The 144,179-nt window shown below is 39.7% G+C and overlaps 2 protein-coding genes across 3 annotated transcripts; one reads left to right on the top strand and one right to left on the bottom strand.

The window, feature by feature from the left end:
* Positions 1–13,065: 13,065 nt before the first annotated feature.
* Positions 13,066–67,193, top strand: LOC139480188 (synaptonemal complex protein 2-like). The gene is made up of 39 exons (XM_071263219.1): positions 13,066–13,103; positions 15,344–15,447; positions 16,546–16,686; positions 18,294–18,380; positions 19,417–19,441; positions 20,988–21,073; positions 21,758–21,846; positions 22,060–22,094; positions 22,529–22,668; positions 23,398–23,450; positions 24,751–24,796; positions 25,602–25,715; positions 26,104–26,176; positions 26,606–26,772; positions 28,533–28,595; positions 29,046–29,331; positions 30,086–30,241; positions 32,746–32,836; positions 33,500–33,593; positions 45,332–45,362; positions 45,578–47,478; positions 48,170–48,309; positions 49,196–49,262; positions 49,619–49,677; positions 50,363–50,396; positions 52,574–52,635; positions 52,957–53,185; positions 53,342–53,546; positions 54,671–54,729; positions 54,890–54,971; positions 58,190–58,242; positions 58,736–58,853; positions 59,171–59,442; positions 60,692–60,786; positions 61,255–61,354; positions 62,729–62,787; positions 63,329–63,407; positions 66,751–66,816; positions 67,119–67,193. Exons 2-39 carry the CDS (start codon positions 15,352–15,354, stop codon positions 67,170–67,172), a joined length of 5,607 nt encoding a protein of 1,868 aa, XP_071119320.1. The 5' UTR covers positions 13,066–13,103; positions 15,344–15,351; the 3' UTR covers positions 67,173–67,193.
* An 11,328-nt stretch (positions 67,194–78,521) lies between these two features.
* On the bottom strand, positions 78,522–141,760 carry LOC139480369 (RB1-inducible coiled-coil protein 1-like). Of its 2 annotated transcripts, XM_071263431.1 has the most exons (26): positions 141,626–141,760; positions 139,612–139,738; positions 137,827–137,908; positions 133,673–133,693; positions 127,635–127,720; positions 127,053–127,168; positions 125,836–125,922; positions 123,251–123,416; positions 121,196–121,252; positions 119,728–119,898; positions 118,918–119,102; positions 118,187–118,373; positions 117,237–117,318; positions 116,191–116,249; positions 115,166–115,266; positions 112,035–113,958; positions 111,131–111,247; positions 109,634–109,721; positions 108,033–108,126; positions 107,337–107,456; positions 106,642–106,687; positions 91,652–91,699; positions 90,766–90,827; positions 90,430–90,557; positions 89,093–89,163; positions 78,522–87,663 (listed from the first exon to the last, which is right to left on the bottom strand). In XM_071263431.1, exons 1-26 carry the CDS (start codon positions 141,691–141,693, stop codon positions 87,532–87,534), a joined length of 4,425 nt encoding a protein of 1,474 aa, XP_071119532.1. In that variant the 5' UTR covers positions 141,694–141,760; the 3' UTR covers positions 78,522–87,531. The 2 variants fall into 2 exon arrangements, with proteins under 2 accessions (XP_071119532.1, XP_071119533.1); XM_071263432.1 differs by lacking the exon at positions 133,673–133,693.
* Positions 141,761–144,179: the final 2,419 nt, after the last annotated feature.

Here is a 144,179-nt window from a genome sequence, read left to right as displayed (position 1 = left end):
GGAATTCGCCACTTTCCGCCAGGACACGCTCAAGTGGTCACGAACAGCTCCTTGTGATAGTGTCATGATACTCGCATTATTGTGGAAATGATGTAAATGTATACGGAAAACTGCATTTATATGCGAAGAGGATTAAAATCTTAAATCAGCCATTGCATTTGATGGACGGGCACTGTTGAACATAAGCACGATGACAGTGTTCACGCTATCTCAGCAGGGTGCAGCTGTTTAAAATAGGACAGTTCCCGCACCTTAATTGTGCGAGATCCTATTTCCAATTTGTTAGAGGTTTTTTTTCGAATGGGTGAAAAAATGAAAAATATCATTTTTATTACCCTAATCTAAGTTCGCTGGCGTTAAACTAAAGGACAAAGCAAAAGTGGGTTGTGGGTTCAAAATAGATTCGCCTAAGTGCATCGCAAAATGAACACGTTTTATAACATCATAGAGGTGAGGTAACGACAAAACTACCGCGCGCGAGAGAGAGAGAGAGAGAATGGTAAGTGTATGTCCAGTGGGGGGGGGGGGGGGGTCTACCTTCAGTATGTAGTTTAGAGGAGTGTACAAAACGATTTCTCATAATGTGTCCACTGCTCAGTATCTGCCCGTACTTAGAAAGCACATCAAATTAAAGGATCACCTCGACTCTGACAATGACAGGGCTGGCAGGTTTCACCAATTCGACGTGGTACATGTCAATACGATCTACATCAATGTGAGCTCGCCGCCAATATTAGGATGGCATAATGTACCTAGAGTAATAATCAAAGGGCCTTTGCCCCAAATCACTCTCTTACTCATGTATTTTCAATGAATTTCTATTGTTTTTACTGTTTCTATGAACGTCTTATGTCCTGGACCCGTGGGGATTCCGGGTTAGAATAGGTCCCCGGAAACCTATGCTGGTCATACCATGGGGATTCCGGGTTAGAATAGGTCCCCAGCAACCTTTGCTGGCCATACCATAGGGATTCCGTGTTAGATGGGGATTCCGGGTAAGAATAGGTTCCCGGCAACTTATGCTGGTCATACCATGGGGATTCCAGGTTAGAATAGGTCCCCAGCAACCTATGCTGGTCATACCATATGGATTCCGGGTTAGAATAGGTCCCCAGCAACCTATGCTGGCCATACAATAGGGATTCCGGGTTAGAATAGGTCCCCAGCAACCTATGCTGGCCATACCATGGGGATTCCGGGTTAGAATAGGTCCCCAGCAACCTATGCTGGCCATATAATGGAGATTCCGGGTTAGAATAGGTCCCCAGCAACCTATGCTGGCCATACAATGGGGATTCCGGGTACGAATAGGTCCCCAGCAACCTATGCTGGCCATACCATGGGGATTCCGGGTTAGAATAGGTCCCCAGCAACCTATGCTGGCCATACAATAGGGATTCCGGGTTAGAATAGGTCCCCAGCAACCTATGCTGGCCATACCATGGGGATTCCGGGTTAGAATAGGTCCCCAGCAACCTATGCTGGCCATATAATGGGGATTCCGGGTTAGAATAGGTCCCCAGCAACCTATGCTGGCCATACAATGGGGATTCCGGGTAAGAATAGGTCCCCAGCAACCTATGCTGGCCATACCATGGGGATTCCGGGTTAGAATAGGTCCCCAGCAACCTATGCTGGCCATACAATAGGGATTCCGGGTTAGAATAGGTCCCCAGCAACCTATGCTGGCCATACCATGGGGATTTCGGGTTAGAATAGGTCCCCAGCAACCTATGCTGGCCATACCATGGGGATTCCGGGTTAGAATAGGTCCCCAGCAGCCTATCCTGGCCATATCATGGGGATTCCGGGTTAGAATAGGTCCACAGCAACCTATGCTGGCCATACCATGGGGATTCCGGGTTAGAATAGGTTCACAGCAACCTATGCCGGCCATACAATGGGGATTCCGGGTAAGAATAGGTACTCAGCAACCTGTGCTGACCATACCTTGGGGATTCCGGGTTAGAATAGGTACCCAGCAACCTATGCTGGCCATACCATGGGGATTCCGGGTTAGAATAGGTCCCCAGCAGCCTATGCTGGCCATACCATTGGGATTCCGGGTTAGATGGGGAATCCGGGTAAGAATAGGTCCCCATCATCCTATGCTGGCCATACCATGGGGATTCCGGGTAAGAAAAGGTTCCCAGCAACCTATGCTGGTTGTAGCATGGTCCGCTTCAGTATCGCGGTAAATCGCAATGGCGCACGCTTTCTAACCTATTACATGTCATACGCAATATGTTTCTTGTTCTATGTTCAACTATTATGGCACATAAATTAGGATTGATCGATTCTGATTTTCCTTACCGAGTTACCTGTTATTACCGAGTTCGGTAAACAAAGTATCTGTCATTGGCGACTCAAGGGCGGGCAACTCTATATTATCGCGGTATGGCTATGATACGTGTGGAATATGTGATTTACGTCACTTCCTGTTTTGGATTATGCATAATCAGTAGGTATACTGCCTTGGTTGGGTCAAGGGACTTCGTCCAAACAAATGGATTATTTTCTAATCAATTTAATTAGTGGAGGTAGGGGATATTCCACTTCAAAAACATTCCAGAAACTATCCTAAAAAGTTAACGTGTATACTTACGAGTAGCCGTGACATACCGCAACGAGTCCTGCCATCAAACGATGACATATCGTGCTTAGATTTGCATAAGTAAACAGCCGACAGAGGGTGTGGATTACGACATTTACCGATACTGCGATCGTGTAAGAGTCATCCCTATGGCGACCAAATGGATCGGATGATCATGCTCGGCTTCTTGGTTGACTGAGGCGTCATCGTCGCCCGATGGAGTGGATAGTTGTTCATAATATCCATCATTGGATTGTCTGGTCCATACTCGACGACATACTCGTCATATAGCTTGAATATTGCTGAGTACGACAAATAAACAACGGGAAGTAATTAAAGTGATCCGCGGTGGTATAACTGAATTACTGTTATCACGGGGTTAAGCGCAGTTCACGGAGAAATAAAATCAACATAATACATGTTGGTCAATACATGAAGAATTACTAATATTCAAGAGATATTAGATTAGTTCGATACACAAACGAACATACTGTTATGTTGTGTGAACCGGAGCTCATGAAAGCATGAAATGTGACGTCAAAGATACATCACTCGAGATGTTTGTCTCGTGCAGGATTCATGTGTAAAGTTTGGAAATCACGTGCAGCATATCGTGGTAAGCATACAGTACACATTGGAAAGTTGTCTTCTTAACGTACATACTTGTCTATATATATATATAACCTTTGATAAACGCATCTGTGGTCTTGTGGATAGAGCGTCTGCAAGGAGAGCGGAACATCGGCAGTTCTATCCCCGGCCGCGTCATACCGAAAGACGTTAAAAGAAGGTGCTTGTTAAACAAGGTGTGGTGGTGAGTATGGTTTTACGCCGCTTTTAGCAATATTCCAGCAATATCACGGCGGGGGACACCACAAATGGGCTTCACACATTGTACCCATGTCGGGAATCGAACCCGGGTCTTTGGCGTGACGAGCGAACGCTTTAACCACTAGGCTACCCGACCGCCCCTGTTAAACAAGGACCCTTCCGAGTATACTGTTTCTGAGTGTGGTCTCTATGTTACACGTATCTCAGTTGGCTAACACTACAAAGTCGGCATTAGTCAAGACTAGTACAAGTACACACGCAACGCGCACGCACGCACACGCACATCTTGAACGCGTTGTTAAACCCCATGTCACATCACCACCTTTGATCACATATATTCCTCCATGTTTCTTGTGCTAGCTTGCCCCTACCTGCCTTTAGAGTCGAGATGGTGACGCTGTGGTCTGGGTGATTGTGAGTCATGACGGCGTGCATCAGTGCTCATGATATCAACCACTGGTCAAGAGTTAACATTATGACGTCGACTAGCGGGAATGGGGTTAACATGCACGTGTGCCAGTTTTCATGCACAGTGTCTAAATAAACGCATTTGTTGGTTGTGTCGCTAACGTCTTAATGTCGTCATGGACAGTGTCTGTATAAACGCATGTGCTAGTAGTGTTGCTAACGTCTTGATGTCGTCATGGACAGTGTCTGTATAAACGCCTGTGCTAGTAGTGTCGCTAACGTCTTAATGTCGTCATGGACAGTGTCAATATAAACGTCTGTGCTAGTAGTGTCGCTAACGTCTTAATGTCGTCTTGGACAGTGTCTATATAAACGCCTGTGCTAGTAGTGTCGCTAACGTCTTAATGTCGTCATGGACAGTGTCTGTATAAACGTATGTGCTAGTAGTGTCGCTAACGTCTTAATGTCGTCACGGACAGTGTCTATATAAACGCCTGTGCTAGTAATGTCGCTAACGTCTTAATGTCGTCATGGACAGTGTCTATATAAACGCCTGTGCTAGTAATGTCGCTAACGTCTTAATGTCGTCATGGACAGTGTCTGTATAAACGCCTGTGCTAGTAATGTCGCTAACGTCTTAATGTCGTCATGGACAGTGTCTGTATAAACGCATGTGCTAGTAGTGTCGCTACTTACGCTACGTTAAAAGATGGTACATGTTGTTACCCTGTCTGGCGCTCGGCATTAAGGGCTAAAACAAGGGCTGGTCGGCTCGGAGTAAGTATACTGTGTCTGAGTGGGGTATTCATGTTAAACTGCGGCATGGTATCTCAGGTAGCTAGCACTATAAATCGGCATCAGTCCGGACTAGTACATGCAGCCACACAAACACACACACGTAGATGCACGTCGCTATATAAGTGCAATAATCTTGGACGCGACGCGACGTTAAACCCCCATTTCATGTCGTCATGGACAGTGTCTATATAAACGCCTGTGCTAGTAGTGTCGCTAACGTCTTAATGTCGTCATGGACAGTGTCTATATAAACGCCTGTGCTAGTAATGTCGCTAACGTCTTAATGTCGTCTTGGACAATGTCTATATAAACGCCTGTGCTAGTAGTGTCGCTAACGTCTTAATGTCGTCATGGACAGTGTCTATATAAACGCCTATGCTAGTAGTGTCGCTAACGTCTTTATGTCGTCATGGACAGTGACTATATAAACGCCTGTGCTAGTAGTGTCGCTAACGTCTTAATGTCGTCATGGACAAAATCTATATAAACGTCTGTGCTAGTAGTGTCGCTAACGTCTTAATGTCGTCATGGACAGTGTCCATATAAACAAACATGTGTTGGTAGTGTCGCCAACGTCTGAATGTCGTGACCGACGTTGTCTATATAAACATGCATGTCCCAGTATTACTACACATATACTTACACGTTTATGTTAATAAACACCGTGTACTATCCACATCTACAGAGAAAAAAAACTTATATTAGATAAGCTGTATATGACACTCGTCGGTCAAGTATATATGACATCTTCCAGTCACAAAAATAGAGGCACTTTTGATTGAGTCGACTAAATAAGAATAAGGATAATGGTGTCCTCGCAAAACGCCTTCATGCCAAAACACCTACAGCTTATAACAACAAAGTTCACAGCTGAATGCACACCTAATCCCCTGCCTGTTACCTTTGTCATTTTAATGGAATAACCCCAAGAATATGTATATACATTTTGTTTTACTAATCAGTCAGATGATAATCACAATAAGTCACTAGCCAAGTTTCAAAAGATGACCAACAGCATACAAATATTGGATGGGTGTTTTTCTTCCCTGGGCCAAATGTTCTTTTAAACGGCACAAGCGATTCTCTACCTCTCGGTAGACTCGTTTTTTACTCCTGGGGGTAGCACCAAAGTAGATGTGCGAAATCCTGGCCCGATCAGCATGTTCTACCTTCTTGATGCCTTCAATGATGCAGTAGATTTTGGGGATGTCGATGGGGTAGTCAACGGTTCAGTCTGCTGTGGAATCCTTCCAGATTGTTGTTTGTTCTCGGACCTATCGTTGAGTGATGGTTCCACAATGGCAGCGGAAACTGTGCTCCGTCGTCAACCCAGTTGACAACTACATAGTTACTTGGTTCATCCTCTACTCTCATGGATTGGGACTGTTCCATTATAAGTAGGTGAAATCCCTTTGCTGTTTGAAACCAAGTGTTGGGGTACTGGGCTGTAGGTGTTTTGGGAGATAACCAGAATAATCATAATGCATTTGATTAAGAATTAGCTGGATTTTTTAACCAACCTTAGAGGTATTGTCCTCAGCACGAATTCAACCAGCACACTTGGCATGAGCATTCCGCCCTCTTCCTTTCTGCCTCGCGTTTTCTTCAGTTTCACGGTGCTATTCAAATGCTATTAAATCGGTAGCTAATCCATTTTGTTCATTAAATGGTTGTTTCTTTTAGGTGTTAAGTCCCACACCTGCGAATAATTCGATTATATTATTGTTAAGAATCGAATTAAAGTGGTGACAAGAGAAGTCTTCAAACCGTTTAACAAGAGGTCCAATTGGCATATTATGTTATCGTTGTTCGTCATAGTCATTGATTCTAACTTCAACGTGTTGATATTTCTGAAAAGCTATGAGCGCAACATGATTGTGTGCCACATTTCCTATCTATAGATACATCAGTGTTGGATGCAAATTAAATTAATCGGCGTTTAATAAAATGTTGAATCGTGGGCAAACTCAATAATAATTTAGAACATCATATGAAATGTATTGTGTTCCATAAAGTACTTTGTTGAGTGGATTTGGACCAGTTAGGCGAAACGTCATGAAGTCGATATCATTAACGCGATGCCATTCGCTCTAGCCTTTAGGTAGTAATTATTATAGCTGAAGTCCTTGTGGTCGAAGGGTAACAAAAAGAGGTCGGTTCAAATTTAAGAATTCTATTCAATTATGTTTTTATTTGATTCTTTGAAGTTTTAATAAGAATGAACTCAACTCTGCTTGTGGTATGTGAACCGTGACGTGGTATGGGCGGGTTGGTTCTTCAGATTCAAAGATTTTGATATGAAACAATACACACTCAGGACGACCCATGAAAGGTTGAAAGAAACAGCGTACTGTGTCATAAATGACTTGATATTACATAGCTAATTCCTTCGTTTAATAATAGTCCCCTGTGTCATAACGAGAAACACTTTCATTGGGGTAATAATTCAAAAATGATAACCCATAAAGTAACCCCTAAGGGGGTATTAATTTTAACAATGACCCCCTACGGAGGAGGGGGTCACAGACCGGTAGGATCGGGACATTTATCATGAGCACTGTAGGTGACGGGGTCGGGTCTGGGAAAAAATGTGTCACCTGAATCGGACCACTGGCAGGTCTCCCCAAGAACATAGGGGGACGGTCAGGGCCCCTCCCAGGCACAGGTGGTATCGAGGGGGTGCGGATGGGGTGACGGGCCGGCGACGGAGGACCTGTTAGTTCCCATTCTTGTTCCCGTCCACCCTTAAACCTCCTCGGGGATGGGAGTATACTGCAGGGTGACTATCGTCTGTTAAGTCTATGCTTATCTCTACTTGCGGCATAAGTGTGAGGGGACTTTGGGAATAGAAAGAGAAGTCAGTGTCACCGGAAAAGTGCGTGGAGACGTTGAAGGACAGACAGTGGGGTTGTTGACACTTTTTCTCCTGCTACCCCACCCCCATCCCTGGGTGGGTCAATGAGGGTACGGGTGTAGGGTGTCTATGATGGGAGGCTGTCGGCTTCCCTTTCTTCCCACGGCAACGATGGTCCCGCCTCAGTGGTGCTGGACTCGCGTAACGTGCACTGTGTCCTTTGCCACAATACTGGTTAACTAAAGGGTTTTGCTATGTTTTCGCAGTATGTGGCTCAACACAAAATTTCAAACATGATTACTTTGGAGAAATATCAAAGGTCCACAATACTAGCATATGTATGTTGATATAGACAACTTCGATCACAACACAAGACGTTAGCGAAAATACTGACACACATATGTTTATATAGACACTGTTCATCACAACATTCAGACGTCTGCGACAATACCAGCGCATGCGTGTTGATACAGCAACGTCGGTCACCTCCAGACGTCAGCGTCTGCCACAACATTCAGACGTCAGTGACATTACAGGAAAATGAATGTTCGTAAACAACGTTCGCCACTTGTGGTGCAATCATTGGAATGAACATACAGACCCTTAGTTTGAATACGGTGCAAGTTAATGGATCGAGTGATCATGCTTGGGGACAAGGCGTCATCGTTGATCGCTGCTCATAATATCGATCACTAGTTTGTCTGGTCCAGGCTCGATTATTTACAGGTCGGCGACTGAGCTGAAATACTTCTGTGGGTGGCGTTGAACAACAAGTAAAACTTGGCAGGTATATATATTTTACACAGGAAGGCGATATGCTGTACAAGCTGCATGTATACGTGTAGGTGGAGCAGAGTGAACTGTATACCGTCGTGTGTTAAACGCACTATGTGGACAATTAATCTCCCATGGGCGTTATCGGTAATGAATACCTACCATAAAGGTGACGAGACAATGCATGCAGTTTCGTGATACTTTTGAACTTGACGTCCCGTTTATGCATGGTTTCGAGGATATATGGTTGTTGGGAATCCCCTGCGCCTATATATGTGTTCAGGTGCCCTTGAGTAAAGTTTGGCACAATTCAGTCTCCAGACAACACTGGGAGATACGAACATCAACAAAATAATTACCTTTATGTACTGGAGCAATATTAACGACACTGTGGGCTTGGGCGTTGTTTGTTTGTTGTTTAACGACGCAATCGGCAATATTCCAGCTATATGACGGCGGCCTGTAACTAATCGAGCCTTCGCCAGACAATACAGGGATTGACATCATGAGCATCGATCTACGCAATATTGAGATACGATGACAAGCACCAACCAAGTTTTCACGGGTTTCAAGGGCTTGATACAATATTAACGACATAACTTTGAATGCATTTGACCTTTCTCCATGGTGACCACTCATCGAGAAGTGTCGTTCAGTTTGATGCAAATCGTTGAGTGAGTGAGTTGGTGCTTAACCCCGCTTTAAACAGTTTAACAGTCGTAAGTAATGCAAGTCACATATGTTTACCTCGTCACGGTATGGCTGAAGTTTTGCCGATGTGACGTTAAATCGTAACTCACTCACTCACTCACTCACAGATGTTTACAACGGTCATGAAACTCATCAGCACGGATATGCTGCTGACATGCCGAGGGTCAAAATCTTGGATTCGGCCTTACAAACAGCGGATCCTGCCAACTAAGGGGTGCAACTGTGAAACTTTTATTGCGACACTTAGACTAAACGGCAACGAAATCCAGTGCAAAAACTACACATAAAAACATTTACAAACCACTTCTATCTACACTGTAGTTATAGGCATTTTAATTATATGATAAGTTCGTGTCGTTCTGTCAGCATTTGCACAAAACAACATTGGTATATTGGACAATATCTGTGTATTTAAAATATTTTACCAATATATAACACATACAAACCTAGATTCTAAAAAGTAAAAGCCTTCACAAGTATGTAATTTCATAGACTGATGCTGCCACGTCAAACCTGCAATAACCTAACCATCCTAAGCTTCAGATTAACCAGATGTGCCACGGGCGTCTTTAATAAGACGAACAATAATTAATTACAATAATTTCTGACACTGAAATATTTCAACCTGATTCAACTGCAGCTTTATACTTGCCATTGTTACTTAACATTGCAAACAAATTATAAGATGTGCTTCCTTCCAGATACCCGAACCATTTTAATTAGCTACGACTGGGTACTGCTGGGGGAACCGGCGCAAAATACCACGTTTCCGTGCGACATCATTCTGGTACTAATTATACGTTTCTGCAAAAGTGGTGCTAAACGTCTTGACAGCAAGCCGAAATGTCAAACTCAGAATTTAATAACATAGAGGTACCAGTACTTTTTATGTCGGCAACATTTGACCATATTTAGCACCTGTGCATAAAAACACCAAGACGGATACGTCGAGTCGGGACGAGATGTGGCTTTGCAACCCCGATATGTCTCCCTGTTGGGGGCCTGGCATAATGGTCATCGACTTAATAAGATAATTATACACGAAAACAGACCTGGCACTGAGTCAAGAATAAAACGGTTTTGAAATAATTTACGTATGCTTTCAAGGAGTGCTAATCGTTCTCGTTGATAAAAGTCGTATTTCCTTTTAGCATTCTGTAACGCCCGTTTGTGGGCTTGGTTCGAGCGACCATTTAAACACGTCCCTTCGTTTCTCTTATGTTAACATTTGCACGAGTTAAAAAAAAGGACTGCTTCTTTTCATCTCGAGTTGAGGTGCCCCTTGATATGCATGAGTGCTTTATTTACAATGCAGAATCAATCGGTCTCTCCGAGTCGTAACCACGAGCTATAATTAACTGTTCTTGGTCTTTTCGAACTTTATATTTTGAAGTTCTAAAACTGGCCATTGCAGTCCATGTGGGATTTGATAGCTCGATTAATTCATATCCACAAACGAAGTACTTAATATCTGTCAGGAGAAAAGTGTTGACATAGGACTATTATTGAGAACATGCTTTAATTTAAGATATGAACATGCTTCAGTGCAAGGGGGTTTCAAAATTAAGTTCAGATTCTTAACTTCTCAAGAGGTGGAGAAGGGAGAGACAGAAGATGTCTTTGAATGTTCTTGAGAGTATACGGGCCTTGAACATAAAGCAAGGACGGAACCTGAGCATCTGCTAGTTGTGAGGACGGGCGCATGTAGTGCCTTTTCTCACATATTGTGATTCTGTAAGTTAGCAAAAAATTGCTCAAGGAAGAATTAAAAATGAAGAGCCGACATGTTGCAAAGCGTTTATTCAGGTGCCGAGCAAGATTGCACTTCATGGCGACAAAGGAGACTTTGGTAATTTTTATGACAGATCAGCAATCAGTTTTGTAGAAAATGTCTAATAGTGGTGCTGCACGTGTAGTGCCTGACGTTCGCGGCATAATTGCTCTATTTGCACGTGAAATTCTGCCCAAGAAACATCTATGAGCGTCGTCTGTGCGAAGCAGGTGTAATGACAAAGTACCTGGTCGATTACTCTGTCTGGATTAGCCATTTTAGGAGCGAAAAACAAAAACAGTTGGCTTGCATTGAGTTCATATTATGTCCATGAGCAATTACTCCAAGCACAATGAGGGACAAATTTCAATTTTGCCATAAAGTTGATCCCTGTAAAAATGGTCTTGAGCTCAGCGTCACGGGCAGGGCGGTGAAAAGCCTAATTTGCTTAACGCCATGAAGGAAACGTGACCGTGAATACAGAAGATCAGGATTCAAAGAACAAGGCTCTTGAACTCTTGAGTCAAAACCGTTACGTCGTCTGGATTACATACATGGTTGTATTAAGAGCTTAAGGTCGTGCACATGGTTTGCTTGGGTTTTTCAGCTGTATGTCGACCCCAAAGTGCATTTTGTTGGTTCTGTTTTTGGCATAAGGTATGGCATGGGTTGATGGCTGAAAAGTGGCCTGCTCTGCCCAGGAGCAAAAGGGTTATCCCTGTAAATTAGCCATGGAGATGCGGGCAGGCCTCACGCCGCAGGTATTTGAAGGGTCCAGGTGGCGGCAGCTGGATCGCCCGATACCATAGGCAGATGATGTCGTATCTTCGCACTTTGGGGCTGGTGCTATCACAGTGTGGAAAGCGATCTTAAGAGCTAGGCCGGTGGCAAGTTTTAGGCTGTGGCTGCGAGCGGAACACCCCTACCCTACCTAGTTTGCTGCATAGCCCGCTTCATCACCCGTCTAACGGTTTCACCTCTTTGTTTAGACAAGTTTTCATCTGCCTCTCAAGTAGCAATAAATCATCTGTTAGGACTGAATATTACATCTATTCTCTGTACCCGACTCCAAATCTCAACTTGTGGCTTTGTGTGTACCGTCACCTGCTTCTTTTTGCTCCCCACCGACGTCAGGCGCAGCGTGTACCTCAAACAATGCACCCGATACATGCTTCTTTTGCTTTGATTTTGCCTTTTATTCGGTAATAATTATCCAAGATAATCATGGGATTACACGCGATATTTTTCTCAATTTTTTAGGGCGTCAACAAAGCGGGTTTTCGAAGCCTATTTCACGCGCCTCTCTCCGTCCGCTTGGGGCTGTTGCACCACTGTCGTCCGGGCAGCTGCTTCTTCTAATGTCATAGGGGCAGTTCTCTAATTTCTAGCAGAAAAGAATATTCAAGAAAAAATATAAGACACATAAAACTATAAATATTAATCAAACAGTTCTCGTAAGGAATAATAGCACAAAATGCAGTTACCCAGGTGGAGGAACCCAAGATGTAAATTAGGAGCAACGGCTGACATACGCCTAGAAAGTAGCTAAGAAAGCTCCCCTATTCTTCCTCTTTGTTGTCTTTGACACGCTGTGTAATTACATTTAAAATTCATCCCTTTCTGGGACTTGGACATATGTGCGACGCTTTTACAAACTTTCTAACTTTCTGGACCCCTCCCCCAGTGAGGTGAAGGCATGAGAGTTACCCACCCATTCCCGGCATAGTTTGCCCATTGTTGTCGCTAGATGGCGCTGGAAAGCAGCCAACAATAGCGCAGCGCGTCCATTTTGAAACGGGTTTCGGCGCAAAACTTGCTCAATTTCGATATAAAATGGGAGTTTTTAAGTCGATTCTGACCTAAAAAGTACATTAATAGAATGTGTAAACTACCGAAATTTAAATGTAATGAGAAAAAAATTCGAAAAAATCTCTTATGCGAATATGAGCCAAATATCAGACCCCTACGATGCGCGAAAGCGAAGCTAACGGGATCGCGAGGCGGAGGGTGTGTCCTGATGTTATACGTCATAGAAGTAGTCAATTCATGGTTAAGAGCTTGGAAAAAAGTATTAATTTTAATATAAACAATGTGTATCTTTGACTTAAAATAAATTGTGAGTCCATTGTTGATAGAATGAACGGCAGAACACCTGCCTCTGAAAATTGCACAAGCGAGGCGGCAGTATATTTCCTAGCCCCACGCTTTCTCCAAGTACGTTTGTTGATTGTTGACAACGAGCACATGTTCCTTCGCGCCATATGACGTAGTTTCTCACGTGAGGTCAAAGGTGAGATGTTATCCTGTCGTCTGCTGGCGAATAGACAGATGTGTGTGGTCAAAATGGACCAAATTTAATTAAGGTAAATGAACTTTATGCTCAAAGTGTTCGCAGAATTGTAAAAAATGTGGTAAAAAATTACATCGATACCATGTAGTGCGACGTCATTGCTACATTTGGGTATTCACAGCCTTTCATTGGACCGTAATCAGCCGGATAATGCAGTCGGGACATGTGTCGGGGGTTGTTTTGTTTTGATTTCGCAAGGAACACGTGGTGTAAAGTGCCGGTGGCATGTCGATGTTTTGAGTCTTTGAAGTATATTGAATTTTTGTGGTTGCTTTTCGATTCTATTATCTTATAACGTAAGAACTATTTATGGTCAATTAAATTCATTTTAGTCTTATATTAGCTTAGTTTTCCGAGGGTTTTTTCAAACTAAGGACTCGAATTGATCAATGGGATATTTTAGTTTAGGCCTAGTCTAGAGCGAATGTGCAAACCATTTGTTAATCATGATAGGTTTTCACTGGTGCGTTTTTTTTCTTAACCAGATATGTTAGACATGAATTCAGTCATAATTAACACAAAGAAGTTGCTGGTGAATCGTAAACGTAATGATTTATTATTCAAAATGGTCTAATAGGTATTGCACGTAAAATAATGTGTCACAAACTTAGATCACAGCTAATGCGCCGACTAATGAGATGTATCAAAATTAACTGAGGTTAAAGGTTAAATATTTCTTAATATCATTTAAAAGAAAATATATTGGGTCACACTGAGGCAGTAATATTTCAGAGTAAGGCATAACATCCCTCATTCCGGTTATTCAACGTTGCTGCATTCAACTAACGCATACACTTAATTACAGCTACAGTAGTTTCCTTGATACGATTATTTATTCCTTCCAAAATCATAAACAAAAATCTCAAATAAATTCTGTTCCTAAAATATCAAAACTAAAACGGGGAAAGGTGAAACCTTTTGATGTTGTTACACTTCATGCAGTGTCACAGCAGCTATATAGGCCCCTTCCTCTTATCGGCATTACCATGTGGGCCCCTAACCATACCTGGCGCTTGTGTAACTTAAAGCTACGGTATATGTGTGAACTGATAAGAATTGGCAAAGGAAATACCGTTTCTGAAATGTATGAAATTATTTACAAAACCAACCAATATTTATTCTGCTTGAGGCATTGGTTTGCCTGATTCACATCCCTTCAAAAATGGGATAATTCATTTAAATTGTTTCTTTTTGTCTTTGTTGGCTGGTAACAAATCATGGTAAAGTCCATTTGCAACTGTTGTAAAAAGTAGGATCTTGGGAAAAGGAAATGAATAAGAATGAGTAGTACTGTACCATTTGTGTTAAGTTGCAATATTTCTTGCCCAGGTAAACATGCTGCTCAGGTGTACTTGAAATGCTTTTTGTCCACCAACTGCAGGATCTCATTTGACTAATTTTTTTATCCAAGTTTTTTTCAGTCTGACAGTGGTAACAAGGTTATGATTGTCATAAAGAAACATTAATTCTTACAAACTGAATTTTAAAATCTCCTCCAATTTGAAAGTAGTCTAAGTCCCTGATATTTCAAAGAAATATTTCATGCCAAAATAAAGTAAGTACAACCTGCCTACCGCCTATGCCTGCATTGTGACCACATACACAAAATGCATGATTCAGGGTAACCTTTCAGATTCAATGGGCTATAAGTTATCCAACCTTTATGGTAATATGTTTTCTGTAATGAGTTGAGAGTTTGAATGTATGAGCAATCACTTTTCTCTCTGAAACTAGTGAATGGTACAAAGTAGGTATTTTACAGATGCTTCAAACACTTCTGATTTTACTTCAAAACATTTGCAGCTTTTTCGCATCAAAGCCTATGTGAGATGAATCTTAATACCAAGCTTTAGCATGAATTACTTTTTATTTGATGAGAGAGAATTTCATACAAGATAATAAACCTGTAACTTAAGTGTACTCTGATACTGGTGCAGGTTAAAATGAGGTTAAATCACTAGATATATGTTATAAATCCTATGAGTTGTCATGTCTGAGATGTTTTTTCTAAACATTATGGATACTGTGCATTCATTGTTTCCTTAAAGGATAACTATGAGCTGTGTTAAAAACTTTCTTGATATTAGCAATCATGGTTATGACAAGGACCCCATGGTATTTATCCTTAATTTCAAACAATATCACTAGATGTAACCTTCTTTTGTTCAGCATTACTCACTAATGACTATTATTGTTCCACAGTACTATTAACTTACGAGTGACTTTATTCCTGACCTCATCTTCTACATGTAGGCCTTATCATGGATGAAGGAGCAAAGCTGTTTGCAGGGTTTGATGACATTATCCATGGACACAAAAAAAGTGAATCAGCCACCTTGGAAATCAATTTTGCAAAGGTAATTTACATATTTTTATTATTATTATCATTATCGAATTTTGAACTATACTATGAATATGCAACGACATACTGACATACTGTACATGCAAAGGCTAGATTGAAGCTCAAGACTGAAGCTCCAGGCAATTTACTGATGGCCTATTTCAAAATCAGATCAGGGGTCGATTTTACCACATGCCCATTGGCCCATGGCCAGTTATACTTACAAAGGGCCTGCTGATATGTAAAGTAGATGGCCCATCAAGCTAGTCTAAATTTCACCCCATCTACATATATATTTAAGTTTTTTAATTGGACACAACTCGCGAATTGTGTGAATTCAATGAGAAAATATTTAGATGGGGGAGGTCTTGTGAATGGCTAACTCAGTGAAAGATATATCTCGAAGGGCATGGCAGTTGCTACATGACCTCATGTTCAGTCGTTTTGCAGCCTCCCATCTTTTAGAAGTGGGCCAGTAGGTTTGGAGAAGGGCCAGTAACTTCTAAAAGGAGGAAGCCCTACTTGCTACATAAAATTTGTTGTTAAATCTACCTCTACCCCTGAAGATAGGGACCCGTGAAGATCCGGGGTAGAACAGGTCTTCAGCAACCCATGCTTGTCGTAATAGGCAACTAACGGGATCGGGTGGTCAGGCTCGCTGACTTGGTTGAAGCTTGTCATCGATCCCAATTGCGTGGATCAGTGCTCATGATATCAATCACTGGATTGTATGTTCCCGACTTGATTATTTGCAGACCGCCATCATATTGCTGAGTGCGGCGTAAAACAACAAATCCACCAAACCAACCTGAAGATAGGATAAAATTTATGCAAGAACTCAAAGTATAGTAATTTGACTGAAAGCTTTTGGTACATAATGACATTTTGGTGTTCTCCTCTAGAATTTTGTCATAATAACCATTTGTTAAATAAAAGTTCAGGATATCAAGTATTTGATAGCAAATGTATCTACATACCTTATCCATTTGCAAACAACATGCAATATAAAAGATATCCTCCTTGTTGCACAGGATCAGTTATACAGTCTACATAGATGCCGTGAAAGTAAGCTTTGTGTATTTTAGAGTTTTAAGATTTGTTCTTTTATTATCAGATATATCCCCAATCTGTGCCAGTTTGTAACCGAATCAACTGCCTGAAGAAGAACCTGGCAAAAGTTGATAAGCTGGTCAAAAGGTGCAGAGAGGATGAAGCTACATTCTGTTTGCTTTTGGAAGCAGGACTTCCCAATTTGGTAAATATAATGAATTCATACAAATACACTGAAAGGACAATGATGCAGTATTATATTCCTTGATTTTACTGATTCTGAATGGTGGTATTCATATATATACTCTGCAAATAAAGAAACGCAAAAGTTATTTTAGATGTATATTTTATATGTCATATAAATAATCAGTGGATGGTAATTGATTGTTCAAAATTGGCACACATCATTGTCATTGACCCTGGTTCCCGACCCCTATTCCATATAGAACACATGGAACTGTAGATTTTCAAGGTTAAGGTCATCTGTTCTCAATTTTTTGTATGGCCATCATTAGTCCAAAACTTACTGGCATCATCATCCCATGGAAGCAAGCAGATCCTGAATTGTGGCGTATTCAACCATTCTACCTGCAGTGCTTGTGTCAACTGTTTGAGGTTCTGTGGTTGTTGCTGACGTGCTTGCAGTCTTTGATCCAGTGCATTCCATAAATGGTTGATGGGGTTGAAATCTGGAGACCTGGAGGGCCTTAGTAGGACCAGGATGTTGTGATTCCTGGAAAGGGCTGTTGTCGGTCTTGCCGTGTGAGGTCAGGCGTTGTCTTTGTTGGAAAATGACGTTCACATGTTGCAGGACCTGTGGCCGAAGAATCTAATCCATGTAACATTGTGCTGTTACATTCCCCAGAACTTGCACAAGTGTAGGAGATGTCTTCCCACATCATCACACTATCACCAAATCTGTCCACTTCCTGTATGTAGTTTCATGCATAACATTCCCCGTGACACCTGTAAACACGACGTCTACCATCCGCATGGTGATGCACTAAACCAAACTTGTTGCCATCGCAGTTGTGGCCATACTCTATGACCTGGACACCATTGACATTGCAGCTGATGATGCAGGTCCATCAAAATGACACCTAGAACTGGTCATCTAGCATGAATACCTTAACAGTTCCCCACTATCTGGGCTGATATCCTATTCAAACCTGGTATTGACGTAGTTGTAGAGGTGGCCAGGGTTTCACGTAGCCGTATGAATCTGTCCTGTGCTCTAGTACTGATACGTTGTCCCATGTGTCTGATAATGGTTCCACAGTCTTGTAATGGTACATGGTACCACGTGGAAAAACCTGGCTACTGCTGAAGATTATTCTCCTTTTTGCAGGCGGCCGATGGTATTGTTGCATTGGGCTTCTGTCAGTCGTGGCATGTTTTTGCTGTTCACTTGCTGTAAGATTGTGATGGCATGCAAATGAAAAGCCTATGTTTTAATAGCCCAACCAGTGATGTTGCATGGGTATGTCATATTGGTGTGTTTTGGGTCAGACTCTCGCATGGTTGCGTTTTGGCAATTTTCCCATCTTTTCATCAAATTTCTGCAGTACCTCATTTTTCCACTCAAATCAATCCCAATCCATGTAGAAATGATCAATTTATTTGTGGTATTCAATTTTGTAAGGATGTTGGCAACAGTCTGTCAGATATTTACAATCTTATCACTTTTTCATTTCTTGTTTTGAAGAGTGTATTTGGTTACTTTGAACTACTGCTATGTACAATTGCTTCTAATGGCTAATTGATAAAAAGTTACTTCTTCTATGGTGACAATTTTTATTTTGTTCCCTGCAGATGGTGGAATCAATTGGTGTCTTCAGTGAAGTATCCAACCTAGAAGGTGTAGCGCCTTTGCTCGAGGAATTACTGGACACAGTAAATGTACGTAATGTATGTCTACATTTTAACTCACATTAACTTATAAAGAGTGAGATAAGCAAAATAATGAACTTATTCTGTGGATGTAATGGATGAAACTACTTTTCTTAATGCATGCTTACACTATAATTTTTTTTATGATATGATTTCTATGGATCTTCTTTAACAAAAGAGTACATAAACAGATTAATGAAAACAATTCAGTGACCTTGATTTCGGGGCTGTGTATTGGCATAAAACATTGTATTGTAATATCTTGTGAAACAGATGTCTGGATTGCAATATATTAGGAGCTAAAGTGTTTGATAGCGATTGACACTGATTGTAATGCAGATCATTTCTTGCCTACTAAAGAACATATTACGATGTTAAGTCAGCATGGTCAGTTGCCGCCTTTTTATAGTCATGATGGATACGGGGTAGATGACTACATGAGAGAAAAGTCGCTTTCGAGTTTCAGCAGTTCGCACAGACTACAAAATTATGATTATAACAGAGTCAGTCATATGCGCATATTTCTATAGTCCGTCTCAGACTTCCTTCATTGGACTCTAAACAAATCCTAGACTTGCAGTTTTCTTCGGAATTTTTCTTCTTGTGACAGAAATACTTCAAACAACAGGTAGGTAGATCAGTAGATACTAGATATTTTAAAAGTAACAATATTTGAGACTTTCTGTCTTGTTTTAAGGTGCAATAAGCATTTTTCTAGAATTTCTAACTACTTTAGTCGTGGAAATTAGTAGTGAAATCGTAAATATTTTCACCTATTGATCCACACTTGACACAACAAACTATAAATTGTCAGTGTGTCAGGTAGTTGACCATCGTGTCAAAGAGTAAGATAGCTTATGCACAAACAGATTAAGACCACATGCAAGTATTGTGGTACATATTGGATCATGAGCAAGGTATCATGAATTGATACATATTGGATCGCGCAGTTGGTGTATCGTCCCAGCCCTACAGTAAACCAGTATTACTGTGCAGTCATAATTGGTAATATGTTTACAGTAAATAAGCGCTTTCTGTGTTCCAGCTGATTTCTGAATCTGGAGCAAATGGTGAGTATACATGGAGGATGACGCTTGGATAAAAATGAATAAATGTTCAGGGGAGTGTACTAGTTTTGGGGAGAGACTGGCCAGGCTATATATGATAGGTAACTAAGAACGAAGTAAAGGTGTAGTAGAGTCAGTAGGTTTTTGACAAGATGTATAAGTGTAGAACTAATATAGTTTATAGGTTATTTCTCTTGCTGTGGTATCAGGTAGTGCTTTTAGGAATTGGTGAAGAATTGATGATTGTTTGCAGGTTTGAAGATATAGTACATAGTCTATTACTCTAAGAAAATAGCAAAGTCTTGCTTCAAAAAATTAAATTTTTATTGACAATGAATAAAGCAACAGTGTTAAAAAATAAGGCATTTAGTTGATGGGGTCTTTGTCATAACCCTGATGTGAAAAGTAACAGATTATGGGAGTCCAAAGATTATAGGATACTATAGCAGCAAACTTCAAGGACCCCAAGACCCTCCCTCCTTCAGTGCCAGCTGTATTTTGCGGGCAAAAAAAATCAAAAGTCTGTGGTCAACATTTATAAATTCTACAACCAAATCTTAATAATTCTGCACACAATTCTGCACACAATTCTGCAAACTTTTAACCTTATTTTTTCTCAAATTTCATAGTTCTGCACCTTGTGGTAGGCACTTTTATGATAAACTTATCAACGGCTAGAATATCTTATTTAAATGAGTCTGTAGATCACATACTTTCGGTAACAATAATACAAAGGTCAACTTCACTTCTAAAGGAAATATATATCCGTTTACACATTTGAAACCAGCTTTTGACCAACATGTTAAAATTCTGCAGTGTATATGATAATTCTGCAACAGATGAATGTGATTTTCTGGTTGATAGGTACATTTCTGCAACAAGTGGGCATTTCTGCAAAATATTCAACGACAGAGGAATTGCAGAATACAGCAGGGACTGCTCCTTAATTTCATACACTGAAGCAACAAACTAATTATACTACCCCACAAACTCATCTTCAGTAATCTATGTTTATAACAAACACGCTTAAAATGAACTGTCGGATATAACAAACCAAGCATGGATGTAGTACCGGTACTGATATAGGGCTACAAGGTTACTGGGAATCAATCAAAGGCATAAAAGTGTGAAGTACCCTGCAGTAGGCTGGAAACACCAGGCTTACTTGGAACAAATTTCAGTCTATACATAAGTGTACAGGGTTTGAAATTGAGGCACAAAGTCAAGACGTCCATGTCACAAACCTAATGTTATAAATGAAATATTTAGGGTATCCCTTGATAGAAATGTTATATCAGAGTTATGGTGCTTATCAACCAAAAATGACAATGATGGAGTATCTAAGAAGTAAACTCATGATCATGGGATTCTGGCCAATATTCTTTGCAATTTTGTCAAGGCTAGAGGTTATATCCTACCCTACACAGTACAGTCAGTTTGCCATCTATGGGTGTAGAAGAGTCAGCAGTATACTAGCTACCAACTGCCCTAAATTATGAATAAGCAGTAGAATGTACTATCTATTTCATTCATTTTTTAACATTTTCAGGGCAAGCCTATATGGTAAAATCTGTCTGTGGACCATATTTGGATCTTCTTTTAGGAGACTTCTGTTCCTTATCTCAGAAAACAGAGGTATGTTGAATTACCCACCCAAATGTAGTTCGCAAGGGATATTGAAACAGGCTACGCCTTGCCTCCAGAACTAACCATTCAATAACAGAAACTTTGTTTGCATATCAGACAAGTGCTTAACATGTGCCTTAAGCTTATGCTGCTATTCTGGAACCTATCTGGAGTTCCCAAACAGAACTATCAACCACTGCCGAAATATTATAACATTGCTATCAACCACTTTTAATTACAGAATCTGTTTATCAAAAAGTACCATTTTTAATTTATTTGATTGGTGGATTGGGGGATTGGAGTATATTTACCAGGACATTGACTGAATGTCATCCAAAATGCCCTAAACATTATTTTTTTCAAATTTGGTAATGGTATAGTGGAATGTCCTAATGCCATTTGTCTCTAGCAATATCTCTGGAATCTTTGAAGTAAGATGATTACTGTCATGGACAGTTGATTCTGCCAGGGTCTGCCACAAACTTGTACTCGAATGTTTTGCAACTAACATATGTTATTTCCTTATTACTGTGCTTAATTTTGTGTGTGAAAATGTGACATTGTAGAGTCATGATTTGTTATAGATTGATGTTTCACTGTCATACATATTCAAATTTCAATACATATATGTGAGAGCAGTCATTCTTTTACATTGTTCAAGACTTTATCTTAACACAGTTTATTTCCTTTCAGATCAGTAGATCACTGAACATCATTCTTGAGACCTGTCCTTTTGCAATAAAGGAAATTTTGTTGAAGAAGATGGAAATAATTGAGAAATTGTGAGTTACAGTGTGGTTACAAGACGATATTAGCTTCACAGTTTATTTCCCCTACTGTGATAATTTTGTATTACAAAGTGACAGTTTACTAGTTGCTGTCAGTACAGATATTGTTAAAATAAGCCTGTCCAATTTATGTATAAAGCTTACCTTTGTATGTCATCATTTGGGGATAAAATCAGACTAAACTAAAGTCTCTTGTTTGTTTTTCAGACAGCGTTTATTTCAGCTTATCGTCACAGTTGGAGGTATGGCTTACTTTTTATCTACTTTACATACAACATGTTTAACAGTGTTAGAAATTAAGAGGGGCCTTTCAGAAACAAACAGGGTATTTGGGGAATATATTATCTATTGATGACTCTTGTTTTAGTTACAAGATAATAAATAAAATTATTCGTTTATTGATAGCTCCCATTTAAGACAGACAGACCTTTTTCATCAATCAATACCAATAATTACATATTGTCTCTAAAAAGAAATAGGTCCATTTTTCCTTTTGCAGAGCGTTTTGGTATATTTTGCAAGGCTTTTTATATAGGTAGCTTGAAAGCTATATATTATTACCTGGGTAGGATCTTGAAGAAGAGTCCAACTGAAAAATGAATAATTTGTCACATTACGTAAAATTAACAAAAGAAATTCAGCTGTGTTGACATTCTTTTCTCTGCTTTCTTTGTAGACTATGAATTTCAAATTGGATTGTTAGAGTGCGTTTTTCGTCTCGTGCCCCGAAAAGTGAGAGCTCAGTATGCATTGAAGTTCATACAGAGGTGCTTTTTGGATAGTTTCTTGGATATTCGTGATGCCAATTTTGAAACAGTGAGTATTACATGCTAAATATATAAAATGACAAGGACATGATTACAATAAATAGTGACCATTTTATGAGGCTGGAACTTTAGCCACTAGTAGAAGGACAAGTCCAGTAAAATTCAGATAAGTTTTGTAAGCTTATAACACTAAAATGTATGAAACATGATGGCAAGAGCCAAGTTTGGGCTGGTGGACTGAACAGTTTTTTGCACTGACTGTTTTCATCAAAGTAGGATCCATAGAATTTTGTACAGACAGCAAGGAATGACTGGTCACAAGAAAAAGGACTTCTTTAATGCACAATTGGCACTGATTGTGTCATACGTAGTGGGCAACAAACCATATTGCTCTTTTGGTTATGAAATGAAATCTTGAAAATTGATTTTAGTATCATAAAAACTGTTCAGTGTTTTTTCCAAAAGTGGAACTTGTATAAATTTTGTCATAAGCAAAACTAGCCTTGAAATGATGACTATATTAAGAAATGATATCTACAGATTATGACTTTAACTGGCATCATTCTTTGTTAGTAGTACAGTATTACAGTATATTTGGTACAAACCAAGAAGCAAAGTCTACCTAGTATTAAAGGGAGTTATCGCTGGGACTAGTGGAAATGTTTTTATATGTTGTCTATGCTGAAACATTATTTGTGTAAGGACACAGAAAATTGTGTCATTTGGCTTGCAGTATGAAAACTATTTTAATTGTTTTAGTACATTTTGTGTTGCAAAGGATTGCAGAGTGTTTCTGAATGAAGTCAACAGAGCAGCAGGAAACAACAGCAGGTGGGATATGGATAATTAGTTCTGATGGTCTTGAACCAGTCAAACTGAACAATGGTCCTCCATTGGATGCTTTGAATATTTTTGGTTTGGGGATGGCAAATATTGATGGAGTTTGATCTGATTTGGTTAATGGATAGTTATCCTCCTAAAAGATATAAATAACTAACCTAATTGGTCAAAATCAAGAACAGTGTACAAAAAGCATGAACCATTAACTTTGCGATCTGCAATGACTTTTAATTTGTCACAATATGTCTCTTTCCTGTGGAGGCCCATGGATAGAATTGGTCCCCAGTAACCTATGGTTGTCCATCTGCCCGAGGCAAGGGAGTTAACTGACTATAAAAGTCCAGTTTCCACCCTTGCCGAACTAGTCTGGAATTATGGAGTTATAACCAGTCTATGCATAGTCCAATCAAAATCGTGTAACGAAATCAACATCAGGTTCATAAACTGCCGTTCAAATGTTGGTTGATTGCAGGATTTGCAAAGCATGTGTAACATCGACTTAGCATTAACAGATATTTTCAAAAATCTTTTCACATGCTCGCGTGATTTGATGCAGCAAAAACAAAAACAGGATCAGGTTGAAGTGATTAAAATTTGGCATGAAAGACAAGGGGTCTTTGCAATCCTCATGTTAAAAGCTAAAGATTTAGGAGGCCCCTAGATTAAAATACCATAGGACAAAACCTTAAGGACCCCTTGTTGATTGCCATCATCACAGACATGCAACTTAACACTAGCTCCCTGGCACATGCCAGTTTTATCTAATGTTCATGGTATCTTAGCACTAGTGGAATTTTAGGGGGTATCCTTAATATATTATCACTATTTGGGCTAAAAAGTATTTCAGGTCAATGTGCATCCTTGCTTCACTCGCAGTGAAGTGGATTGTTGACTTTGTTATTTACAGGTCTTGATGATTTGCAGGTTTCCTGTGTCAGGGCAAACTATGTCATTACCCTAATGTTAAAGATTTAGGGGTCCCTAGATTCAAATACTACAAAAACAAACCTCAAGGTCCCTAGGAGCCCCTTATATTTCAATGAATGAATGAGTAGTTACACTATTATTACATATGCACCAACAAAAGAAAGTCATTTGCAAGGTGATCTAGCTAGATGCAAATTTTACCAGCAACACACAGAGTTGACTCGAGAGTTGGGTCCCATTAAAACATATTTCCTCATGAAAAATTAAATGTATGTAGATCCACGTACTGATTTGAAATCAAGCCTGTTAGTAAGACATGTTGTCCACCTCTGCTAGCAACTATTTCATACAGTTGTCTTTTCAGAGTCTACTCAGTTCCATGTGAAAAGGCAATTTTTGGGATGAGAAAGGTAATATGATGGTATAAGGGAGGTAACTCTAAACCTGGAGGTATTTCTATAAATAGAACACAATGTAAATGTAGTTTGGAATGGTTGTGTGTTGTGATGATGTCATCATAGTAATACTGTTGTCTTAGTTATTGTTTTGATGTGAACAAGTAAACATCGTTTGAGATTACCAGCGACTTGAGTCTTCTTTCAATGAATTACTTTAGCCACATAACAGTAAATTTCATGCATTTTGCATGTGTCAAGTAGGAAAACAACACACATTATGATACATGATATTGTTGTTGATTGATAGAATCAAGAGTAAGCGGTCTGAATCACCAAAACATTGCTTGTATGAACAGTGATATTACTGGTTGAAGCTAAGGCTTTGGTTCTTTATGGACAATGGTTACATATTATGGGAAAATGTTTGAAGCATTTTGTATTGTATTCATTACCAACAAAGAAGCATCTATATCAAATTAATCATCTTACTACTCTCTGTCTAACATAGTTTTATGAGTAATTTAAACATATCTTATAGAAACAATATTGACATGCTCACTGCTCTTCAGTGCTCTCATGATAAAATATATACAAAAATATATGACTGTTACTAAGTGGACATTGTTACTGTATTGTGTTGTTGGGGTCAGGTGTTGTCCCCCCAAAAACAAACATTAACTTTCCTTAAATACAATTTTTTACCATGACAGAAATATGATATACAAATTGTGATGATGAGAAAAGTTCAATGAAAAATAAAGATAGACAACACAATAAAGGTGCTTTTATTACTTTAGACACATTGCTATACTTTCAGCTCAATAAACCTAATGATGATGATTATAATGAATTCTGGGTAGACTTCAACTATGGCACAAGGCGCATCACATTATTCTGTGAACAAGACATCATGGAGGTCAACAGTCAGAATGTAAGTTTTAAAAATATGAATACAAGCACAGTGGAAACACAATTGCTTCATTAATCTAACTTTTGCACAAGACGCCATCCAACTGCTTTCATTGTTGGAGATCTATCACTTTAACATAGCACCATTATCACCCCTCAATATGCAGCAGTAAAGATGCAAAATTGCCAAACGTTCCTGATTTAGTAACTACTAGTGCATAGGAAAATAACAGCAATTTTGACCATTTATAAAAGTCAATGGGGAGTCAAATGGGCTCAGTCACCACATGGAATTTATTATGTCAACATAAAGATAAGTGCATTTTGGAATCATTTGTGAACATACAAGTGCTAAATCATTGAAAATAATATGCATTTTGTAATCATGATTGTATTCATTATCATTTCAGAGTCAAGGGGAATTAGATTTGTGGGAGACAGTCAGTGTATCGTTGGGTGATGTGAAGTGTTACAGCTATACAGGTGCAGTTCCATATATGCTTCTCTCCTGGATACTTATAACAACAAACCTAGAGCTGTATTTACTGTGTCTAAACTTCAAATAATACACAGTTTGTTATTGATTTATGACAAGGTTTAATTTGAGAAGTTTTCATTGCATCCATTCCATAAGAAGGATGTAAACTGTGCCCTCTGATGTGATTTTGAACAGACCTTAATGAGTTAAACATATTGCCTAATGAATATGTACTTTTTATTCTAAAGCAGGCAGAAAGATATATTTGATTCACAAATTATTTGATGTTGATTCCATACTTTCGTTTATGATCAATGACAGATAAAGTAGTTTGGTACATGGTCAAATGTTTGATAACAAAGAATAGCTTCTTTTTGTTATGGTAAGCTGCCATAGATGCATCACATTGAACCAAAGCAGTTTCTCACTAACAGAACATGACAACGTTGGAATATCTACAATTGAACTGAAAAAGGACATCAACTCACTATATCCTAATATGATGCAGTGTAGCGGAAAGCACTTTGAGTTATTTGTGCAAACCAAATACAACCCAAGAAAAGCTCTGATGACTGTGTTTGGAAGTGAAAAGTGCACAAATGTAAGTGATTATTATGTTATTGATTGATGACTGATTGATACAAGGTAAATGTATTATATGTATGGACAAAATGCATTTCTGATACTTAACAGAAAAACAATTCTGGATCATACTAAACATGTTAAACATCATTCTACCATGACATTTTAAAATTTTGCATTCTGATTGGGACGCCATTAGTATGGTATCTTCATTTGGCCATGACCTTGCTCATGAGCACCTTACGGAGAAAAGAAATACTTCTTTAGATGTACTTCTTTCACAAAGACGATCTTACTTCTTAAATGCTGCTAAATAATTCCTACATTAGTTACAGAAAGTGTGGCAATATATTTCAGGCAGAAAACATGACGAACAAATATTTAAGGAGTGTATAATAAAATTCAGTAACATCAACATGGCTCAACCTTTGGGACTGCTCTATCATGTTCTGTGATGTCATATCTTCTGCATCACAATGATTAGACTTCACTTTTGTTTTGTCATTGTGTCATGGTAGAAGACCTCATGTGTTTTCAGTTGAGAGGGTTTGAACGTTTCAATGCTCATTAATTTTTCAAATTTGAAACTTCATGCTGTCTCTGTGGTTTTGAATAAACTAATACTTTACAGGTAATATAATCTTATGTTTGAAATTTCTTAATTGGAAACACTAGGTTAATCTCCTAAATGTCACTGATCTATTGGAGTCAAGATTGGTGGGATTTCTTATCAGAAACTTCCCATATTCAGGGGTGAGAATCTTCCTCGAATTTTAGTGACCACAAATTTGTTAAAATGTTATGGCTTCCCCCATAAACACCCCCAAATTATGGACCACGCTCCATTGCAAAGAAGTTTCAGCTGATCAGGAAAATATCCATTCTCATTTACTCCTGCATATAGATGAATAATACAATAGAAAATGACTGTGTAGGAGCAAAAATATGAACTTGTTTCATTGTTCATGCTCATTTCTTGTGTCATCTCACTATAACAAATAGCTGAGTTTATAATATATTCCATTTGTTTTTTATATCTGTGGAAACTTCTCATAGTCTACATAAGTCAGACTAATCCCTGATGTTTGTAAATAGTGAGTCAGTGTATTACGAAACTGTAAATGTAACTTATGCAGTCTGTGACTTTAGGCTTAAAAATGTAAAAGAATTGGTTCTCAGACAATGGCTTTTGAAAATATGGTGTGGGCGGTGTTGTTTTTTTTTGTCGTTGTTCAAACTAGTACGGTATGTAACCAAATGAACAGTTGTGTAATCTAAATAAACACTTGTGTACAATCAACCTGGGAAAGGTCCTCCCTACATAAATGTATTCCTTGATGAATAAATACTGGAATACAGTATTTGACTACAGTTGGACTTGGAATATTTAAGGATTTTCTTTTTTTAAATTAAAATCGAAATAAAAGGGAAACATGCTGCAGACTTTTTGATGATGTGGGTGGTGCCTGAGAACCAAGACTATTTTTTTTTAGCCTTAACCACTAGTCTGCAGCCTGAGTCTAGAAAAAATTTCTTTCAGTCTACTCTAGTAAACTATGCTAATAAAAGTCCATATATCAACACTAAAATCCAATGAAAATGATGTCAAGAAACAGGCTAGGTCTAGTAAACACAGACTTCTTGTGTAATAAAAATGTTTATGAAAATAAAACACAATCCTTTAACAATTTTCCTTCAGTATTTAGCAGTGGACATGAATCAGTGTTTGTTGGACATACTTTGCCATACCCAAAAGTATAACATTCTCTTAACTTTCAGAGGAAAGCTTCTGCCGTCATTTCACCTCTGCTATTGAATGTGCAGACAGATCACTATGAAGAGGTAGGAAGATATTAGTAATAGTTTACGCATCTATAATTACAATCTGTAAAGTGCAGGCCTTTTCAAAAGATTTAAATGCAAATTTTCAATACAGCCTGTCATATATGCAGGTATCCATTTTATAGCAAATTGGTATGAAGTTGTTATGTTGTTGTTCTGAACATGTACATGTATCTCACATACTTTCAGACATTTTTAACTATGAGTACTTACTTAGCATTAAGGATATGTGACTGATGATTAGTGACAGAAGCACATTTCTTTTTTCTTTGAGAAATGTATTAGTTTAGTACCACATTAGGTCCACTTCTTCAGACTCTAGATTTCTTGGGTGCCCATCAATGTGTGAATAGTTTATGATACAGTCCATATCTTTATGGAAAGTATGCTATGATGTAAAGCAACCCAGGCATTGTTACTGAAATCTTTTATGTTTCATGGAAATTTCAGAATGAATCTCCATTAGGCAGAAGGTTCGTACATGAAGGTCCTGTGACAACATTACAAGACAACTCACATGAAAGTCTTAAGAACCTCACTCCACTGCGCACGAAGATATCTGTGCCCTGTATACCCATGTCAACACCAGCCAGATCACTGTGCTCACAAGAACAAGAAGAGGAACATGTATCATCCGCACAAAACATACAGAAGAAACAGCATACAAGAACAGACAATAAAAGCAAAACATCCCAAACATGCCAACCATGCCAACCATCTAAGTCACAGTGCAAGGGTTTGTTTCCTTTGCATTTCAATGGTGTTGGTGGCTTGAAAGTCAGTGACATCTTGATGACTCATTTTCACACAGAAACATATAATCAATTATTTGGAAATAACTATATCATCTGATGTCATGAATTGTTTGTAACATCAACAAATTTTGGGATAAGTGAGTGAGCTTGGTTTAACACTGCTTTCAACACTGTATTTCAGTCATATCAAATTGTGTCAGCTTATTGTAGGAAGAAACCCAAGGAGATGCAGGTTTACCACTTTGGTGAAATCTATGATCATGGATGCCCTGTGGGGATTCTGAGATAGAAAGCCTCCTGTGACCTATGCTTGTTGTTAGAGGTGACTATATGGATCAAGCATCCAGTGGTCAGACTCTGCGACTTGGTTAAAGGTGCGGGATATTGCTTATTAAATCTATCACTAGTTTTCATGGCCCAGCTTCAATTATTTACTGGCTGTCGTCATTTAGCTGGTATATTGCAATTTATGGAATTAAGCTAAAAGAACAAACTAACTAGAACAGGTTTGAGTTTGTACCAAAGGATCTTGTCATAACTAAGGGAAGCAAGTCTGTAAAGTCAATTTCATCACCTCAGTCAACTAGGCCAGTTGTATCCCTAAAATTTGTCTTTCAAGTTATCAGACATTCTGTGGCTAGCATTTAGGAATTACTGTGTTTCGATAATAAGTTATTATGGTAATGCAGGAAAGCATTTGAGAATATTTTTTATCATTTCTTCATCTTTCTTCAGACAGTACTTTTGATGCACCAAAAACACCCAGTGACAAATATGTTAGGCCAAAGGTGAAGACACCAGTTGTGACAATTAGAGAAGGTTGCTCCAAGAAAATGAAGAAAAAGGGAAAACAAGATGAACAGAAAACAGATACACATGATATGCCATCAGGTGATTGCTGTTACTATTATTTCCTTATTTACTTTCAGTTTGGATTTAAAATACAAATATTATCAAAATGAATATAAGTGAACTTATTAACACACATTCTTTTAACAAAGTCTGCAAAAACGACTGTTCTCCAAGTTAGGTTGTATTCACATTCGTACAATTGATTGTAATATCTTTTTAACACTTGTCACTCACAATCATAAAACAAATAACAAATTACTAGCATTTTGCAATAAATACTAAATTTACATACACACTTTAAAAGCATTTGGTTCTGGCTCTATATGTACAGTTTCCTTAGTTGTATGTTCCTGTGAAGTTGTGACAAACTTTAAAGAAGGTGGTTGACTGGCCTATTGCAAAAACAACAAACATATGGGTAGGGTCGGCCATAAACAGATCAGTATTTATTCTGTCCCTACTTTCGAACTGATAAATTTATGTCAGTTATTACTATATGGAAACTATTTTCTTTTTATTCACAAAAGGTTTCATGCAGTGCTAAAATAATTCAACCAGGTATGGATACACATATGGAACATATAATGATGTTTCTGAGAGCTTCGCCACATTCACTATTATTAAATTATCTATTATCGATGAATTGCTAATGTCAGTAATCTCAGATATGGGGATCAATTCCCACACTTGTAGGTTAATTGGTACTAGAGTCACTGGCCCCTTTTGTGCTTATTTTACAAAGTGTTGTATTTAGTTAGATAAATCACTTTCCTTCAAGTAAGTGAGTATGGATTTACGCCAATTTTAGCACTGTTCCAGCAATATCACGGTGAGGATCACCAGAAATGGGCTTCACACATTGTACCCATGTGGAGAATCGAACCCAGCCGGGTCTTCATCATGACGAGAGATCGCTTTGACCACCAGTCTACCTGACCACCCTTCTCTCATTTAAGTCATGACTTAGCTTTAATAACAGCCTTCGCTATATGTAAAAGGTCATTGCCATCGGGATAACCTGCAGGCAGTAGGATTGCAGGCCTTTCCTATGTTAATGATAAAGTATATGTATTGGGGCCAAAATTATATATATTTGTACTGATCAAATGGTACTTCTTCATTCAAAAATCCAAACTTCAGATTGCGAGATGGGTAATGAACTACCTATTATGTCATCAATATGGAATGTTACTGTAAACAGCTTGAAGTGTGTGCTGTTTACATGGTTATGACAGGAACCCAGTCCATCCAAATATCTCAAGATAGTAGATATGATTTATATAATTATATATTAATTCATCTGTGAATGTTTAAGAAAATATCAATATGCAAGGGTTATACTGCGATACATGTATTGCTGACAGACATATTGCAATATACCAGTATACCAGCTATATTGCACACCCCTAGTAAAGAATAAAATAATATTAGGCTTATAGAAAAAACCCACTAATCTCGACTTAAAGTTTGGTCACAACGGCAAAATTTGACTCTTCTGATGTCCTTTTTGGGGTATCATTTATGTGTTTATAGGCTCTGATGCAAACCAATTTTTCCAAAATAATTTTAAAAAATAGATCTTTATATCACAAATCTTACATGACACACACTTTCTGCCTCCTTCATCTTACCGTCAGTTGCTTCAATAGGTCCAGACAATGTGTATTTTTTTGTCCCCCGCTGCGCGAAAGCGCGAAACGGGGGATATAGTATTCACGACCGTCCGTCCGTACGTCCGTCCGTACGTCCCAGCTGTTTGTTGCCGCGTTATCTCAAGAACTAAACACTGGATTGTCTTCATATTTGGAACTATGGTGGATATACAGACTCCGCAGACACCAGTCGGTTTTGGTGACCTTGACCTCATTTTCAAGGTCACAGCCGGCAAATCTGCTTTTGGAGTTGGAAAACGGTGTTGCCGCGATATCTCAAGAACTAATCACTGGATTGTCTTCATATTTGGAACTATGGTGTATATACAGACTCCGCAGACACCAATTTGGTTTTGGTGACCTTGACCTCATTTTCAAGGTCACAGCCGGCAAATCTGCTTTTGGAGTTGGAAAACAGTGTTGCCGCGATATCTCAAGAACTAATCACTGGATTGTCTTCATATTTTGAACTATGGTGTATATACAGACTCCGCAGACACCAGTCAGTTTTGGTGACCTTGACCCCATTTTCAAGGTCACAGCCGGCAAATCTGCGTTTGGAGTTGGAAAACGGTGTTGCCGCGATATCTCAAGAACTAATCACTGGATTGTCTTCATATTTGGTACTATGGTGTATATACAGGTTGGGGACATTTCGTCACTTTGTGACAAATACTTGTTTCTCTATTTTGTAATTGAACTGTATGGATATGATTACTTATTGTGAATTACCGGTATAAGACAAACTTCAATGACATATTGTCTTTTTCTACATGAAGTCTCTCTTTTTTTAAGGGTCAGGCCTCAAAACAGGTATGGGCCTAAATGTCCCAAATTGCTGCAAACATAATTTGTGAAGCAAGCCTACATGTTTATCCTTTTTTTGTCCAGATAAACGTGAAGATGATGATGTTATTCCAGATTCTTTGCCTACTTCAAATCACCAACACATAACAACTGCTGTCCATCAAAAGTCCCAGAGGTAAGATGAGTATGATATTCATTTATTATTGGTTCAACTAGTTGGTGTCTAATTGGTTTGATACAGTCTGGGCATACACTGTCATGTTGTCATACGTACCTCAACTGGCAGTTTCAAAAGTCAGCAGGAACACTGATAATGAAGCAAAAGTGGCAATATGTTTTCATTGAAACCATATAGTTTGGGCTATTTTAATTAACCTTTTCATTCACAAATTGCAATTAAAAATTATGCAGGGAGAGAAAAAAACATCAATTTTACTTAATTGCTATTTTTTAAAGGTGAAATTAGGAGGCCTGCTTCTGTTGTGTCTTACTAGAAATTATTATTAGAGTTAACAGGTAATGATCCTGATACATAATGTAGTGCAACACTTAGTTTATGAAACACTGTTCGAGGTAAAACTGCATAAATTTTATACAACAATGTTATTTTAAGACAAAACAAATACATTTACAGGTTGAATGATGGTATACATATCATAAAGCTTAAATGTTAGCAATTTGTAAACATTTGAATGTGCAGATATATTACAATTTGAAAAATGATGAGTATTGATTGAGTATAGTATATTATGTATTGTATCATTTATTTCAATATTGTGGTGTACTGATGATTCAATGAATTCTCTCTTTGAGTAATCAATATCGCTTTGTTTGAAAGGAATGCATGCTTAAGTGACAGCGGGATAGATTTGACTGAAGGTGATGCATTGCGACGTGAGAAGGGTGATGTGTTATCCAAGAGTCAAAGCAAGGTAGGATTTATATCTAATGTTTATTAGAGCTGCCATGGTCTTTTGAGACAAAATATTTCCATCTACTTTTTTGTTAATAGGGCGAAAACAATTACTGATATCACTCAAGAAATTTGAAGGTGACCTTTATAGAAGGCATAAACATCAGATATGAATGATACCTGAAACATTTATTTTTAACTGAAAGCTAAGTGAGCTTATGTCAGTCAATGCCTGTTTGTCCAAGTTGGGTTTGAACTTATCATGGAACTGTTCTGGGTGAACAATACCTTCCAAATGACGTGCTGGTTTACTTGGGGAATTAGTCAGCAAAGAGCCAGAGTCACAGGAGACTAATCACAATTTTATTTACAAGAACAATTAACAATTTACAATTTATGCTTAGATAATAACTGAGGGTGCCACAGAGAGTCGGTACACACTCTGGGCTGTGGGAGAGAGGTCGGCTTTGTAAGAGAGTCAAACCCCTTCTCTGCTAGAACTTGGCTACAGTATGTATTTAATGAAAGTTTGAACAATAGAAAGGAATGTGATTGGTTGATACACGATTGGTTGTGTCCTATGCTAAATGGATGGCTGGACAGAGGGGAATACTAAATCCTGTTAATCCTGTTGGACTGGCACTAATCTTGTTGACATATTTACTGGATGCTTGAAAGAGATTAGGGTGTCACTATAGATGAGCTTGTGTGGGGCTAATCCTTAATGCCCTATAGACGAGCTTGTATGGGGGCTAATCCTTAATGCACTATAGACGAGCTTGTACGGGGCTAATCCTTAATGAGTCTTAATTGAAGTAATGTTATTCTAATATACCCCGGTAGGTGATGACAGATATACTTAAATAAATATCCTTTGTCTGGGAGATGGGATCTTGATACCTTAGTCTAGCAACCATCTAAAAAGCTGTAACTGAAACTACTGATATTTTATATATGCATTTTACCTGATGATAATTATTACTTGCTAAACTATAATTATATGAAATGGTGTATAAATATTACACCATGATAACTCATAAAAGCACTTGATGTAGATCTAATTATTATAAGATAACTTAGTATAAATGTTAACCATGATAACTTCCCCTCCGTCTGAAAAAGTTTGGACCCCAAACGTGTAAAAATTAAAATAATTATGGCTTAGATGGACAATGTATTAAGTTAAACTGGTAGTATAGTAAATAACAATTATTATAGCGTCTCTTTGATATAAGGAAACATGATATAAAAATGCTGTCATCAGGGAATCTGGATGTGGAGCTGGCTTGTCTTGGCACTCTGTACTGGTGGTTTTATGGGTGATGTAGGAGGCCTTGAGTTCCACATCCTGGATTGGGGTTGCAAGATAGTAGGCTGTGTCCATGGAGGTTTTACATGGAAACAAAGAAAAGAGAGTTAGCATGTTCAAATAATATGTCATATATAAATACTTCCTCAGTTTGTCTGTATTAACTAGAAAATAAAACAAATATGATAATTATGATGTAAAAGATCAGTACATAATTATTACTAAACGGTGTCATGGCCAGGAAGAATGTATTGGCGGCAAATTACAAAAGTATATCATGAGAAAAATAGTAATATCCTTCTATTTTTGGATACAATCATTAGACGCATTATATATACATATATGTGCATGTGCATATAACAAGTGCATTGATTTGTTACATTAATACGGTATACAAAAGGTGTATATCATTGTTAGTTTTCATATCATTGTTAGTTTTCGTAACTATTTGGTTTGCCTTTTCTTTGTTTTGGTTCATTTCGGTTGTTAAGTTTTCTTTATTTGAGTTTGGTTTGTTTCGCTTTGATTTTCCTTCGGTTCAATGCGATATGGTTTGGTTTATTTTGCTTCGGTACGGTTTGGGTTCGCTTCGGTACGGTTTGGGTTCGATTCCCAGTATTGTTTGGTTTGTGCCATTTCACTTCGGTACGGTTTAGGTTCGCTTCGGTATGGTTTGGGTTCGATTCGTAGTATGGTTTGCTTCGCTTCGGTACGGTTTGGGTTTCGATTCGCAGTACGGTTTGCTTCGCTTCGGTGCGGTTTGGGTTTCAATTCGCAGTACGGTTTGCTTCGCTTCGGTGCGGTTTGGGTTCGATTCGCAGTATGGTTTGCTTCGCTTCGGTGCGGTTTGGGTTTCGGTTCGCAGTACGGTTTGCTTCGCTTCGGTGCGGTTTGGATTTCGATTCACAGTATGGTTTGCTTCGCTTCGGTGCGGTTTGGGTTTCGATTCGCAGTATGGTTTGCTTCGCTTCGGTGCGGTTTGGGTTTCAATTCGCAGTATGGTTTGCTTTGTGTCATTTCACTTCGCTTTTGAGATTGGTTGATCAGGTCAATGCTCAAAATTTGCTGTGATACAAATAACTCAGATGATCAGGCTGATGCCATTTGTTCTCAACTGGCGACCCATAGTGAAAGGACTGGACACAAGAAAACATAACAAGATACAGCTATAAGCTGTATCGTGATTTGCACCGTTTATTCAGGAGATTTTGTATTTTGATCAAGAATATGTTCAATTGGCAGCAATCGGTATATATGGGGAGTAGATCCTGGTATGGTCCATGGGGACTACTGTCTAAAATACGGTAGTTAAAGGTGTTGATGTTTCCAAAGTCTTTATGTGGAAAAATAACCCTTTTGGATTTATAAATTGGTGCTTCCTCTGGATCATATGGAGGATTATCTTCTAGACGGGACCAATTACGGAGATCGTTCCAGCTATCATCAAGGTAGCGCTGTATGAGGTGGGGAGGAACATTTTCAAAATGGCATGTGTGGACAGTATCAGGATGTTCTTTATATGAGACCTTGACATAGCAGTCTCCTTGAATAATTTCAATGCCCAGAACTCTTTCTATTATATGTTCTACTCTTCGTAGGTGTTTGGGAAAAAACGGATGTGGTTTGACATCTAATTCTATGCATGGTTTGGTGTTGTCTTGCTTGACATTTCCTGACATTGTATTCCCTGACAGAACATTGACTGATTTATTGTCTTGTGCTGATTCCTTTTGGTCGAAAAACTTATGATTCTTCAGTGGACGTTTTCGTCGTTTTCCTGACATACTTCTTTTGAGGTGAAATTCTCTCCGAATGGAGTCTGGAATGCTGCTGCCATACTCCCATGTGTTTCCTCTTTCTGGATCCTTCCATTTTACTCTGTAGTACATTTTGCCATTTGCTCTCTTGGAACTAACAATTGAGTGGATGTCCTCTGGATTGAAGACTTGAGGGATATCCTTGGTTTGATTACCTGATGTTGGACTTGGAGGTTGTACCTGGCTGTCGTCGGGTTGTTTTCTGGATTTGGGCTGGTGATGCTTACTATTCACTCCCCTTTTCCCTTTGTTTACCTTTTCATTTACCTTGGTTGGAGCACTAGGACCTGGTGTGGCATGATTTTTCTTCATTGTTGCCGTGGGACTGGTAGGTTTTTCTGTTGTACTTGAAGTTGAAGCAGGGTTTTTCTTCTTTGTTGGGGTCTTTTGCTTCGGACTCTTGTTGCTGGAAGTACCTGCCTTTGTTTTGGAATTGACCTTCTTACCTTTCTGTTGTGGAGGTGATTGATCAGTAGCCTGGTAAGTTGAACTTGTTGATGGGGAATTGTTGCTGTCAAACTGAGTATCATTGACTGGTTCCTCGTTGTCATCCATGACTCCTGAATCTATGTCACTGGGGTTATTGAGGTATGGTTCTGGAGGATACTGTGGACGATCAGCAGGATCAAAATATGGCTTCAGACGGTTGGCATGGACCAGTGGTTTGTGTATTTTGTCGTCAGAACTTCGGCGTAGTTTGTAGGTATAATTTGGACCTGTATGGACGATATAATAGCTACCATACCACTTTTTGGTTAATTTGTTGGAAAGGCCTTTTTCAACTTTTTGACAGTAAAGCCAAACTCTTTGACCTGGGGCGAATTCTGGTTCTTTAGCCTTTCTATTATATTGTTCTGAATACACCTCCTTAGCCCGAGCAGTGTTTTCAGCTGCGATTGTTCTAGTGATTTCAAGCTCCTCAAGCAAATTGGAAAGATAACTTTTGTTATTGTGGCCTAAATTTTCTTTTGGAATTAATGCTACATCTTGTGGAGCTCTCATTTCTCGGCCGAAAAGCATAACATATGGGGATTTTTGAGTTGATGAATTTGGAGCCATCCGATAGGCCATCATGATGCCAGGAATGAAACGGGGCCAATCATTTTGAGACTTGTTACAATAGGCTCTTAGTGACTGATTGATATAGGAATTGAGCCTTTCTACACAGCTGTTTGTTTGAGGATGGTATGGGCTGGTATGGGTAAATTTAATTGCCAAAAGTTCACAAATTGCTTTGATAAGTTTGGACATGAAGTTCTGACCTCTGTCTGAAATTAAGGTCCGTGGTGCGCCATACCGACAAAATATTTCTCTGACGAGAACATCTGCTACTTCTTTGGCTTCTTGGGTCCGAAGTGGAAAAGCTTCACACCATCTAGATGATGCATCTGTGATAACCAAAATGTACTTGTACTTATCTGGTGTTGTTGGCAGGGGACCGAGAATGTCAACGTGCCATCGGGTGAAGACCTCTTCTACAGGTAGTGGACGAAGTGGTGCCTTCTTGCCATGGTAGTGCCTCTTGGTCTGTTGACATACCTCACATGTCTGGACATAAGTGGCAATATCGCTGTACATTTTGGGCCAGTAGTACTTAGGTCTCATGGTGTTGTGCATCCTTTCTTTCCCATGGTGGCAACCGCCAAACTCTGAGTCATGATAGGATTGCAGGACTTGATTTCTGAGGGTTCTTGGGACTGCCAGCTGTTTAATGAACTTGTCTGCATGGCCTTTCTGTCTTTGTGGAACGAATCTGTATAGGATGCCTTCATCAATTTCAAAAGTATTGGCTTCGATAAGAATCTTTTGACGATCCTTTTCATTTTGTGGAAGGATATCATCCTCTTTGTAGTCAAAGATTTGGATGAAATCTGGACAAATCCTTTGTAGGTGATGTAAATTTGGATGTTCTTTTATACTTACTTCAACCAATGTGTCTTGGGTAACATCAGCATTTGTAGCATGTAATGCTGCAACAACATTAACTGGTACTGACTGATAATCCTCTTCATATTCAAAGGTGACTGACCAATGTGTTGTCTGTGTGTCTGATTCTAAGTGATTGACAATAGGTGTGCAAATATCCTCAGTCTGAGTTGTCTGTGTGACCCGTGTGGATGAATGGGTGTTTGGCAAGATTGTGGTATTGCTAGTTGATTTGCTTTGCTGAGTTGAAGTTACTGAGAAGACTGTTTTCTCAGCATCTTCTTCTGTCTGATCATTACAGTTAATATTTTCCTCATATTCCCTACGTGAGAGAGCATCGGCATTCCCATTGGCTTTGCCGCTGCGGTGAACAATGTCAAAAGTGTAGGTAGAAAGTTCCAAAGACCATCGCCCTAACCTACCTGTGGCATCCTTGATTGATTTCAGCCATTTCAATGCTATATGATCAGTGTAGACTGTGAATTTGGAATTTGCAAGGTATGGACGAAAGGATCTAATGGCTTCAACTAGAGCTAAGCCTTCCTTTTCTGTAATGCTCCAGTTCTTTTCGCTGCCATGTAGAGCTCTACCACCAAAAGCTATTGGATGTTCATTATTTTTCTCGTCTTTTTGACTCAAAACAAAACCTATGCTCATATCACTGGCATCAGTTGCAAGAAGAAATTCTTTGTCAAAATTTGGATACGCCAGAACAGGTGTATTACTCATAGCATGTTTTAGGGTGTTGAATGCCTGGTCACACTCAAGTGACCATTGGAACTTTGGTTTCTTTCCTACTTCTGCCTCTGAATGCTTCTTTAGCAAGGCATTCAGTGGAAGCGCTATGTGAGCGTAATTTTTCACATACTTCCTGTAGAAGTTTGTGAGACCTAAGAAGGAGCGGATCTGCTTTTGTGATTTGGGCACTGGAAAGGTTCTAATTGCTTCAATCTTTTTGTCATCAACTTGAACACCTCCACATGATAAAACATGACCCAGAAAAGAAACTTTGTCTGTTGCAAAATTGCATTTGGATGGCTTTAGTGTTAATTTTGCCTGTTTCAGATAGTAAAATACTTGCTCCAAATGTTGGAGATGCTCTTCAAAGTTTTTGCTGTAAATTATCAAATCATCAATGTAAATCAGCGCAACCTTAAAAAGCAATTTTCTTAGCACTTTGCTCATGAGCTGTTGAAAACAAAGTGGAGAATTTGTCAAACCTTGGGGCAAACGTTTGAACTGATAAAGGCCTTGATGGGTGACGAAAGCAGTTTTATGCTTTGAATCTTCATGTAATGGCACTTGGAAGAAGCCATTAGCAAGGTCTAAAGTTGAGAAGATCTTAGCTTGTGCATTGGCTATGTTATCAACAACATCATCAAAAACTGGAAGAGGCCATGACATTGGTAAAGTGACAGAATTCAACTTTCTGTAGTCACAAACAAATCTATATGAGCTATCACGTTTCTTGACTAGGATAATGGGAGCTGAATACATAGAAGTAGACTCCTCGATCAAATCATACTTCAGGAAATCATCTATAAGCTCTTCAGTGACTTTTTGGAGATGAGGGGATTGGCGATATGGTCTACACTTAACGGGTGGGTGGTCGCCAGAGTCAATGATATGCTGGTGCATGTCAGTCTTTCCTAAATCTGCAAGACTCGTTGAAAACATGTCTCTATTTTGTCCCAAGAATCTAAGTAGTCTGTGTCGTTGGTCTGGAGTCAGTTGTGTATTGGTCAAATCAAATCCTAATTCTTGTGCAATTTTAACATAATCCCTGGTGTCATTGTCTCTCTTCTCATTGTCGGTGTTAACGGTACTGATGAATGGTTGGTCAGAGCCGATTTCAAAAACAGAGTCTTTGTCAATGTAACTAAATTTGCCTACAACTGTACCCTTGTCAAGAACTTTTTCTTCTTGGGAGGGATTCATAAGCCTAAAGGTAGCAGTTTTGCTTTTCACTTTGGAAAGAGTTCTACCACCTGCTACTTCAGAATGAGCAGTGAGGGAAGCAATGGGTTCAATCAGGATGAGGGAATCCTCTTTGACCTCTGATAGTCTAACCTTGAAATGAATTTCACTCTGAGGGGGGATGTAAATCTGATCTATTGTTTTTGCTAATCCACTAATCTCTTGCACTGAATTGGCTATGAAATTGATATATTGCCTATCTGAGGTGCTGTTGTTAAGTATCAAGGAATGACAGCTATAATCTAAGACTGCATCATTGTCATCAAGGAAGTTCTCACCTAGTATCACTGCTTCTGGTAGTGTAGGCAGAACATAGAATCTTTGAGAAAATTCCTGATCCTCAATGACAAAATCTAACACAACTGAACCTAACACTTTATGCAATTCGCCGCCAACACCTTTAACCTGTGGAAAGGGTGAGTTTCCAAGAGTAAGGTTTTCAAAAGCTGTGCTCAGAAAAGCAGACGAAATACAAGAAATGGATGCCCCTGTATCTACTAAACAATTTGTTGTTTTTGTGCCAAATTTTGCCTGAATTACACTTTTGGCAAGGGGCGTAACTAAAGACACTGTTGGAATTTCACTTTCGAAGTTACTTTCCATACCAGACTCCATATTTGCCATGACACCTATTAGTATGTACCGTACTAAATTAAAGGAAGACAAGTAATCAACAATGTAGTACTTACAATATTTGAAGACTTTTTCTTCCTTTGTTGGTGTCTTTGGAGGAGTTGGTTGTCTTTAATCCAGTGTTGAGGTCAGAGGTAGATGCAGCTTGCTTGTTATTCCATCAGATGATCACGGTTGGACATGTCCTCCAATGGGTTCTTGTAGTTGGTTGTAGTTAGTTCCTGGACTCCGTGGTTCCGAAAACGATGATTCTCCGCCAAATTATCATGGAACTGTTCTGGGTGAACAATACCTTCCAAATGACGTGCTGGTTTACTTGGGGAATTAGTCAGCAAAGAGCCAGAGTCACAGGAGACTAATCACAATTTTATTTACAAGAACAATTAACAATTTACAATTTATGCTTAGATAATAACTGAGGGTGCCACAGAGAGTCGGTACACACTCTGGGCTGTGGGAGAGAGGTCGGCTTTGTAAGAGAGTCAAACCCCTTCTCTGCTAGAACTTGGCTACAGTATGTATTTAATGAAAGTTTGAACAATAGAAAGGAATGTGATTGGTTGATACACGATTGGTTGTGTCCTATGCTAAATGGATGGCTGGACAGAGGGGAATACTAAATCCTGTTAATCCTGTTGGACTGGCACTAATCTTGTTGACATATTTACTGGATGCTTGAAAGAGATTAGGGTGTCACTATAGATGAGCTTGTGTGGGGCTAATCCTTAATGCCCTATAGACGAGCTTGTATGGGGGCTAATCCTTAATGCACTATAGACGAGCTTGTACGGGGCTAATCCTTAATGAGTCTTAATTGAAGTAATGTTATTCTAATATACCCCGGTAGGTGATGACAGATATACTTAAATAAATATCCTTTGTCTGGGAGATGGGATCTTGATACCTTAGTCTAGCAACCATCTAAAAAGCTGTAACTGAAACTACTGATATTTTATATATGCATTTTACCTGATGATAATTATTACTTGCTAAACTATAATTATATGAAATGGTGTATAAATATTACACCATGATAACTCATAAAAGCACTTGATGTAGATCTAATTATTATAAGATAACTTAGTATAAATGTTAACCATGATAAACTTATCATTAGTCCGCTATAAAGCTATTGAGTTTAGTTCTAACACTGCCACGTGTTGTAGGCATCAGCATCTTTAAACACCTTCTTTTCAGAAATCATTGAACTAGTGAATCTGAAACATGCTTGTTCCCACCAATGATGACACCTGAACGTGTTTAAGAAGTTTGAATCCAATATTTGCTTCTTTCCTCTAGCCAGCTGATAGTGGTCCCCATGTCTCTGCACATCTACCGTTTATTCAAGCCAGGGGACAACAGTCCCCATGACTCGTAATATCAGTCTGCAACTTTAGCCACTACTCCAAAGCCTGAGTCTAGTTGTCCCCCGCTGCGCGAAAGCCCGAAGCGGGGGATATAGTATTCACGACCGTCTGTACGTCCCAGCTGTTTGTTGCCGCGATATCTCAAGAACTAAACACTGGATTGTCTTCATATTTGGAAATATGGTGTATATACAGACTCCGCAGACCCCAGTCGGTTTTGGTAACCTTGACCCCATTTTCAAGGTCACAGCCGGCAAATCTGCTTTTGGAGTTGGAAAACGGTGTTGCCGCGATATCTCAAGAACTAATCACTGGATTGTCTTCATATTTGGAACTATGGTGTATATACAGACACCGCAGACACCAGCCTGTTTTGGTGACCTTGACCCCATTTTTAAGGTCACAGCAAGCAAATCTGCTTTTGGAGTTGGAAAACGGTGTTGCCGCGATATCTCAAGAACTAATTGCTGGATTGTCTTCATATTTGGAACTATGGTGTATATACAGACACCGCAGACACCAGTCGGTTTTGGTGACCTTGACCCCATTTTCAAGGTCACAGCAGGCAAATCTGCTTTTGGAGTTGGAAAACGGTGTTGCCGCGATATCTCAAGAACTAATCACTGGATTGTCTTCATATTTGGAACTATGGTGTATATACAGACACCGCAGACACCAGTCGGTTTTGGTAACCTTGACCCCATTTTCAAGGTCACAGCCGGCAAATCTGCTTTTGGAGTTGGAAAACGGTGTTGCCGCGATATCTCAAGAACTAATCACTGGATTGTCTTCATATTTGGAACTATGGTGTATATACAGACACCGCAGACACCAGTCTGTTTTGGTGACCTTGACCCCATTTTCAAGGTCACAGCAAGCAAATCTGCTTTTGGAGTTGGAAAACGGTGTTGCCGCGATATCTCAAGAACTAATTGCTGGATTGTCTTCATATTTGGAACTATGGTGTATATACAGACACCGCAGACACCAGTCGGTTTTGGTGACCTTGACCCCATTTTCAAGGTCACAGCAGGCAAATCTGCTTTTGGAGTTGGAAAACGGTGTTGCCGCGATATCTCAAGAACTAATCGCAGGATTGTCTTCATATTTGGAACTATGGTGTATATACAGACACCGCAGACACCAGTCGGTTTTGGTGACCTTGACCCCATTTTCAAGGTCACAGCAAGCAAATCTGCTTTTGGAGTTGGGTAAACGGTGTTGCCGCGATATCTCAAGAACTAAACACTGGATTGTTTTCATATTTGAAACTATGGTGTATATACAGACTCCGCAGACACCAGTCGGTTTTGGTGGCCTTGACCCCATTTTCAAGGTCACAGCCGGCAAATCTGCTTTTGGAGTTGGAAAACGGTGTTGCCGCGATATCTCAAGAACTAATCGCATGATTGTCTTCATATTTGGAACTATGGTGTATATACAGACACCGCAGACACCAGTCAGTTTTGGTGACCTTGACCCCATTTTCAAGGTCACAGCCGGCAAATCTGCTTTTGGAGTTGGAAAACGGTGTTGCCGCGATATCTCAAGAACTAATCACTGGATTGTCTTCATATTTGGTACTATGGTGTATATACAGGCGGGGGACATTTCGTCACTTTGTGACAAATACTTGTAATGTACTACTGTTCAGTCTAAAAAGCTTAGGTAATAAAAAAACATATGATAATAAAATGTACAAAAAAAAATGTTGAGAGCCAAGTTTGGGCTAGTCGACCCAAAGGATTTTGGCACAGACTGCAGTATGGCAGCCACAGCAGCCAGTTTGGAAAACCTATGTATATCTATAACGCTGCCATTTTCACTCAAAATGTAAAACGAAGTTTGGTATTTGTGTAGCAGTGGGACCCAACACATATATTCTGTTTTTGCAATATTTTTAATTTTGACCCTGAATTGACCTTTGCACGTTGACCATGTTCTTAATTCTGTCAAAATACGCCTAAGCTCTGTGTACATCATCTTCTCAGAAACTTCTGGATGAGTGAAGCTGAAACTTCACATGCTTGTCCCACCAATGAAGACCCCTAAATTTGTCCAAGATGTCTTAATTTTGAGTTATGGCAGCCATGTTGTTTTAGAAATGTAAGGAATGTGGTACATGTTTAGTTACTAATGGAAGTTACCCTATCCACTTGCTCTCCACCATCTTCACTACAAATGCTTTCATTTATCTGTGTTGTAATCTCTGAGCTGCAGGTAACCTACAATACCTTGAATTATACCATCTATAACTGAAACTACACAGAATTTGTTAAGTAGCTGTTCATAGCTTGCATATAGCTCTTGTCACGAGTTGACAAACATATATTTATTTTTGGTATGATGCATTTTTCAAGGAATATATGCAATTACAATCTGTTGGTTGGTATTTTATTATTGATTTAAAGGTTCTGTTAAAACTAATCAAATTTAAGCATACATTCGATTGGAGCACAGATATGTGCTGACAACAACTTTTTTCAAGTGGATGTATTTGTTGTTAATTTTAGCTGTTGACCACATACTCAGGTGAGCTTTAGTGGCATAGCACTATTTTGTTCTTTTACTGAGTAACCTTCAACTAGATTGAAAGAATTCATGATGTCAATGACATGTCATACATCAACATACCAGTATGGTAGAGGTTGGGAGTATATTTTGATGTCTCATATTCATGCTCCCAACATGAATGCACTTGCTTTCATTTTGTGTATCTTCATTTCAGAAAGAGAAAAATTCCTGTTTTGGTTTTACGGGTAAGTTCATCAATTAATTCATGCCCCATACTTCATCCATTAGTGTAGATGACCAATACAAGGATTAGGTGAGTTGTATTCTAGTATACTAGCCCTACAGTTTGATTAATCAGTCAATATACAGAAACAGTAATTAGTAAAATAATGAAATTGTATTCAGTTTGAAATGTGATTATAAAATAAAATATTGTATAAAAACATTTACATGTTTTCAGGTGACATTGATGATGACTTCAAAGACAAACAAATCTCACAAGGAAAGAATAAGCTTTTGAAAAAGAAGAAACAAGGGAAAAACAAACCAACATCAGAAAAGGATGTTTCCCCAATATGTCAGGAAAAAGAGAACAATTCAGTGATTAAACTGAAAGAAGGGAATAAGATAGACAACAGTGTTCAACAAAATTACCATGAAATTAGTCGAGCTGCTGAAATCTCGACACCACAATCCTCAGATCTTCCATCATCATTTGAGGTAAATGTCATTCAGGAATCTCAATATGTGTCAACTGAGACAGGTATAGAAGGTTCAAGTGATGTTCAAGATACTGGTAAACACACAGACAGCTTATACAGCTCCAAAATTAATACCAAGTCAAGCATGGATGTGAACACACTGCAAACTACAAAGGAGATGTCCGGAAAACAGAAAATGAAACTCTCAAGAAAACAGAAAAAGAAACTGATCCATCCCAAAGATAGAGTTCAAAATCTAAACAGAAATGAAGAGTCTGTAACTGATGAATCATCAGTACAATCTGATGTGACAAAACAACTCACTGAGGCTCCCATGAAAGCTACAAGAAAAAAACCTTCACCTTCTGATATAGACATGAAAAACAAGCCTGCAATGAAGGAAAACACTACTAAAAAGGATTCTCACCATTCAATGTTGAAAAGAAGTCTATCAAGCCCATGTCTTATTTTGAAAGAGAATGCTGGCAAAATAAGAAGCATGAGCAAAGACAATCCAACAACAAAGAAGGAGAGCAAATGTAAAGAGAAAACTGGTTTGGCTAAAGGAGTAGTGCCTAAGGTATCTAGTTTATCTTCAGATACAGAAGTGGAAAAAGAAGCTGTGCACAAGAAGAAATCTCTTGGAAAAACCTCCACGTCAAAGCAGAATGCAGAGACTAGTGGGAGTCAAAAGGTAGAACAGGAAGAAGCTAAGGAGCCACAGCTAATGGAAACAAGAAGTCAACACTGTAAAAGAGTATTGCCAAGTCGAAAAGCTAAGGCTAAACAGATTGATGTTTATAAAGAAGAATTCAGTAGTTCTGAAAATGTTGGTAATCTATTTGAAAGCCCATTTAGCATGGCAGATGATGATGTTTACAAAGATTTGCCAACAGAATCTTCCCAAGCAACCAAGATGTCTTCATATGTTAAACCAAAGAACACGCACAGATTGCTGTCTCAGTCTGGTTTATACTTTCCAGAACTTTCAAGTAATGCCAGCCCTGCGAGTGATCCATATGATTTTGATATGGAATCTGAAGAGCAGCTTTACCCTCAGTTTCAGACTAACAGTAATCCAGCCAAAGCCACTGATACTAGTGATAGCAACCAGACTAATAAAGAAAATGGTATGAAGGAGACAAATATGAAAACTTCAAAGTTTTTTAAACACAGATTAGAAGTTGGGATTAATATAAGTTCAGAGACTATTGCAACCAATTACATGAAAACTTGGCATCAAAAGTTAAATAAGAAGGGTGGAAAATCTGGAGTTTTATCACAAAGTTATATGAGTTGGAAGAGTGTGGACAAAAATATTAAAAGCACCAAAAAGGAAGACATTAGCAGAGAAAAAAGTGGGCAAAAAAATAATTCCAAAACAAAGCAACAGAATTATGTTGAAGAAACATCTATCTGCTCAGAAAGAAGAGCCTCCAGAGTTAATGCTGATATTGTGAAAGACACTGAAACAATTCAGAATGAGTCAACAGTCTCCTCAAGAAAGAAAACCAAAACTCCCAAATTCAAATTGTTTAATCCTGAATTATCTGTGTTGTTACCAACAAAAGATGGAAATGCTGAATTGAAAAATATTTATGAGGAGAAAAATGAGAGTCTCTTCCAGAAAAAAGATCAACCTGAACACAGACCAAAGAAGGTGAGTTTGTCATAATTTGTTTGTTCACTTCTGTTCACAATGATAAACGTATATCATAAACATGATCATTTCTAGATTAAGAGATTAATTCGGATTTGCAGTTTGATACATGACAGTACAGTTTGATATTATTTTTAGTTTTGATAAACTCTGAAAGTCCTGTACTGTAACCCAAGTAAGTACAAGGAAACATACCTATCATCGTTGAATGTCTAATAGCCTGATTATACTCCTTACATTAGGCTACCATTGAAGATTATGTATCTAATTGTCTTTGGTTAATAGGGTAATGTTGTGTTTCCGAAATGAAGAATGCAGTGTGATGTATTTGGTAGATGACGAAATTATTGATATAATCTACTCAATAAAATAATACATGTCAAATGTATAGAAAACATACTTCATGATATACTGGAAAAAATATCTTAAGTTTGTTTGCTTAGCATTTGATAAATCTTCTCAGTTTTTAAGTTATGCACAGAAAAATATCCATAGTGTCAAAGATTTAAAAAATACTTTTAATTTTCACAAATTCACAAATATTTTCTGCTAAAGTGTTGTCATAGGAAGGGTAAAAGTGGTGATCCACAAGGAAATGTCTTGAGTCTTTTCTAAGTTTTACAAGTCTTTGACAGATGGACTTCAAACAGTGAGTCGGTGTTTGGCTGAACTGATTATGCTTTTGATTCAGGGAAAGGCAATGCCGAAAAACTGTGACAAGAAGTTAGAAGAGCAAAAGAGGACTTTTGCGGCAGATACACCTAAGAAGAAGATGCACGGTTCAAAATCTAGATGTAAAAACAATATTTCTGAGACACTGGAGAGTAAAAGGTATGACCCGTACATTGATTTATTAGAAATGCTTGAGTATGGTTGAACTTATCAGAATCGTTTGAACTAATAGATTAAGTTATAATTTGTCACAAGCAAATATGTTGTCATGGTGCTATAGATTTATCCAAGTTGGCTTGTATTATATACCATATTACCAGGATAGATCAATTTTAGAATTGTGAGACCAATATTAGCATTATAAATTAACACAATAGCTTCATAGGTCATGTAGGCTAGTAAGTCAGAAGAAAACATTCTAGTCCTGAGCACAAACTAGACATTACTATTTTTTCTTGTGAGTGCAAACTGATTCAGTGAGTTTTCTTATTTTCGTTGTGACAGTTAATGGATTACTCTCCAAATATAGTGTTTGGTTTATCACAAATATCTTAGATAGCTTGGAAGAAAATACATCCAGTGATTTTGATGGATCTGGCATGTGGCATTTGGGCATTTTGATGAATTTATCAACATTTACTGGAATTTATCTAGACCTACTCAGGCCCATATATGGCCCCAAGTCTGCAGCAAGTGTCTGTAAATAGTCCCAAGTTATACCGGTAATTAACCATTTCCCAGTTCGTGCTAATATGTTATGACTAACATTATGGCTTTGAAAGAGGTCTTTAGTACAGTTTAGATGACAATCTGTATGTTTGTATGTATTCTTTGAAAAATAAGGTGCAGTAGTTTTGCTGGAGACAAATAATATTTGGACATTTCTTTACTTTCTGCTGTATCATGACTAATTTTTTTTTAAAAGTCTATCAGACATTTTTTATGACAACCACTCAGTGTCAAATTAACCTGTTAGTATGTGTCATGTATATTTGGAGAAGATAAACTGATTTATCATAACTATGTACATTTTTTCCTGCAACAGTTCAGACAGATATGAAAATGGTACCTCTAATGCTGTTGTTGTTGAAAACTTCTCAGCAATTTGTGAGGTGAGTAAAATTTCTGATTCATCTCAATTAATAATAATAATGATAATAATATTATACATTTGTATAGTGCAGTATTCACTGTGCGTATGTGCATTTGTGTGGCTTACTGAAATATAAATGTGTTTAATTGACTCATTAACCTTCATATCACATAACAGTGATTATTTCTTTGACTGATAACAGTTTGTATCAAATAAGTCTATTCATTTGTAAAGAAAATTTTAAAGATTGGTTCTCGAAAGAAAACAGTGTAATTTTGCATATGAGCATCATTACTCAGAGTACATTAGTTATTCATCAGAAACTGTGGTATTCTGAAGAAATTGTTGACTGTTTCTCTTCTTTGCAATTTGTAGTCACTAGTTGAGCAGTCTTCCTTAGAAATAGAAGACTTGGACAAGAAGTTGAATCAGTGGCAAGTCTTCATACATATATTTACATTGTATTATGCTCCAATTGTGTAAAATATTTCTTTTAATCTAATAGGTGAGGTGAAATGGGGTTTAACGTCGCGTCCAAGATTATTGCACTTATATAGCGACGTGCATGTACGTGTATGTGTTTGTGTGGCTGCTTGTACTAGTCCGGACTGATGCCGATTTATAGTGCTAGCTCACTGAGATACCATGCCGCAGTTTGACATGAATATCCCACTCAGACACAGTATACTGACTCCGAGCTGACTTGTCCTTGTTTTATCCCCTTATTGCCGAGCGCCAGACAGGGTTACAACAAGTACCATCTTTTAACGTCTTTTGGTATGACGCGGCCGAGGATCGAACCCCGGACCTTCCACTCTCCGGGCGGACGCTCTACCACTAGACCACGGAGGCGGTTTTAATCTAATACGCTTACCTTATGATAGCCTATATGTTAAGAATAAAATCTACTTATTCTGTGGATTCTAGATTCAAAATGTCTTGACCAGACTGATGCACATATAGAATTCTGTCAATGTTTGTGGCTTTGTTTATTGGCCCAGTCTGACAAGCTATTGTGTTAACATCATAGTTGTGAGTTTGAAATTCTATTTAAGGGTTTTAATGTTTGCATGTCCCATTTGACATTGTAATATAGATTGACTAATTTCCTATTTACAGTGATGTGGAACCCAAGACAAGCTTACAACAAAAGGTAATGATTCATTATAAAAACCTGCACCAGGAACATAGGAAATTTACCCTAATTTGACACATACTTTGCGAAAAGAGAAACACAAAATTGATTTCAAAATTGGCACACATCATTGTCATTGACCCAGGTTCCATATGGCAAACATGGAACAGTAGATTGAAGTACATCCTTGTATGGCCACCATTAGAGACCAAAAGTGACTGTCATCATCATCCCATGGAAGCAGTCAGATCCCAAATTGTGGCATAGGGAATGTTCACCCACTCTGCCTGCAGTGCTTATGCCAACTGTCAGTGGTTCTGTGGTTGTTGCTGACATGCTCGCAGTCGTTGATTTAGTGCATCCCATAAATGTTTGACCTAAAGGGCCATGGCAGGACCTGGATGTTGTGATTCCTGAAAAAGGCTTTTGTCCTGTCTTGCCATGTGAGGTCGAGCATTGTCTTGTTGGAAAATGACGTTTGCTTGTTGCATAATGGGAAGGACGTGTTCAAGAACTTGCACCAAGACTGTTCTACCAGTGTAGGAGGGCTGCCCACATCATTACACTACCACCCCCAAATCAGTCTTCTTCCTGTATGCAATTTCGTGAATAACATTCCCCGCAACACCTGTAAACACGACGTCTACCATCTGCACAGCGAAGCATAAAATGTGACTCGTCACTAAATCAAACTAGTCTCCATCGCAGTTGTGGCCATTCACTGTGATCTTGACACCAATGATGGCACAACCAATGATGCAGGTCTGTCAAAATGACACCTCGAACTGGTCGTCTAGTACAAATACCTTCAGCGAGTTAAAGGTTCCTCACTGTCTGAGCTGATATCCTACACAATCTTGGTATTGCCGTAGTTGTAGGGGTGGCCATGGTTGTTCTTTCATGTAAGTGACGTAGCTGTTTGAATCTGTCCTGTGCTCTAGTAGTGATATGTGGGCGACCGGATCTGGGAAGGTCATGTGTTGTCCCGTGTATCTGATAATGGTTCCACAGTCTTGTAATTGTGCTTGGTGCTGTGTGGAAAATCCGTGCTACAGCGGAAGATGATTCTCTTGTTTGCAGTCGGCCAATGGCGTTGTTGCATTGGGCCACCCCGAGTCATGGTATGTTTTTGCCGTTCACTTGCTGAAAGATTGTGATGACATGTAAATGAAAACCCAACAAGTGATGTTGCACGTACATGTCATGTTGGTGTGTTTTGGTGCCAGGCTCTCACATGGTTGTGTTTTCGCGATGTTTCCATCTTTTCCCAATCAATGCAGAAATTACCAATCCCCATCACGAAGTGGGGCGATGGTATAGGAACAGAGTTTGTACTTCCTTCCGTCTTTATGTATGTCTGTCTGCTTCTGAAAGTGGACAAATGTTCTCAAAGACTATTTAAGTTAGAGAAATTAAATTCACACGCTGATATTACTGGTCATGAGTTCGAAAATTTGTGTCTTAAAGTCATTTTTCACAGAGTTATGGTCCTTGCTCTGTGCTTTTCAACTAAGTGCATAGAGTATGCAATGGGGACATGTTTTCTCAGAAAGTTGCATGAATGAAAGCATGCATTCTTGTCTTAGAGATACTTGTCAAAACGGAGTCCGAAAATTGGTGTCGTAAATTATGTTTTTCCAGAGTTACTTCCCTTGCTTCATGTTTTTAGATTTTGAGCATACACAGTTACTGCCCCTGGGTTACTGCCCATGTTATTTTGCAAAGTGCATAGTGTCTGACATGGGAACAAGTTTTCTCAGAAACTGCTAAGGTAACCTTATCCAAGAGACACTTATCAAGAGTTAGAGAGTTAGTGCAATAAATTATTTTTTCTGATGACATAAAGCGACCCTAGTGCCAATCTCTTATGGCTTTTAGGACTTTTTTTCATAATTTATATTCATAACTATATAAACAAACAAAGTTTTCATGAGCCCCATGCGTGATAACGCTGTTTTCTTGTTGGTCTGTCAGATATTTATGTTGTTGTTGTGTTTTGTTTGTTGCTGTTGTTTGTTGTTTTTGTTTTGTTTTGTTGTTGTTTCTTTCTTTGCAGAGTTTATATCCTGCAAACTTTAGTCTTGAGCGTGTGTATTTAAGTTTTGTTCATTAAAAGTAGGCAAGGGATCATTGAATACACAAGTGGGGAACATTCATGAATGTTTAAAAACATGTACATATGTATACATCCACAGGTGACTGAATGCTCAGATGAGGAATTTCGACAGCACAACTGTTCAATAGTAAACGATTTGAAGTGAGTTGTACAAAAAACAAATTTAGCTTCTTACTTTAATGCATTATATGAATGTTTTCAGTAAAAGTTAGTGGACAATGGTCATAAGACCTTTTTAGGAAAGGGTTTCTGCTTACAAACTATTGACCCTGCATTGTTCCATGGGGATTGGGATTGACATTTGTAGGAATTCAGTGATGGGATTATCTTAAAGTTAATGCATTGTATCATGGTTTGTATACGAACATATTTTCCTATGCTCTGACATTGTCCAGACAGTAGAAACTTCTAATGTGCCTCATGGCGGGGGATAGTCATAACGCTGTTTTCTTGTTTTTTTAGAAGTGAACTAAGTTGGATAGCTAAGCGATCAACTGCCAAGAGAAAGAAAAGTCAGAAAACGTACAAGAGAAAACCTATCATGAAAGAGAGAAAATGTAGGCTTGCTGACATGGATAGTGAGGATGAGGATAGAGATGAAGAAGATGGCAACGAAGATGATAATGGTGGTGACAGTGATGATGACATTGTCCTCATAAGGAGAGAGGAGGAGGATCTAATTTTGTCACAGGTTTGAAAATAAACTTTCAGACAATAGTGTGGATAAATAAGTCCTGACAATATTAATTACTTATTGCATCTACTATGTGAGTAACATTAATGCCAGTGTCTTCAATTGAACGTAACTATTTTGCTTCAGTATTGCTTGAATATTTCTTTTCAACAGGATTCTGAAGCTTCAGCAAGATCTGCAAAAGGTGAACTCACAAAAGTGTCCACTCTCCTTCATTCAGCAATAACTCCAAAACTTTTACAAAGAGGGACACCTAAGATACCTAGCTCAAAGAGACGGTACAGTCCACTTGATGTTAAGTTCCTTGCCACACCAAAGACCCCCAAAACACCTTCCAGTTTCCATTGGTCTGATGAAGGTTGGTTGTTTAAATAGATCATTAGATACCTGTATCATATGCAGTGGATTTTCATCCATTCCTATCTTGCTTTGAGTTTTGGTGAATGGACTGTAAGTTCCACCTGTCAGGTCAAGGATGTAACCAGTAGTTTAGGTCACATGACTAAGGATAAAGCTGTTGTGAGACCAGTTAGCTGATAGCTACAGTTGATACAACTATACTTACCTTTTATAGCATTCTGTTATCACAACTCGCTCATTTATATAGAAAGACCATCTAAACATTAACACAGGAAACACAACAATCTGAAAATCTAAACATTTACCATCAATGCTGGGCTAAGCTTTCTTCCTAGGGATGCTGCGTAGCCATGTTCATGCACTGAATAATACTTTCTACTTGATGTGCATAAGTGATTGCTCAGTGTTCACACAGGGCTTGAACAATCCTTGATTTCATTAGCTGTCTTGAAAAAAAACCTGAATTTGATTTTACTTTTCCAATAAATAAAACCTTTTAGCTTTTGGTTTTAAAATAAAAAAGAAGTCCTTGAATTTCACTAGTCTGGTTTTGCTGTGAAATATAAATTTGACATATCAACACTTTACTATGGGTGACTATTGGGGCTATTCTAACTATTGCAGTAGTTGTTGCAGTAGTTGTTTAAGACAACTATAAGACTTGATAATTATATTAATCAATGTAATAGAAATTAATGAAGTATTGGCGACACAAACCAAAGGGAAGTAACTCTAATCTGAAGTTGTCACCTTTCTTGCTGATCACACGGCAGGTTTGAAATTTGAGTTTTCTGACACGTTTTCTGGTCCATACGCATTTATTTTTCAGGCCGTCATATAGGAATATTGCTAAGTGTGGCATTAAACAACAAACAAACAAACAAACAAAACATAGCTCATGTCAATCTCAGGCTTGTCTGGTCCAGACTCAATTATTTCTAGGCCACCATCATTTGACATTCATGAAGGCTTTTTTAATCTTGTGATATCTTGATGAAGCTGACTTGCTGTAGGCCTAGCAGTGGTATCATTGACATTTGTCACAGAATTCGAGACCAGTTAAGGAATTACTTTATGTAATCATGTTTCTTAATCATCTAAACAAATGTGCTTATTTTACAGAGGATAGAACTGAATCGGATACAGCTGATGTTGCCATTACTCAACAGTTAGAGGTCTATGTAAGTTTCATGTAACTGGAAGATTGATAATGTCTTACTTCAAGAAACTCTGCATTTAATTATGAAGTCACAATCACATTTGTGAACCATGATTCTAATCAGATAGATAATTTTAAAATATCTGCTACAACATACTTCAGACCAATATTTGCTTTTGCAGAAAGAATATTCTCTTCCACTCAAAGACCATGAAAGCGTGCCTAAACTTCGTAGCCGGTGTGCAGACAAAATGATAACATCAGGTATTGTTTCCAAGAATCTATAACAGTAAGAAATATTTTGTAAAAGAGAGGTGATTAATCACCTTAATTCTGTATCATTATAACCAAGAAGATATGTTATTCACAGTGAAGTACTGATTGTCCTGAAAGGAATGTAAGAATTAGGTTACAATAATTTTGACAGAAGGTCCAAGTGATTTTTTAGTATAGCATGTTAGCCATCCATTATCTTTTGATTTCTTTCTCTGAACTTGTTGAAGGGATGAACTTAAAACCTTTGAAAGATGTCTAGCAGCATGCAGTGAAAGAGCACACATGTGTTCTTTGACATTCTTCTAACAAAACCATTTCAAATTCTGAAGAATCTGCATTGGGGTTAAGAGCATTGTAACTTTGGCATGATGACTTAGTGCAGTGGAACTTGGGGATTATTCATGCCAGTCAAGAGAAAAATTTACGCCTGTCTCTGTAAAAATGATAACAATAGAAACTAATCAGCAAATGATAAAACTAAGACTGTAGACTTAGAATTAGCACTCTGGTGCTTTGTGGCGGGGTCCTTGTGGGCTACACTGCTAGTATCAAATTAACTTCCAAATTAATACTCGTGCTTAAGGCTACCTGCTTTTCAGTGGGAACCTTTCCGGGGTTACCTACTTCTCAGTGGGAACCTTGTCTTTCCCGACTTTTCAGCCGGGGAATCGTAAAATAACATACGTTGGGGAGAACAATTGCCACGTATATGGGCCCGGTGGCGGAAGTCGTCTTGTCAAGCTGTAGCTGACAGTTTGGTCCGCGGCGGTAGTTACCAAGCAATGGTAGCGTTTAAATATGCTACCGTGGGGGCCGGACAGCGGTAGCAGTCTCAGGCCAGCAGAGCTAACTGCGAATCGCCGTTGGCCACGCTAGTGGCCATGGCAACGGTAGCATTTTGGTATACCCAACTAGCAGCTTAGTAGCCCACTAGTACCTGCACACCCTCGGCCATTTAATCCAATCTCATCTTGTGTTTTTATTATAGGCACGGGCATCCACGGCTCGGTGGCCCGTGCCTGTCCTTGGCATATCGCGGGATAATCAGCAAATGATAAAACTAAGACTGTAGACTTAGAATTCCATGATATAGTATGAGGCAATAACAGTTCGATTGAATATCATTTGCTGATTTCATAAACTTAACTTCAACTACTTTACATTTAATCTAACTATCATGAAATAAATAGCAGAACAATAAGGCATATTCAAATGAGATATGTTGGGTCAAGATTTCCAAGAACAAAGATGCTGTCATACACAGTTGGTGATTGTTACAAAAGCTTGATCAGCTTGTGTAAACACCTGCGGGGATATATTGTTATACCAAGGAATTCCATCCTTCCTTCTGAGGACATTTTTTGTATGACCTATAAATTAAAAACTACTAAATAGATTCTTCTCAAACATGGTGAACACATTTTATACCTATAGGAGAGGTGCAGTGCAAAGTTTGATTTCAATATTTGCATTTTCTGAAGAAAAAAACAGCTGGGTTTTTTTTTTCCTTTTTTTTAGTTGAATTTTTTAACTGTAACGTTTGTGCGACCTATAACTTGAAAACTACAGCATGGAATCTTTTCAAATTTAGGGAACACTGTCTTTACTACTAGAAGAGATGCAGTGCAAAGTTTCATTTTGACATGACTATTTCTGAAAAATATGACGTTTTTTCATGTTGTGAACTTGTGAAAAACGTTTACTTCAAAATTTGTGCGACCTATAACTTGAAAACTACTTCTTGGATCCTTTTCCAATTGGGAGTACAGTTTCTATCCCAATAGGAGAGGTGCAGTTTGTTTTCAATATTTGGATTTTCTGAAAAAATGTTTTTACTGTAACATTTTTGAAACCTATAACTAGAAAACTACTTCATGGATTCATTTCAAATTTAGGGAATAGTTTTCATGATAATAGAAGAGGTGAGTGCATAGTTTAATTTTGATATGTGTATTTTCTAAAAAATATGAATTTCTTCATGTTTTGAACTTAGAACATGTTTTTACTTCAACATTGGTGTGACCTATTACTTAAAAAATACTTCATGGATTCCTTTCCAATTAGGGATACAGTTTCTATACCAATAGGAGAGGTGCAGTGCAAAGTTTGATTTCGATAAGCAGATTTTCTGAGAAGTATTTCTTTTTTCACATGTTAGAGTCGAAGTCTCCACTTTTTGTCTTGTTTAAATTTCTTTTTTCACCTGTTTGTCCATCCATCTTCAAGGGGCACGTGTCTTTTCAGAAACTGCTAAGGATACAAGCATGTCCTTTTTCATACATCAATAAGAGATACATATGTTGACTGAGTTCAAAACCCAACATCTGGAATATATTATTTTACGGAGTAACGGCCTTTGTTTGGTCTTTTGATCATGGTACACAGTACTGTCATTTATTTTGAAACCACTGGAGCTGAATTTTGAATGTGCCATTAAGTGATGAATATGGTATCAAGTTTGAAAATTAGTATTGTACAAAGTAATGTTATGGTCTTTTGTTATACCCCTGGTATATAGTTATACCAAGGTTCCGTCCATCCGTCTGTCCAAAAACTTTGTCCGCGCGAGTTCTCTTAAACTATTCATCTCAAACTTAGTACATATAATCTGTGTCATATGGAGGGGTGCAGTCAAAAGAAAAAAATTGTTTTTATTTATTTTCCATTTTTTTATGAATTTTCAAACCCTAACGTCCGTCCGAAAACTTTGTCCGCGTGATTTCTCTTAAACTATTCAGTGGATTCTTCTCAAACTTAGTACATATCATCCTCGTCATATGGAGGGGTGCAGTCAAAAGAAAAAAAATGTTTTTATTAATTTTCCATTTTTTTTAGACTTTGTATAGACATCAGGCAAATGCTGAACTAGTGCCTTTGATGTTTGGAAATGTTTTTCATTTTTATCTTTTGCATTTCCATGGCAACATGTTCAAATTAGGTTAGGCTTTTCAGCTGGTGCCAATTCTTCCATGAAACTTGTGAATGTATCAAACTCATTAGGACTATTGATTTACAATTGTAGGCATGCAAGGATGGTGGAGGAAATAGATGACTCTTGCCTTCTTGTTTCAAATTTTAAAAGCACACCAAATATAACAAGGTTTCTGAACAAAGCTACACAATGCTTCCTCCCATGCTTTGTTCTGTTTGATTGTTCTGCGTGTAATTAATTGTATTAAGACTCTTAGTTTCTTTCATTCTTTGAGGTCCATCATCTACTGTGCGTCCACGTCGATCTGCTCTCAAACGGAAGTATGCAGTATCCTTTAAAAAATGGAATAAAATAAGTTAATGGCTCTGCAAGTTTTCCATCTAAAAATCACCTTACCTGATTTCTCAATATTTGATATGGTAACTATGACAAAAACTAATTCTATTTTATTCATATGCTGTTAGGAGTTGTCACTAAATACATCCAGTCTTTCCATAAGGTACATTTTTATTGTTGCTGGCAATAGTGGAAAATCTAGTGCAGTGCATACCAATATGAATGACAGATTTGATTTATAAAAGCCCTATAAATGATTTTCAACACCAAGTAAATATGCAACAGACAGTAAACGCTCTAAAAAGGCAGGGCAAAGCACGAGAATGCATGATAAAATGGGCCACCAATCTCGGGAATTCAACATTTTCAGAATAAAGTTTTTAGGGGTGTAGGGGATTAAGTATTTTATCCAACATCTAACTTTTGAACTGGTCCCAAATTCACTTCACTCTTTCTGTACTTTTGCCTTAACCATTATGTGAAGCATCTAGAGATACTGGATGAGAGCGAAAGTGATGGCATGTTGTCTTCTGAATCGGATCCCCACAGTGATGATGAGAGAAGTTTCTGCCCAAGGAAATTATTTAGGAAAGATTTACCAGGTACTTCGCATTTATCAGTGAAATGTATTGTAGAATTTGATATATACTCTTAAAAAATTATGCAATAACATTTGAATAACTTTTTTAATAATGCAAGTTGCGACACTTCAATGATGCAGTAATAAACTGAATTTTAAGCACCTAAACAACCAAAAGTGGCAGAAAACTTCTCTATAGAATAAAAGGATGAGGATCACCCCAAAACAGCATCATGCATGTGTTGTTTTCAATAACTGGAAATAATTTTCTTATTTATAGTAATTAATCATCTCAGTTTCATATTCATGTGTGAATCGTTTTGTTTTTTCTTTTTAAAGAACCTGCTTCTATAGACAATTCACCAATAGTACAAGATGAGGAAGAAAATATTCTAAAGAGACTACCTTCTAAGAAAGCAGAGACCCTTGTGAAGTCCCGTCTGACACCAGTTCCACCTAGATACCCTCCATACCAGCAAACTGAGGATGAGTCTTCTACACAATATGGTGAACTAGACTTGGTGATGGATCTTAACAGTGACAGAGGAATAAATACAGGCATTTCAACTTACATACAGTCATTTGGAATGGACATGCAGAAACAACTGAAGGTATGTTAGCTTATGGGTCTTGTTAGTATATAATTTATCATCAGTCATATGGTCAGTTTTATGTATCACTATGTAATTTTCATCCCCCCGACATATAATGATGGGGGGGTATAGCCATCAATATGTCTGTCCGGCCGGCCGGCGGTAATCATTGTTTGTTCGGAGCATATTTCCTAAACCGTACAACCTAGCTTCACAAAACTTGTCACACTTACCAATCAGGCTCAGTAGTAGTGCCTTTTGCTATTTAGAGATTTTTAGAATTTTAAATTTTTGTCGTTTCCATGGAAATATGATGAACTTAGGAAATTTGAGGGTACTGCTCTTGTCCGGAGCATATTTCCTAAACCGTACAACCTAGCTTCACAAAACTTGGTACACTTAACAATCAGGCTCAGTAGAAGTGCCTTTTGCTATTTAGAGATTTTTAGAATTTTATATTTTTGTTGTTTCCATGGAAATATGATGAACTTGGGAAATTTGAAGGTAGTGCTCTTGTCCGGACCATATCTCCTGAACCATACAACTTAGCTTCTCAAAAGTTTTTACACCTATCAAGCAGGTTATGTAGTGGTGCCTTTGCTATTAACAAATTTTTCTCTTTTTTTCTTTTTTCAATTTACATTGAAAATTGATGGAGCATATCTTCTAACTCATGCGACAGAGATTCACCAAACTTTATGCACATATCAATCATGTTCACTAGTAGTGCAGTTTGTTATTTATAGATTTTAATCTTTTTTAATTTGTAGCCCCTGACATATAATTCTAAGGTGTACTATTTACCGATATCATATACATGTACTATATATGATGTGAGCTACATAACCTAGTACATTCTCTTTATGCCTTTGTGTCATGAGGCTACTACAGAGCTATTCATATGCGAATCTGCGAAGTTATTGTTATTACAATTTCATGAGATCATCAGAAAGTGAGCTACTTGAACTAATATTTAATAACCTTCATTATATTTCTGGTTTTGGCATCAAGGAAAAAGATTTCCTTGCCAATCTAAATACATTTGAATGTACACACACGTCAGGGGGATATGTCATCTTCGGATGACTCTTGTTTAATTGTGATAAGTCACAATGTACCAAGCATATATTATTTAGCTGTTTATAATTGGAATAGAGTACAGGCTGACCTAGAATGGACAAATATCTCAGTGATTCAAGTTCTTGGTGTGTCATCTGGCCATTCATCCCAGTACACTAACATTAACGATGAATGTTTTTGAATACAGGTTAAACATCAGCAGCTAACTGAGCTCACCAGAGGGGCACTACGAAATACTCAGAAACTCATCTATAATATCTGGACATCTGAAAGCCAAGACAGGTGAGTAGGCCTGTAGGTCCAACAAGAAAACATTATTCTCTGTTATGTAGGCAATAAATAAGACTTCTGACCTCCAATTAGCATAATTTATCAAAACAAAATAATAGAACCCCAAGTATCTATTTTCTGCAAAACAGTTTGTGAGAACAGACTGGGTTTTTATTTTATTGTGTGCAGGATTTTGTTACTATGTTAGTATTATTTTATTGTTGCTTAAATCTTTTGGCCTTTTCATGATTGTTTTCCTTACGGCGACTTGATGTGTTATATTTTTTAAGTAATGAGGTTATTTTTAAGCTTGACCCTGGATTACTATTTTAGCATTTAATCAAGTACTAAGTTGAAATACGCCTAGCAAGCTACATTAACATATTGCAGTATTTACTGTTTTGGAAGGCAAGAGAAAGAAAATGATATGATGCATTTCATGACATTTGCTTTCATACTATTGTGTTTTGTTTTCTGTAGGGGTAGAGCACTTGAACACTTCAATGACAAGATGCTTGAAGAACTACTCTCCCTTGAAGCAGATGTAACTGCATTGAAGAATACAGAAGAAAAATCATTAGTAAGTTTTATTAAAATGGCCTCGCTGAAGGCAGCTGTATGTTTGCTGTCTGATACAGTTAGTTGGATTCCAGGTCACATCTTCAGTGTTTCCATCACCCATGAATTGTTAATGCTATGTTAATCTCATCTATTGTGCAAAATAGTTGCTTTCCCCAAACACAGTTTTTTTATTCTTTTTTAAATGCCAGAAAGCACTGTGTAAAGCACTTTGTTAATAAAAAATAGAAAGCAATCAGTGATGCTATGAAAAAGTACAAGGAGATTATGTGGTACACCAGACGTTTAAAGGAAAATCATTCTTGCCATCATGTTGTTATAGTTCTTTAATTGTAACAAATGACTAGTGTTGATATAAACATCTGTTTTCTTTGATAACTAAATAAACATTGCCTATTCTATTAATTATTTAATAGGTCTGTCCATATACATGAGTCTTTGTAGTGGCGGTTATTGTTCTGAATGCTCATATCAAGATCAAAGATATCACATCAATCATTATACAATTGAAATCATTTTAATTCTCATATTAAAATAATTATAATTGCTGAAGTAAGTGGGGTTTGACATCTGCACAAACCTTTGCAGCTTTAGACTGATACAAAGAGCCAAAGTCCAGTTAACTGAGATGATATCCTGGGGTCCTTGAGCTTCGCTCCTGTATATTTGAATCTAGGTTTTAAGATAAGGCTTATGACAGGACACTTTAATTTGACTCATGCTTAATTTCAGTCACTGTATCAAGTATTATCAATGTCAACTTTGTAATGAAAACAAGTGTATTAAAACTATTGCACTCATGTTAATCATCATATATCCTATGTTTTTAAATTCCTAGACATACTGTTCTCTATCAGATAAGTTTATAAATATCATAGTTTGATAGTTATTGACCAATTAATTAATCAATTGCTCCAGTACTAGTGATTTATGTCAGGGATTTACTCAGGTCTATCATTTTTTAAGTGCAAGTATCAAACTCAACGTATAAATATACTTGGAGGGTCCAAGGTAAGAACATGGGGGATCACAAGCTGGCAAGATGTGTCATGCTTCACTTGGTTTCCAGTAGTATTATTGCATATCCTCGTAATAGAGGATATTTGCATAATAGATGTGGATTCCAATGTTAGATATAAGAAAATCATCCACTGACGCCTAAACTTTTAGTCTATTTTTTTATTGCAATGGAAATGTCTGTTATATGTAAATGCAATCTACTATTTTAATCAATTAAATAATTCAAACACCATACACTTTTGGGTCCTGTGGAACTTGTAAATGTAAATTATTTGTGTCCATGCTCAATTGTAGGGATGCATGTAGGGATGCAATATTTTGCATCTGGTTAAACCCCATTTATTCGACATTTTAGATATTCTGTCAAGAACAGTTGCAGGCTATGGAGAAGCACAAAGTTTCACAGGAAATAAGGTACTAGAAGATCATTATTATTTTGACTATTGAGTAACATGTTTTGTAATCAGTCATGCTTAGTACTTTTGGGACTGAATGTATGAACCAAATATTTAAAGCCTGATTCTTATATATGCTAAGTGAGGTCACAATATCACAGCAGTACTTATTATGTCCTGTATTTTCTATAAGAAAAAATAGGTCTCATGGTTTTGTGATTCCTCGGTTTATTGGCATTTGAAGGCTATACTATGACCCTATCTTGTAGTTGAACTATCACTTATCCATTCAGAATATAAATAAGTGTCAGGTAATGTTAGTGTGTGGGATGCAAAAAGGAAATTGTCAGTTCCTTTGAATATGGCAAAATAAATTAAATTGTTACCCTGCCCATGTAAACATATTGGGTGCTGAACTCACAACAAAATGGCCATCACTTTTTACAAACAAATTGATCTATAAATGCCTTAGGTCACTATGATGAATCAATATCAGCTTCAGTTATGAAAGCTGTAATGTAAACAGATACATCTTATCTTTATGCTGTTGTAATTTGCAGATTAAGAAACCTGAAGCTGCTGCACTCAACACTTGATGACAACCTCAAAGAATCGGAGGTTAAAGCTCAGAGCCAACAGGTATAGTGTTTCATTAGATTTGCTGAATCTTTGTATTCTTCGATTTTTATGTCACCTTGACAAAAGTCTCATGTTAGCATACAGAAAAGTGTGTTGTCTCTATCCTTTGTAAGATTTACTAAACCTTGATATTTTCCACATCTACTCTAATCTAACTTATGTGTAGTTGATTCAAATATCAGTGTTGTTCCTCTATCAGAAATGTTCAAACACCCACACACTATGCATTTCTTCCTTCTTTTGATCCTATGTGGAAACATGCTTGAACAAGGTTTCCAGCTTCAAAAAACAAATCACTCTAACACATTCCAGCATCACCGTCGTCACCACCCAAGCAAATGGTTCACAAACTGTAATCCTGTGCATAGCGCCCTACATGATATGATCGCATGACTATCCCTGCCACATCATTCTCTTTCTTATTGCGACACATTGTGGAGACGTGTTTTATAATAAATATTAAATAGAGGATACGTATGTTTTACCTCCTCCTTGGTAATAACACCTTTGTTACATATTGCAGTGTTTGAAATTGGCACTAGTCCTATAGTCCTTGCCAAACTGCCCAATGGTAAAGGTATCATAAGGACTAGTAGAAATGTGCCCTTTTAAAGGGTTTTGCTGTATGTTATCATTATGAGGACTAGTGGACGAAAACTGTTAGTTTCTAACCCTGTATTGAAGAAAATGGGAACAGCCAAGATGAACACCCGGCCTGTGTAACTTGCAGATGTACTTTTCCTTGGCGGACCCTCACAACCTTTGGTGTGACTGTCGTGGTCATCTTTGTAAGGACCGTAGATGTTCCCAGTCTTCTCACCCCTCTGAGTGAGCCTTCCATATTACCTACACAAATGCCGTAGCATAAGGTTTATTGACAGTCTAAATCTCAGGATGTTGGACACGTGCCTTCCTCTACTAGGAAGCCCAACGTTTTACCGAGTTGACTATGTCCTCCACCGTAACAGCCATTAAAACGCATTTGTCTACCATACCACCCTTGTATTTTATTTCTTTGTTGTTTATCTGTAGTAGATGATAGTGTATCGGATAGTTTCCATACTGATGAAGTTCCCGCCATAACAAACCAGCTATCTGATACTGGTGCGCTCATTACCACGCTGACGTTAGAGCAACCTGCTCCTACGGAGTTAGGTCAATGAGAGTTCGTCTACTCCAGCCTCGACGGTATCAACCTTTGACCCTCCAAGGATTCCCCGGCCGTCAGTTGTAGGTCATTTATTCTCCCCTTCTGCGTTACAATGAAACCACCATTCTGAATCCACATGCTGTGTCGGCTCAACAGTCTATTTCAATAACACCAGCTACATCAACTGTTTGCAAGGTTCTTCCTTCTGTCGATTTGTCCAAGGCTGCCTCAGCTCCTAGATTCTCCGCTACTGGTGGTCTTTAGTCTCTTGATGGTGATCACTCCTCTGACACTGGTTGAATGGTTTCACCCTCTACAAATGATTGATGGAGCACAGATCAATCTTGTGCTTCTACCTCAGATCGCCGTTCCAAGAATAGGATCGTTCACCTTGGGATTGACAGTCTGAGGATTGTCATTCCTGTTCACTATATCGCTCTCGGGATCGATGGTTGGGGATCAAACTTCTCGCTACAGATTCATCACGTAACACAGGAAGACTATTGTACAGACTCGGCTGAGCGTTCGTCAACTTTGTGTCACTTCCCGTCCTGTTACGCAGATCAATGTCGTCAATGGGATCGTTCCCGCTATTACACTTATCATCATCTTCAACAGACTTTCACGCTTGGGATCACTCTCGGTACAGCGATTATGGAGATCGCCCTCGTGGCACGGAGAGCTACCCCTGAACCTGGATCCGTACCTTATGCTTTGTCTTATCCTGACTACCTCTCCCATGCTGATTACTACCGCTCTCCTCATCCGTAGCAGCCCTCTGATCACCATCACCGTGATGGGCTTCGACTCTCCTCTCCTCTTTGTAGATGTTCATCTCTGATGGACACTCATGTGGGTCGCCTTTCTCCTTGTCATTTTCTTGGACTCCTGCGCAGGTCGCACCTCCCAGATCTGTAAGTCCTGTTAAACCTTGGGTTTCTACTGTGTCGCCAGACATTGTCTTGGATCATCACGATACCCCCTGCTTCTTCTGCTGGGAGCTTCGTCTACGTTGATGCACCCTGGCCAATCTAAATCTTCCAAATCAGACCCACAATGCCACGCCACCTTGGAGCAACACCAGAATTGACTTCAATACACAAATCAATGTCGACTTCTGTCCAAGCCTTGGTGGTTGACATCAACATAACCATGGTCGCTCACTTACTAACTCTTTCATCTCCACATGACCTGGATTGGATTAACGATGTCGGTTTGGAGACATTAAGTCATTGGCATCGCCCTCCCTTACCAACTTTATGGAATCAACGGTCTCTCTCCTCGACGTTTGTTTAATCTGTTGCTCTAGGACATTGCCAACTTATTAACGATCCAGATCCAGGAAATTTTACTCCTCAAGAAAGACACTATCAAGGGAATGAAAATTGTCTGTATCTTGAGCCACATATTTACTCGTGCGATCGACAGAGATTTGACATTTCTGACTTATTTACATGCATCGGATATCATGGAGATCAACTTGATAATGCTTCGGTCATGTCACGCTTTCTACAGGGAACTGGCTGCACTGACACCGTTATCTCTTCGGAAATCAGGATGCTGTTTTTGTGTGTGTGCTATGCAGTTCTATCTGTTTTGTCACATGATGGAAATGTGTGGAGTTTTTCCCTGAGTGTGAGACAAGAACATATACCTTATTACCTGCTCTTGAGCACTTGTGATCATCACTGCACTACAAGCCTTGTGCTGCCGTGTTGGAGAGGATACCAGTCCAGGCAAAGATACAATATTCAACTGGCAGGAATGTTTTGCATAGTCAGGACTTTCTCTGGGTTGTAACAAACACGTTCATGTTGGAATTGGTTCAGATAAACCTATGACGAGCCGTTCTGCTCACTTTACATACTGTCTTTGATGTGACAGTGAGTAGATGTATATTGATTTTTGCATCGAAGTAACTAGAGAGCAACTTTTAGTTCAACCTCATTTTCGTGATGGCACTCATCTCCCAAGACTGCGTATCCGACAGCTTCCAGCCACTACAGTAGCATCATGAAAATGGCTGTTGTCATTCTGATCCAATATTCTGTTTATGCATGTAATGTCATGTTCAGTGACTTGTGTAATGTGTCATTTGTATTATTGGTGACATTGATTGTGTTTTGTCATTTTATTTTCTCATGAACCCACAACCACATAACAATTCTCAATTAAGAAAATATATTTTTCCAGCATAACCTGAAGCAGATTATGAAGAAAGAAATGGCAGCCCTCCAGAAGAAACTCTTGTTGGAGTCTGTGAGTATAGGCCGCCTTCTAAAGCACATATGCTGTAAGGTCTCTTTTCTCTCTTCAAATACTTCAATTTGTGGTTGTACACAGACAATAATTTTGTGTGTAACTGGTAACAATAGACAATCAAAAAGCTATGTAAAACCGGCGTTTCATTAGATAGAGGTAGATCAAGTATAGACTGGTTACTTTTTTTCCTGATTTTGGAATAGCTAGGGACTGTTTTGGTTGGTTGCGACATGTTAAAAACTAAGTTGTGAAAGTTAATATTGGTGATCCAAGTGATAAAATTGTGTTTTTTGTTGCAGAATCAACACCAAATATCAAATGTCAAGAGATGCCTCAAAAGTATGCTGTTTTAGAAGAATCTGCAAATGTGGAGAGAATTATCAGAATAAAAGCTCAGATTGTTCAGTAGAATAAACTGCTTTAATTGAAATGTAATAGAAATGGCTATGACACTGATTCATAAAGCCTAGTTTCAATTCTGTTATGCTACATACATGTACACTCATATTACACTCTCTGATATTTTCCAGGGTTAGAACTTACCACTATACCTCCAGCCCGTGGTTAGTACAAGCCTCCAATTTGCCCAATTGTTTTAACGTTACAAGGGTATTGTATCTTTACCTGGGCTAGTAAAACATTTGAGTTTTATTCTAACCATGGCTTATCAAAGATACATATCATTTTAGATAGCATGGTTAGGGGTTCAAAATAAGGAAACGTAGGTATGTTCAGGCTGAAAGAAACTCAATTTATTTGCTATTACATGTATATATATGTCATAGGAACCAGTGTGATAAAAAAAATGTAAACTTACTGACTGTCAGTTACATTTTCAGACAATTTCATTGTTATTAATAATATTATGTGATCAGTTTGAGAATACCACTGAACTATAGTATGGTAATTTGTCAAAAGTGAAACTCGTGAAAAGTCTTCATTATGTATGAATAAATAGCCACCTACCTAACATGAAAAAAGTGCCCGCAACATATATTGATTCATTTCTAATCATATTATCATGCTATTATTTGAACTGCGTTATGTATTATTACAAAGGGTAACATGGAAACATACCAAAACAAAATCTTCAATTGCCGTTAATTAACACATTTGTATTTACATTTACTGTATTGAGGGGATTAATAACATGACTGAATGTGTATTTATTAGTGGTCACCTTAATATACATGGGCAAAATGTACCTGAATAATACTCTTGCTTGAAAAAGTGGGTTGACATCATTTTCAACACACTTCCTATATGTGTAAAGTTTCTGATCTAGAATATGGTTAGAAACGTTAACATCAGTTGTTTTGCAGGCAATGAGGTTTAGAGCTGGCAAGCTATTGTTTTAGTTGGAGGGAAAAAAATGTCACTAAGCAGGAAGAATTTTGAAGCTCTATTCAAAATGCTTTCATGCCATGCAATATTCTCTTTGCCTAAGAACTAATAATATATTGCAGTTTTATTATGTACACCCTTGTTTGCTAGACCATGAACTGCTGAGCAGGATTCCTACACATATTTCTGTCTCTTTATAGGAACAAATTTCTAAGATCTGTTATCTATACATATGCATTATTGTATTCATTTGAATATAAGGGTACATGTTTCTTAGTGTTAGTCTCCCTTTCTCAGATTTTGAATTACATATACCCTGTGGTTCAGTTTAATGTTTGTTTCAGTGTTCTACATTGTTTTACCTCAAAGGTCACGAAATGAAACAGGTTAAACAAATTGAATTAGGCCTTTCAAGTTTTTTCAAGCAGAAATTCACATATGCAAATTCAAGTTCATAATATTACATTTCATGGAGATAGTGATGCATGTTCATACTGGTCACATATAAATCTCTTTAGCCAATTGGGGAAATAAGCACAAGAGGCAAGGACATTAAAATACCCTAGATCTCATGTTCAACTGATAATGTAAGATAAATGTCTGTGAAAAAAGTGATTCATTTAAATTACATGTTTTTTAATATGTTGTTGTTTTGTCATTTTGTTTTGATTATTAATTTGCGTTTTCACATGACTCATGATATTTATTCATAAATCCAAATAAATTATGTTGTTGCCAATAAACAGATATATTTACTCATTCAGTGGTCTGATTCATTACTCTCATTATCGTATAATTAGTTAATATAGTGTTGCGTTAACTCAAAAGAAAATACAATTAGATCAACAGTATTTATTTTATTATTTATCATCCCTAGGAAGTGAGGTGGATGATACAGGAAAGGAGTTCATCCATCCATCATCCGCTTTTCAGCATGTTCAATGGGGACAAATTTTCTCAATTTTACCCACTGATTTTACTGGTTACGATCTTAATGAAAAAATCATTTAAAAAATTTGTGTCTTAAATTATTTTTTTACAGAGTTATGGCCGTTGCTCACTGCTTTTCAACTTAGTGCATACTGCATGAAATGGGGACAAGTTTTCTCTAACTGCTAAAGTGAATAAAAGTTTGAAGTTTGAGTTTGAAAATTGGTCCGGTAAAATGTAGGGCTGCAACAAATACACTATGAGGTGAATACGATTCGTATCACAAATATAGGGTAATGAATACAAATATTAATTCACTAATACAATAATAAGACAGCAGTTGATGTATTATTTGTTATATTCAGTGAAACATTAACAACATAAATTATTTTACCTGGTTTGTTAATTTTCTATATTATACAATTATATACTACACTTGTCCAAGTACTTAGTCTTAGAATCTGCTCAAATGCTACAATGACCAGTGACCAAATTCCTGTCAAATATAATATTATAAGAGTGTTGTCTTTAAAGAAATCTATGCGTATCATATGTTCTTATGGATGTTTTAGGTACAGGGAACGTAAATGCACATGATTGCATATTCATAGATATTCGATTCTAGTGTCCACGAATAACAAATTCAATTCATGAATAGATATGGTTCGATTCACCGAATACGCGAGTGAATTGTAACGGCCCTAGTAAAATGGACATATTACATTATATTGTATATCTATAATACTTATCATATCTCACACTATGCGATTCTAGTGTGGAAATATGTTTGAATAAGTACCCAGCTTCTTAAAACATTACTCCCAAACAGATACCAGCATCAACATGGTCACCACCCAAACAAATGAGTCATGCACTGTAATCCCGTATTTTGTGACCTAGCAAGAACTAATCACCTGACTACATCTGCCACACAGATACCCAAGCCTGTATAGACTGCAACCGTGAGATGTACATGAGGAAGCTGGTTCTAAACAATGATACAAACAATAAGCTACAACACTGTCAAGTGTAGTAAAGACAAGAACTTTCAATGGGTAAAAACACCATAATAGGTGATGTTACCCCTTTACACTAGTTGGATGTAACAACATCAGATCGGGTATAACATGAGTTACATGGTCTCACGTATGATTTGATTAGAGATCTATTCAGCGTACGACTGATAACCAATCCAGAAAGGGGTCTGCAGCCAATCAGTTCTACAAGACAGACCACACCAATAACTCCGACGGACAATTAGGTGAGCCAGTTTGGCATCTCTTTGACGCTTCGTCAAAGCTATCATTCATACCCACGGGATTGAAGCATGCTAGAGGATAGATTGAAAACATTCATAAGAGATTCTTCAAACCAACACTGAGACATCACGTACACAAGGCAGAGGTGAGCAGGTTAGGGCTTAGGACACCCCCGAAACAGTGGCAACTTCGATGTTGAAGACCGGTTACTTCACCCTCCACTGGGTATTCAGTCTGGGAACCTAAATAATAATGACAATAAATACAGGAGTGACAATTCCAATATTTATTCTGTATATACAGGATATGGTGTACTGACTACAGGAGCGGGTACAAGTATTATCTACCTGGTGTGTAGCTGTCAACTGTTGCGCCAGGACTCAAGGGACCAAACTGGTGTAGACCCTGAACATCGGTGACTGAGACGTCACATAGAAAGTGGGAAGAGAAGACAGTATAGGACTTCCAAAAACAACACTTCATACTGGCGGACAGAGTACAATCGCTGTGCAGGGCCATGGAAGAAGTTATGGCTCTCATGTCCTGAGATAATCCAACAAAGGCGTAGGCCCAAAGAATAGTTGAGCGGAGCCAAAAAGAGACTGGTACAGTAGACTTCCGTAGTGACCACCTTGGAAAGTGGGATGAAGTGTCTCTTGCGTGCACGTAAAAGTGGCCATGCAGCCTCAATGTTGATGCGGAGTGCTCTGACCGGGCACAGGGAGATTTCTTCACAGTCTTCTAGGTTGAGGATGGATGCCAACGACCTGTCCTGGAAGCGATGAAGTCTTCAAGATGAAGTCCCAGCGAAGCCCCAGACAGACCTTCGCGTTCTCTTAAACTGAACCCGGTTAACATTCAGAGCATGGATTTCATATACGCTAGCAGCTGTCGCATGCGCCAGGAGAAAAATACCATCTTATTGTGGATTGGTGGAGCCTATCTTGTTGCTATACCAGATGACCGGGATGTTGTCTGATGCGATGCAAAAAGGAGCTCTGCGAACAGGAATGACCACATTGAACTCAAAGTTGTTGATATGGAGTCAATTGTCTTTGACGGACTAATGCCCTGCCACCTGTAGATCATTTAATTGCACATCCCAACCCATGGTCAATGTGTCAAAGAGATGTTGATCAACTGGAAGAAGTCGAAACATCAGGAACAAGATGGACGTCCACTTGGAGTAGCCAAGACCATCACTGAGGCCCAGGATACCTGGGTCTGGACCTAGACAATCTAGAGCTTGTTTGGCAATGAACATACCTATTGTTTCTTGCAGAGCTGAAAGCTGGCTGGCCGGATACTGTAGCTGTTGGGGTTTGTTGGAGGAGCCAGCACCCGTTCAGTAGGAGGAGCATGACAAAGTTAGTGGCCAGGATGGACCAGTTCTCGTGTAAAAAAAGAAGAGTTTTGCCAGGGACGTTCCCAGTCGTCCCGTAGCTGAGGCAAGTCACCTAGAGGCATGTCACTGGATTGACTGACTCTCTGATGTCCAAGGCAGTAAAGGAGACGGAACGCATGTGGGAGGACTTGTAACCTTGACGACCATGGCCTTTGCCACAAAATGAACTGGGGCTAGATCCAATAACCTCAAGGAGATGATGCTGAGAAGGGTTGAATTGCTGTTGATGGCTGTGTTGTTTCTGAAGTTACAGCAGGTACACGGACACCTGGAGATAAGTATCTAGAGTAACATCCTGGGTGACATCCTAGATACCATTGGCAAACAGTTATCAAGTAGACCAGAGTAGTTGATATAACCCTGCCTTGAAGTAGTCATCCCACTGACAGGCCGGGAGGACTACCCGGCAGCATAGAGCTGTGATGGAACCAGCATGGTGCTTGACGAAAACACCCAAAAACTTCTCATGAATCAGCGCAATGGCGTCTTCTGACGCAGCGATGGCTTCCGTTGCTGACGGGATGGTTTAATGAATGGTAGCATCCGTCAGATGGTAGTATCCAAGTGGGCAAGATCTCTGTTATCAACAATAGAGGGGCGCTGGGGTAGCCGAGTGGTTAAAGCGCTCGTTCATCAAGCCGAAGGCCCGGGTTCGATTACCCACATAGGTAAATTGTGTGAAGGCCATTTCATGTGTCCCCCACCTTGATATTGCTAGAACATTGCTAAAAGCGGCATAAACCTATACTCACTCCACAATAGAAGTAGCAGGGGAGCGCTTGGTGCAGAGCGTAGAGACATCCCCATCCAACTCCGGAGAGGGAGAAACAGCTGTTGAAGACAGACCATGAGTGCCAGTATTAACAGGGTTAAATTGAGTTTGCAGTCGATCTCGTAAATGTTAAAAAGAAGCAAAGGTCTTATTCAAATGACAGGAGACAGGATGGGCCTGAGAGGCAGCGTGATGGCTTTATGAACCAGCGCTCGGTTTGACAAAACACGGTAGCTGGTCATCCATGGATCCACTACGCTTTAACTCAAGTCTATCCACAATAGAGGGAAGGATAAGGGCCTGATCGACAGTGTTGAAGCTCCCGGTAGATGAAGTGGGGAATTCTGATGGTCAAAGCTGACATCTGGCGATGCAGTAGAAACATCAGGTCAAAGAGGAGACACCATTTGACAAGTATGATAATGTAGAGCAGAGGTCACAGCTGGCAGGAGTAACTCTTAAGTCAGGCGGACGAAACACTAGTCTGGTCACGATGGTCCCAGGAGGTAGGTGGAGCGAGAGTAGTTGAAGAGTACATATCGTCATGTCAATAACGATCCCTGGGAGCTGTATATTGATAGTAGTCGGCACAAGTTGGATAAGGCGGGTAAAGGCCAGGCGATGCATAAGGGTAGCCGTGTATATAGGATGATAACGATAGGATGAAACTGTCCCAACAGTGGTGACCATCTCCTAGGATCAGCCGAGGAAAAAGTATGCATGCAATTCTGCATTTAAGACAGGCCAGCGTTTATCCAGGTCTGTTTCCATCATCTTCTTGACATAAATTCATAGATGTTAATACGAAATAGGATGCAGCTCACACAAAACAAAAACAAAAATGTATTCTGTAGTACTCAGTACATCTCCACAGGGTGGCAATAAGAAAGAGAATGATGTGGGAGGGGTAGTCAGGTGATTAGTTCATGATTACAGTGCTTGACCCATTTGTTTGGGTTGGTGACCATGATACTGGGATGTGTTCAGGCAAAATGTTTTTAGAAGCTCGAAACTTTATTCAAGCACATTTCCACATAAAGATTGAAAGAAGAAGGAAGAAATGCATAGTGTGAGATAGGATAAGTGTTTTCCGAGTTAATCCCTTGCAACATATTTATATATTTTGTGCATACACAGTTACTGGCCTTGATCCATGTTATGTTTTTTTTATTTAGTGCCTAGTGTCTGCATTTGGGAAAGTGAATCAGATGTTCTCTTGACATAAAGACACCCCAGTGCCTATATCTTCTTAAGGATATATGTAGGACTCTTTTTTATAACCTTCACTTCCATGTTATTCTCTACTGGCAGGGGAGAGTGATAACACTGTTTTCTTTTTTGACAATGTTTTTTGTTGTTTCTTTTTGTCATGGGTGAGAATTTTGATGTCATCATGTTAATCTCCCCATGACCAATAAATATTAGTGTTTAAACATCACATAACAATTAACATGTAGTAAAGGATAAATCCACTGCAGAAGTTTGGAGAATCTTTTCACACATTGTGCTTGTTCTATGAACAATATGTTCACCAGCATCCCTTGCTTGGAAGCACAAATAAGCACAGATGGTCGTAATGAGCTGAACACTGAACTGTGACCTGGCTAATCACAAGTTCTCTGATGGTCCATTCTTTTGCTCAAACTATCAAGCTCTGGTTTGTCAGTCTATAATTTAAGACAAACTTAACCCAATACATCTTGGTTGAATTTAGTCTCTTCAAGTTGCAAAAACTTTATTATTTTATCATTTCCCTATTAGACTGTATTAAACCTTAACATGGACAATAAAAGGGAAAACCTTAATCATCTGTGAATATTTCACATGGATATTGTTCATAACCATACAGTTGAAAGTCAAGAGAATAATGTTCCGCTAGCCTTTTGAGGTTTGTCTTTGATAGACTTCTGTAAGCCTGTAACATCATTCTGTGTTTTCTGGGTGCTATTTCAGTTTTCATCATCTTTTGCCTGCTAATCACTTCAGAAACCAAATACTCCTTCGCCTGCTCCAGTGACTGGTAAAGAATACGAAGCATGTCTTCTCTGGGGAAAGGTTCTTCTGATGGGATATATCCATTCCATTGGAAAGATGTCCATATTCTGTCAGACAGATCTATGTAGCTTATGCATTTCTGAAGAAAGGGTGTCTTTTTGTGAAAATCAAAGTGATAACCCACAAGGATTGCAACCTCGTCTTTGAAGTGGTCATAATCGTTTAGCATATGTTGTGCTTTAAACAATGCCAGGACATGAGTGATGTCCTCTGTGAAAGTCTCCATTTTACCGATGACATCAGGAAGAAACTTACAAGGGTTACATTTCTGATGTACTGGATTCCAGTGAGAGTCATCAACACCAGATAATATCATCTCCACAAACTCAGGGAAAGTTAAGCCCATTACTTTTTCACAGTCATTCTTTGCTTGGGAACTTTTCAGTTCCAAAATATCTTCCTTAAAACGGTCAGTGAATTCTGGAATAAGGAATTTGTCAACATAGGTTGCATATAATCTTGTGTAAGGGTCTCTGGTAAACGTAATCCTAGTCGAATTCGCCATGATGCTCCAGTAGTCCTTGCCAGGATCTAAAATACATGATCGAGGCATGTGCATATAATGTGCATCAGTACGGGTTAATTCAAATGGGCTTTTCATGTTATTTATATACATATTTTGTTGGTCTGTAAAGAAACGAAAAAATCTCAAAATGAAAGTGCTGCCAGCTTTGTGTGTAAGACAAAATGTAAGCTTATGTTCCTTGTCATTGATCAACCGGGTTTTAAAGTCCACATTGTGCTGCGTTCTCATACAGACATCATGGTACCGCTTCAAACGCACTTCTTGCTCAGCTTTGAAATCAAGTCTTGTTGTATGACTTCGACCCTTACATGCATCAGTCTGTAATGAAATAAAACTATGTAAATGAGAAATGCACGCTAAAATTATCGCTAAATGTCTCTTTGGTTCAATCACAAAGAGCTGCATGTGCAGCAAATATTTAAAGCATAAATATGGTTGCAGTGGAAAGTACAGAATCTGCAAAACCTTGATACAAGTGTAAGTGGAACATATTAAACACTTTCAGTATGATATGCTTCTACACACCATAGGATTTTTTTTGATTGAATACTCACAGAATCAATGGCCAAAATTGGGTCAATAGAGTTTGCTGGAAAAGAGAATGGGTGAGTAAGTATTGTTCTCCTGACTTGGCAATGTTAAAGGATATCATGTTGGTATGATAAGCGGCCGATGGCATGGACCATCATCAACTTTTGGGATACAAGATCCTTTAGTCAGGGGACTGCCTCATCTGATCAGTTAAGTCACTGAACCTGACCACCTGATCAATTTGGTCACCAGTATGACCAGCATTAATGTTGGGGACAAACTCTAACCACAGACTCCGCTATCTGAGTATGATTTTAAACCAGTGCAGACTGACAAAAGTACCTCATTTACATATAATTTATAATAACAGATGTAGGATATACATACCGTAATATGACATGAAATTTATCATTTATCATCTTGTTCGAGTGAGTTGGGTTTAACACTGTTTTTGAATGCATTTCAATTTAAGCACGGGGTGACCAATGGTCAAGTCTACATAAATAAAATAGAGAGCAAAATGCCATCAAACATTGAGTTTTGTTTCTTAATTTATAAGAAGGTGAGATGAAATGGGGTTTGACGTCGTGTTCAAGATTATTGTACTTATATAGTGATGTGCATGCACGTATATATGTGTGTGGCTGCTTAACTAGACCGGACTAATGCCACTGACATACCATGAATACTCCACTCAGACACTGTTTGACTCGAGCCGACCAGTCCTTTTTTTAGCCCCTTAATACCGAACACCAGACAGGGTAGTAACAAGTACCGTCTTTTATTGTCTTTTGGCATGATGCGGGATCAAACCCTGACTTTCCGCTCTCTGGGCGGACGCTCTACCACTAGACCACAGAGGTGGTCTTAGAAGGAGAAAGTTTATATGACATATTTGACTTGTGCAGTTAATTTTGTGGAGTCTTATGTATTTGTATTAAATGAAAGGCTCTATTCAATTTGTATATCGCTATTTTCATCCACGGACATAGCCAAGATTTCAATACTATTTGCACTATGTATCTTGTGAACAAATTTCAATTATTGCTTGAACACAGTGTTAGAAAATAAACAGAAACATTGCTCTGTGAATAAGTAAGTTGTAAACAATAAAATTGTAACTTACCATCCAACAACTTGCTTGCTAAAAAAAATAATTAATTAATCCTCTAAAATATGTACATATGTTACTTACATTTCCTATCCGATGTGAGATACAGCTTGACCGTGAAGAGCACCAATGTAACTATAACCAGGAGCATGTAGCGTCTGGAGCTGATGGCGAACATCCTCTTGCAGTCACCCCTCATCTTACCAAATGTACTGTTAGAATGTACAGCCACCTGGTCATCCGGGTCGATGGTTTACTTTGTTGGTGTGAACATCACAATAAAGATTGCACTCCATCTCATTAATTAATGAAGGACAGCCTGCTTCCTATTGGCGGGTTACTTTGATTCTGATTCTGATCTACTCGCCCCTGAAACTGTAACACACTGTCCTCAACACTGTTGGAATTCTTGATCTTTTTTAGGTCATTTTTAGCAATATTCCAGCAATATCACCGGAACCGCCAAAATAGTGAGTGAGTGAGTATGGTTTTACGCCGCTTTTAGCACTATTCCAGCAATATCACGGTGGGGGACACCAGAAATGGGCTTCACACATTGTACCCATGTTGGGAATCGAACCCGGGTCTTCGGCGTGACGAGTGAACGCTTTAACCACTAGGCTACCCGACCGCCCCCCGCCAAAATAGTTTCACCGACTGTATCCGTCAGAATACTGGAACATCAGGGAAGACACTGGTCATGTGAGTGTATGCTTGCAACGTCAAGGATGGACAGCAAACTATGAAGACAGATATTAATTGTCCCTGCAATGCCCAACTTGAATGCAGAGACTACTGAACTATGTGTATTGTCAGATAGAGTTGTGGTTAGTTGCATGTAAATGTATTTAATATGATCAGATTCCAGTAATGTGGTGATTGACATCAGAGGACAAACCCAATTAATGGTAACAGGTGTTGTGTCACTGAACTTCTTGACAATGTAGCGAAATTAATTAAGTCAGGTCTTTGATAACATCTCCCGTAAGGAGCAAAACTTGTCACATTTCTTAGGGTAATTGAGTTACATGACCCTACCACCTGGGATTTCCAATGTGATTAAGCTGATATGTCATGATAAACTGATTTATGGTGAGTAAGTGAGTATGGTTTTATGCCGCTTTTAGCAATATTCCAGCAATATCACGGCGGGGGATAGGCCGACCAGAAATAGGCTTCACACACTGTACCCATGTTGGGAATTGAACCTGGGTCTTCGGCGTGACGGGCAAACGCTTTATCCACTAGGCTACCTGACCGCCCCATCACCATCATCATCATCATCATCATCATCATCATCACACTCTGTCTTGAGACCCGTGAAGATTCCGGGGTCGAATAGGTGTTCAGCAACCAATGCTTGCCATAATTGGTGACTATGCTTGTCGTAAAAGGCAACTAACAGGATCGGGTGGTCAGGCTTGCTGACTTGGTTGATACATGCCATCGATCCCAATTGCCTGGATCGATGCTCATGATATCAATCACTGGATTGTCTGGTCCAGACTCGATTATTTTACAGACCGCCGTCATATAGCTTGAATATTGCTGGGTGTGGCGTTAAACAACAAACCAACCAACCAACCTCTGTCTTGCAATCTTAAGGTGATGCAATTTGCTTTGCCCAGTTGCATTCCTTAGCTTGACTGTTCTACAGGTCATGTTTTGTATCTTGCATCATCGTTGTCTTGTGTCATCTGAATTCTTTGCAACATCTCACTAATGTAAAGCATTGTTGTATATTTCAATTTACAAAACACAAAAGCAGATAAATTAATAAATTTATTCTGAACTTGGATCTTAGAAGTTTATATACACTGAAAAGAATCTTCATTTCTTTCATCCAAAACCATGCAGACAGCTATCACTCAATATAAGACAAATTATCACAACACTGCTACCTGACTGGCGTTCACAAGGTACTAACAATAAGCTTTAGATATCACCATGGCAACAGGCACACTCACAGACATACAGTGGTGTGTTCCTGGAGAAAATAATATCCACATTTTACAATTCAAAGATTGACCTTTTTAAACAAAATCAGAAGTAATAGATTTGATGTTAATGAAAGGATTTGACACATTTACATTACCCAGATGTGACTTAAAAAATATTTCTTTAACAAGCAGTAAGACATGTTTTGCATATGAACAGATCTCGAAAATACCTTATACAGAGAAAAATGACAAACCTGATACCACTTGGGATCACAGCAGTTGTGATACTTATAATAACTTACTGTTTTAAGGAACACTTCCAAGAAATATGAAACTTGACATAAAAGTATATTTATCAATAAGGTTCATAAATATATTTTGTTTATTTTGGTAAATAACAAAGCCTATATTCCACATGTACAATATTACCAATGTCATATATTTATGGTGGAAAGAAACATTTGAAAATAACTGTTTTCATTGTAGAAGTGAAAATTTCATAGAATTATGATCCTCTTGTGTCTGAAAATTTCAAAGATTCCTTCATAAACCCATTGTCAATACTTCACAGGTTAGTAAACACCACGTTCCCCTGATCACCCGAGAATACACAGGGTGCTTTGCAGTGCAGTCTTGTAAAGAAGCAAGTGACAGCCGGCAAGAGGGAAACCAGCAAGTACCAATGATAGGTTTCACATAAAAACATGCATAGAGTAAGGCTCTTTTGATTTCTGTGAACTACACACAGCCTCATTTCATTAGGGTACTAAAATTTGACACGTCACCACTACATCACATAGCCCAATGTATTCACTAGTGATCGAGGAAAGGAGTGTGTACATACACATGAAGAATTGCCGATGTCACAGACCGTCCTGAATCTCTTTCCTACTGGATAAGATAACAGGGACATGTCGGATCCACAGGAAGTCCCGACCAACATTTTGATAACCAAACGTAGAAGCCCCCCACTGAGAGAAGATTTTGATATTTTAGACCCCCCTCTTTTAAGAATGACATATCTGCCCCTGTCGTTTGTCCAAGTGTATACCACTTGTAACTTACAAGCTGTACATTACAGATGATACACTACTTACAGGCAAAGCTGGAGCTCTGTGCCACTTGTAACTTACAAGCTGTACATTACAGATGATACACTACTTACAGACAAAGCTGGAGCTCTGTGCCACTTGTAACTTACAAGCTGTACATTACAGATGATACACTACTTACAGACAAAGCTGGAGCTCTGTGCCACTTGTAACTTACAAGCTGTACATTACAGATGATACACTACTTACAGACAAAGCTGGAGCTCTGTGCCACTTGTAACTTACAAGCTGTACATTACAGATGATACACTACTTACAGACAAAGCTGGAACTCTGTGCCACTTGTTCTACACTCTCTTTGTCCTTCAACCTTAACGTGTTGTGGCTTTGATAATGACTGAAGTTGGTTGTAGACAAAACATCTTTTAACAGTGTGATTTGTTTTCACATATTTTATGTCCAACAAATCCCAATGTTTTTCTTGTAAGCAAATAAATTGTTAGGGTGGTAAATATAGATTACTATGGTCATTCAATCAGAAACACAAGGTGTTTTCCTTTACCCATTGGGGCTAATCATTTCAGCCAATTATTACCATTAGAATATACACACAACTGCAATAGCAACATCAGGCTTTACACTACAGGTGGTGAGACATATAGATATAAGTCAGTGAGAGAGAGGTTTAATGCTGCTTTTAAGAGTATTCAAGTTATATCACGGCGTGTCAGTTTAATGTGGGAGGAAAGTCAGAAGTGATGCAGGTCTCAGACGTTTACGAGCATGGGTATGGTGCTGACAAACCTAGAAACATAATCGGAGGGAACCAGGATTCGAACCCACAATCATAGGTTTCAGGCGTGCCCAAGGGACGCAAATCTGCACAGGGAATCACGGCGCCTTAGACCCATATAGGTATAAGCTTTGTGATACTAGTTAGGCGCTGATTTGGCTTTTTACTTTACACTTTTCAGACAATATACTTACCATAATAAATATGGAATCAAACTTAATATCATTCTTGCGGAGGCCTGATAAATTTCAGGGGAAAAAAATCCATCACATTTCAATTAATATGGAAAGATAAATAACTCTATTGTTTGTCAAACAGAAATATAATTTTCTTGCTAGAATCATGCTTTCTTTTCAACTGCTGACTGATTTTCTAAAAGAAATATCATTGAACTAGGTCATAAAAGAAGCCACGCAAACATTGTTTATTAATGTACCATAGATAATCTCTTGCATCTAGAAGCTAAGTAAACTTTGTCCACATTTATGCTTGACAGGTATTGGCTGTGTTGAAGTTCACACATCAGGGCCAAACAAAATCTTTTGACTTCAAGCTCATCACAGACAGATCTACTGCACATCCATAACCACCCCACTGTCAACAGCATTAAACCTTTCCACCAATGACAGACCTGTCAACTTCAACACAGCCATGTACAAGAATAACAATATAGAATCTGGAATTGTATTTGGCAATAAGTATCTACAGCATAAAATAGTGGTCTGTCATAGTGAAGATGTCAGAAAACGAACATTTTGCAAAGATTCTAAATCAAACCATGCCCACTGGATGGAAGGACACACCAAGTCAAATTTCGTAACTTATAAATAAAGATTTGTCAACGATCTCTCCAGAGCCCATGGGCAATTGATAATAGAGGTACACAGGCACTTCAACACAACTGTCTGTGGGCAATGGTACACAACAGTCCATGGACTCTGAGGACAGAGGTGCATCATTACTTGTTCAAGGAACTAGCTGTCTGACTGGCCAACAGTCAGCTGACCAGTCTGTATGGATATCATGATGTTATGATGTTTGAAGTGACGTCACTTGCTTGTCATGTCTCCACTAACCAGTTTCACACTTCAAGCTACCACACGGAGAGTCCAATGGTGGTAACAAGACCAATCCTTTTGTCACACAGATATCAAAATAACTTTGACCTGGTAGTGATAAATTTGTAACATGTGTCACTAGCTGGTTGTATGAGGCATTATGAACAGACTGTTCATGTACACCGCTCAATCTTCAGTCTTATAGTGTCCAAGACAATCAGCTTGTAAAATGACATACAACTTGCTAGTGACACATGTAAGTCACATCTGAACACAGAAGTGCACAGGTAATTTTATACAACAGCCTTCAGCAGTGATAGAAACTAACTGTTTTAGTCTACTAGTCCTTATAATGATAACATAATAGCAAATTTCTACTAAGGAAGAGAATATGTGGATGTCATCTTCTGATGAAGGAGTAAGCATATACTCTGAAACATTGTGTTCCTCATAATATAGAAGTTGACATCCATATATTCTCTTCCTTATGTGTATCACTTCTAAATGCCTTTCAAAGACCAAATTTTTACTACCCGGTAGTCATTATGATACCTTAACTATTGGGCAGTTTGGCATGAACAATAGGACTAGTGCCAATTTCTACGCTGCCTTCAGGCTAATTGAACACAGCAGCCTGCTGCACACGTCCACAACAGCCCATGGGCACAACAAAGGTACAAATCGTTTCACTAAGACATTATTTGATGGTGACAGAATTTGACAAAAGAACAGAGTTACTAACATTAAACGAAAAAGCAGAGGTCTTGGCTAACTCATTCATAGCAAAAACAGTCGCAATTTGGTCAGTTGACACAGCAAGATCATTATGTGAACCAGTATGTTAAACAGTATCTCCATATATACAACACAGTCTTGGATTAATGGATGGTTATATCAAAATGAAAAGATTACATACTGTGTGGGTACTACAGACAAAGACGAGAGATCCATCTTGAGTGAGTATGGTTTTACGCCGCTTTAAGCAATATTCCAGCAATACCACAGCGGGGGACACCAGAATCGAACCAGGGTCTTCAGAGTGACGAGTGAACGCATTAACCACTAGGCTACCCGACTGCCCCAGATCCATCTTGAAATATCATACAAGCATGGTGCTTACCATGCTTACAGAAGGCAGATCAGCCAGATGTTACAATATTCAGATATTTATTCCCTGCAATAAGCATGTATATTCAGAGTACTAATGTCAAAGTGATCAATAAAAATATAAATATCACTGTAATATGGCTAGTCTGACCTCAATGTGAGACACAAATTGCTGACGTGACAGTACATGTAGTTTGTAATATTGAAACACCAGTAGATTACCAGTAGATTACAGTTCCTTACCACACAATCTGAGTACCACATATCACTGATAAGTCAGTGACCATAACCCAAGTATGAAAAAAGGTTTATCTGTATGCAAATTTTCAGCAATAAATGGTTGGTGATAAAATATAGCAGGCATTTGGAGTTTTAACAGTATTTCAGCAACATCATGACTACCAGTGTTGGTCTTTGGCATGACAAGCAAACACCTTAACACCTTGGCTACTCCACTGCAGCTTTGAGGATACAAAATACAAACTTTATTGGGCATCTTAGTGAAATAGAAGAATCTCCATCTATTTGAAAACTTCCCTCTTGTGATATACAGATAAATAGTTGAAAGGCATACCAGTATGATATCTGCACTGCTTCACTAAGGAACACATATAGAGCTTATTGAATATGATATGAGATATTAATAGATTTATTAGTTTTTCTCTTAGTTTTCACCTATCCAAAAACCTTTGATCAAATTGGTAATCACCATCTTACTTTCAAAACAATCTCAATGCAAAGCACACTAAATATGGTACAAACGGTATTTACATACTGACAACTTTGCCATTCATGATCACATGTGTCCTTACGTTCCCAGTATCTTCATATACTTTAAATTCACACTGCACGACAAGAACAAGCTTTATCACTGTTTATATTGCCATTGTCTTCAACAAACTAACATACATGGGAACACAACTGCATACTGTAAATCTGGAGTGTCAGGCATCAGCAAATATGGTTGGTTGGTTGGTTTGTTGTATAACGCCGCACTCAGCAATATTCCAGCTATATGACAGCGGTCTGTAAATAATCAAGTCTGGACCAGACAAACCAGTGATTAATATCATGAGCATCGATCCACGCTATTGGGATCGATGACATGTATCAACCAAGTCAGCGAGCCTGACCACCCGATCCCGTTAGTCGCCTTTTACGACAAGCATAATCACCTTTTACGGCAAGTATGGGTTGCTGAAGACCTATTCTACCCCGGCATCAGCAAATATGGTGAATGGAGAACAAGAAACATAACTGAATTAGAAAGTATTGCGACACACTGTTGATGAGATGATTGAGATCAAATGAAACACAACTGGATTTGCCAATTAGTGTCTAGAAGCTCTTGTGACCTCTTTGTCCAGTGGCAGAGCACAAACAAATCTCTCCAGTTGGCTGCCGTTCTGGATTTCTCATCATCTCGGTCGCAAGCAGGCGATTATTAACTGGCTGTGGCCCTCTCCGGTTGTCTTTAGTTAAAACTTACTCGGCTACAACCAGTCGTGATGGGATAGTTGTAATTCTGATCCATTGTTTGATATTAAAATAAAGGAAATATTTGTTGTAATTATTATCATTTGTAGTGTTTCCTTTCCAATGTCAGAAGTGATGATGAGTGTATGGCACAGTTATTGAGCTATTTCTTGCTTTTCGCGATACTTACCAGATTTACAGTAAGGATATTGAATATTGAGGAATATATACAAAAAAAAGATAACATCTGCCCTCAGAATACTTACACTATAAATAATGTAACACTATACCATTGCCATGCTAACCCAAGAACCCTATAAACATATGGAAGCCAAAGCAAACAAACCAAGTTATTTGACAAGTGTTATGACAGTGTCACTAAATCTCTCTTGAGAAATCAAATAAATGGAATATATTTAAAATTCTTAGTCTGTAAATTGAAAGCACTTAACTTCTCGAAATATATCCGAGGATATTTACCGCACCTCAATAGTTATATGTGACAGTACCGGAACCGCCAAGAGAACAATTGTTGAGGAACTGGAGAATATGCATGCTGTAGGTTTGTTTCATCAAATTATCTTATCTCCTCAACAGGTATAACTCCCATCCCTTCCGTATCTGTACAGTGGTCATGTTTGGCACTATATTTTATTCACAGTAACATAGAAAGGTCTTTTATAATTAGTGCAAATATTGTGGTGCTGTAACATAGCAGGAACAGTTATGGTCGAATGGATTGTGATGTCTCAATCCGAGGCTAGAGTATATCCAAGCAAACTTTATGTGAGTAACCTTACATTAACATCTAGGAGATCACAGAGTCAATAGGTTCAGTATTCCACAGCATTATTTGACATTTTACATTGACAACAGAAAAAATAACCCAGTACATAACTCAATTTTCATCTTATTTTCATATTAACTATAACAGTTTATGAATGTTATCTCTCAACTACAATAATAAAAAGACAAAAATGAAAAAGAACTGAAACACAAACTTTGAGTAATAAATAGGCATTCATGTCATTTTTCGCAATTGACCGCCATATTACATCAATAATGACCTCGACATATCGTACCCAACTGGGTATCACGCATGGGCCTTAAATGTGACCATCTCATCGTGACCTCTGAAAATAGTCAATAAAAGGTGTAACAAGAGGAAATATAACACAACAAATAGATCAAAATATTAACTGAAGTTCAACTAAAACCAAAATTCTTCCCTAAACACATTACCAGAAACAGTTGGAGCATTACTCTCTCATGCTTGCTGCATATAAAATATTACACATTAAACCACATTACCGGTACCAATAAATACATAAAAGAAAAACATTTGATATTTTCCAGATAAAATAAAAGTTGTCTAGCTAAAATCACAGTATGGTAAGCATACATTCTAGAGCATATGATCAATGTGCAGGCAATGGTCGAGGAAATATATTATGGCTAAGTAAGTTAGTCATCCTAACCACACAATTCCATGACTAACTAATCTGGAGTGATCTCAGCCAGTGAGTGGTACCTCTTATCAACACTGACCTGAACCAGATACACTGGGCTACCATCATCAGCCTCCTCTGGATCAGAAAACACAATGTACTACTTACACATATGAAAAGTGGACCTTCCACACTTTTCACCAGATACATGGCTCAGGTCTAAAAAGCAATTACTCTGACCTGTTTAGCATGAATGTGTGTTAGTAAAGTTCAACAAGACCCTTATTAAAAGGAAAGACTGAAAAAAAATGTATTTCCAATTATATATCACAAACCCCCTCCCTTTCAAATTATGTAATTATTTGATAGCTCTGCTACATATTCCTCTCTTACCACAGCATGGATTTAATCTTACAGGGTGTCTAAATAGGAATTGCCCTGATCACGCATAATTCAGCTACTCTGAGGGAATCAGAAAACCGCAAGTATCTTTATCATGGGCATGTCTCAATATTTTACAGAAATGTCGAACTCTCCCGGAGTGAGTGCGTTTCTCTACCAGCAATATTCCGCCTCCATGAGGGAAGCCTGTATATAACAAAGTCTTGGCCAGGTGACTTCATTTGTCACACATTGTTCCTTATTTCAGTCGGCTGTTACAGCAGACATGGGAGACTGATGACAATTTCCACTCTGGGATCATTGTGAGACAATATTCTTGGATGCACAATCATTCTGAGAGACAGGATATGATGACATTAAGTGTGAGTGAGTGAGTTCAGTTTTATGCCACTTTTAGCAATATTCCAGCAGGCACCATAAACTGGCTTAACACATTGTATTTAGCCTTCAAATTCATGTTAGTCCGCAACCCCGAGACAACTAAATTGTGCTGAGGACAAGTAAAAATCCACTGATGGTCGTCCTCATGACTAGTTGCACTTGAGGACAAAGATTCTGAAACAGTTCTCAAAGCTTCAAGTTTGCTACAAACTGGCACTGAATAAAGCTGACAGAAAATGTAGACATAGTAAACAATTTTGTCTTGTTCAAGCAGGACTAGCTACAAACTCTGAGGACTAGGGAAATAAGGTTTATACTTGTCCTCTGGACTAGTCTTATAAAAGTAGAATTTCTAAGGCTGTGTACCCATGTGTGGAATTGAACCAAGGCCTTTGGAGTGACAATGGAACACCTCAACCACTGCCCCGATATAGAGAGCATTATGAGTCAGACAAATACTAACATCCTCTGGTCTCTCATTTCACTGGAGACTTCTCAAAAGACAGGTGAGGGTGTTTCTAGGTACGACATTGCTGATAGAGCGACTTACACCTATATGTACAAGAACTTCCCACCCTCATTTGACATAAACCATACTTATATACAATGTACAATTATGACACACGTTGTTGCATTGCTGAAGCATGCATTTCAAGAATCAAATTCACGCTGCAGTAATAAGTATATTATGAACACATTGTGACTAATTTTCATACAACTCTACCAAAGGTAAACAATGTTGGACATATCAGACCTCTCACATTAAGACATATCTTATTGCAACATTAAGTCTTGCTTGATATGTGCATTTTGCAACAGAGATATTCCATGAAAATGAGCATAAAGAAAACCATTACAATCCCCCACAGCTTCACAAACACACTACGACACCTCAAGTGATAAGAAACGACTGCAGTAGTTCATTATTAACATGAAAGTTCATTTCTCATGAACACACAGTTCCCGTATTAATCACGTTATGATTATATTACATCTGTTTTATTAATAATTTATCACTGAAATCACAAGCAGAAAATACATAAATATCCTATGTACATGTTGTTGACTGAAGGTGAGGTGTACCACATCGTCCAGATTGCACAAGAGATTGAAGAGGCCTGGCTATACAGCTGCACCACCTTGGGAGGTCTTGCTGGAAGAGGCAGAGTCTTTCCGAGTTGTCTCCCTTGCCCATGGTTTGGCTTTGACACGATAGAACTTTGTTCCCACTGGGACTTTGAATCTGTTCTGGGGCTGTGGAACATGAAATGATTATGCAGTTTACAAACTTTATTAAGTGTTGACGAATTGCATCATCTTCATCAAATCAAAGAAACTGTTGAGTTTGCTAAACACCAATTTGCACACACATTTACCACTGTGGTGAAACACACAGACATGGTCGAATGTAGTCGAAAGTGGGATTAGAACAGAGAGTTAGTGAATAGATGGTGCTTATAGATCGCAGTCAGCAATATTACCACACCGAACTTTAGACCAAACAGATATGTGTGTGTGTACCGGTATGTTGTTCCCAATATGCTGGCTACAAAACGGCAGTCTGGAAATAATCGAATCTGGACCAGAGAACCTAGTGATTGATATTGTGAGCAACGATCCACATCATTGGGATACGAAGACATGCAATCACACAAGTCGTCGAGCCTGACCTCATTCATTTGGCTGCTTCTGATGACCAGCAAAGGTAGCTGGGACCTATTCTAGCCCAAAACCCATACGGTGGCCAGATCGATGTGAAATGATCCACGCCATCAGGGCTGCTAACACAATCAAGCCTCGAGTATGACCAGGGCTGCTGGCACCTACTCCTCCACAGAATCTCAGCGGGACTCTGGGATTTGGACCAGTGAAAATCACATTCTGATGGCTAAGGACACAACTCTACAGATTAAGTTGAGGCACAATACAGCACTGGTGCCTCTAATACACACTGGTCTTCGATCGTGTGACTTAACATGCTATTGTTACATCACTAAAGTGTGAATAAGGTAATGATCACTGTCAGGTCCCTTCTACAATAATCAAAACAATAGTTATCATCATTAATAATTCTAAGAATACAACCTCTATAACATCATTGCCATAAATCCTGTATTTTGACTGCAATCACACAACTAAATCTTCAGATTTTCAACAGAAGTCCTCTTCACTGTCAACTACACATGATACGTTGTTCCCCTAATAGCACATACAGCTCCCCTGTGTGCACTTCTTTCCAAACATCAAACTACTAGAGACAGATGACTGGGGAGATGGTCCATGAGGCCGGGATACAAGGGCAGGATGAATTTGAAAGAGCAGTTTGTATCCTTGAGTCATGACGTCTAGAATCCAGTGATCAGATGTGATCGATTTCCTTTGACTTTTCTGTAGGAAATGGTACAGGCGCCTGCCGATTTTGGGTACCGAGCAGTGAGCAGGGCTTCCTGGCGGGGAAAAGCTCTAGAGCTACTACCCAGGCTGACTGGACGATTTCTCATGCATGCAGTCTTGGAGCCGTACGGCCGTAGAACTGGCTGCAGTAGAAGGGCACAGTTCAACAGGAGGCAATCCCTCAGTTAGTTATAGTGTGACTGCAGCCATATGCTAGAATTAAGGCAATGATGTAAATGAGGTAGAGGAATCGTAAGGATTATGTGTTATAGTCTACTGCTGGACTAACCTTCTTTGCCTGACAGTATTCTTTATCAACTATCTCAGCAAGTACCCAGGATTTCCTTGTTTCACTCGGACCTGAAAACATAGAAACTCTCAGTAATCTCTCAGTATCAAAGGCAAATGTGTATACAAGATAACTTGTAAACTGAACTAAATACGTGTCTTGAGTCACACAGTCCATCAGTACAACAAAGGCTTGAATCTATCATGTTTACTTGTCTCACAGTCCAACAATACAAGAAAGGCTTGAATCTAGCATGTTTACTTGTCTCACAGTCCAACAGTACAACAAAGGCTTCAATCTAGCATGTTTACTTGTCTCAGTACAACACAGGCAGGAGTCTAGCTTGTTTTCTTGTCTCACAGTCCAACAGTACAACACAGGCAGGAGTCTAGCTTGTTTACTTGTCTCAGTACAACACAGGCAGGAGTCTAGCTTGTTTACTTGTCTCAGTACAACACAGGCAGGAGTCTAGCTTGTTTTCTTGTCTCACAGTCCAACACAGGCAGGAGTCTAGCTTGTTTTCTTGTCTCACAGTCCAACAGTACAACACAGGCAGGAGTCTAGCTTGTTTTCTTGTCTCACAGTCCAACAGTACAACACAGGCAGGAGTCTAGCATGTTTTCTTGTCTCACAGTCCAACAGTACAACACAGGCAGGAGTCTAGCATGTTTACTTGTCTCAGTACAACACAGGCAGGAGTCTAGCTTGTTTACTTGTCTCAGTACAACACAGGCAGGAGTCTAGCATGTTTACTTGTCTAAGTCACATGGTCCACCAGTACAACCAGCATTAGAAACTGGCTTCCTCCCATCACAGAGGATGACATTAAGATGCTGAGAGACTCAGTTCCTGAACTAGCAGACAGACTTAGGTAAGCAATATACAGTAGTAGAAAATGGCACTAGTCATGTGGTCCTTGCCACACTGCCCAATAGTTAAGGTATCATAAGGACAAGTAGAAATGTGCCATTATTAAAGATTTTGCTTTATGTTCTCATTATAAGGACTAGTGGACTAGTTAGTTTCTACAGCTGACAACAAGGTTGGTTGGTTGGTTGGTTGGTTGGTTTGTTGTTTTACGCCGCAATATTCCAGCTATATGTAAATAATCGAGTCTGGACAAGACAATCCAGTGATTGACATCATGAGCATCAATCCACGCAATTGGGATAGATGACATGCATCAACCAAGTCAGCGAGCCTGACCACCCGATCCCGTTAGTCGCCTTTTACGACAAGCATAGTCGCCTTTTACGGCAAGCATGGGTTGCTGAAGACATATTCTACCCCGGATCTTCACGGGTCCTGACAACAAGGCAGGAGCCCAGCATGTGTACCTGTCTTGAGTCCCAGACTGTCCAGGCACTCGGTGTGGAGGAAGTGCAGCGTGGTGGTGATGGTGAACACAACATACTGGTCATGTCGCTCATCAAGGCAGAGCAGCACCAGGTCCCCCACCATACAGCTGAAGCAAAGGGGGACAACTATGTGAACCATGGAATCAAAGAGAATGTGTGTGTAAATCAGATATCTTTTTATGTTCATCAGAAAATGTAGAGATTTTAAATCCATTGACAAAAAAGTTACCGTAGTGAGCAAAATTTATGTTTACAACGGAAAAAATGTAACTCTATACAATATTATTCCATGTCTGAAGATGAAGATGTTGCTACCTGGTGATGGAGACCTTGTCCTGTGCCAGCGTCCTGGTGCTGGCTGTCATGGAGAGCTCCATCTGGAAAACAAGCACTCCATCAGAACCAATGACTGACTGTAGTGTAGACTGACTTTAATGTAGGGACCTTTAGTAATGCGGGGACTGACTTTAATGTAGAGACCTTTAGTAATGGGGGGACTGACTGTAACCCCTTACATTTGTGTGTATTCTTGTTGTTTAACTCAGCAATCTTCCAGCCCCATGACAGTGATCAGTAAATAATCAAATCTGGACCAGACAATCCAGTGATTTGACCTCATGCACATCAATCTGCACAATTAGAGAACAAAGACGTGCATCAGTAAAATGGGCCGTCCGATCCTGTTATTGCCTCTTACTACAATCATGGGTTGCTGAAGACCAATTCTAACCCGGACCTTCATGAGGTCATATCCTTTATGTGCCATTATCTTTCATACTTGCATATAGAGAATCTCAGCAGAGTGTCTTTTGATATCAAATATATCAACAAGTGTTGATATATTTGATATAAAAAGATACGAGGGTGAAATTTTGTTTATCATCCAACGTCATTCTTAAAGCTTTTTCCGTTTGTTGACAAAAATAAGCAGTGCCTTAAGTGTAAAAAGTACTGCTAACAGCTTCAGTAGCAGAGCCATTAGTGATGTCATTTGATTGTGAAGTCATGGTAACCAATGACGTCACAATAGGAAGCAAGGCATTGTAATGCAGTTTCATTGCAGCGATATCTACAGTGTAGATAATATTGCTTGATCTCACCCAAGCGTAATCTCCTGTGGGAGCTAGTTTTGGATGATAAATCAATATCACCTATGTATTTTTCGTATTGTCTAAGGAGTACAAGAGTACGACTAGCTCACCACTCTCTCCTGAAGCTTGCTAATCTCCTCCTCCTTGTTCTTCAGAGCCTGGAACGTATCAGAGTGAAGCGTTCAGACATCACAGTATTACAGCAGAGATTATTTAATCAGTATCAATATGACAAGCAGACATCAACCTTCTGATTCAACTGGTAACAAGTATAGATGATGGCATACCTGTAGTTGGCATAAACACCAGTAGTATAGGTAATAGGGGTTCTGGACCACTTCCACTGGAGCTGGATTCATATACCTATACTGCTACTACAGGGGGAATTTTTTATGCCAAAATGATTATGCGATTCAACGATAGTCATGAGTTGTATTAAAGGAAACATCAATATTAATTAATAATGAATAAAATTTACTATAGCCCACGAGGATATTGAAAAGGTGTAGGAGCAATAAAAAAATTAGCCACCGCGGCTAAGGTATCTAAAGATGTGGCCAAGGATTGGTTAAAGAAACAAGCGTTGTGGCAAATATATTTACCGGCACCGCGTTATATACCGAGGAAGAAGTTTGATATTTTTACAACGAATGAAGTTCATCAGGCTGACCTCTTGTTTCTTCCTCACGATAAGGTAAAACGCAAAACGTATAAATACGCTTTAACAGTAGTGGATGTGGCTAGTCGATACAAAGAGGCTGAGCCATTAACCTCGAAAGATTCAACAGAAGTAGCTAATGCACTGAGTCGCATATATAAACGCGGACCACTAAAATGGCCTAAGCTATTTCAAGTAGATCCTGGTCGAGAGTTTATGGGATCGGTAACTAAACTGTTAACAAAGCACGATGTCAAAATCGTCCGTGGTGAAAGAGAGGCCCACCGTAGTCAAGCCATTGTTGAAAGATTTAACAGGACTCTAGCGGAACGTTTGTTTGGCTATCAGTATGGGATCGAAATGAAATCCGAGCGATTGAGATCAACCGAATGGGTGACACGATTATCAGCCGTTGTATCAGCGCTGAACAATGAATTGACGAGATTAATAGGGAAGAAACCATCCGATGCGATTAAAATGAAATCCGTGACTTCCGAATCTTCAGCACCGAGGAGAGGCAAAGAACAAAAACTTCCGGATAGAGTAAGGGTAAGATATTTATACCAGCCCGGTGAACTCGAAGGAGGCCTACGTCGCGCAACCGATCCCATATGGTCCCTTAACACGTATAACATTAGTAGATTGGTTACGAAAGAAGGAGAGCCTATTCTTTATTATCTTCAAGATGGAACGGGTAGGGCATTTGTACGAGAAGAGTTGTTCATAGTTCCCGACGGTACGGTATTACCACCATAACCATAAGCATAGGTAGTTACACCATCATTATCAATCCATCTCTTTGTATCTAAGGGGGATAATGATGTCTTGTTCATTCTTAATCCATATATCCTATGATCGTAACTTCTTAAAGAGTTCATCTCGTGTTTGAACGTTCTACCATTGAATAATGATTCTTTATACTGTTCGTGTTTGATATGCTTTTTTACCACATACTTCTTAACACCCTTGGCTTTTCTTATCTCTCCATTATCGGACTTTTTTATAGAATACATCTTAGGTCTTAATCCCACATACTCCGCTATAGGAGTCCCAGCACATTCATCCTTCATCTTACCTAACACCTTTTTATTTACTACGCTGTGCAGTGGATTATCTTTAGGGTAATCGCTCGTGTCATACATGTCTATTTTTTCTGCCATATCTTTATACACATCCTCGGTTTGTATTTCCATCAACAAAGAATCTGTGTCGGTATATAACACCTCGCATCTATCGCCGTATTGCTTCTTAAGTTCGTTGTAATAAAAGTCATACATTAAGTGTTTTGACAAGTCGAGAATACTCATACCGACGTACACCGGTCTGTTGAATTTTATATTACTTTTCTGCATATGCAACGCGGCTAAGTCGTTATCGAATATCTTGCTTCTGTTAAAAGCCGGACTGGCTATAAGTTTCCTGAGTCTTTCTTCCTCATTAGATCTGACTAATTTAACATCAACACGCTTCCTTAGATTCTCCATAGTTTTACCGAATACCGAGTTATTCATGAGCTTATACAGATTCTTTTCAAAATCGCTGGTGGCTATCTTTCTTAAATCTGTGTTCAGCCTTATATAGGGTTCCATCCAAGGGCTTTGATCAAACTTTAGAACTCTGTGTATTTTCTTAAGTTTCATACCTAACGATAGATATAACTGGAGATTTCTGTAGTGAACTATATATTTTGTCTTATCCATCAAATTTGGTACGAGTTTTTCTACGTTAGCTAACCTACTATTACCCATCAAGGAGCGTTGATATTCCGACATCCAGTCTTTATTAACCATTAATCTTTCGGGAGCTAGCGGATAACTGTTATGGTCTTTATGTAAGGAACTCGGATATTCTAGGTCAACTTCTAGTATGTACCCTTTATTCTCATCATTCACATTGATATTATGGATATCATTCACTTCGATATCATTCACACTGACCCACTCAAAACCACCCGTGGGTAAAGGTTGACTCATAGCCCATCCATACAAATTGTTAGCGTCGAGATATAATATATGCGTGTTGGGTTTACTCGGATCGTATCCTTCCACTAATTTATTATTAGCCTTAGAATACCTTTTCGCTGCCATCGATATACCCCCTCTTAATCCTTTCTCAATAAACAAGTGCATATCGTAATCTGTGAGTAGTTTTAGTTCTACTCCGGTCTTCTTCAACAATGCATCCCACGATAGTCCGGGACTGGAATAGTACCATGCCGGGTCCAAGCCGTATTGTTTCAAACACGTCTTTCTAAATATCTCGAATATATCGGTGAGTAACAGTACATCGTTTTTTAAGTACAGATCGTGATAATCGCCTAAATTCTTACAACCTAATTTATCCCAGACCGTCAGAGCGTGTTCATAATCGGCATCTGTTATTCTAGATTCCGTTAAGTTACTATAGAATGATTCGAGGGGTGGTAATTCAGTTTCTTCGAATCTAGACCAATCATCCATATATTCGTAAGGATATACACCTTTTCTCAGCAGCAAATGACGAGTTATCTTATCGGTATATTGATTTGTTATAGCGAAGTCATCGGGATTGTTCGCTTTAGCTAAATTGTCCAGGGAAGATAACAGAAACTGTACGGAGTCTATGAATCTAAGCCCATTACTTTGCTTTATTCTAGATTTCCCATCCTTGTCCCTATAATGTATAGGTTTAGTCAACGAGAACGATATGTATTTTTCCATGTTGTTAGGAATGCACGTTAAACCGCCGTCGGTCTTTGAGATAGCTTGCATAATGAGATGTGAATCGTATCCTCTAAGGTTATGAAACACAACGGGGATGGGTATTGTTTGAGCATTCATTTTTAGTTTCAAGTTACACTCGTTATGAGCGGCTCCGCGATAATTACCCATGACGTGACAATGATCTCTTACGGAATCCCCATCCAGAGGTTTATTACAAACGTGACAACTCGTTGACTTCTTGTGGGCCCTCCAATCATCTATCGTCAAACGCATGGGTTTCTTACACGATAATTCTTCCCTGATTATTCTCTCTTCATTTTGTAAATATTCTAGGAACTTTCCCGCTGCATCGGGACCTCTGTAAATCACGGGAGTGTTTGTTTTCCCATCATACCTTACAACTATATATCCAAACCCACAAGGAATATGTTCTTGAGTTTTGTAGGTAAAACTACTCTCTTGATTATTATGGTTGGTATTTTCTATGGGTTTGATAAGCGCTTCGAAGTCGGCATAAATTACGTACGGTACTGGCATTTGATTACAATAATGTTCAAATTTTAATATATTTTTTCCCTCTTTAGGCATATCGATCCTGATAGCGGTCTGTCCAACACCCTTACAGTCTTCTTTATGCGCTTCTAATAGATCTTGTCTGCTGTACCCATGCAGGCATCTTTCGCAGAAATATTTCTTTCCCTTATATTTAGTTTGATCGTATAGCACCCTGTTTAAACTCTTTATCCATGTATAATGATATTTACCATCTTTTTCGATCAGAAATGAATTGATTCTGGGAATATGTTCCGGAGCGGAGCTTATCCTGTGTACAACAATTCCTTTAGAATGTCCGAAAACATTTATAGCTAAATTATTTTGCTTTTCCACCTTATCAATTTGTGATATTGGTGTAGGTTCGTCTATACCATCGAAGTTGAGTCCATCGTTTTGGGGATAGCTAGAAGGTCTATCCGGATGCTTGTCTACGGGGAACAATGCAGATCTTATCATCATTCTTAAACAGTCATCGGATTTATTTTTTACGTTAATTATGGCTTTTTTCTTCTTATAATACGGGGGTAAATCTATATAAGATCCACCTTTGAAGGGCATATAATTCGCTATATCTAAATATAAACTATCGATTCTATCCACACCCCAACCCGAACCTCTATTAGTCCAGCGTTCTAAAGTTTCCTGTATCCTCTGAATTGATGTATCTAATGATGCGTTTATAGTATCGGATTCGGTTATAACTTCTTGATTGCTACGGAAATATGGTTCGGTATATTCGACGCTATCGTCTGCGTTACTTTTACTCAATGTCATTTTAATCGTCAGCTGGTATTTTATACTTTGTAAATCATCTAATTCCTCGTTAATTTTACTCGATATGATGGGCTTAATGTCGTTAACATCCATGTTGGAATTAATATCCATCTTCCAACCTCTTAGATATTTACCAACGCCGGCGGATGTGGGTACAAATATTAATTCTTGCTGTTGATTATCATCATCCTCGTCTTGTTGATTATTATCTAGTAAAGCAATCAATTCAGCTCTTCTCATTCGAGAATAACCTCTCAGCCCACTGTTTCTCGCTCGAACTCTGAGTTCTCTAACAGTCTGTGGTGGTTCCAAACCGAGTAAGGTAATCAATTCAGCTTTTCTCATACGAGAATATCCACGTAGACCACATTGCTTTGCCATAGCTTTTAACTCTCTGACAAAAACCATTGTGGTTGAATGGTATATGCAAAATGATTCATTTGTCTAATTGGTTGTTTTCATATATCTAAATACGTATCCTCCCCAACCTATTCCTCTCATTGATGTAATCTCTCTTCCTAGCATAAATAATCTGGTTCCTGACCCTATCAGCACCGTGTTTCTTACATAAACAATAATGACCTTTGACCCCTATCCCGCATTCAGAACACTTATAGTTTATGTGTCCACGCTTGATGTAATAATTGTGTATACCGCAGTAAACATCAACACAGCGGCGGTTACATAGAGTCGTCTTCCCCATGAGTGTAAACTTGCAGTTATTCATGGTATATACATCTATCATATCATTTGTCTAAATGCAAATCACATCTAAACTATTGTATAGCTGAAAATCAATACAGCGGATAACCCCATAATAACAAATGCGACCTCTCGGTCTTTCTGAGCCTCTGACGGTGTATAAAACTGACTCATTGTTGGTCTAGGTATTGGGTCGAGTTTTTTCCCATAAACGAGGTAGTATTCGTGCATGGCGGATTCGACATCCTTAAACGTTTGAATTGAATGTCCTTCCTTAATCAGTTTTTCATGAATAAAGTCTAATCTCTTCATTCTCTGCTGCGTATATTGTAACTGAGCTGCTTGGTATTGTTCTAATGCTTTATTATGTCGTTTACGCTCCTCTTCAACTTCTTTAGCGTTTGATTCCCTCATACTGGAAAATAAATAATTACTCCCCGAAAAAGCTAGAGCATTAACAACAGCTCCACCAACCATCATCGCAATTGATGCCATATAAAATATTCAAATGTTCAATAATATAAAATATTCAAATGTTTAATTACTTCATTATGTCTTCCGGGATAAGTCCTTGTTTGATGAGCATATCCTTCGTTGCCATTGCTAATCCAATATCCAGAATCATCATACCTATATCAAATCCATTAAAATCTAGCTTGGGAGGTGTGGCTTTAGCAAGCATTTTAGCCATACGGGCATAGCCAATGGCCAAGCCGGTGACCACCGCTGAATGATACGTCGCGTTTACCAACATTTTACCGTCTGTAACTGGAGTAGTCATGCTTCTTATAGCATTATATGAGGACTAACCTCTAATTGAACTTGTTGTTGCGGCGGGGGTGACGTTTTCTCTTCTTCGGTCTTATAAAAGAACCATACAGCCGCTATACCAGCAACTCCTACTAGTGCCCATGTTTTAATTGGATTTGAATTATTTATTAATTTTGCTTTGCGCGCCAGCCCTCCCTTCCTTCCTGCGGCTATTTTTTTGGGGTTCTTAGTAACTCTAGCTTGTTTTTGTGTTTGTGGTGCATTCACTTGTGGTTCATCCTCATTCACTTGTGGTTTTGTTTCCGCAATCTGTTGTTCCGCAATCTGTTGTGGTTGCGCAATCTGTTGTGGTGTCACCTGTTGTGTCTCCATTTATATTATTAAGTGGGCACGTATGTTTAAATTGACAATACCTAGCCGTTATTAAAGCTGTGGTGAGCGGAGCTAAGAACATTCCGAATCTATGATAAAACTCACAGCTCACTGAGCTTATAGCGTGTTCGATGAATGGGTCTTTCTCTAGAGATTCGCATAAATACATGCGATGTTCTGCCGGGATGGGGAGAAACGTACTAGCTACGACTGTGTATAGTTGTAATATAGACGACCCTATAGTTTTAGTCATGGTAGCTCCCAGTCTAGACTCGTAACGCGCGTACAGTTTTTTAATCTCTTCGTCGGTCATGTTATCAATTTTTTCGATGGTATAATTTTCTCCCAAATATTGGGAACATTTTCCACCGGCTACCAAAGCCGCGAGTCTTTCTCTATGTTTATCTGCATGTTCTTCTGTATGTTGATCAGATTCTTTGAGCATTTGTTCGATGAGTTCGTCACATTCCATAATGTAATACCTAAGGAGATATTTAAGTCTAACATAATATAATATGACGTATCCAATACATCCCGTAATAATGAACTGTTGCGAAAGAATGATGATTTCGAACCACATTTTATGTAATATTAACCGCTAATGTTCAATTTGCTACATTTTGCTACATTTTGCTACAATTTTGCTACAATTTTGCTATAATTTTGCTACATTTTGCTAAGCAATTGCGTAAGCAGCTGGTTGATCGGTTTTTAATACGAGTTTACAGTGCTTCGTTGCTGCTAACACTTTTCTGACTTTGTCACGTTCATTCTTGGTATAAATGACGTCATTTTCGCGTAAACATTCCTCGAATGAATCTCGATCTTTGCAATGAAACAGCGCTACCCATTTGGTCTGCTCTCTGAGATCTTTCAGGACAGAGTTGTATTTTTGAGTAAGTACCCAAACGCTATGTTGAGTATGCCGACCGGAGAATGCTAAATACGAAAGCATATCTTTCTTTTTTGTTAATTCTTTACTCGCGCTGCAGTCGTCTATTACGAAAAGGGTTGATTCTCCTTTGTATTTTTCATGACATACTCGGAGACAGTCTTGTAAACGATCGCCTGGATCGACTCTGTGTATTCCGTCGTCATTCATTACCCAATCTCTGGATAAGTATGTTTTATTAACGCTTATAGTCGGGCACAGAATAATAATATGATCGAAAACGTCCCGATAATGACTTTCTAAAATATCTAGAATAAAGGCTGTTTTTCCGCAGCCCGTTTGCCCGCATATGATAGCGCAGTGCGGATCTTTAGGTAAAAGATTATCAATAGATCGCTTGCACGAATCTCCCATTTTGTATATTAAGTTGCGCATCCATAATCACGTACAAATATATGTTTAATTTACCAGCCGCTTCGAGGAGCTTCGATATCTGTATGGTGACACCCTCGCTAGCATTTTCTATTCTCCTCCCACTGCCGTGTAATTGGTCATCGTCCGTTGTTCGCATGTCGAGCCATAGCGCGTACTTCGAGGTGAGGTATTCACCCATCGATACACTCCCGAGAGACAGATCTTTCACGACCGCGTTAACTTCCGGAGAGCGTTTTATAGAAGGAAGTTTTTTAATCTCATCCCACTGGTGATGCGATAGCATTCCTTGGCTATATAGTTGATTAGGCACGCCCTCGATAGTCAATTCTACTTTCGTAATCTTGGGATTGTAGAACTTCTCGGTATTTCTTTTAAACGCATCGGAGGGGTCCTCGAACAACATTAAAATACCCTTCAACGACCTCGTGGGGACGTTTAGATTGATATTCCACAACGTATCTTTTTTGTCCCTCGTGATCTTTCGATGTCGCAGTACGCGATCGTACAAAATGGCTAAACTTCCCGAATACTGGTTACGAATTTGTCTGGCTAATTCGGGATCCGTTATCATATCGTACTCGAGCGAGATATTGTCAATGGAATAGCTAGCATCTACATTAGCGGATCTGATTACTCTACCGTAGTCGTTAAAAGTGAGTTCATATTCTAACCTATCGCCTAGGGATGCTTGATAAAATGGCATGTGGGAATCTAGTAATTCAAAGTCTAGGGGAATATAGAATCGGTTACCTAATGCGTCGGCAACGGCCTGATCTTTTACGATGGTACCATCACCACTAGAAGCATCTACGCGCAGTCTCAATGTGTTCTTATTACAAATACCTTGGTACTGTAAGTTTTCCCGCTCTTTATCCGTTCTCCAGAGATCTATGTAACAATAGTATACATCGCTATCGTCGATACTCAAAACCTCATTACCACTAATTTTAATAGCGATTTTCTTAACGATAGCACGACCTAAGTTCTGAACCGGCTCCCTGTTAACGTCGGTAGAATTCAAAACAATCGTAAATGATAGTCGGACAGTTCCCGGAACTAACACATCGTGTGCGCCGAGATTAGGAAAGCGAACCAGAAGCGTCTGATTCTGATCGATGGTACTAGGATTATTAGTTATAGTTACAGACTGACGAATTGCTTTGACCCCTAATGGATCTCGAAGTCTGCGTTGTGGGTTTAACTTGCGTCCGTATTGCGAAGACATTGTTATATTGAAAACATGTACCCTATGTTTAATATAAAAATGACTGATTTTGAACATAATGACTTTGATCTAGATAACATAACTGATACTAGTACAATCGAAGAGGGTACTGATGAAACCAGCTTTATGATCCCAACCGTAAATGATGAACTTTTAAAACCAGCCGTTGATGATTATTACGATGCATTAAAAGACGATAAAAATTATGTTACTCCAATAGGTCGTGAATATTCAAAGTTTGAGATAGATAGTAAAGGAATATTGCGACTGCGTGGCGCTCCGGATATTGATCTTATGCATTCTCGTACTCGTAAGCCCCTAGCCTTGTCTACGATAGCCGCTAAAAAAGGCATCGGCTTTGTTCGTGATGAATTAGGTTTTGTAGACTACCGAAGACTTCCCGCAAAGACTACTAAGGCTCTTCAGACTATGAGGAAAGAACTCGTTAATACAGATGATTTGGAAGCAGCCTCGATGGTGGCCTCGGACGGACTCGGAGAAATCTTAGATACCTACTACGATAATTCCACGCATTCAGAGTTCAGTATTAGGGAATTACGAGGTCTTGACAAGGCAATGCAAACTATGCGGGGAGAACTCATCAATAATATAGCCAAGCTATCCGAAATCGACAAACACATAGCTCAAGAGAAAACAAAACTCGAACAGGCGGGCGATGAATTCAGTAGACGCCGCGTTGCTGAAAGATTGCGTAACCTAGAAGAGGAAAGATTGGCCCGCCTCGAAGCAGCTTCCAGTAATAGAAAGGCACTTCGTTCGCAAATCAGTCGTATTCGAGAAACTATCGATCAAGTCCTAAACGATGATACTACACTGGCCGATAAAATTAAAACATTGTTCAGAGAACAGGGAATAACAATTGCTAGTATTTTAACCGCGTTGGGATTTATTATATCGACTTTGACTCTCTCATTAACAGGTGGTAGTACAGGTGGTAGTACACCGCCTAACGATAAAAACGGTATAAGAGAGTGGATAAAAAAGCATTTAAAAGCATTAGGTTCAGCACTGGGAAAGCTAGCTGAGAAAGCCGCGGCTGCACTTCCCGGTATAATTGGGAGTGTTGTTTCCTGGCTATTGAATTTATTAGCTAAGACCACCACTTGGCTTAGTCAAAACTTGTGGGGGTTGATCGTAGCAATTGCAGGGCTGTTGTACGTATTCGCTAAGAACTATTTAACCACCAAATCAGTTCGCTAACCAAATCATGAGTAAGCCAACCGAGACTCCACCCACTACAAGCGCTGTTTTTTCATCGATATGTTGTTGATTTTTAGCCGCAATATGCGGTGACACTTGTGCATCAGTAGATGTTTGAGAAACATGTGGTGTTTGCGGCTTGACTATTCCCTTTTCGCCCGTGATCGTTTGCGTTAATAATTCGACGTTCATATCTGAATTTATACCTGGTTTTTGTTGATCGGTAGCGATAACAATTTTATTATTATAGCCTATCACTTGACCGATCTTAAGTTCCATATTACTCGGAGACATGTATAGTCCCGGTGCATAAACGAAGTCCACTTTAGATCGAGCGTACTGTAATGCATCTTGAAAACGCTTTATAGACGATGGTATGTCAACTGGTGAATTAATGGCGTCCTCCACGTTTGAGACAAACTGTTTTTGCGCATCGAGCGCCGTCCCAGAACCGATAATGGACGTTCGTGTTTGCGATTGCGCTCCGAGAATTGCCCATACATAAGTTCTTATCGATTCATTAACTCTTACAAATCCTGGATTAGTAAAATTATTTTCTGTTTTATCATTAAGGAATTCATTCCAAGCGTTTGCGGTATCGTTCATTTGTATAAATTTTGTAACAATATAAATTAAACCACTCTTAAAACTCATAATATCCCCTCTCCAATCGTTACTATAAAGTTCCCAGCCTTTATACCAATCACCGGTTTTATGCCAATGATCATATATTCTTGCGTAAAGTTTGCTGGTACTATACAACTTACCAAAATTAACTGGAAGTTTATTAAGTACTCTATATACATAATCGCTTTCTTCTTTGACGGATTTATTTTCCTGTGTGTAAGGAACACCTAGACCATGGTTTGCTCCTTTAATACGCCAATCTTTACTCGTAGAAACATTAAATTCCTGACAAATACGCTCATACGCGGACCTATCATAATTATTATTTGTGGAATTCCACGCTCGATCCTGCGGTAATGGAGCACTAATTTCTTTAAGTATACGTCTAATCTGATAGTACACGTGAAATGACATAACAGACTTATTCAGTTCAAATCCTGGAGCGTAAAGAGATACGCCACATCCCGTTGTGGCACACCATACGGCAAAGTTTAACTGATTCTGCCAAAATTGCATCGGATTGTGAAACCAATCGTGCACCATTTTATCGCTAGTTGCCGTGACCCTGTACTTTTCAAAGATATCGGGGAATTTAACTAAAAATTCAGCACCAGAGGCAGTTACTATAATCGATTGATTAGTAATGTAAGTCGATTTCATATTTAAGTTATGATATAGTATCATTGTATATTTAATATGTATGTTACACTCCCGGGAATAACAAATGGCCAGTCTATTGAACTGCTTCATACAATCGATAACTCGGATGGACAACTCGAAGTCGCTCTATGCGATGTAACGTATTACCCACGGTGGACCAATATAAGTGCTGCAAAAAGAAATAATAAGATGATTATACAAGGTGAAAAAAGGGGTATTGATGACATTCGTATTATTATACCTGATGGGTATTACAGCATAAGCTCACTCAATGATGAAATTTTTAAGCCTAATGGAATTAGTATCACACAAAATGAGTCGAATGGGAAAGTGAAAATATACACTGGAGAAACAGGTATAATTATTGAAGAGAACTTAGGAATTACACTTGGATTGGGACAGTCAGTAATATTACCAGTCAACAAAACAGTGACTGTAAATGCATTACCCGATTTAGTTCCCTATAAAGAGTTGTTCATTCATCTTAATCAAATAAGCACGACGGATAATATTCAACTAGAAAGTCCTTCAACTCTGCTCAGAAGTGTTCCAGTGAAAAATGAAAAATACAATAGCGGTAGAACGGAATCTTTCTCATCATTACAATATAAAAAATTGAAGCGTGGTATTATTTCAGACCTCAAAATTTCTGTATTAGATGTAAAACACCAACCTGTACATATAGGATACTTAAGTGTAACACTCCATATTATAAATAATGGTTGATTCCATATTTAAGTTATGATATAGTATCATTGTATATTTGATATGTATGTTACACTCCTTGGAATAACAAATGGTCAGTCTATTCAACTGCTTCGTACTATCGATAACTCGGATGGACAACTCGAAGTAGCTCTATGCGATGTAACGTATTACCCACGGTGGACCAATATAAGTGCTGCGAAAGATAATAATAAGATATTTAGAAGTGATGACCATAATAGAATTATTACTATACCTGATGGGTATTACAGCGTATGCTCACTCAATGATGAATATTTTAAGCCTTATGGAGCTAGTCTCACACAAAATGAGGCGACTGGGAGACTGAAATTATCCCCTGGAGGAATGGGTGTAGTTTTTACTGGGAACTTAGGAATTACACTTGGATTTGCAGCCGGTTATACTGTAATAATCGATTCATCAAATGAGGGAGATACATTACCCGATTTAGCTCCCTATAAAGAGTTGTTCATTCATCTTGATCAAATAAGCACGACAGATAATATTCAACTCGAAAGTCCTTCAACTCTGCTCAGAAGTGTTCCAGTGAAAAATGAAAAATACAATAGCGGTATAACGGAATCTTTCTCGTTATTACAATATAAAAAATTGAAGCGTGGTATTATTTCAGACCTCAAAATTTCTGTATTAGATGTAAAACACCGACCTGTACATATAGGATACTTAAGTGTAACACTCCATATTATAAATAATGGTTGATGCATCAGGCCCTGGAACGCTCAGACAATGTAATACAATTGCGCTTTCCGATCTCGGAGACACGGAAGGATTCGGTAAACCCGGTACCAATGGTAAGTTATACGCTTTACACTTACACGATAATGTATACAAGCGGAAAGAAGTCACATTCACGGGTAATCTAGAAGATTTAAGCGATGTCGACGTTAGTAGACTCCTTAAAACCACTCCGTACAATATTATTTACAACAGTGAGAATAAATGGACTATGGTCGAAGCAAACATCAAGTGGCTACTGAATATCGTCATTACCCCACCTTATGCGATGATGGGTAAGGGACATAATTTAACTAAGATAATAAATAGTGGCATCGTACTCGCGGCCTAAATCCCGTCAAAACGAAAAAGTGTGTTAGTCACTCCCCTGCCAGAAAAACCAGGTCATATGTTATATAGTCGTCCGGCAATCCAAAATGTTAGTTTAAATTTGGTTACCGAATTCGATGATATTAAACAGAACTTGAGTGCAATACCTAATATTTCTACGCTTATTATTGAAGTCTTGTTCGGAGATGCACCGGTAGATGCCTTCGAAATATTACCAGGTCTATCGATTAAATGGCTCAAGAAACACGAGCGTCAACGTTGCAGTATTATTCATGTCGGTGCATCACCCGTTACATCCCTCGAGGGGGTTCAAATTATTAAAAGTGGTAGTATTTCCCTTTCTAAGATATTCTTGCCGTATAATATACATTTGATAAGGTTGATGTATACTCTCAAAACATTTAAGCAAGACCAATTAAAGACTATTATATATTCGTAATATACACTATGAGTTTATATCCAGCGCTCGATGAAATGATGGAAACTGTTGATGGATTTCGATTACATCAAATAAGCGACATAAAACATCGAATAGAAAAGGATAGGGAGTTGAGACTTGGATTGTATAAAAAGTATCGCAGAGTCGTGAATGCTCTGGACGGAGTTGACACCGCTCTTGTAGTAGCTGGCATGGGACTCGGTGTAGCCGGTGTCGGTTTACTATCAACTATAATCGCCGCGCCTATCGTGCTCGGCATGGAAATAGCCGCTGGAGTCTCGGGACTGGCAGGAATAGCGATAAAATTAATTTCTCGTAGGTTGCAAAAGAAAGCATTAAAACACGATAGTATTCGGATACTCGCCGATGCAAAGTTGAACAGCATCGAGGATCATATTTCGACAGCAATGGCCGATTGCAAGATATCCGAGGATGAGTTTCGTTTAGTGCTGTCGGAACTCACCAAATACAATGAAATGAAGCAGGAGATTCGATCAAATTCTCGTAAGACCAATGGTATTAGCGAAGACGATAAAAAAAAGTTCATAGAACAAGGGAGGCAACAAGCGCGTCAATTATTCATGCCAAAACCAAAGAACTGGTTGGAGATTAAAAATAAATTGCTTACTATCGTGTGATTACATTTAGACAAATGCTTACATAAATATATAATAATGGAAAAAACTATTAAATGGAGAGAATTACCACAAGGTTTTTATTATATCAGTGATGTCAAACCAACCAAATACGGTAATCAATTGTTTCTTATCAATTTACAAAAAGAGTGTAGTTATATAGTCTGGTCTCCTAGTAAAATGAAGGAAGAACTTAATAAAAATGTTGAATATCGCTTTATCGATAAAAATAATGAAGAATATTTTTATTACCATTTAGACTCATCTAAAGCAATGATTGGACCCAGGTATTGGTGAGCTGGAGCTGAATCTCATGACTATCGTTGAATCGCATAATCATTTTGGCATAAAAAATTCCCCCTGTAGTAGCAGTATAGGTATATGAATCCAGCTCCAGTGGAAGTGGTCCAGAACCCCTATTACCTATACTACTACACCAGCAGGAAAACATTCAAACAAGATCTATGGTCAAACCCAAAGGATATCTTTATCTCTATATTTGACAATATTTGAAATCATTAACATCAAAGTCATTGAGGGTACGTTCACACTGAATCGTTCTATGTCGAAGTTTGCCCTACATAATACTGTCGAGAGTGTTCAGGGACATATGTACTTACAGATTCCAACTCAGATGTTTTAGACTCAATTGAAATCACTGATGCTCTGCAAAAGAAACATTAGAAATTTCGTAACTTTAGAAAAAATATTCATTTATCTGCAAAGCACATTGAAAAAACTATACTCACCGACAAAAGAAACATGGATACCATACATGTTGGTTAATATATGAAGAATTACTCATATTCAAGAGATATTAGATTGGTTCAATGCACAAACGAACATACTGTTGTTGTGTGAACCGACGCTCATGAATGCATCACAGGTGACGTCATATATACATGACTCATGCAGGATTAGTTTGGACATCGTGTGCAGCATATCGTGATAAGAATACAGATGCTGTGGTAAAACTTCACTGTTAACCAGTTTTCTCATTAATTGGTACACATTGGGAACATCTTTTCTTAACATACATACCTCTCTATATGTTTCTATGGTTCGTGTTTCTTTTGGGGGTGAGTATACATAACTACATTGAGGTCAATATTTTTTACTTCTTATAATTCTTTGAAAGAGAGGAAAAATAAATTGGAAATATGACGCTGGTTAAGATTAAATGACTACAGCATTTTACAGAGGTACTATAGCAGACTGATGATTAAATGAAGAACTGGTAAAATGAAATTAATAATGATAATAAATTCAAAAGGATATTGAATATTTCAGAATCTCTAGACTACATAGGGCATACCCCTCCTTGACATCTGGCGGTGTGACGGCAATCTCGGACTTGGTGAGAATCTGCTGCTGCAGCTGAGACAGCTTCTGTTGGAGGAGGGACATCTCATCCTGGAGCTGAGCCTCCTTACTCCTGGGAACAGACAGTCAAAATGACAGATGACAGAACCATACCAACACGAATAGTTAGCCTCCTTACTCCAGGGAACAGAGAGTCAAAGACAGATGACAGAACCATACCAACACGAACAGTTAGCCTCCTTACTCCTGGGAACAGACAGTCAAAATGACAGATGACAGAACCATACCAACACTAATTGTTTGCCTCCTTACTCCTGGGAACAGACAGTCAACATGGCAGATGACAGAACCATACCAACACGAACAGATAGCCTCCTTACTCCTGGGAACAGACAGTCAAAATGACAGATGACAGAACCATACTAACACGAACAGACTCCTTACTCCTGGGAACAGACAGTCAAAATGAGATGACAGAAAAATACCAACACCAATTGTTAGCCTCCTTACTCCTGGGAACAGACAGTCAATACAACAGATTACTAAGCAATATCAACGCAAATAATTGATAACCATCACCCCCTAATTCCATGTTCCCCCACAACTCTGTTACCACCATGATCCCGACACTTATCTCTTTTCCTCCCATTATCCCCCTTCATTCACATCTGATGTTCCCAGTCTTTACCTATGCTGGTTGTCATTCTCCTCCAGCTTGGCCCGGATCTCGTCCAGGTCCTTCTCCACCAACAGCTTCTCATTGGACACAGACTCCAGCTTGTCTGAAACACAAAATACGGTATAGATTGGTGAAAATTTCCCCATGTGAATATTAATTAAATTTCACCATATATATCAATCTCTAACTTTCAATCTTGTAGGTTTATGAATCCATGACTGAATGTGGGATTCAAATCCCATGAACCACAGATACTGCACAAGGGCAGAAGCATCCGCTAAACCACGCCCCCCTTCCCCAGTGTCATGTGTACACCGTACCTGTCTGTTCCTCAGCCGTATGCCACTAGTCACCCTCACCCAAGGTTCACTAAACCACGCCCCCCCCTCCCCCAGTGTCACGTGTACACCCACCTGTCTGTTTCCTCAGCCGTATCCCACTAGTCACCCTCACCCAAGGGTCACTAAACCACGCCCGCCTCCCCCAGTGTCATCTGTACACCCACCTGTCTGTTTCCTCAGCCGTATCCCACTAGTCACCCTCACCCAAGGGTCACTAAACCACGCCCCCCTCCCCCAGTGTCATCTGTACACCCACCTGTCTGTTCCTCAGCCGTATCCCACTACTCACCCTCACCCAAGGGTCACTAAACCACGCCCCCCTCCCCCAGTGTCATGTGTACACCCACCTGTCTGTTTCCTCAGCCGTATCCCACTAGTCACCCTCACCCAAGGGTCACTAAACCACGCCCGCCTCCCCCAGTGTCATCTGTACACCCACCTGTCTGTTTCCTCAGCCGTATCCCACTAGTCACCCTCACCCAAGGGTCACTAAACCACGCCCCCCTCCCCCAGTGTCATCTGTACACCCACCTGTCTGTTTCCTCAGCCGTATCCCACTAGTCACCCTCACCCAAGGGTCACTAAACCACGCCCCCCTCCCCCAGTGTCATCTGTACACCCACCTGTCTGTTTCCTCAGCCGTATCCCACTAGTCACCCTCACCCAAGGGTCACTAAACCACGCCCCCCTCCCCCAGTGTCATCTGTACACCCACCTGTCTGTTCCTCAGCTGTATCCCACTAGTCACCCTCAGCCCGAGGGTCACTAAACCACGCCCCCCCCTCCCCCAGTGTCACGTGTACACCCACCTGTCTGTTTCCTCAGCCGTATCCCACTAGTCACCCTCACCCGAGGGTCACTAAACCACGCCCCCCTCCCCCAGTGTCATCTGTACACCCCCATGTCTGTTCCTCAGCCGTATCCCACTACTCACCCTCACCCAAGGGTCACTAAACCACGCCCCCCTCCCCCAGTGTCATGTGTACACCCACCTGTCTGTTTCCTCAGCCGTATCCCACTAGTCACCCTCACCCGAGGGTCACTAAACCACGCCCCCCTCCCCCAGTGTCATCTGTACACCCACCTGTCTGTTCCTCAGCTGTATGCCACTAGTCACCCTCACCCGAGGGTCACTAAACCACACACCCCTACCCCAATGTCATGTGTACACCCACCTGTCTGTTCCTCAGCCGTATGCCACTAGTCACCCTCACCCTAAGGTTCACTAAACCACGCCCCCCCCTCCCCCAGTGTCACGTGTACACCCACCTGTCTGTTCCTGCAGCTGTTGTTTCACCTCATCAATCATCTTGTCCTTCTCCTGCCCCACCCGACTCACAGCCTCATTGAACTGGACCTGCAAACAAACATTCAGCTAAATGACAGAACCAATAAAACATTGAGAGTCTTCAAAGGCATTCCTTTATTATACATTCATCACAGTGAGTGAGTTTGGTTTTACTCCGCTTTTAGAAATTGTCCAGCAATATCACGGCGGGGGACACCAGAAATGGGCTTCAGACATTGTACCCATGTCGGGATTCGAACCCGGGTCTTAGGCGTGACAAGCAAACGCTGTAACCACTTGGCTACCCGACCGCCCCCACATTCATCAGAAGGGGCACATTGTGTATGCATAAAAAGGAAGTTATTAAGAGACATTTCATCATGTTTGGTTTCACAATGGACTCAATGGATCTCAATAGTTTATATACAGTGATGTCAATAGCAGTATATTCTAAGTATCTTGACATTGATACATTGTATCGCCACATATACAAATCTTTACACCCCTAGCAGAGATACCAACCATTATGCTATTGGTATAATAATTACGTTTTTGAGCCAAAAATTATGCTACATGTATTATGCTTTTCCTCCCCTTAGAAATTACAATTTTTGACATTTTGGTCAAAATTATTTACTTGCGCAAAATATCACAGAGAGCAAATATTTAGTGCACCGGTGACAAGGAACTAATTGCATGTACACTGATATTTCCTTAGAAATCAAAACACTACATTGTCTTTTTGCAATACAGTTAATATTGTCACATAATGAATTTTGACCATGTGTGAGCTTTGACCATCTTCTGAAAAGCATGCAGCATTTCCGAGGCTATTTTTTGTCACCTTGCTAAAATAACTGGAGGATTGGAGAGCTTGCCCCCACACAACAGCTTGAATTAAATACTTTCGTAAGTGAATGTTATTTTTAGACAAAATATACAAAATAAAGCGTGCTTGTTGAAATGTGGCCCTGATAGATGTCAATAATGAGGTTGTCGCATGCCATAATGGAACCATTATTTTCCATTTTTGGATGCTGATGTAAACAATTTTCAATGTTTATGAATTTCGTGGTATAATCATAATAAGCCATTCAAACGCAATTTTGATTAATTTTTTCAGTTTATTTTAAAGATTTATTACCCTGCTTTTCAAAACAGTGTTGCTCTCACACGCGGGTAAAATATCAGCATCAATGCATGTGTACCAATGTTTCACTAATGTCTAGGCCAAACTAAAATGTCGAAGCGAAAACCTGCACTGCATGGTACTCTTAACATTGCTCACTTTCACATGACATTACGCTTTTGTACCCTACTGATTACTCCAAAGCTTCAAACAGGGCAGGCATCTCTGCCCTAGTATGCTGTTTCAGCCTGTGCAGAAGCACCTATCAATCTACAGCCTTGATGAACAGTGTGGGGAATCCTCCTACGAGGCTCATCACAGGGATGCGTGTCCTGAGAATATGCTCTACCTGTCTCTCTGCAGTCATGCTGGTCTTCATGCTGAGTGAGTCGTCCTTCTCCTTGTCCAGCTTCTGGGCCAGCTCCTCTATCTCCTTCTCATACACCTCCTTCTGTTCCCGCAGAGCCTGTCAAGGAGACACAGTTGGCAGGTCATCAGCCAGGAAATAATGTGGGGATAAGTTTGTTTGTTTGTTTGTTTGTTTGTTTGTTTGTTTGTTTGTTTGTTGTTTAATGCCGCACTCAGCAATATTCTAGCTATGTGACGGCGGTCTGTAAATAATCAAGTCTGGAACAGACAATCCAGTGATTGACATCATGAGCATCGATCCATGCAATTGGGACACGATGATATGCATCAGCGAGCCTGACCACCCGGTCCTGTGGGTCGCCTCTTACGTCAAGCATAGTTGCCTTTTTTTTACGGCAAGCATGGGTTGCTGAAGACCTATTCAACCCCCGATCTTCACGGGTCGTGTTGATAAATCATTCACAACAGTTAATTTGCTTTCTTTTTGTCAGTCTTGGAAGTTGGAGTAGAAATTCTCATTGCTCATGGGATAGTAACAACATATTTTTTGGTTATTCTCCATAGGGCCTGTCAGAGAGACTAAGTAGGCCACGTAAGAGTCATGCAACATTACGTTTAATGATGTAAAAAGACGACACAACAAACTACTTATAACTGCATGAGTGAGTGCGTGAGTTGGGTTTAACACGGTATTCCAGTTTTATAACGACGAAAGCCTGAAATGATGCAAATCTTGGACGATTACAATTTTAGTGACACCCACAAGCACGCTTCTGGTGCTGACAAACCTAGGAACATAATCCTAGGTTCCTGGTGTTCTCCATGCGACTTTGGTCCTTAGACGTGCCCCCTGCAACTGCAGCAGACATTCCCCTATGCCTCACCTTCTCCATCTCCTCTTTCAACAGCATCTGCGCTTCCTCCATCTGCTGTTCATGTTGACTGAGCGCCATCACCGCCTGCCCTTCAGTCTGACTCTCTGTGCTGCTCATAGCACTCCGCTCCAGCTGCTTCAGCTGCTGCTCAAGCTCTGTTCGCTCGATGCTAAATGCTTGCTTAAGTCCTGACACCTTCTCACTATGTTCCTTTTCAAGAGCAGAAAGTCTTTCATTAAACCCTTTCTCCGTCTGCTCTTGCATCTGTTTTATTTCTGCAGCCTTTTCCCTGTTCAGTTTTTCAATTTTGTCACTAGCATATGCTTTACTTATATTCTCCAGCTCATCCTTCTGGTCCAGCAATGCTTGTTCTTTCTCTCGACACAGTTTCCCCATTTCTTGCTTCAGCTTATTTTCATGTTCCAACACAAGTTTCTCTATCTCCTTATCACTGGCCTTCGTGATTTCATCCCGAACCTCCTCAATCTTCTCCTTTTCCCTCTTTCTGAACTCCTCTTCAAGAGAACTTTTCAATGCTGCCTTCTCCTCATCAAACTTCTCATTAAGCTGGTTTACTTCCTTCTCAATCTGAGCTGTACTCAACTTAATATTCTTTTCAGCTTCAGTCAATTTATCCATCAGTTCCCGAACCTGTCCTTCGTACTGGTCCAACTCGACCTTGTATTCTGACTGGACCTTGTCCAGTTCCACCTCTTGTTCCAGGGTATGTTTCCGTATCAAGTCATCTTTCTCTTCCTCAAACTTCTCCTTCATCCCTTTGCTGTCCTTCGCATAATCTAGTTTCAGCTTCTCCAGATCAGTGGCAGCTGTCTGAAGCTTACTTTGAAGGGTACTGACCTCCTTTAGTGATTCATTTTTACTCTTAGATATTTCATCAATTTTGTTTTCCAGAACACCCACTGCCTTTGCATGTTCGGCTTTCAGCAAATTCACAGCCTCGCCATGCATTTTCGCAACATTGTCCTGAAAACATGTCAATGCAGTCACTGTGCTTTTCAAAGATGTATCAACATACTTATTCAAACTTTCTTTGTCTGACAACACAGTTTTACGTAACTCTGAATGTAGTTCTCGTAGCTTTGGCATATCCCTAGTTATCATTTCCTTCAAGCAAATTATTTGTTTCTGTGAACTTGTGAGCTTTTTCTGATTTTCAACCAACTCCTTTTCCAATTTGGCCACTGATTGTGTCTTTTCCACCAATTGTTGAGTGATGGTGACCTTCTCACCACTACTAGTGTGTTTATTGGGTGGAGAGTCTGTCATGGAAGAAGGCATCGACTCATCAATATAGAAATCGGCTGTCGTGAATTCCTGTGAGGTTTCCACTTCAGGTGACGTGTCAGCTGTTAGATGACCCTTCCCATGATACTTCTTTCCTGGCAGACTCTCACGGCTCCTGTCAGCACTTCCAACCTCACTATCTGAAGATTTGGTCGGTTCTCCAGACGACTGAAGTCCGTCAGCACTGTCTGACATTTTCACATATTTAATTCCATCCACACTCTGAGAACCTTTTGCACTTTTCATCACATTTGCCTTCCCAGCAAGTTCCTCTTTGGCCTTCACCTCTGCCCTCATTTCCTGGGTCAGAGTTTCCGAAAGACTTTGTGGCACTGGGAAGTTTGGTCTGTCAGCAATCACAGTAATCTGGGGTTTAATCTTTATGTCTGCATGAGGCCCACATGCTGCAACCTGGTCCTTGAGACTCAGGTTACTGTTCTCTATATGCACAAACTGGTGGTCTCCCTGACTCTGTATGACAGTGATGTCAGACGTTGCTGTCGACGACCCGATGGTGCCGGGGAGGCTGCGACACACCATGGCATCACATTGCACGGTGGAGTCACTGACCGACGACATCATGGTGTGCAGGGTCATTCTCTCGCCCACGGCCACTGAGGACGGGATGCTGAAACACAAAACATCTCAACTGTTGGACATTAATTATTATAAAAGAAACGTGTTGTACCATGAATTATCTTCACGATTTCAATTCCCCTTGGGCTGAATAATGCTCTATGCTTTTCACAAGCAACAAATGGACATGTGCTTGCAACTAGGGCTGGGACGAGTCCAAATTTACTACCCGGGTACCCACCCCCCTATTACCCAACCCAACCCGGGTACCCACTGTAGGCCTCAAGAGATAGGTACAAAATGTCCAATTGGGATTTTTTTTACCATAGCCCTGGCAAAACGTACTTAGACACATGTATTAAACAATCTGGTCATGCAAACACTGAAGTTGACTTAAGTTGCATCTTTATTCAACCACATGAAAATTCAGAAGGAATGGTGCATAATTTTTGTCATAAAACAATATATCATGTGACCAACCACGGGTCCGGGTAGTCCTGTGGGTACCCGGGTCCTACTCAGTACCCACCCAACCCGGGTACCCGAGTTACCCATCCCAGCCCTAGTTGCAACCATACGACAGTACACAATGGGTTTACATACACTATGTGCCTCCATCATCCATTAATACATACACCCAATCTGCAGTGTAGTTGATAACCAAACAATAAATCAGCAGCCTGGTTCAAGGGATAAAAAACAGTGAGTGCAAACATCTATAAGCATCATACAACACGTGACAGAGCCTTGCTGCCTCTACTCAACACACGGCTTCAATCGTTCAAGCATGGAGTTGGGCTCACTTCACTTCCATGAGTGATACTGAGGGTACATCTGGATTGTTGCTAATGTTGTCAACTACTTCATTGTCTAGACTCAGTTATTAGAGTGAGTGAGTGAGTGAGTATGGTTTTACTCCGCTTTTAGCAATATTCCAGCCATATCACAGCGGGGGGCACCAGAAATGGGCTTCACACATTGTACCCATATCGGGAATCGAAGCGGCGTGACGAGCGAACGCTTTAACCACGAGGCTACCCGACCGCCCCCTCAATTATTAGAAGGTCTAAAGCATGACTGTAATATTCAGCAGTACAAACAAACAGTTTTAGTCCACTAGTCCTTATAATGATAACATATAGCAAAACCCTTAACATGCTTAAGAATGGCAAATTTCTTCTAGCCTGATACCTTAACTATTGGGCAGTTTGGCAAGGACGACAGGACTAGTGCCAATTTGTAATGCTGATATTGCTTACCTAAGTCTGTCTGCTAGTTCAGGAACTGAGTCTCTCAGCATCTTTATGTCATCGTCTGTGATGGGAGGAAGCCTCTGGTCAAACTCTTCAGGGGCCTCGGTCTGATATGGGCAAATAGAACAAAACAGTGACAGTAGAATAGGTAACACAAATCATTCTCACAAGCTGGATCACCAGTAGACTTTTCCAAACAGAGGAATGAACATGTAAAGCATGATGTCCAATCTGCATGAAAAACTGCATTGTTACACCTTCAGTCAGCTGAAGTATGGCAGTCCCAATTCAGTGTTCCCTTGCTATTTCTCCCTTCAATATAGCATGGTCTATCAATTTGAAGCCTGATCTCACACAGTTGAGTTTCATACAATAACACAATCAGGCGTTAACAAAAACAACAGAACAAATATGTTACACATAACAGCATCTAACTGACAGGTTGGTCATCAGATTGGCAGGGGGCACAGGTGGCCCGGTCGTCTGAGGCGCCGCGATTCGCTGTGCAGAGTTGCATCCCTTGGGCACGCCAGAAACCTATGATTGTGGGTTCGAATCTTGGTTCGCCCCGATTATGTTTCTAGGTTTGTCAGCACCATACCCATGCAGGTGCTTCTCATCAGTGGTGGGGAGAGCCTCGACCCCACACAGAGGGTGGCCAAGTACAGCGCTGGCACGGTACAACTCGTTCACTACCTCAGGCCTTCAGAACGGTTCTTTTCATATTTGATGAGGGGGCACAGGTAGCCCTGTCGTCTAAGGCGCCTCACTTCTTGTGCAGAGTTGTGTCTGTTGGGCTCGCCAGAAACCTTGATTGTGGGTTCGAATCCCTGTTCACCCCGATTATGTTTCTAGGTTTGTCAGCACCATACCTGTGCTTGTGGGTTTCACCAAAGTGGTAAACGTCAGAGACCTGCATCACTTCGGGTTTTCCTCCAACATTAAGCTGACATGCCGCGCTATAACTGGAATACTGTAAAAAGCAGCGTTAAACCAAACTCACTCACTCACTCATCAGATTGGCTACTCACAGCAAACACAGGTGGAATGTCCTCAAACCCTTGGAACAAGGACTGTAAGAAGTGCTTGCCTGCAACAGAAAACTCATTTTCTGAGACTTCATTAGGATCAGGAGATTGTGGCACACAACACTGCCAACTCTGAGAGTGTGGGTTCAAATTCAGGATGGGACTTCACCCAAAAAACTACTAAACTTCACTAAGAAAGTGTAATCATGGTAATCCCAAATATAACATATGTTCCTTAGCCAACTCTACATTACACCAGTTCCTGTGCTGGAGGCTAGGAGTTGCCTTTATCTTGTATAACATCTCCATTGACATCCTTCGTATTTCATGCCAATGCAATAACCTACTAGTGCCTGACCAATGTTTTTTTCTTGTATACGAATCTACTGAACTGATATTTCTCTGATTTTGAAAAAGAATAAATGAAAAAACATCCTTTGGGGATGTTTTAATATTTAACCGACAGCACTATGATATGGATCAATTTCTTTATCAAGGAGAAGCAACTCTTCTGCAGTTATAACTTGTCATCTACCAATCAAATCACTTCCTGCTGATTACTGTTGCATGCACATATATGCATCAATATTTATTGCACTGGGCTGTGTTTTTTTTCCCTCCTCCACTTAAGACAATTTTGGGCAAAAGATCTCTTATACAAGAAAATAAATTGATCTGACCTAATTAGAAACAAATGTATCACATAACATGAGTAGCATATTATTGACAATACTGAAGACATATCTGAGGCAGATATCAAGAACATGCCATGGTAATGAACACGCTTATAACAAACTGACGGATATAGCGAACTTACTTTTTTGTCCCGACTATTTGCTGTAGTCATGCTGTATATATGCTTATAACGAACTACGGTTATAACGAACAAATATTAGTGGTCCCTTTGAGTTCGTTATATCTGTAGTTTACTGTAAGGGCATTGTTTGAATCCTAAATTCTAAACCATCAACTCTAAATGAAACAGATGAAGATAGACACACAGAACAGAAAATGATGTGAGATAAGTTTGAGATGACTGTGGTGCTTACCCAGCTCTGTGAGGAATGCCTGTCTCCTATTGACTTCATCTGTCTGAAGCTGACTAGATTCCAGAGCCAGGTTGCCTGCCCACTGAGGACAGACACAAACATCACATAAACTAAGCTGATTTGGAAGCAAGTGACTGTTTTCTGCAACAATACCATTAACCATATCACAGCAGTAATTAATATTCAGAGTATTGATGAACATCTTTGGATTTGATTGAAAACTAAATCATTCAGGTCACAGCTAAGGACACACATTTTTTATCGTTCATTTTACAGGCCCACCACCCCTACTGAAAAGCATCTGGAAAAAAACATAAATATATATAAAAATAATTATGTCTCCCGCTAGTAATATAGACCCTCATATAAAAAATAAAATGTAATATGTCAATTCCATGTCTACATCTCTATCAGTGATTTAAAAAGGCAGCTGCAGTTTCAACTACATGGCAGAATGACTATCATATCAATAAATATAGTTTGACATAGTTATTTATTTTTGTTTCAACCAGTCTTGTGTGGAAAAGCTGGACTACATCCGTGAAACATTAGATTAAGAAAGTGTGACCCAAGACATCCACACTTTGCACACTTCAGTAAGGTGTGAGAGAACATTTTTACCTTGAAAACCCCATGGAAGAACTGATAGAGTGAATGAGTGTATATGGTCTTACTCCGCTTTTAGGAATATTCCAGCAATATCACAACCCATGAGAGGAATCGAACCTGGCTCTTCGGCATGACAAACTTACGCTTTAACTGCTAGGCTACCCCACCTCCCCACTGGAGTTAAAAAAAACCCAGGAGTGACCTGATTACAAGCCACAGTACAGATTGGTCTAGTCAAAGTGAAACCCAAGTCTGGTATATTTCTATGGTCAACTTTACAAAAAGAGCCTTCTCCCAAGTTATTTTATGCCTATCGTTTACATGTATAACTCCAAACTGACCTCCAGGAATTGTGTGGAGAACTTCCTCCTTCTGACGACCTCGACAACTAGCTCCGCATAGACTCGGGGAGCATCGTGAATCTGGTGTAGAATGTCCAGACGTTTCTGGAGCCTTTTCAGATTCTCACGGTATATCATCAGTTTCCCATCAACATCACAAATCTTCTTCTCCACAAACATCACCCACCTGGACGCACAAAAGTCTTGTTAGTATGCTTTTTCAGATACTTCTGCTTCAACAGCCACAAGTCTATCTAACAAGTACCGTATATCGCCATCTACAAAGCGACCCCATGTATGAGGCGACCCCCTTCAAAATTGCTGCTAATTCATATACCCCTTCTATAAAGTGAATAGGAATGGAGCACTTCACCTGCGCATACAGTCCCTACATTTGCAATAAAAACGTGTTTGTCTTCTGCAAAAAAGAATTACATCGTATCCCTTCAGCGAATTCATGGAAACCAACAGATCATCAAAGTATCGACAACTACCCTCAAGTTTCAACCACTGAATCAAAGGAGAATATATTCCAGTCTTGTAAACCTTGCTCATAATAACCATTATGATAACATTAACTCATAACCAACCAACAATGCCAAAGGACAAGTTCAGGTTAGTAGATTCCACAGGATGACAGCAAAAGCAAATTTTTGTCAACAGCCGAAAAATGTCACGAGATTGAAAAGAAGTTCCTATAACCTCCCACTGTCCACCGCCTCCCTGTGTACCTGAGTCTGGTGTGGAGGTTGATGGAGAGCTCCTCCTTGGCCATGCGACACTTCTTCTTGATGTCGCGGAGTTTCTTGTGGTTGTTGAGCATCACCACCAGCTGCTTCTTGTGACTGGCACACAGGTCCGGCAGGATGGAGTTGTCCCGCAGGTTGCTCACTCGGTTCTGGTTCTGGACAAACCCCTGCAAAAAACACATCACTGACCAGCTGTAGTGTGAGGGAGTTGGGACTAATGCCACTTTGTTTGTTTGTCCGCTGCACTCAGCAATATTCCAGCTATGTGACAGCAGCCTGTGAATAATAGAATCTGCACCAGACAGATCTGTGATTGATATTGTGAGCAACGATTCACACCGTTGGGGTAAAAGGACACGAAATCACTTTGTCACCTAGCCTGAATTTGTGATCCATTGGGTTGACTCTTACGACCAGCAGAGGTTGCTAGGGACCTATTCTAACCACAAATCCCCTTGGTGTACTGCCACTTGAAGAAGTGCTTATCAAAGGCATGTCAGCTTAATGTGGTAGGAGAGCTCAAGGTAACATCATATTGATGTTGACCACTTTATTAAGCAGAGAAATAGATCCAGAGTGAGTGAGTGAGTGAGTGAGTGAGTGAGTGCTTTAATCACTAGGTTACCCCACCAAACCCATAGATCCAGATGCTACAATCACAAATTGACAAAACCAAAATGACTCCAAACATATGGTCTAACATCTGACCCATTATATCCCGCACACACTTGTGCCTGGAGTGTTCACATCAATGGGAAGCTCTGACTCCAGCACATACAGGCATCCTGTTACCTTGGCCATGTCTGCCTGTTCCTGCACTATCTTCCTGGCCCCGGACATGAACTGGTCGAGTCCGTACAGTCGGTCCTCGAGCCCCTTCACCTCCTTCATGCTGCAGTTGTCTACCGCCTCCATTGTCTGCTGCACCTCGGAGTGCAGGGTGTCGAGGATCTTCTCGTCAAACTGGACAAACATCAAACAGATTCACTACACGGGCATCTTGATGAAACTTTTGTGTGTGATGATTTGTCAGTAAAATGTAATTTTTTTGTAAAATACCTTAGCTCGTCACAGTTAGACACAGAATATTAGACTATCCTATTGATAATGATTGCAATTATCCCAGTAGTTTCTCCAGATTCCCATTGGTTAATTCTGACTCGATCGCCGAATGACAAGGGTGATGCTATGTTTGTTGATAAATACTGAAAGTAGTCCCTACTTGACCTTTGATATTTACCTCTGTCCGCATAGGACTTCGTTTGTTTGAAACCTACCCATTATATGATAAACAGAGATTATCATGCGAGTGTGTTTTATGAAGGTAAATATCCTATATCAGGAATAAACATTGTAAAACATTGTATTTAATGCCATATATTTACCACCCCAAACATGCCAAAACACGCAAGAATAATAACCTTTCTATTATACAATGTCATTCTTAAATTCTACCATCAAAATAAGTATTTCTATCTCTCACAAACATTATCTAAAGATTGCATGCATAAATATATTGATATGTCAGAATGTCAGTGATGAGTCAGTCGGAGAGTCACTGACGACAATCAATGTAGTTCCAACAGAACTGTCTACACTTAAAACATGGGTATGGAAACTGATCGACATTTTTAGTAACTTTTAGACTATCATTTTGATAATGATTACATTGTCCAGGTCCCCAATCGTCAATTTTGACTTCATTGCCAAAAGACAGAGGTGATGCCGTGTTTGTCAACACTGAATGTAGTATCTTTTCATATATGCATACCGTATTCAATGTAATAAGCGCCCAGGGCGCTCTCAAAATAAGAAATAGGGGGCTCTTATTAGAATATTATTTTGGTGAAAAAAACAGAGTTAAAAGATAAATTTCGTGGTTTATGCTGACAGCCTGAAGTGTTTATATATGACAGATATATTTTTCCAGAATTTTATTGCCCATAATTAAGGGTGCATATAACACACGAGTGCGTATTATACGCGAATAAATAAGTCTCGTGTACATTGATCAATCGGAAGGGGTGCTAATTGGGAATGTTCACTAGGCAATATATTAGCAAATATCGCAGTGGGCGCTTGTTAGAGCGGGACGCTTATTACGTCAAATACGGTATTAATCCATAAACAACGGGATACCGTTCTTCTCCATTGGGTTTATCCCAACGAGTAATACTCAAACTCATCATACAAAAAACATGAATACGTGTGTTGAAGAAGCCAGCTTGCTAAAGGCCTACAGACATGGTGAGTGACTGACCTGTTCTGCGGCCTTGAGGCACTGCTCCACCATGTCATGTAGACTGTGCTGGGGGTCCTGTAACATATACACACCTTGTAACACAGTCACACACATAGACATTATTATACAAGTATGTGGGTCATACCAGGGCTGGGGGTCCTGTAACATATACACACCTTGTAACACAGTTACACACATAGACATTATTATACAAGCATGTGGGTCATACCAGGGCTGGGGGTCCTGTAACATATACACACCTTGTAACACAGTCACACACATAGACATTATTATACAAGCATGTGGGTCATACCAGGGCTGGGGGTCCTGTAACATATACACATCTTGTAACACAGTCACACACTTAGACATTATTATACAAGTATGTGGGTCATACCAGGGCTGGGGGTCCTGTAACATATACACACCTTGTAACACAGTCACACACTTAGACATTATTATACAAGCATGTGGGTCATACCAGGGCTGGGGGTCCTGTAACATATACACACCTTGTAACACAGTCACACACTTAGACATTTTTATACAAGCATGTGGGTCATACTAGGGCTGGGACGAGTCCAAATTTACTACCCGGGTACCCACCCCACTATTACACCCGACCCTACCTGGGTAGCCGCTGTAGGTCTCAAGAGATGGGTACAAAATGTCTGATTGGGAAAAGCTTAACAAAATGTATTCAGATACACATATAAAACAATCTGATCTTGCATTAACCAAAGTTGACTGAAGTTTTATCTGTATTCAAACATATAAAGTCAGAAGGAATGGGTGCTTAGTCAAAAAGAAATGCCAACATTAGTCACTGATATTGTAACCATAGAATTCTAGATAATTTTTGCCATTTAACAATATATTATGTGACTAACCACTGGTTAGGGTAGTCCTGTGGGTACCCAGGTCTACTCAGTACCCACCTGACCCGGGTACCCGAGTTACCTGTCCCAGCCCTAGGTCTTACTGATTATTAAGAAAATAAGTGTCAGAAATCTTGTATTTCCTTAGTGAGAGTGAGGGTAATACATGAATTCTTGCATGTTTCCTGAAATCAGAATGACACATGTGAGTGTAATCATTTCTTTATTACCCATTATTTCTAAATCCTTTTGAGCTCCCCTTAAGAAAAATATGCACTGATCATGACCACCATTTTAGAAAACCACAATTGTCGAAAGACATCGATAATCTTCAACTATGACGTTGTTTTCTAGTGTGACATCATTTGGACCAAACATCACAATACAACTCGAATGACTTCAACAACGACATCCGGACAATGTAAGCAATATACTGGTATGCGTAAGTGAAGTGATGTGCACCAGTGCACATATTGGGCACGTTGCAAGCCACAAATCGCTTAGATAAAGTAAATTAATCGCTCATCCTGGGGTCGCAACAGTTTGATGTACTTGCGCACTCTTCCGAAATGGAAGCACAACTACAGCTTAGTTGCCTTGACATAGAAGAATGTAATAGAAGAGGCTCTAGACTAAAAGATGGGGAGCAGACTGAGGATGATGTGGTGTTAGCTACCTTTGCTCATTCTCGTTGATCCAGTGAAGAATATTTTGTTCCGCTGTCAAGTCAGCCACGATTTTGGTTTGAGAACGAAGCAAACTCAGCCAGCGATTTTTTGCAGTGTGGTTGAAAGTTAGCTCACTGTTGTAAGGCGAGTCGCTGTACATTGATTGCAAGCGATTCACGCTTTGCAACACACCCCTGATCTTTATGAACTCGGTTATTCCTAACCCTATAGGTCAAAATATGACTGAAAGAACAGTAACCATGTTTCAGTCAGGTTGCCATACCAGTGAGTCCCCACTATCATGACAATGATGCCATATGTTGAATATTTCTGTCAGTTTAACATGGTTATTTGTCACAAAATAATGTATATATCATGTCAATGTTAACAGTGTGTTTAGATTGTCCACAATTTTGAACACTTGTTAATGGTTTCTCAGTATGGGAGGAAAGCCAACAGTGTCGCTCATGGCATATACAATTGTTGTGAGTTGAAACAACTTTTTAGTGTTTGTACGAGTAACTCACCTGGGAGCTGATCCACTCAAAGAGAGTTTTACACTGTGCCAGCTCCATGTTGTCAGCTGCGATTGGGTTGCTGGGGTCGTGAGGGTAGGACATGGCCAGCCCCAGGGGTGTGCTCAGACAGGTCAACAGTGGGATCTTGGTAAGGAGCTCCAGGGACTGGCCAATACTGCAGCAATAGACAACAGATCAGTTATACAAGCCTTGTTGCTCTAAACACCCCTCACCCCTCAGGGCTCTATCCACACCTCGTTGCTCTATACAACCCTCATGGCTCTATACACCCATCACGGCTCTATACAGCCCCTCATGGCTCTATACACCCCTCATGGCTCTATACACCCCTCGTGGCTCTATACACCCCTCACCCCTCATGGTTCTATCCACACCTCGTTGCTCTATACACCCATCACGGCTCTATACATAGCTCGTGGCTCTATACACCCCTCTTGGCTCTATACACCCCTCGTGGCTCAATACACCCTTCATGGCTTTATACCCCCCTCATGGATCTATACACCCCTCATGGCTCTATACTCCCCTCATGACTCTATACTCCCCTCATGGCTCCATACACCCCCTCATGGCTCAATACACCCCTCGTGGCTCAATACACCCCTCGTGGCTCAATACACCCCTCGTGACTCTATACACCCCTCGTGGTTCTATACACCCCCTCATGGCTCTATACACCCCTCGTGACTCTATACACCCCTCTTGGCTATATACACCCCTCATGGCTCTATACACCAATCATGGCTCCATACACCCCTCATGGCTCTATATACCCCTCATGGCTCGATACACCCCTCACAGCTCTATACACCTTCATGGCTCTATGCCCCCCGCATAGCTCTATACACCCTTCATGGCTCTATACCCCCTCATGGCCCTATACACCCCTCATGGCTCTATACACACCCTCCTGGCTCTATACTCCCCTCATGGCTCTATACTCCCCTCATGGCTCTATACACCCTTCATGGCTCTAGACCCCCCTCATGGCTCTATACTCCCCTCATGGCTCTATACCCCCTCATGGCCCTATACAACCCTCATGGCTCTATACACACCCTCATGGCTCTATACTCACCTCATGGCTCTATACTCCCCTCATGGCTCTATACACCCTTCATGGCTCTAGACCCCCCTCATGGCTCTATACACCCCTCATGGCTCTATACACCCCTCATGGCTCTATACCCCCTCATGGCCCAATACACCCCTCGTGGCTCAATACACCCCTCGTGGCTCAATACACCCCTCGTGACTCTATACACCCCTCGTGGTTCTATACACCCCCTCATGGCTCTATACACCCCTCGTGACTCTATACACCCCTCTTGGCTATATACACCCCTCATGGCTCTATACACCAATCATGGCTCCATACACCCCTCATGGCTCTATATACCCCTCATGGCTCGATACACCCCTCACAGCTCTATACACCTTCATGGCTCTATGCCCCCCTCATAGCTCTATACACCCTTCATGGCTCTATACCCCCTCATGGCCCTATACACCCCTCATGGCTCTATACACACCCTCCTGGCTCTATACTCCCCTCATGGCTCTATACTCCCCTCATGGCTCTATACACCCTTCATGGCTCTAGACCCCCCTCATGGCTCTATACTCCCCTCATGGCTCTATACCCCCTCATGGCCCTATACACCCCTCATGGCTCTATACACACCCTCATGGCTCTATACTCACCTCATGGCTCTATACTCCCCTCATGGCTCTATACACCCTTCATGGCTCTAGACCCCCCTCATGGCTCTATACACCCCTCATGGCTCTATACACCCCTCATGGCTCTATACCCCCTCATGGCCCTATACACCCCTCATGGCTCTATACACCCCTCATGGCTCTATACACCCCTCATGGCTCTATACACCCCTCATGGCTCTATACCCCCTCATGGCCCTATACACCCCTCATGGCTCTATACTCCCCTCATGGCTCTATACACCCTTCATGGCTTTATACCCCCCTCATGGATCTATACACCCCCTCATGGCTCTATACTCCCCTCATGGCTCTATACTCCCCTCATGGCTCTATACACCCTTCATGGCTTTATACCCCCCTCATGGATCTATACACCCCTCATGGCTCTATACTCCCCTCATGACTCTATACTCCCCTCATGGCTCTATACACCCTTCATGGCTTTATACCCCCCTCATGGATCTATACACCCCCTCATGGCTCATGTACTCTAATGCCCAAGCTTGAAACCTCAAATGTTTCAATTCAGGATTATTGTCTTCTTACATTCTTGTTGGAGGTCTAATGCCCATATTATTCAGAGTGAGAGCTTAATTATTATTTTCACTAGCCTGCAAAATTATCTGCAACAGAGTTGCCATCTGTGGTAGTCCCCAAGGAAATGCCACTAGTCCAATGTCACTAGTCCTTCCTGGGAGTTACTATTCATGGACAAGCGGACCTTGGTAAACTTCAAACCCTGGTTATGACTAACAAAACTACTACTTTCCATCTCTTTGGGTAGCATGCCATGTCTATCACACAGTATAAATTCTGCAATGGTGATAAACCCTGGTACCAATACTGACCTGGCAAGTGTGTTGAGATACCCCTGGCGGTCTGTGAGGTAGTTGTCATAAGCCTCCTGAAACAACTCCCATCTCTGTCTCAGGGCACTGCAGGCAAATAGAGGCGTATGTTAGCAAGGAGCGAGTGAGTATGGTTTTACGCCGCTTTTAGCAATAATCCAGCAATATCACGGCAGGGGACACCAGAAATGGGCTCCTCACATTGTACCCATGTCGGGAATCGAACCCGGGTCTTCAGCGTGATGAGCGAACGCTTTAACCACTAGGCTACCCGACCGCCCCATGTTACCAAGGAAAGCAAAATACAAAATTAAGTGATAATCATAATTATCAACATGATCATATTCAGTATGCAATTGCTCCTTTTAGATACATACACAGAATCATATTCCACTGACATTCATCACATTATTGAGAAAGTTGAAGTCATAAGATATGTTTCAATATGATGATATGGGTTGAAATGGGTTCAACATGTTCAAACATCTTGTTACAGCAGTTTTATAACCGCATTGTGTCTGTGTTTGCGTGTGTGTGGCTGTATGCTGGTATGGACTCATGATAGTTGTATTGTGCTTGTTCACTCAGATACCATATCCCAGCTTAACAGGCATACACCACTGACACGCATTATACTGACTCTGACCTACATGCTTGATTTATCCACTAAATGTGGATGGCTGTTTCAGATTGTCTAAACAATTGACTTCTTTTAGTTTGCACACAATCCGACCTTAAACCTATTTTGTTCCAACACAATAACTGTCCAACCATAGCTCAAGAGAATCATTTCAGGATAATCCTGTATTTATATTCTCAAGAGAAACAAGGCAAGGAAAGTCAACATGATTTTTTTAATTGTGTTTACATGTTTAATGTCTGAAATAACAAATAGGAAAATAAAATAAAAAGTGAATGAGAAATAGGTATTGAGATACTGATGATGGATTAAGTAAGACTTGTAAACATTCTGTCCGGTGTAGTTGATAGTGGGGGAGATCAGTTGCACCTTATCCACGTATGAGTGGATAAAGCCACATAGGCATGTGATATAAACATATTCTATTCACTCAAAGTGGAAAGGATTGGATGCAAGTAATATCAACTTAGAATGCCCGGTCCTAGGCATGTCCTTTGCAAAAAGTCAAAATACATCATTTTGTTCGCCACATCCACAATCTGACAAGGTTAGTGATACAGGGGAGACAACTGTGTACCTGGTGATGTCCTCGAGGTTTGCAACCACGGCAGCCCATCCCTGCTGCTGTAGATGCTGATCGTGGACGAGGCGCTCACACGCCTTCAGCTCCTCCTCATCAACATCCCGAAATTGCTGCAAGACAATCAGTTCCATCAACAGTGAATACATAAGTACAAGGTTCCATGACATAACTCCTTTAACCAAAATAAGCATTTTGAAAAAAAATAATTGCTTCAATAGCTATTGGATTAATCATATTGGTTTCCTCAAATATTTGAGTATAACAATTTTCAAAAGACTTTTTGTCACATTTCACGGGATATGAGTATTAAAAGGACCTGTTCACATGGTTAGCTTCCCTGATATATTTACAAATAATCACCATAATTCATCCTGAAGCATGTTCAAAAGATAATATCTCAAACATTATGCAAGTATTCCTGAAATAACACCTATAGTTTCACATCACTTGCACCACATATTAACAATAATAACATTTGTCAAAATATATACATGAATGTAAATTTGTAACTTAATGTCCTGCATCATGAAATGTTGTCAATACTGGTTTCATATCAACACAAGAAGAGAAACACACCACAGAAAGTTGGGTCCGAGACACGACTGTTTCATAGGCTGGAGGCATGATGAGAGAGCCTTCAACTTGACCCTGAAGGTCAATATCTGCAACATAAACACCAGGATTAGTCTGATAGCAGCAGGGGCAGATGGAGTCCACACAGCTACAACATCAGTACAGGTGCTGGAGGGAGGGGAGACTGCAGACCTACATCTCTATCACACTCAGCTTTTCCCACTGGAGTGTTTAACTACATTAGGGCTACAACATCAGGACAGGTGCTGGAGGGAAGGGAGGCTGCAGACCTACGTCTCTATCACACTCAGCTTTTCCCACTGGAGTGTTTAACTACATTAGGGCTACAACATCAGGACAGGTGCTGGAGGGAAGGGAGGCTGCAGACCTACGTCTCTATCACACACTCAGCTTTTACCACTGGAGTGTTTAACTACATTAGGGCTACAACATCAGGACAGGTGCTGGAGGGAGGGGAGACTGCAGACCTACGTCTCTATCACACACTCAGCTTTTCCCACTGGAGTGTTTAACTACATTAGGGCTACAACATCAGGACAGGTGCTGGAGGGAGGGGAGACTGCAGACCTACGTCTCGATCACACTCAGCTTTTCCCACTGGAGTGTTTAACTACATTAGGGCTACATATCAGGACAGGTGCTGGAGAGAAGGGAGGCTGCAGACCTACGTCTCTATCACACTCAGCTTTTACCACTGGAGTGTTTAACTACATTAGGGCTACAACATCAGGACAGGTGCTGGAGGGAAGGGAGGCTGCAGACCTACGTCTCTATCACACACTCAGCTTTTACCACTGGAGTGTTTAACTACATTAGGGCTACAACATCAGGACAGGTGCTGGAGAGAAGGGAGGCTGCAGACCTACGTCTCTATCACACACTCAGCTTTTCCCACTGGAGTGTTTAACTACATTAGGGCTACAACATCAGGACAGGTGCTGGAGGGAGGGGAGGCTGCAGACCTACGTCTCTATCACACACTCAGCTTTTACCACTGGAGTGTTTAACTACATTAGGGCTACAACATCAGGACAGGTGCTGGAGGGAGGGGAGACTGCAGACCTACGTCTCGATCACACTCAGCTTTTCCCACTGGAGTGTTTAACTACATTAGGGCTACAACATCAGGACAGGTGCTGGAGGGAAGGGAGGCTGCAGACCTACGTCTCTATCACACACTCAGCTTTTACCACTGGAGTGTTTAACTACATTAGGGCTACAACATCAGGACAGGTGCTGGAGAGAAGGGCGGCTGCAGACCTACATCTCTATCACACTCAGCTTTTCCCACTGGAGTGTTTAACTACATTAGGGCTACAACATCAGGACAGGTGCTGGAGGGAAGGGAGGCTGCAGACCTACGTCTCTATCACACACTCAGCTTTTCCCACTGGAGTGTTTAACTACATTAGGGCTACAACATCAGGACAGGTGCTGGAGGGAAGGGAGGCTGCAGACCTACGTCTCTATCACACACTCAGCTTTTACCACTGGAGTGTTTAACTACATTAGGGCTACAACATCAGGACAGGTGCTGGAGAGAAGGGCGGCTGCAGACCTACGTCTCTATCACACTCAGCTTTTCCCACTGGAGTGTTTAACTACATTAGGGCTACAACATCAGGACAGGTGCTGGAGGGAAGGGAGGCTGCAGACCTACGTCTCTATCACACACTCAGCTTTTCCCACTGGAGTGTTTAACTACATTAGGGCTACAACATCAGTACAGGTGCTGGAGGGAGGGGAGACTGCAGACCTACGTCTCTATCACACTCAGCTTTTACCACTGGAGTGTTTAACTACATTAGGGCTACAACATCAGGACAGGTGCTGGAGGGAAGGGAGGCTGCAGACCTACGTCTCTATCACACACTCAGCTTTTACCACTGGAGTGTTTAACTACATTAGGGCTACAACATCAGGACAGGTGCTGGAGAGAAGGGCGGCTGCAGACCTACGTCTCTATCACACTCAGCTTTTCCCACTGGAGTGTTTAACTACATTAGGGCTACAACATCAGTACAGGTGCTGGAGAGAAGGGCGGCTGCAGACCTACGTCTCTATCACACACTCAGCTTTTACCACTGGAGTGTTTAACTACATTAGGGCTACAACATCAGTACAGGTGCTGGAGGGAAGGGAGGCTGCAGACCTACGTCTCTATCACACACTCAGCTTTTCCCACTGGAGTGTTTAACTACATTAGGGCTACAACATCAGTACAGGTGCTGGAGGGAGGGGACGCTAAAGACCTACGTCTCTATCACACTCAGCTTTTACCACTGGAGTGTTTAACTACATTAGGGCTACAACATCAGGACAGGTGCTGGAGGGAGGGGAGACTGCAGACCTACGTCTCTATCACACACTCAGCTTTTCCCACTGGAGTGTTTAACTACATTAAGGCCACAACATCAGTACAGGTGCTGGAGGGAGGGGAGGCTAAAGACCTACGTCTCTATCACACTCAGCTTTTCCCACTGGAGTGTTTAACTACATTAGGGCTACAACATCAGGACAGGTGCTGGAGGGAGGGGAGGCTGCAGACCTACGTCTCTATCACACACTCAGCTTTTCCCACTGGAGTGTTTAACTACATAAGGGCTACAACATCAGGACAGGTGCTGGAGGGAAGGGAGGCTGCAGACCTACGTCTCTATCACACACTCAGCTTTTCCCACTGGAGTGTTTAACTACATTAGGGCTACAACATCAGGACAGGTGCTGGAGGGAGGGGAGGTGATGGGAGGGAGAGGAGGCAGCAGACCTACTTAATTCTCGGGCACACACCTGTAGCTTCATTTACTGAATCAGATTCTTAGTGGCCCCATTAGAGATTATTCAAGCAATATCATGACAGGGACACTAGAAATAGGCTTCATACATTGTACCCACGTGGGGCCTTTAGTGTGATGAGCTATTCCACTACACCACAGAGAATTAGGGGTTGCTTGATTGAATAACGGATATCTGAGAACCAAACCTAGTTGCATAGCCTTATTATCATAATACTGTAATCCCGTAATACTGTGTCAAACTTTACAGATAAGTATTTTCTCTTTCCAATCCCAAGTCCACATCTTCCTGCATACACTGTACCTGGCAACCTCACGGACTGACATCATAACATTTTATTCTGTTTTAAAATGAAGTCATAACATCATATGTAACATGCTTACGATGCCTGCTTCTATCCTAGTCATGGTATCTTATGATCATTACATGACATCCAAATATCAGAAAGATAACACACAAGATGCAGAAATAGATACAAACAGCAGCCACCAACTCGAGGCAATTCAATCAGAGGGTGACGTGGGCCTGGCTGGGTCGGCTAAGGGCGGATATTTGGTATGAGACTGGATCAATTATGTCTATTACCAAAAACCAAAGTTCAAGATGAGGAGGCATGACTCCTTGTATATGTCTATGTATTGGAATCTTTGTAGCCATATTTTCAGCATGTTTAGGATGGGGTTGAAGTTAAGTGCAGCTCTTGGTGTTCAAGACTATTGTATGATATCATTGTTGAGTGCTGATATTTTGCTATGGTATATTCTAACCTAGCAAAAACTAGACACAGTTTTGAAAGATTAGATACGACATGCTAACATTACAAGAAAAATGGTTGAGTTTGCTTTGAATATGTTCATCTCAAGTTATAATCCATGCACAATATTTCTGCAAGATATGGCATATTTCAAGTTAGGATGTCATCCATGACAGAGACAGAAGAAAGTATCAGCAAGCAACACTGAAAAGGTTTTTTTAACTACAGGAATTTCTATTAAAAAAGGGTTAGCAAACTTTGATATTGCAAGACAATAACGAAACAAGCTAACAGCACACTTATCAGTAGGAAGTTATTCTTAACTGTCACATGGCAACTTGTCTGAACTTGGTTGATGTTCTTTGAGTTAGTAGATGTTAGGTGAGGTGAAATTGGGTTTAACATCGCTTCCAAGATTATTGCACTTATATAGCGACGTGCATGCACGTGTGTGTGTGTGGCTGCTTGTACTAGTCCGGACTGATGCCGATTTATAGTGCTAGCTCACTGAGATACCATGCCGCAGTTTAACATAAATACCCCACTCAGACACAGTATACTGACTCCGAGCCGACCAGTCCTTGTTTTATCCCCTTAATATCGAGCGCCAGACAGGGTAACAACAAGTACCATCTTTTAACGTCTTTTGGTATGACGCGGCCGGGGATCGAACCCCGGACCTTCCGCTCTCCGGGCGGACGCTCTACCACTAGACCATAGAGGTGGTCCTTTGAGTTAGTAGTCATCTAAATCAAACAGGAGGTCCATGTCATAGCACTCCATGTTTCACTATCAGAGAGTATCAACTGTGTGAGTCAATGATTTCACACTGCAGTCAATCTTCCAGCTACATCACCACTGTCTGCAAATAATGGAGCCTGGGCCCAGCAGACTAGTGACTGATGGCAGGAGCAAGCACCCTGGCCTTGAGAGTACACTGACACACAGCCATTCACACAATGAGCATGTTGGGACCACACCATACCCCTCTACATCAGCTCTCACTACAAGCATGGGATGCTGGGGACATTTTCTGTTGCAGCTGTCCTCAAAATTCAACAATAGTTCTGGAAAACGTGCTCCAAAACTATGTTCTGGTCAACATACTACTATATAAACTTTCATGGATCTGCAGAAAGGGTGGGATATAATCTTGCACTGCCCGTATCGTATTTCCCTGCAAAACATACTTGTGCTGTGTCTCATACAGTTTATACATCAGTCTGTGCCTAAACTAGCTAAACTTGCCCTTTTGAAGGCTTTTATCTGAATAATGGCTGAAATAGATTTTGTAGGCACATATTTCATACTTGTTGCTAAAGATACAGACTGCTACAATGTAACTTGGACCACGGACCTGTATAACCGTTATACAAGTCCGCGCTTGGACCTTGAGAAAGTCAGCTGATAGAAAGTAGTTTCATAATCTCATTCTGTTTTCATCTAAAGGCGGACCCTCGCTCATCATTGTCATGATGAAATATTCCCCTCTTGGAGGTCTCACCTCCTCAATTTGTATTACCTAAATCATGAAAGTTGACCATGTTTGATTAGTCTGATGAACGTAGAATGAAACCTATGTAAACAGCAAGCAGTGACATGGTTCCCACTTCACATGTATTTTCAGAAAACTTGTGATTTTCTCAAACTTAGAGGAATGTTTTGGCTATTTTCTACAAATTTTACATTCCTGTTGTTCATTGTAGAACTTATTCATCAATGTCACATCTCAACTTATTGGCATATGCTCATATTTTTAATTTTCTGGAAATTCTGTGATAGAAATATTTATCCAATTTCTTCGTGGGAGCCATGAGTAAGAGCCTCTGCAATGCCCAAGCATTAAAGAAAATGAAGATAAAATATTTTTTAAAAACTCTTGCAAATACTGAATTTGACACTCAGTATTAAGACAAGTGAAAATATGAGTTTACGATACCTATACAAGGTCAAGGACAAAGAGTCTGAATTCTAATGGTTTAGAATTACATACGCTATAGATAAATATGGTAAAACAGTGATCAGTTCCTACCATATTTATCCCATTAACCAAAGTGTTCCAAATCAAGACACATATAAAGGAAGACTTCAAATTACTTTGAGCTATCTATACATGTTTACAACAACAATTCCTGATCTCCTTTGGTTCCGCAAATTAATTTTCAGACTAATAATGGGGTTTCCTTTTCAACTTAAGCTACAAAAATACAATAACATATACATGTATAGATATGACATTAGTCGTACAGGGATTTGGAAAACAGACAAAAGAAACAATTCTTACAGATGTAAAAAAATAGAGAAAAAAGAAATATGACAAAAAGAAATCACTATAGCTGTATATTGTTTACACAGCTTCGACTCGAATGTTTTGGGTCTTGGTTTTCAGGGCAGTTTTGAAACACTCTGATTAGGATGTGGATAGCTTATCACCGGTGAGTCACCATGACAAGAACAATAGCACACTTACCTGGTCTCTCAGAGCGAGTACCTACAGGTGATAGATACACAGTTAGGTTACTGTCTTCTATGTAGTTACCTTGTCGCTGACGTTACTTTAATTAAGGTTGCACTAGTACTAAAACAGTGCCATTATTACCAATGACTGACCCATCATTCCCAGCAAAAAGATATTGTTAGAAAAAATGAAAAGAATTGTTGACAACTTGGTGCATGTGGACAGACATCTTTTTATAAGCAACTTTTACACATTTTAACAGAGTATTTTCTTGTGTATAATGCACACTTGAGTATAATGCATACAGCTCATTCTTGGGTCCTGGTTTCTGGGAAAATTGCATGTTTTATATAATACTCAGTCAAAATACACATTGTATCGTTTAGGTGAACAAAATGACATAACCAACTTGGTCAATGAAACACTGAAGTTTGTAATACCAGATTACTAAACATGATGATTTACTGTTATAATAGGCATATTATTTTTTGCACAGATTATGATATTGGGAGTAACTATCTCATAAAATAAGCCTGAAATAGCAATCGGTTGTCCACACATTTTCTCCAGTGACCTACCGGCAACTGAGATAAAAAATACCCAATATTATAAATATCCATTATAATGACATTTACTGAGCAACCTTATTAAAATTAGTTCTTTGTTCTTGCTAACGCTAAACAAACATCTGTGTACATCCCATTACGGGTCACATCAGAATGACCTTCAATCCGACCAATCAGAGCATCGCTGACCAGACTGGCAAGGTGACAGTCGGAATGTGTTTTCTGATCATGCAATCTCGAAAAGGTCCACAGAGGGTATTCCAAACAACAGATACGAGCTGTATGACTGATTCTGATAAAATCATGGTATATCTTTCTCTTCAATGGTATAAACATTTGAATGGAAGAGATTTTGTACACCCCGTGAGGAGTACAGCCATACAATCTAGACCATCAATGAGACATTCCAGAATGTTGTTTCGTTCAGTTTTCAAATTTTGAATGAAAAACATTGTGACAAAACTCTTCAAAGCTTTTTTCTGAGAATGGAAGTTGCCAGTTTGAAACTGGCGTCGCTCAGCTCGAGAAAGCTGTTTTCTGATTGGTTAATGTTGACTTCTTATTCACTTCATTAGTCGGTCAAGGTCACAAAAGGTCGTTCTGACATATCCTGTAGTGGAAAGTTCTCGGATCTTTGTTTAAATGGTAGCAAGAACTAAGATCTGATTTTAATGAGATTGTTTACTGAGTTATGTCTTCTTACTGAGTTACCATATCTGTGCTTGTATTCAGGCTCTTATCTCAACAATCACCACAGCTGCAGTGATGATGCTCTATATAACATCCCCACTATAATTCTAGAATATGAAGCTGATATTGCTTTGAAACTCACACAACTTACATTATATCATAATACTACTTTGAAAGAGTACAATTTGAAGATATCACTAATATTAGTATGTTAATTCTGCAACAACTTCCACGACAACTGTATCCTGCTAGTTTAGTATTCACAAATATCTCACACGTAAATTGCACACAGTGTTTGAAATGAGGCATGAAGTTGCTGAATGTCAAGGGGTCCATGTTTTGTTGTTTGTTTGTTGTTTAACACTGCACTCAGCAATATTCAAGCTATATGACGTCGGTCTGTAAATAATCGAGTCTGGACCAAACAATCCAGTAAATAATATCATGAGTATTGATCCATGCAATTGGGACACTGACATGCATCAACCAAGTCAGCAAGCCTGATCCTGTTAGTCGCCTCTTACGACAAACAAACAAAGTCGCTCCTTACAGCAAGCATGGGTTGCTGAAGACCTATTCTACCCCCGATCTTCACAGGTCCTTGTCATAACCCTAACGGTAAAAGTAAAAGAATTAAGGAGCCCCTACATCAAAATACCACAGGAGAGAAGACCTCAACACCCTTACATCACCCACCCACTCGCCCTTCATCCTTTCAAACACTGTGTACAGTACTACTTTCCAAACATGACTTCATTAACCATGCTAACTACACATATTGTTTTAGACAGAATAAATACATTCTGTGGCATTTGATTGGCTAACCAAGCAAAAATGTTTTGTGTTTATGTCTCAAAAAGCAAAAAAAAAGAAAGGCCACACCCACTAATAAACTATTGTTTCCTGATTGGCTGATAACAGAATGAGGGGCAATGCTGTGTTGCATTATTGTGCCCTTCAATATCACTGATTCTGTACTGTTGTCTACAGTTTTATGTTTGCTAATCTTTAAATAAGCAATCTGTGAAGTTATTCCTGTTGAATTATTTATAAGAATTGATTTGGATATGTATTTGCATTTATGGAGCTATAAATGTGAAAACTGATGTGCATATTTTGCACAGTTTGCACACCAGCTTGTTTTATTTATACCTCCATAAACTCAAACAATATTGAAGTCAACTCTTAAGTAACTTCCTTTATTTATCATTATTTATGCATGTTGAGTACAAAGTTGGATTATATATCTGATATGATATGGTCAGTAACATAAGACATAACAGTAATCTGACCTCAATGAGCAGGTTATCCAACTAACATTTCTCAATATACATCAGTGTTGGTAACCATAGAGACACTGATTGACTGAATACACATCCACACACTGTGTGGTTCAGTCGGTGAAGTGATTGTTTTTTTGTTGTTTAATGCCGCACTCAGCAATATTCCAGCTACATGATGGCAGTCTGTAAATAACTGAGTCTGGACCAGACAACCCAGTGATTGACATCATGAGCATCGATCCACGCAATTTGATGACATGCATCGACCAAGTCAGCAAGCCTGACCACCCGATCCCGTTGGTCGCCTCTTACGACAAGTATAGTCGCCTTTTACGGCAAGCATGGGTTGCTGAAGACCTATTCAACCCTGGATCAAGCAAATGACTAAAGAATAGATTTATATCCACTCAATTAGGGACTGAAATAACCCTGTACCTTGAACCCACTGATAAATCAGGAAAATTAAACTATTATGTCATACAACATGGATAGATATGGTCACACAATATGAATAGATATATTGTGCTTCATTACTAGTTCACCTTGTTGTTATTGTTGGGGGTATGTTTGTTACATATGAGTGCTTGTCATACAGCCGGTTAACACATAGTTCATCCCACCCTTGAAAGACACATGTCTGACATCAGCACCCCTCTTTTCTTTAACTTGGGATGAGACAATGTGTTCTTGATTGTCCTTAGGGGTCACAGGACTTCACTGTACTTCATCAAGATCACTTATTATACAGGTATATCATATGTAAAAGGTTAAATGGGATTTAACGGCAGGTCCAAGATTATTGCACTCATAAAGCAACGTGCATGAACGCATGTGTGTGGCTGCTTGTACTATTTCAGAATTATGCTGATTTCATTGTGCTCGCCCACTGAGATACCATGCCGCAGTTTAACATGAATACCCCACTCAGACACAGTATACTGACTCTGAGCCGACCAGTCCTTGTTTTAGCCCCTTATTGCCAAGCGCCAGGCAGGGTAACAACAAGTACCATCTTTAAAAGTCTTTTTGTCTACACGGCTGGGATCAAACCCTTGACCTTTCTCACTAGGGGTGGATGCTTTACCGCTAGACCAGGGAGGCAGTCCAAAACATTTAATGAAGAGGTATAGTTTTATCAATGAGGATGTTATACTGCTGTTCTACAGAGTGGTTAAATTTTAAGATTCTGAATAATATGAAAAACAGTTCTTTAAATGTGAATGCATTAAGGAATGTGTTGAATGAGTGAATGTTTTAGATTGCGATCAGTAATACAGTATGACACCCTCGTATTGGAACAGACAAACCAGTGATTGATAGAATGAGCAACAGTAATATTATAAATTTTATCCATACAATAATTTCTAGCATGGAGCATTGGAGACCTTCTCTGTTCTGGAATATATTACTGATAAGTTAAAACATTCAATTTGTTCATTTGACTAAAGTTAATCTGTCATGTCTGGTGGGAATTGCAACACGCAGCCTTCCAATTGTAGGTGTTCTTAAACTTTCTGTTAAGAAGGGTATCCATCAAATTAACTACTGTCAGCCCACTTGGATAATGATATCCTGGGTACCAGTCAGTTCTGTGAGTCATGTACAGTTTCATCAATGCTGAACTCACCTGATCCATAGTGTATGCTGGGGGAGGGGGGCGTGGCCGCCTCTATGGTGGTTTTGCTGAACAGGAAGATTGGGTTGGTGTCCTGTGAAGAGTGATAGAATAATAGAATATTAATAAAAACATCAAACGTGTAAGAACAAGATGATACTTAACTTTCCTATTTCTTTGAATTAAATGATGTACAGTGTTAATAAGTGACACCAATTCAACTGAATCTTGAAGCCACTTATGTAATGAATCTACCTTGGCTAAAAAAAAAAATAGTCTTGGTTTTCAGGCACTGGCTGCATCATCATAAAGTTTGCAGCATGTTTCGTTTATATTTCCATTTTTTTTAAATAATTTAAAAATCCTTAAATATTCCAAGTCCAACGGTAGTCAAATACTGTATTCCAGTATTTTACTCATCAAGGAATACATTTATGTTGGGAGGCCCTTTCCCAGGTTGATTGTACACAATTGCTTTATTGGTTACATACTAGTTGTTCACACCCACACCACACACACCACACCCCCGCCATCCCCCCAAAAAAGACACCGCCTGCCCACACTATATTTTCAAAAAACATTGCCTGAGAACCAATTCTTATATTTTTTTAAGCCCCATACATCTCTCTACCTTGAGAGTGAGGATCAAATCTGCTATTCACACTCTTGGTGTGACAAGTGACAAGTCTTGGTGACTGCCAAACCTGAGTCAGTTTTCTTTGACAGAATCATTCCACCAGGAGGTGATGTGAAATGAGGTTTAATTTCACTTTCAAGATAATAACATTCATATAGTGACATGCATGCATACATGTGTGCGTGTGGATGCTTGTACTAGTCCGGATTAATGTCGTTTTTACAGTGCTAGCCCACCGAGATACCACGTAGGCATATTTAAAATGGATACTCCACAAAGACATATTATACGGACTCGAACCCAGGCAGTCTTTGTTTCATCCACTTAACGTTAAGCACCAGGCAGGTCAACAACAAGTACCATGTTTTGGTAAGATGCAGCCAGGTTTCGAATCACTGTCCTTGTGCTGTCACAAGATCAAGGAGGCACCCCTTTTAAACTTGACAGCAACTTAACATTCATCAAATAATTAGAATTAAGAATACTTTTCACAATAATGCAGCTTAAAGTACTGAGTACTATTCAACCTCATGGCTGCACAAGCTTGGAATATGAACAGACGGATCCCAAGGCTACGGCTACAGATATCCAAACCAGGAAGGTTGACATTTTTAGTCACAGGAGAAGTGAGAGGGTGGGGCAGTGATTTTGCTCGAGACAAGTGGTATGAGCATAATCTGAAGCCTTTCATTTGATGACAATCTTCTACATCATTACCAATTTGGAAAAAATACATGACAATAGTGTTAACAATCATCAGATATGAGTGAGTGTGTGAGTTTACAAAGTAAGGAGTAAGTAGGGTACATTACATACATAGTTAAGCGCGAGTGAGTGAGTTGGGTTTAACGCTGCTTTTAACAGTATTACAGTTATATCATAGCGTGTCAGCTTAATGTGGGAGGAAAGCCCGAAGTGATGCAGGTCTTAGACGTTTACCACTTCGGTGAAACCTACAAGCATGGATCTAGTGCTGACAAACGTAGAAACATAATCAGGGTGAACTGGGATTCGAACCCACAATCATAGGTTTCTGGCGTGCCCAAGGGGCGCAACTCTGCACACAAAGTGCGGCGCCTTAGACAACTGGGCCACCTGGGCCCCCTCATCAAATATGAAAAGAACCGTTCTGAAGGCCTGAGGTAGTGAACGAGTTGTACCGTGCCAGCGCTGTACTTGGCCACCCTCTGTGTGGGGTCGAGGCTCTCCCCACCACTGATGAGAAGCACCTGCTTGTCCTCGGAGATGTGGCACATGCTGGAGATGACTGACTGCAGAACCGACACACTGCAACACAACAGTCTCAGACACTGAATACAACACTGCTGGATCATGGACAACATGGGTCCTACTCACAATAATCATTGTCAACATTCAGTTTCACATTTTTAACCTGGAAAGCCTATGGTGTTTTTGATAATCAATCATTTGCATGATTAGCAACCTAAAACATCTTGTATCTTATCCAACTTTCATTAGGAAAAATGGAGGAAGGAATGATTGCAAAAATAGCATATCTCTTATGACAAAATATACTTATTCCATGTTAAAACAAGGCAAAAAGTGAGCAGGGCTCACTAATACCCCCGATCCCCGTCCCCCAACATCAGCTGAAGAACAATTTTGATATTCTAGATATATATTGATGCCTTAACGTTTGAGCCGGTTTCTCTTGAATGATATAAGACTGGTGCATCATCGGCAAGCTTGGACATGAAAAAAGCAATATTTTCTCAGAAAATCCACTTATCGAAATCAAACTTTGCACTGCACCTTTCCTACTGGCAAAGAAACTGTAACCCCAATTAGAAAATAATCCAGGAAGTAGTTTTCAAGCTATAGGTCGCACAAATGACTTATGTTGAAGGAAAAAAGACATTCAACATGTTCAAAGTTCAAAACTTATGTGTATTTTTTTAGAAAATACACATATCAAAATCAAACTTTGCACTGCACCTCTTTTATTAGTATTCCCAAACTTTGAAAAGAATCCATGCAGTAGATTTCAAGTTATAGGTCGCACAAATGTTTAAGTAAAAATATTCAAAACATGGAACATGTCCTCGTTAGGAGGAAGGAGCTAACAAACGGAATTTTCAGTTAAATTTATCCTTGGTATCCGCAGTGTGAGCAATCTCATTAAAATCAGATCTTAGTTTTCGGAGGAGTTGAGGACATCCAATTACGGGTCATGTCAGAACGACCTTTTGCAAACAATTGGCCGACCAATGAAATGACCGACAATAAATCGACATTTGCCAATTAGAAGGCAGCTATCTCGAGCTTTGCGGCAATAGTTTCAAACTGGCGACTACGCTACGAAACATATTTTGACGTATTCTCGATTTAAAAATTTAAACCTGACCAAAACAACATTCTAGAATGGCTTATAGATGGCCTAGATTGTATGAGTATAATCATAAAACCCGTAACTGTCGTTCGGAATACCCTCTGTTAAATTTTTCGTAGTTGCATGATCATGATGATTAGAAAACACATTCGGACTGTCACTTTCAGGATCTAGTAAGCGACACCCTGATTGGTTGGATGAAAGGTCGTGCTGACGTGACCTGTAATGGGATGTCCTCAGATCTTTGTTTAGCGGCAGCGAGAACTTAGATCTTATTTTAATGAGATTGCAGTGTGAGAATCTTATCAAAATTGTGTCCAGCACTAACACCTGAGTTCTCATTCATGACCAGCTCGTGTTATTCCGGGACATGCCGATTGGCGACTCATGCCCATCTTGTGGCCATTTTTGCAACTGGTGTTCTGTCTAAGAGCAAACAGGCATAGTTAAAAGAATTGTCAACTCGTTATGATTCACGTTTATTTTCCCCATGACATATATATTCCAAATTCTGTTTAAACACATCAGGACTTAAGGTATTTATACAGTGTGATTGAACACATTTAACTGTATCTAGGGTATATTTTTAGATGCAAGACATATGTAAAATCAAAAATAATTCCAAAGGGATTCTTTGACCGAAGTACTTGAAGTCATACCCACATTCTGATTGGTTTGAGGTATTGTCACACATAACATTCATCGTTAGGGGGACTAGTCTTCTTGCAGGTTACGGAAAGGGGTGAGTGGTGACGAATGCCGAGTCCTCAGTCATAAATGTGTTTAATATTTAATCAACACGAGACAGGATACTTGGTACTTACTTTTCCATGGCCAGGTTCATGTCAAAGGTCATCATAGTGCCAGTATCCACATGGAAGATGTACAACATGGCTGGTTGTTAAATTGTCAAACCAGCTCTTTTCTCAGTTGTCTCACATGGCAGCAGACATCTCACCTCTACAACACTGGAAACAGACAATTTAGTTTAAACTGACAGTTGTTATATATTGTCAAACCAGCTCTTTTCTCAGTTGTCTCACATGGCAGCAGACATCTCACCTCTACAACACTGGAAACAGACAATTTAGTTTAAACTGACAGTTGTTATATATTGTCAAACCAGCTCCTATCTCAGTTGTCTCACATGGCAGCAGACATCTCACCTCTACAACACTGGAAACGGACAATTTAGTTTAAACTGACAGTTGTTATATATTGTCAAACCAGCTCCTATCTCAGTTGTCTTACATGGCAGCAGACATCTCACCTCTACAACACTGGAAACGGACAATTTAGTTTAAACTGACAGTTGTTATATACTGTCAAACCAGCTCCTATCTCAGTGAGTTGTCTCACATGGCAGCAGACATCTCACCTCTACAACACTGGAAACAGACAAGTATAAAGTTTTAAAATGAAAGTTGTTAAATTGTCAAACCACCTCCTTACCATGCTTACTCACGTGTGTCTCACAGTAGCAGATTCTGTACACATGTACGGTTTGTTTGTTGCTTAACGCCACACTCAGCAATATTGCAGCTATATGACGGCGGTCTGTAAATAATCAAGCCTGGACAAGTCCATTGATTGATATCATGAGCATCAATCACGCAATTGGGATACGATGACATGCATCAACCAGGTCAGCAAGCCTGAATCCAAAGACACCCTCCCCCTCCCCCTCCCCCCCGATCCCATTAGTCGCCTCTTATGACAAATAGTCGCCTCTTACAACAAGCATGGGTTGCTGAAGACCTATTCTAACAAGGATCTTCAGCGAGCCTGACCACCCGATCCCGTTAGTCACCTCTTACAACAAGCACAGGTTACAGAAGACCTAGTCTACCCCGGATCTTCACGGGTCACATGTTCTGAATCAAGCCCAGGTCATTAGCAGGTAGTGTGAATGCTGAAAAACTCTACAAGCCACAAACTTTTCTCACCATGTTCACAATTTCATCTATGAATATTCAAAGAATAACTATGAAAAGAGAAACAATGATCTGTAGGAAAGGCTCTTATACAGATGTTACTGAATCGATATAGAAAATATGACAAGCTGATAAATCCTCTGATTGGCTAAAATAGCAGCATCAGCACTTCACTAGTTTGTAAACACTAGGATCCTCCATCAGCCAGGAAGACACAGCGCTGACATGCGGTGTAGTAGTGATGTGTGTCTATTTATAGTCAGGTACTTAAATGAGGCTGTTTATAAATCAAAGAAGTCAAGTGGCCATTGGCCTGGTTTAGTTTAGGCCAAACTGTTGCCTTATCATGCTTACAGTGAAGACTTATGCACATGTTTCAAGAATAATATTGCTCCATGTGTGATGTCATCTAGTGCTCATTGGTCTGAACACATGCTAGTTTGCTTTTCTCAGGAACGAAGTTGGGGCATATGTTTGTTTGTTTGTTTGTTTGTTTGTTTGTTGTTCAACGCCGCACTCAGCAATATTCCAGCTATATGATGGCAGTCTGTAAATAATCGAGTCTGGACCAAAGTGAGTGAGTTGGGTTTAATGCCGCTTTTAGCAGTATTCCAGTTATATCATGTCGTGACAGCTTAATGTGGGAGGAAAGCCTGAAGGGAGGCTGGCCTAAGACATTTCCCGCTTTGGTGAAACCCACGAGCACAGGTATGGTGCTGACAAACCTAGAAACATAATCAGGGTGAACCAGGATTCGAACCCACAATCATAGGTTTCTGGCGTGCCCAAGGGATGCAACTCTGCACAGCGAATCATGGCACCTTAGACGACTGGGCCACCCGTGCCCCCTGTCTGGACAAGACAATCCAGTGATTGACATCATGAGCATTGATCTACGCTATTTGGATAGGATGACATGCATCAACCAAGTCAGTGAGCCTGAGCCGATCCCGTTAGTCGCCTTTTACAGCAAGCATGGGTTGCTTAAGACCTATTCACATGAGACATGCAGCCAGCAACCACTAAGACACAACAATTGAATCAATGGCACATGTGTCATGTGGTCAGACAGCCACTAAGACACAACAGTTGAATCAGTGACACATGTGTCATGTGATCAGACAGCCACTGAGACACAACAATTGAATCAATGGCACATGTGTCATGTGGCCAGCAACCACTAAGATACAACAGTTGAATCAATGGCCAGCAACCACTAAGACTCAACAATTGAATCAATGGCACATGTGTCATGTGGTCAGACAGCCACTAAGACACAACAGTTGAATCAGTGACACGTGTCATGAGGTCAGCAGCCACTAAGACACAACAGTTAAATCAGTGACACATGTGTCATGAGGTCAGCAGCCACTAAAACACAACAGCTGAATCAGTGACACATGTGTCACGAGGTCAGCTGCCACTAAGACACAACAGCTGAATC

The sequence above is a fragment of the Haliotis cracherodii genome, unplaced genomic scaffold (genome assembly GCF_022045235.1).
Source record: "Haliotis cracherodii isolate W230 unplaced genomic scaffold, xgHalCrac1.p SCAF_4, whole genome shotgun sequence".
NCBI lineage: Eukaryota > Metazoa > Mollusca > Gastropoda > Lepetellida > Haliotidae > Haliotis > Haliotis cracherodii.
This window is presented reverse-complemented; position numbering and strand designations above follow the sequence as displayed.

Bases quoted from the DNA above. Each gene is read 5' to 3' on its own strand.
- LOC139480188 (XM_071263219.1), top strand. From the start codon at position 15,352: ATGGATGAAGGAGCAAAGCTGTTTGCAGGGTTTGATGACATTATCCAT. The intron at 47,479-48,169 runs GTGAGTTTGTCA...CTTTTGATTCAG, and splicing joins CTGAACACAGACCAAAGAAG to GGAAAGGCAATGCCGAAAAA. The intron at 49,263-49,618 runs GTGAGTAAAATT...TGCAATTTGTAG, and splicing joins ACTTCTCAGCAATTTGTGAG to TCACTAGTTGAGCAGTCTTC.
- LOC139480369 (XM_071263431.1), bottom strand. From the start codon at position 141,693: ATGTTGTACATCTTCCATGTGGATACTGGCACTATGATGACCTTTGAC. The intron at 119,103-119,727 runs GTAACAGGATGC...TGTTTTTTGCAG, and splicing joins AACAGGCAGACATGGCCAAG to GGGTTTGTCCAGAACCAGAA. The intron at 116,250-117,236 runs GTAAGCACCACA...TTTCTGTTGCAG, and splicing joins GGCATTCCTCACAGAGCTGG to GCAAGCACTTCTTACAGTCC.